The 121,896-nt window shown below is 42.3% G+C and overlaps 5 protein-coding genes and 1 pseudogene across 8 annotated transcripts; 2 read left to right on the top strand and 4 right to left on the bottom strand.

Annotated features, from left to right (window-relative positions):
* Nucleotides 1-4,674: 4,674 nt before the first annotated feature.
* On the bottom strand, nucleotides 4,675-16,019 carry fez2b (fasciculation and elongation protein zeta 2b). Of its 2 annotated transcripts, XM_076083619.1 has the most exons (10): nucleotides 15,607-16,019; nucleotides 12,673-12,781; nucleotides 12,303-12,419; nucleotides 11,176-11,317; nucleotides 10,538-10,665; nucleotides 9,960-10,103; nucleotides 9,635-9,715; nucleotides 8,607-8,682; nucleotides 8,357-8,422; nucleotides 4,675-7,584 (listed from the first exon to the last, which is right to left on the bottom strand). In XM_076083619.1, the coding sequence occupies exons 1-10, from the start codon at nucleotides 15,921-15,923 to the stop codon at nucleotides 7,568-7,570; spliced, it is 1,197 nt and encodes a 398-aa protein (XP_075939734.1). In that variant the 5' UTR covers nucleotides 15,924-16,019; the 3' UTR covers nucleotides 4,675-7,567. The 2 variants fall into 2 exon arrangements, with proteins under 2 accessions (XP_075939734.1, XP_075939735.1); XM_076083620.1 differs by lacking the exon at nucleotides 9,635-9,715 and having other exon boundaries at nucleotides 15,607-16,018.
* Nucleotides 16,020-18,330: 2,311 nt separating this feature from the next.
* LOC142942403 (WD repeat-containing protein 26) lies at nucleotides 18,331-30,810 on the bottom strand. Of its 2 annotated transcripts, none has more exons than XM_076084704.1 (14): nucleotides 30,155-30,810; nucleotides 27,983-28,082; nucleotides 26,924-26,980; nucleotides 25,336-25,472; nucleotides 24,441-24,538; nucleotides 24,162-24,318; nucleotides 23,727-23,865; nucleotides 23,395-23,535; nucleotides 22,937-23,056; nucleotides 22,138-22,283; nucleotides 21,937-22,015; nucleotides 21,687-21,816; nucleotides 20,994-21,188; nucleotides 18,331-20,797 (listed from the first exon to the last, which is right to left on the bottom strand). In XM_076084704.1, the coding sequence occupies exons 1-14, from the start codon at nucleotides 30,457-30,459 to the stop codon at nucleotides 20,772-20,774; spliced, it is 1,830 nt and encodes a 609-aa protein (XP_075940819.1). In that variant the 5' UTR covers nucleotides 30,460-30,810; the 3' UTR covers nucleotides 18,331-20,771. The 2 variants fall into 2 exon arrangements, with proteins under 2 accessions (XP_075940819.1, XP_075940820.1); XM_076084705.1 differs by lacking the exon at nucleotides 30,155-30,810 and adding an exon at nucleotides 28,721-28,854.
* Nucleotides 30,811-32,057: 1,247 nt separating this feature from the next.
* On the bottom strand, nucleotides 32,058-45,226 carry LOC142942402 (adenylate cyclase type 3-like). The gene is made up of 22 exons (XM_076084703.1): nucleotides 45,074-45,226; nucleotides 44,333-44,606; nucleotides 41,445-43,952; nucleotides 40,446-40,595; nucleotides 39,237-39,373; nucleotides 39,022-39,133; nucleotides 38,364-38,491; nucleotides 37,818-37,976; nucleotides 37,574-37,733; nucleotides 36,984-37,091; nucleotides 36,704-36,780; nucleotides 36,446-36,607; nucleotides 36,177-36,264; nucleotides 35,761-35,877; nucleotides 34,750-35,021; nucleotides 34,503-34,584; nucleotides 34,151-34,309; nucleotides 33,595-33,741; nucleotides 33,375-33,491; nucleotides 33,110-33,236; nucleotides 32,903-33,027; nucleotides 32,058-32,757 (listed from the first exon to the last, which is right to left on the bottom strand). The coding sequence occupies exons 3-22, from the start codon at nucleotides 42,111-42,113 to the stop codon at nucleotides 32,578-32,580; spliced, it is 3,276 nt and encodes a 1,091-aa protein (XP_075940818.1). The 5' UTR covers nucleotides 42,114-43,952; nucleotides 44,333-44,606; nucleotides 45,074-45,226; the 3' UTR covers nucleotides 32,058-32,577.
* An 824-nt stretch (nucleotides 45,227-46,050) lies between these two features.
* On the top strand, nucleotides 46,051-51,164 carry LOC142942404 (alpha-N-acetylgalactosaminidase-like). Its single transcript, XM_076084706.1, has 9 exons — nucleotides 46,051-46,293; nucleotides 46,811-46,967; nucleotides 47,717-47,857; nucleotides 48,336-48,547; nucleotides 48,631-48,725; nucleotides 48,911-49,072; nucleotides 49,281-49,478; nucleotides 49,664-49,804; nucleotides 50,002-51,164. The coding sequence occupies exons 2-9, from the start codon at nucleotides 46,813-46,815 to the stop codon at nucleotides 50,197-50,199; spliced, it is 1,302 nt and encodes a 433-aa protein (XP_075940821.1). The 5' UTR covers nucleotides 46,051-46,293; nucleotides 46,811-46,812; the 3' UTR covers nucleotides 50,200-51,164.
* A 22,062-nt stretch (nucleotides 51,165-73,226) lies between these two features.
* vegfab (vascular endothelial growth factor Ab) lies at nucleotides 73,227-87,007 on the bottom strand. Of its 2 annotated transcripts, XM_076084672.1 has the most exons (8): nucleotides 86,324-87,003; nucleotides 84,376-84,415; nucleotides 83,239-83,435; nucleotides 82,322-82,398; nucleotides 79,821-79,853; nucleotides 77,155-77,229; nucleotides 75,473-75,616; nucleotides 73,227-74,895 (listed from the first exon to the last, which is right to left on the bottom strand). In XM_076084672.1, the coding sequence occupies exons 1-8, from the start codon at nucleotides 86,375-86,377 to the stop codon at nucleotides 74,874-74,876; spliced, it is 642 nt and encodes a 213-aa protein (XP_075940787.1). In that variant the 5' UTR covers nucleotides 86,378-87,003; the 3' UTR covers nucleotides 73,227-74,873. The 2 variants fall into 2 exon arrangements, with proteins under 2 accessions (XP_075940787.1, XP_075940788.1); XM_076084673.1 differs by lacking the exon at nucleotides 77,155-77,229 and having other exon boundaries at nucleotides 86,324-87,007.
* Nucleotides 87,008-114,687: 27,680 nt separating this feature from the next.
* On the top strand, nucleotides 114,688-114,888 carry LOC142942989 (small nucleolar RNA U3; annotated as a pseudogene).
* Nucleotides 114,889-121,896: the final 7,008 nt, after the last annotated feature.

The following is a 121,896-nucleotide window of genomic DNA, read 5'->3' as shown; positions in this document are numbered from 1 at the left end:
ACATTATTATGCACAGTGACGGTCAAACATCCGAACGAAGTGACATAATGTCAGGAGGCTCCATTGTGCAGTACAACATAGACATCATCAATTTTTGAGGTAGAAGAAGAAGAAAAAAACAAGACCACAAATCATCCCAGGATGCCTCCCCTCAGTTGCTCACACGTTTAAAAGTTTGATGTCGTCCTGAGGCACTGCCATGAACGCCCTGACAAACTGTTAATAAAGCTGCTGCTGTACCTCTTGCCCGCCACTCTCAATCATTCCCCCACAGCAGATGGACAACAAGTACATGCACGGTTAGAGGTCACTTTAGGACGACGCAGAGAAAAGGGACTTTTAGCACATCGGGGCCTTCAGCTTAACTGTGCTGCATTGTCCTGATAGGGAGGACAAAAGGGGCGTTTAGTTGATTTCTGAGCATGCATGCACGAGTGCAACTGCAATAACAGCTGGGACTGAGGATAAGAGGCTATGCAGCTGCACTTGCTGAAGGAGTTTCTTCTCTGCTGCTGTTGCCTCTTTAATACTGGACACACAGGAGCTGCTGCTTAGCGCCATCATGTGGTTATACCGCTCATTGCAAGGAACACCATGCACTGCTCATTCTGGTCAAAACTCTCATTTCAAATCTCACTCATAACTTTTTAAGACATTCACGGTAAACACAATGATGTAACTTCAAAAGGCATACAGCAAAATAAATAGAACACTGATCACGAGTGACTTCTAAAGACATTCCATTAAAACATGATTATACTGTAGAAACATGAGATGTTTTATCTGTTTGGTCATTACATGTGGCTTCAGACACCTGGTGGTGTGCAATAACATGTCCAACAGCACACATAAAAACTAGCCAAGCTAATACACATAGCTGCATTATCATTAAGAGAGAATGTCACACTACTGGGAATATGTTAAGTACCTTTATATTCGTTATTACATGACATTATGTCATAGTACAAGTGAACATAACACATATGTTGCCATAAGAAAGGAAGTCCAAACAGTGCACCTGAGGATCAGAGGGGTGATATGGTGACTACCATGCCTCTTCAGGTGAACTGACACCTGACACCTGGCCGTTACCATGGCACTGCTGAAAAAAGCAAAGGTTGAACACGCATGCAGTGTGTCCGAGGCTCATTTTAGCGCCGACGCTGTGCTTCGACCTTGTGTGCGCTCGAGGGAACCGTTAAGCCTCGGGGGCCGGAGACAAGACATGGGGACGTTTTCCTGAAGCTTTTCCTCATCCGTGTGCTGCCGAGGAGTCAGCAAGTAAAAGTATCATGGTGTAAAATATTGATGGGGCGACATGTGTGATCCTTAACACCCAGCAGGTCTTTGCCTTTCTGATCGATGTGTCTCACAGTGAGGGGCTGCCAGCACCCCCGCCGCAGGCCGAACCACGGACCTCAGTACTGGTGAGTCTCTGGATGGACACTTTTTATCCATCAACCCATCCAGGGTCCAAACACACGCTTATCTTCCCCCTGAGGGTCAGTTTGAAAACAAGATTTTCTAAACCTCCTGTATGTGTCTCCCACATCCTGGAACATGTTAGAAAATAAATAACAGCATTCCCATATTCATTTTTACAGCATCGTGTTGCCTTTAGGGCCTACTGAAATACTGTGTGATGTACTCATATATATAACGACATATTTAAGATGGCAGAAATCCAGAGGAATTGATTAAAAGTGTCTGATTAAGGAGTGTGGTGCTCGGGCCAGAGGCCATGAGGACAAGTTTGTCTCCTGTTACAGTGTTATCTCTTCTACAGCACATGTGATCGTCTTTCCATCTCACAGAGTTGACTTGTGATGTATTCCCATCAAATAAAACCCAACAGAAGTCTGAATAAATCCATTTAGATAATGAATAATGAATAATGATAATAGATGGGTCTAAGCCATTTTTTTATTATATGACAGTATACAGATTATCTTACTTATCTCTACATATGTTGTGTGACTAAACTTCAGTTAGTGATCATTCTTCTGGAGGATAGAGGAGTGTAAAATACAGAAAAAGGATGTTGCTGTAAGGAGGTTATTTTGGATGTCGGAAATGTAATCGAACAAAATGATAATTACGATCAAACCTCAGATTCAAAACGCCGGCTTTCCCTCCAGATTCACCGAGCCTCACTCCTCCTGCAGGAGGAGGAGGAGGTGGAGGTGAGCGGGCGGAGGGAGGTCAGGGAGACCAGCCGCTCGTCCGGGAGCTGTGGTTCATCGTAGTGATGGCAGCCATCGCCCTGCTGCTGCTCGCCATCGTGTTAGGTGTCACGCTCCATAAGGTGAGAGAGGTATTTCACATTATACGGTGTGTCGAGGGTGAAGGCCAGGAAAGGACTGACCTCACCAGCACAGGTCAGTATCCATCTTTCCCTTTCATGATCCCGCACCAGGCCCTGAACAAACCCCCCTTCACCAGGGAGAGACCCCCGCTGGTGGCCCTGCCCATGAGGAAGAGGAACCCCATGGCTATTTATCCAACCGGCAACTCTGTTTTGGTGAGAGGACATTCATTTACCAATCCTTGTTCACTTCATCAAGAAGAGGCCCGTTTAGTGGCAACACTCGGCCTGGTCACAGCAGAGAAAGCACACCTGTAACTAATTACAGTGAGCCAGAACACACAGTGAACACACAGTACTATGGCCCTTCAACTGGACCACCGAAATGGAATGCAGCCATTGTTAATGCTTTTAATTCCTCATGTGAACGTCAAATATCTGTTCATGTGAAAAAATACCTATTCTGTGTAGACTGACACACTTTTTAAACTATAAAGAATGCTCATTTTATATTTATTTAGTTGAAATATAAATATTTAGTATTGAAATAGATATTTCTTTCCATCTTTGGTGACTTTTTCTTTATGTTTTTTCTATTTTTTTATTTGTTTTTGAACAAACAAAATAGTCTATAAACTATAACTTATGTCCTTGTGAGAAGTGTCCCGGGCACAAATATAATGCCATAATAACAGTGAGACAGAAGTGACCTATAGAGTGTAAATACGTCTCACCCACTCTCCTTTTCAGTTTGACACGGGGCCCGACACAACCGCCTTCTCCAACAGTGTAACACTTAAGGGTTTCACCATGAAGATAGAGGTAAAAAAAAAAAAACACTGCCTCACCAAAACATGCACTCACATATATTTAAAAAATGTACACGGTCATGGCGTGAATATCTATCTCTCTCTGCTCCCCCCAGGAAGTGCTGGAAGCTAAATGTGAGCCCATCGATGAGGTCCCACCACAAGATGAGCTGGAGATCCTCAGTGTGAACTCCCTGAGGCGCAGCGTCAGCCAAATGATGGACGGGAAGTCAGTCACGGGAGACGACGAAGTGTGGGACCCAAACATTTCCGGCCACGACAGTGGGATGGTGAGAGACCCCAAAAAACGACAGTGACACTACAGAGACGAACCGTTTAATCCCTGGCATTTTCTGCTGGTCTTGCACACATTTCCACAAACATACCAATAAAGGGAAAACACGGGGAAACAAGTAGACATGGATACTCTTCACACGGATGCAGAAAGACCAAACTTAAACAAGCCAAAACAGAAATCAGGCCTTCACTCTTGTCTAACAAGCTCTGTCCTCCCTTTCAGTTTATGGACGATGAGGAGTTTGTTGACACCGTCAAAGGTTTCAGCACGGTGAGGAAGGAGCACACCATGTTCACCGACACCAACCTGTGACCGGAGGACGACCTCTGAACCTGACAGGACGCCGGCGCTCGATGTTTAAACCTTTTTGACACTGCGAGGCCACTCGCTCCCATGAGATCCACCTGCTTTTCTCTGACAGCAGAGGTGAAGTTTCTTCTCTCTCACGATGATAAACGAACGTAACTCGATCACTGGAGTAACTTGCACCGTCTGTCTGGTGAGTCCACGGACAATTGAATCAATCTGGTGGATGCAGCTGTCTTGATTGAGCATTGGATTGCTGAGCAATTAAAAGATAAATTAAAACACGCGTTGATATCAATATACAGTATCTGACGCAACACATGTGTCCCTCTGAGTCCCGTACGGGATTCTATTAAAGATGTAGTGGAGTAACGTCTACCTGAGCAGAGAATAAAGTCACATCTGTGCTTCGTTAGTCCCGACCGACGCCGTCACGGAGGCGTAGCACCAACCCTCTGGTTCCCCTTCAGGTAAACACGGTTTGCTCTGTCAGCTGCAAGCCGCTGGCTCAGCAGATGCCATGTTGAGAAGCAATAGAACTGCTCCCATCTCATATAAAGCACATTTAGGTTAAACACTGAGAGGCACTCATGAAAAGTAAACATACCAGAGAATTGATTTCACTTTTTCAGGTTGTCTTCAGGTATGGGAGACTTTAAACTGGTTATAACGCATTTTATAAATGAAAATAACTTCATGTGTCAACGTCACTGCAGTGAAAAGCATGCATCTCCAAATGTGTTTCTTTTAGAAGAATTTTAGTTTTCAATAGAAAATCTCTAAATTATAACCATTAAACAAATGAAATGTTTGTGAAATTGTCACAAAGATAAAAACATTTCTTAGCTCATGAAAGGTTTATGTTTAGGAGATACGTGGTTTTCATCGAGTACAGAATGTATCTAATAAAATTGCAATAATTTTATACGTTTCACAATTCTCACACACACACACAATTCTTCACATATTAATTTATTTGAAATGAGTTGCAATGCATTGTAGGCATAAACACTTGCACCATTACAGTCAATAATATGGTTACAAAACATGACATTTACATAATAAATTAATATACTGCAGTACCACATGAGAGGAACATAAAACCCCAAACTGGGGAATCATATTGCATTAAAAACATAACGAGTCGGTTTAATGTACAAAATTTCCAGGCATTTAGAAAGGCAGCCTCTTTTTCTGTTGCTTGTTTTGTTGTACATCTATAAATATAAATCTCTAAATTGCAGTTACACTGATATGTCTGATAACTAGAGACCAGAGGAGGGGTTCTGCCGTTTCAAATATAAAACTAAAAAGACCTTTTTTAGCTTTTGTAAAAGGAGGATCAACAGAGGGATGTTGTCCCTCAACGGCTCATGTGTTTCACTGCCACCAGCCTTCTGGTGCTTAACTTTGCCCTTTTTTGTTTTCTTCCCAACAGTTTAAATGAAATGCTTTTGAGTTTCCTGCATTCCACTGCAACATGCACATGTCCATTTAGTGTGATGTTAATGTCTGTAAACAAAAACAAATGAATGCTGGATTGTGAACGTTTGCAGAAGGTGGCAACAGTAGAAACAACAGATACATATAAATAGTTAAATATAGCACTACACGCTTTTCTCTTCTTTTTTTTTTACAAAAGAAGTCAATGGAACCCTCAAATTTAAGCAACCGTTTGTGCAATCTTCCCCAACGTCCGTTAACTTTATCACGCCCCTTCGTCATCTTCCTACAGCCTTTTCTTCTGGCCACATGCACGAGACACATGCTTATAATATTTAACCAGAAAAAGTGAATTCCTTGTTCAACTTCTTCTTTGCCGCTAGATGTTGCGAATGCATCCATCGCCACTAGACCGCTACTCCAAACTGATGCTACTGTGCTGTTTCATTTCTAGCTACACCTACTACTACGAAGCAGAGTCTAGGACCTCTAAGCATTTAACTTAACGACATAACCGACATCTGTAATGCTACCCTGGTTTACCCTGGTCAAGAGGCTTCTACGAGTACCTCCACTGGCTCCTCCAGGTGTTTAGAGAGAAATTTGTGAAAAGATAAAAGTGCAGCGAAGTTGAAGTCTGGCTAATAAAAACAGAAAGACTCGGGAATGTCCGTACCTTTCAGAACAAGATTTAAACCACTGACACTGATGACCGTACCTGAGAGCTAGACTAGACCTGATCCGACGGTGTGCGGTGCACCTGCTGGTGATCTGAACGTTAGTGGACCAACGGACGTGCGGTGCTGGATTGGTGGTACGAGGTTTTTAAAGGGGTGCTCCAGTGACATAGTATTGCACTACCCGAGACGTTGGGAGACTTGCATGAGACGCGTCAAACAAAGAGCCGTCAAGTTCGAGGAGATGTTTTTGACTTTTAGTCTCTAGTGTGGGGCAAGCTCCAAAAACACTGGAACCTACAATTGTATTGTTCATCTTTCAAGCTCCATTCTGTGTTTGTATCAAAGGTTTGTAATTTTAAAGTGTCAAATCAGTGGAGAACCCCTTTAAGGTTGTTTAAATGATCATGCTCATGATGACTAATAAGGTAAATAGATGGACGAAGGACAACGATCCTTCACGTTGACACGTTTTGGCACCACTAGCTAAAGCCTCATCTAACACTAAGCTAGTGAGACGTACTCTTAAGTACACTCCTCCACATATTCCACTACTACGTGACCGCATCACTGACAGGCTAAAGTGCTACTACAAAACTTCCACAACAGTTAAAGGGTTAACAGTTAGAGAAAACCCACAACTTATAAACAGAAGCTTAACTACACATTTATCAAACCTAACGTTATCTTAAACACAATATTCATCTTAATGTTTTTCGACCGATGCAAAAATGTTTTACGAGGTATTTTCAGCCTCGCGTAACGACGACTCCTGGGAAGTGATAAAGTTGTCGGGGGTGGCGGTCACTACTTGAGGGCTCAGAGGTCGATGGACAGCATTTGCTAAATTGTGTTGCAATGTGGTCACAAAATGTGGCTACTGGCAAGTCTCTAATCTCACTAAAAACAACTGCTTCTCCAAAAAAATATGCTTTACATGTTTGTTCATCCAGCTTTTACTTTCTTAAGTTATTTCACTTTTTTTTCTTCTTCCCTTTTTCAAAAAGTTAAAAGTTCCAAAAACTGTGCAATGTTTGATCGTATACAAAATATTTCATTTTAACATTCAATTTACAGCCAAAACTGAGCGTAAACCCAAACCAACATGCAAAGACGGGTTTGCCCTACGAAATTGGATTTTAAAGTTTTTAAAATCTTTTCAACCCCGAGACGTTATATGTAATCAATCAGCAAACGCCGTTAAAGCGAAGGTTTCCATACGGGGGGATGGAAGAGATGGTCGGGACCCGTTTTCCCCGTCTGAACTACACGGATGCATTAGATTCATAAAACGGAGAGATTGGACTGCATTTCCCTTCCACAGGCCTGCTGGTGAAGCCTGTGGAAGGAAAGTACACCCGACCCTTCTCCATTCAAGAGCCACTGGCTGATCAGGAAGTGACGTGTTCAGAATAATACTGATTACTGGCATCCATACACAAATCATCATGCAGTCAGGATATACAGGGTCGTAGCACTCAGGCATTAAAAAGATAAAACATCACATATGAAAAGAAATATAAAGACCGAGGAGTTATATCTAGAGTTAAAATCTAGAGTAAAAAAAATAAATAAATAAATGCCACAAGGAAAGAAAGTCTATGAAAGAAAAAAAGGGAGAAAGGAAGATTTGGATTGTGAATCCATTAACTGGGTTCTTCCAGATTACCAGAACCCTCTTCTGATGGTCCAGCGAATGGTTCTGGAAACAGGAGGCTCGCGTTTGTCTTTACGTCGGACAAAGCACTGTGGAGACAAGAACAGAGCGGGTTATGATCAATGACGCTTTGACGACCGCTGTGGCACATGAAGGAGAGGAGCTGTGAATGATGGAAGAGCAACTACCACGGGGGGGAAATGTGGGGTGAGAAAAGAGAGAAAAGAAACCAGGTGAGAAGCAGCTGCTGCTACTACAAGCTCGCGGTAAAAAGGGGAACTGTGTGCATGAGTGTGTTCTTGTGTTTCAGGGTGTAGTGCAGCCACAAGCACCGCACAGCACGACGGGCACTACAGCGAGGAGCGAGCGGAGGGGGGAAGGCTGCTGCTCCGAAGGGGGGAAGTTAGTGAAACTACGAAGAAAGAGAAGAAGGGGCGTGTGACGGGGCTCTGAACAGAAGAAGGCTGAAGGTGAAGAATCGGTGTTAATGAGTCAGTGCCTCACAAACCTCAGTTTCCACCGCTCTCATACCAGAGCTACCCAGAGGACAATGCAGCACAGGCGAAAGACAAGGAAGGTACAGGTCAACAGTGAAGGGTGGCAAGAAAAAGCATTGCTCCCCCCTCCCTTTAATCAATGTTTGTGCTGAGCGCTACTGTTCTCTGTGGCATCCGTTTGTTTTTCTACCGTCAGCTTCCCTGAAAACGGAGATTTTGTACTTCCTCTTTCAAGCAAAAGGGGGGACAGGATGTCTGAATGTCACCTGGCTGTGACACACCTCTAAACACAGAGTACGTTTATCACCCCGCTCACTGAAACATACGGGGAAGCAGTTCAACCTGATTGAGGATGCATGTTTACCTTTGAGGATGTAGTCTGTTAGCAGGGCAGGTACCTTCTCACTGTCATCCCTCATGGCATGGAGGACTATTAAGGAGAGAGTAGCACATATATTTAAAAACATATACATGCATTGAGGCAAAACAAAGAACATTGCTAGTAAAATTTCTGAACAAACAAGCTGCGGAGACGACCACGTCCGATTTTGCCATCATGGTCCAGTTCGTGTGTGTGTGTGTGTTTGTGTTTTGGAAGGTGTCGATACACTCACTCTTTGTGAGGATCTGGAGGTCTTCTACCGCTGGGTAGCCAGTTTTCTTCTCGTAAGGGATTACTGTGGTCAGGTACTGAAAACAAGAACGTCATGTAAGACACATGGAAATAATACTGTTACACGTGTAAGTGGAAGATTGACCCTTCACTAAGTCCCACCCCTCGAACGCAGACGGTCCAATCATAGCGTAGCATCGGCTCTGCTCCACAGACTGTCATGTGATCTTTTCACATTTTCAGGCTGGAAATTCTGGATTTCATGTAATAATGATACTAAAACGTTACGTTTCTACATAAACACCTGTAATAATAGCAGAGTGCGTTAGCACAGCATTACCTAGCATCAGCACTTCTATACTAGCGAAGGTAAACTGAATGTGTGAATACAGCTTTTGATTTTCAGTGATTGTAACAGTAAATAAAGTCCGACCCGGCTTTACAGGAACAGTGTTATTCCTTAATTTCATTGTATATTTAGTGCATTTAGTGACAGTGTGGGCTTCATGTTGCACTGCAGCTTAGCGAGGCTTAGCGAAGGGTCAGTTCCAGTAAAAGTCTCTATAAAACTGCCACATGTTATCATTGTGTTTTACTTCAATCTTTAAACAAAAATAAAATGTTGTGTAAGCTATGAATGTTGACATATGAACAGATGATAAGCAAGCGCAGGCTTGCGTGTAACTGGTAGTTGGTTTCAACATTTCTGAGACTTAATAAAATAAATGATGAAAGCAATGATTATGCAACACGGTCCTCTTGGCGTAAAACAAAGAAAGAACAAGATGGAGGAACAGTAAAAGCTGCAAAATATAAGAAGTGGTCAAATAAAAGAGATAAAATGAGAAGTGAAGGACAGAAATCAAACACAAAGAGAAAACGGACGAAGTAAATGATCGAACATTCGACACAAAACGCCAGCAGTAGCTGTGGAGAAACATGCCAGTGGTAAAATAAAAAAAAAAAGAAACGGACAGAAAATATCTGCAAAGAAAAACCCATGTGAGTGGAAAGAAAGAGCCGGGCCACCTGTTTGTCCCCTCCTGTGTTGCCAAAAGTTTGACGGAGGCCATTCTGAATGACATTGGAGAGTCCCTCCAGAGTGAGGAGCTACAAGGATGGAGAGGAAGGAAGAGAGTAAAGAGATTTCTATATTAAGAGGAACAAAGTAAAAACGTGTGAAAGCAGCTCTCTCCCACGCAAACTGTCACGTCATGCCTCATGCATATCTGCTTCTACTTTGAAGAACTGCGTGGCTGCGTACCCATGCCTCTCTTTCACCGATCGTTAATGTAATCATGCATTCGGGACACATGTTTTTTCGACTCCCACGCCGTGTGCCCGCATGACTCACCGTGCCCGGTATGTGCGTGCTGGCTGTCCTCTGGCCGTTGGGCCTGGTTGTACTTCGGATCTTCTTCTTCTTCCGCAGCAGCTCGCGGTGCTCCTTCTGTCTGTTCTGCACGTCGATCAACAGCGAGATGAAGCTGTTCTTCACCTGGGTTTGTTTTTGACAAAAACGGACATTTACTTTTGAATTTCTTCTTTGTACAGTGCTCCAAAAAGAAATCTATTTTTATCTCCTGTTAGAAATACACAGTGACATTCACGACGTTGAAGCAAATTATATTGTAAAAGCGAAGCTGCTGGCGCTCCACTGACCCCTCACACGAGCCTACAGAACGCTGTGAGCCGAGCAGTCCGTTCTCATGACGCAGATGTTCAAATCTAACATTTAAAAGCTTCTTTACAACCAAATACTACTTTGGAATTGTCCGACTGATAATGACTCTAAAGTCGGCTGAAGTGCTGTTAATAATTTGAACTGGTTCTTAGCTTTTCACAAGTTGTTGCTTCGTTGTGGTGACGTTGAGGCGATGCAGTTAAGAGGATGAAAATGAAAGATAAGATGAGATAATCCTTTATTAGTACCTCCTTTTCATAGTCCAGTTCATCTCGCAGGGCCAGAGCCTGGATCAGCTCTTCACTGTAGCGGCGAATGGCCGTCTCCACTTCCTCCAAAGTCTCGGTGAGCTCAGACACAGACAGCTGACGCAGCCCTGAGGACGGTGTGGAGATAGATTAGGAAGCAGCAGAGTATGTCCTTGTGTGTGTGTGTGTGTGTGTGTGTGTGTGTGTGTGTTTATGTGAAAGAACAGTAGATCTGATGAGTATTCAGCATGACAGGTTGGTGGTTTGGCAGTTAATGAAATGGAAACGCAACGTTATAATGTTGAATATTCATCAATTCTTCCAATAGCACCATCAGTTAAATGGCACATGGTCAATAAACAACCTTGTATATTTGCTGTTGATTATATAACATGTAGGAAAAACGTAATTGCTGTCTGTTTGCATTTGTAACGTATTACGTAAGAACGTTAGTGTGTGTGTGTGTGTGTGTGTGTTGCAGACAGTGCGACCCATCGCACTTCATTGAGTGATTTAGAGAACTGTCAAATGGGAGTGTGAAAAAAAAGCACTGTTGTCTCACATGGGGGTGAGGTGCACAGACAATATGAAAAGCTTTATTCTCTTCTTGTAAATGATGACAACATGGCGGTACTCACGGTCCTCGTAGCTGGTGTTGGAGCCGGAGCGCTTCAGGGCCTGGAGGTCTTGAGACAGCATCGACAGGTCAGACTGGGAGGGACTCTCGTCGTCCTCTGGGTCTGGAGACTCCTGCATCATCTCCTCTATCTCCTCGATCACCTAAACAGCAGCCCCCCCGAAAAATACACACACAGATGTTCACAGATGTATGGTCCCGCGTTAGATTCTTACATGTTGTGAATTTGTTGTTTATAGGTAAAAGTAAGGGTGTATGTGACTATGTGATGGTGTTTTCTGTGGTAGTTTTATGGACGTAGAGGACAGGATGCAGTCAAACCAAATGTTAGTGTGGCCCTTCAAAACAAGAGTCTGTTGTGAGTCGTTACATTATTAGATGTTTAGAGATACGGTTTCCTGTACCTCGACTGGAATGTCACGAGCAAACAGTGAGCAATAAATTCTTTGTTCCACGTTGCTATTTTGGGTTTACTCTGTTTGTACTTTGTCCCTTTGACAATGATGTTAGATCATCATGAAATTATCATAAAAATGGTGTATAAAAGTGCACGTGTGTGTGTGTGTGTGTGCGCATGAGGCCAAAAAAAGAGAAGTGAACATGCTCTCAACATCATGACATGCTAAAAAACATTAACGAACAACAGAATGAACTTCAGGATTATTTTGGGGACTTTTTTGTCTTTATTTGATAGTGCAGCTGAAGAAAGGAAAGGGGGGGGGAGAAGGAGAGAGAGAGAGACAGAGAGAGACAGACAGACAGACAGAGAGAGAGAGACAGACAGACAGAGAGAGACAGAGAGAGAGAGAGAAACACAGAGACGGAGACAGAGACACAGAGAGAGAGAGACAGAGAGAGAGAGAGAGACACAGAGACGGCGACAGAGACACAGAGAGAGAGAGACAGAGAGAGAGAGACACAGATAGCGAGACAGAGACACAGACAGAGAGAGAGAATGACATACAGCAAAGGGCCGTGGCTCGGACTCGAACCCGGGCCTCTGCGGTAAGGACTCGGCCTTAGTAAATTACTTTAAAGTGATTACTTGGCTAAGCTTAGGCTAGTTTGACAAGAAACAGAAGCAGCTTTTTTTCGACAACATGTGCCACTGTGCGTGTTAACAGTTACCTGTTCGGCTGTGTAGAGCGGCTCGTCACTGATGCAGGAGACGATGATGGAGTGCATATCCATCTGCTCCCTGAGCTCCTCGTCGTCAGACAGGTCCAGAGACTGGTTATCCAACTTCTGTTGGTTGAGGAGGGAGGGAGGGAGGGGGGGAGAGATTTGAGAGGGAGACACAGAAAGAGAGAGATAAAAACGTGGATGAGACAACAAACAGGCGGTTAAGCAGATTGATGGCAGAGGATCAAGCTGCTTACATTTGTGTCTCTTTTTCTGCAAGGATCAAAGACAGTGGTAGATTATGGGAATGTAGCCTGTGCATTTACTGTGCGCATGACATGTTACACTTAAGGACTCGGTTGTGTCTCCGTCATACCTCCTGCTCCGTGATGTTGAGGGTGGGCAGGTGTAGGGAGCGAGTGTGCGATGTCTTCCAGTCCACGGCCATCACGTTTCCGTAATTATCGGTCAGAGCGTTCCACACCCTGGAGGAAAGAAAGAGGGGATGGCGCTTACGTTAGGATTGGACAATAACATAATAGCACTCGACACAGAATAAAGGACAGAAGATAAGCGAGGAGTTTTCAACACACCCTGAGACAAACCCTGCTTCCTTCTCTTTTTTTTTTTTTACTGTGACACAACATTACTTGGCGGTGTTGTGTCCGGCTCTCTGCCCACTCCCTCACCACCTCACCGTGTTCCTGCTGCAGCGTCCACAGCAGCTGCCTGAAAAACCACTGACGGACGCAACAACTCCTTCATCGCATTGGAGTTGTTCACAGGTTTGCGGAGAATATCAGATGATTTAGAAACAGTGTCATCATTACACCAACGGACTGTTGAATGTTTGCAACAGTCCGCACGTTGGCGGAGAAGTTATCGCAGCCAATCAGACGGTGGCACGGAGTCTGTTGACCAAACAAGTACAACGTTCAACCGTGGAGTTCAACCATCGTTCAACCATCTTTCAATCATTCGAGGGAGTGTTGCAATTAAATTTCACTGAATTGAAAAGGTTATTGCAGCTGTATAAACACTAAATAAAAACTGCCCTTTTGTGTGGTCCCATTTGGAAACAAACAGCTGCAGAGCATTGTGCGTGTTTTCAATCACTACGACAGAAAATCGAATCTGTGGAGAATATATTCAAGTGCACACGCGAGTCACTGCGTTTGTGTTCCTGGCCCCGACTGCTGCAAGCAGAGCGAGGATGGATGCTGTGAACCCATGTGTCAGAGTGGCTCTGCATCGTCATACCCTCACACAGACACGTATTTATATAACTTGCATGTTTCCCCCTGAAGTGCTCATGCCCAGCTTGGGGAGTGGGGGGGGGCTGCTCTAAATAGGGCAAAGGCTGGCAGGAAATATTTTTTGGGCCTCAAGCAATGATACTGTGTCGGACACGCGAGTGCATGACCAAATACACAATTAGCTCCAGTTTTACTGGGAACATTTACATTCAAAAACGAGGCCATATTAAGGGGCTTTTTTTTTTTTTTTAATGACTTGCTTGAATGTGCTGGTGTGGATGTTGTTTTATCTTGTACACATATAATCCACATGCACAACTTTGCTTTAACACAAACACAATTTGAATTCTCCATTCTCTCTCTCTCTCTCTCTCTCTCACACACACACACACACACACATTTCCTCCTTGTCATCCCCGTTGTTCGTCTCAGCCATGGTCTTTCTGGAGAACTTGTTAGGCGCCCAGTCACGTCCTGCAAAAGTGCAGTCATCCAGAAGAGACTCTCACTGAGCTTGGCACTGCTCTTTGGGCTTCTACGGGCTGCCGTCCAATTATTCTATTCACTCCTTCCTGTTTCTTTATCTACAACAACCATAGATGCTTCTTTCCCCCGTCTGACCAGCCTTCCCCTCCTAAACAGTCAGAGCACCATTAACTGCGAGACCGTTACTGTTCTTTGCTGTGACAAGCTCTCCACTACTTTAGTTACGACTGTCAGTGTGTATGTGTGTGCAGCAGAGTTGAGGTTAAGTTACAAAAGTCCAATGTCTGAGCTTGTTTGAGTCCAGTCACGAGTCCTCTGTTATCATGTCCAAGTGACGAGACATTTATCTAATATTATGTTAGTTAGCTAGCACGACATTCATACAGCAGCTAGTTCAGATCAACACACAGCTAAAACGACCGATTGACAGAAAAATGACTGGCAACAATTTTGACAAAGTGTCAGTTGTTGAATCAAGCAAAAACACCTGAAGTGCTCTTGTTCTAGTTGCAGAAATCTGTAACGACTTTTCATCCCAGTTATTGTTAAGGTTATGTAAGCAAAGCTCTCCATCTCAATACAAGATGGTGGTCCTCATCTTACTTAAATGATGGCGTCCCAAACTTAATATTTAAATCGTAGTTCGGTCAGGTATAATATTCAAGCAAAAGCAACACTTTTGGATCGACACATGCATACATGACCGACTTCCCTTTTGGTGGAGATGGGGACGCTTACATAGATTGTGTGATTAGATCTAACAGTTTGACGATGTTGCAATGTGCAGAAGGCAAGAGGAGGGTGATTTAAGCAGCCCACACAGCTCTGTAGTCACAGTGACGTCCATACTTTGTGTGGGATCGGTGTGACTGGCAGCTGGGAAGGAATAACATGTTGTCATTTCAATGTGAAGTTTACAACAACTACTGAGAACCTCAGACTGAGATAACAAGGGCTGGTGAGGTGACGAGAATGGATGCAGACAGTGTAATCAGTAAGGATCGCGTGAATAAAACATGATGTATTGTGTCTGTTTGCAGTAAGAAGGAACAAGCGGGGCTCGTAAACGTTATGGATCAGTGGTTTAATAGCTAACATCAACCAGTATATTATGACATCAAGTACTGGTAACGTGGCAGGAACCCCCCACACACACACACACACACACACACACACACACACGCACACACACACACACACACACACAACATACACACTCTTAATTCATCCCTTTAAGGATCACACTGTCAAAATATGCTAGCTAGTACTTTGTATTTGATATTTGAAAGACTATAATGTGTTTCTACTTATCCAGGTATGAATGACAACTTGCATTCAAGTTAACCTAATAATGAAAAAGTATAACACACGTTGTTATAATAAGAAAGAAAGTGTAAACATGTACTAACTAGCTGGCAAACTTTGGACCACAGTGATTGCAGCTAAGCTACGAGCTGCACTGTGTAACATTAAGCTTAGCCGAGTGAGGTTAACGCGGCTAAGCTAACATTAGCAAAGAAGATTCAAAGTTAGCGTAAATAAAAATTCGCATAAGTATTCGCACTCACTCGTCGTCCTTCAAGTAGTTGTCCTCTGTGATGGGTCTAACGGGGGCGATGTTTTCCGTCGCCGTGTTGTAGTTTCGGAAACACACCGTCAGCTTCTCGTCGAAGTCCTGGACGAGGTCCTCCATCGATTTGAAGCTGCAGATCTCCCCGGAGAAGCTGTTGTCCAGGTCGGAGAAGTCGTCGAGGCCCGACGACGGAGACGGATCGCCCACGTTAGAGTTCAGCAGGTCCAACTGCTGGTCGGTGGACGTCGTGGACGGTTTGAATTCGTTAAAGTCCTGCCAGTCCTCGTCGAAGTGGGCTAACGGAGCCGCCATGACTGCCGTTGGAGCTCGTCGGTTGACAGCCAGGTAGATCCGACAACGGTGCTCTGTTCTCGGCGTAGACACTGGACTAGACGGAGAGGTTGAGAGAGAGAGAGAGAGAGAGAGAGAGAGAGAGAGGAGTGGGCGGACACCAGTGTGACGTCGTTTGTTGTGCTGTTTATTTTTAGCCGTATAGTTATTAGTCAGGAGGGACTGCACTCTTAACTATATTTATATGTTAGTTCTACTAAAAACAGCGCGTACATTTTGCATCTTTTCAGCAGTAAAATAAAATGCAGCAGGATTGACTTTTTTGGGGCCTGATTTGCAGCTGTGGAAAGTAACTAAATACATTCAATCAAGTACTGTACATATTCAATATATATATTTAAATATATATAAATAGTATACATTTGAGATGCTTGTACTTTACTTGAGTATTTCCATTAGATGTCACCTTATACCTCTACTCTGCTATATTTCAGAGGGAAATATTGTATTTTTTACTGAACTACATTTATTTGATGCAGTTAATTATTTTGCCAATTCAGATTATTAAACATTACGATTATCAACAAATGAAATATGATAACAAACTAATTACAATTAGCCCCACCTTTACCTTTACCAGCTGCATCATTAACGTGATACTTGCATTAATCTTTCAATGACTATAATACAGTAATATAAGATACATTGTCTGAAACTGGCCATTCTGCATAATGAGTACTTAAGTCATTTTAAATGCAGTACTTTTATTTCTAACTGAGCATTTCTGTACTGTAATATACTTGAAGTATGGTTAATATTTGTCTCAATGTTTGTTATTGTTGTTGTTTTACTTAGATTTAGCAGTTGACCACCAGGTGGCGCATTGAGTCTCCAGGCCCGCAGTGGTCTATAGTTGATTAAATAATACATGAAATACATACACATATATATTCCAAAAGATCCATTTTCAAGTTTGAATTTTCCTCAATGACCCTTTTATTTCAAACCACTTTTCATCACAAATATATCAGTCAAGACAAAAAGGGCAGAGACAGCTATGTCTGCAAAGCAATGTTCAAAAAAATGCATTGGATTATTTCACAATTCCATGGTTTTATTATATATTTGGTCTGTATCAAGTCACAGGATTATTTACTTCATCATTTTTAATATTGAACACTTTGGGTCTCCAAAGATATTCTCACATTTTGTCAGCACCCATGCCGTGGACACCCGCTTCCTAAAGTAAAAGGCAAGTTGTCTAAAGAAATGTGTGGCCAACAACATCACTTACTCAAAATAATGCCCCTTTATCGGCAATTGTTCTCATTATTCCTAATGGCATCGAAGATAGCCTTTTACCAGACGGTCTGGCTCCTGAAATTACATTATAAACAACTGAATACAAAGTAGAACTTTGACAGATATTTAACCCACTAGAGACCCTTTGCCACATGCTTTGCCCAAAGCAGTGATTCAGAGCCAACCTGGGTCCACTTCTGTGTTTAAGAGATGGCTTTTCTGGGTTCTGAAAACTACATTCTCTGGGCCTTCGCAATTTATTGTCCCATCAAACCTTTCTTTTTCAAAACCCTGAATGCTTTATTGAAAATATGCATACATGACACTTTTCCTACACAACAATACAAAACAGTACAATCACTTTTGTAAATAACACATTGAACGCAAAGCCACACACGTCACCCCCTTCCCGCCAGATCCCAAGGAACTTAGAGATGCTACAGTAAGCCCTTAATATCCCCCACCCAACCCCCTCCCACCATCACTTCTAAGAGAGAAATAAGACATAGTTGAACCAGAAACAACTCAGACATAAGAAGAGCAGACACAAGGTTGCATACAGACACAGCATTTGCCACCCGCGGGTGAAAGATGGGCTTAACTGAAACTCTTAATGTGTGCGATTCGCCTCAAGTCTTCTGACATAATGTCGGCTGTGGAAGAGGAGTCCATTCTGCAGTCCAGGAGTTGAGATACAGGTTTCCAAAGTGTGAATATCAGACCATGACACACGGAAAACACCAGCGTGCCTCAAGCGATTTGGCTTCAATAAGGGTCGGACCAATCAACAATGGCACACCAAGAGAGAGAGATTTCGGTCAATTACACAGACATGCGATAAAGTAGATTTTCACATGAAGGAAACTCCTTAAAGGCGAGGGATGGATAAGTTCAAACCTGATTTGATTGTAGGTAACACACTTCCTAGAAACCCTTCCCACTGCAATTGGCATGGGTGTTACTGTGCATATTCATTTGTATTAGTAGTATTAGATAAAAATGCAACTGAATACAAAGAAAGGAACAAAATATATAGAAAATAATAATAATAATAATAATAATAATAATAATAATAATAATAATAGGGGGGTTATAAAGGACTACAAAATAAATGAGGACTCCAAACGTCTGGTTATATTTTAATATGATCATACAGGGATAGAGGTCAACCAAAAATGATATAATGTGAACAAAAAATTGAAGTAACAAAAAAAGTTCAATAAAAACAGACAGAAAAGCACTGATTTTAAACATGTTTTACTGTATATCAGTCTGTAGCAAATAGTCATTACATACCCTGAAAAAGGGAGGAAGAAAGCTTTGAATGGCGCACTGACCACTGAATAACTTGGCTGGAGAGCAAAAGGGAGGAGAGGTGGGGGGGGGGGGGGGGGGGGTTGTTAATGCTGAATTCTCTCTACGTTCCAAGAGTGGTACCCTCGAGATCAGGCTGCTATGCCTTTTACGGGCGAGGTTCAGTTCTACAATGTCTACAAGATGATCAGTCACTGCTTTTGGGTGCATAGTGAGGGTTCAATTCCTTTAACGGTCTCCTGTTAGGTTTTGAGTCTTTGCCAATGCAACCTTTTGAAGCCATTAGAACGGCAATTGAGGCAACCATAAGACTGAGAGGCTCATGGATTTATGCCACTGCAGTAGGTGCAAGTGAGCAGAAAGACCACTCAAAGTGCAGTGAAGGGAGAGGGGGGGGGGGGGGGGGTGGGGTCATACATACTGAAGGTTTGTGTGCAACTGTATGAACAGGAAGGCAGTTTGTGTGTGTGTGTGTGTTTTTTAGGATTACACTCCCCGGCGTTGTGGGTGCAGAGAGCGGTTCTGGTTGTCGGTGCCCCTCGTCTCTAGGGCCGTGCCAACTACTCGTTCAGTAATCACAATCGTTAACTTCTCATATGAAATGACCCTTTGCTAACAACACAACAGTTTTACAGCGTTTTGAAACATGCCTAACTGCTCTCTTTTTTTAAATGTCCTTTTCTTTTTACCCACAGAGGCAATCCGTTGCCTACAACTCAGTGCCGTTCGAATGCCACGTAGGGGAAGGAGAAAAAAAAAATAATTAAAATGTAAAAATTAAAGCCCCCCAGATTAAAGAAAAAGATTTTCTTTTACAAAATGTCTCTCAAGTATTCTTCGTTCCACAGATAGAGGTCCCTATGGGGCTTTGGATAACTTAGAATTGGTTTAAAATCCTCTTTACAATTTTGCTATGGGATTAGGAGCACGGGGGAGGAGGGGGAGTGAACCTTCTGCTGGTGTGAATTGAACACGCATACAAAAAAACACGCGCCAATTAAACCTGTACCCACAAATGTCAACTCTCACAATAATGTGTGCATGCATAATTGCCCTCAATCACGCTCTCTCGCAGACACACACACACACACACTCACGCAAACACACACAAACATACAGAGGAGGGACAGCAGCCACCGGTGTGCAAGCCAAGTTGCACTTGAACTCTTTCACATCCGAAAGCGTGTCTTTTGAGTACGGTCATAGTATGTGTCCCGACAGTGGAAAGCCCACCTCACCACCAACGTCTGACCCCCTCACCGTTGATATGTGAACTGTGAATCCCTCCGTCCATCTCCTCTTAGGCAGATGTAAATGGAGTTGTGCGGTAGCTAGCTCGACAGAGGGTATTTTTTGGGGGGGGGCTGGGGGGCTGTCAGCAATACAGCGGACTGTCCGTGTTAGAAGTTAAATTAAGGAATTAAAAGTTTGTTTTCCTAATGTCGAGAAACACAAAGTGGAATCTTCACGCTAAAGCTTTCCACGGGCACTACTTGAGCTAAGATTCACCTCTTAAATGAGAATTACGCTAGGACTATTATAAAAAAACTCCAACATTTAGCATAGCCTTTTTTTTTTTTTTGTGTGTTCTTTGTCAGTGTTTTCACGGTGGATTTTCAGCCTTTGTCCAACTGATGAAATGCGAAGAATATAGCAAGACAGTGGGGAAGAGGAGAACACACATACAGAAGAGTTGCTATATCCCCCCCCTATGCACCATCCTCCCCCAACAACACCCCACCCATGTCCATGGAGACGTTATACAGGTGATGTGAGAGACAGACAGGCAGACGGCTGGTCTGCGATGTCTGTCTGGAGGCATCACTGGGACTCGATGTGCTCCAAAGCTCGAGGTGGAGGTGGCTCTCCTGGACCTGGCATGGCTGATGACCATGCAGCGAGATGGGTGGGGAGAAGGGTCAGTTGGAGGAGGAGAACAGCTGTTCCAGCTCACCAGTGGGTGGCGGTGGTAGCCGGCTGGGCATTGACTGGTTTTCCCCTTGGTCGGGATCAGGTTTTGGTTGAGGACCTGAATTTTGTGTCCGCCATCGCCTCCACCGTGTTCTCTAGGCCTGTCAGGAGACATTTTTTCTCACTTTTGTTTTCTCTTTTTGTCTTGGTGGCTTTTTCTTTGTTATTCTTGTCTTGCTTCAGGTCGGTGTTGGATTTGTATTTGCCCGTTTAGATTTCGTTTTATTCTGGGATTCTGGGATTGTTGTTAAAGAGAGATGTCATCTGCTCCGTGAGTGACCATCAACTGTCCATGTTACTGCAGTTTTCTGAGGAGGAAAAAAAAAAAAAATAGATCAGGTAAATATGGAGACAACTAATTTAAGAGCATTTAACACAGCGGTGACATTTTACCTAAAAGCCCTCCTCTAACTCTCTACAGAACAAGTTTCGAGCTGCAACGATGATTTTAAAATGACTATGCTAACAATATTTACTTGCACTATCGGGGAAAAATAGACTTACCGTTGAGTCCGTCCGCCTCTTGTGTGTCGAGAAAGGGTGCAGGACCCCAAACACGAACTGTGCCGTCATCTGAGGCGGAAGCCATGAGTCCCGGGATGGCCGGGTTCCAGCTCACACAGTTAACGGTGCGCGTGTGGCCCGTCAGCTCAGCAATGGGAAGTTCGCCACGCCGGTGCCAGATGTACACTTTGTGGTCTGTGGAGAGGGGAGGACAGAGGCCACAAAGAAGGTGGAAGTAAATATATTCAGTACACGGGAGGAAATATGAGAACACATGGATAAATGACAGATTAGAGCAAAAATAAGAAAGAGGAAATTCTAATATTCTGCCAAGGAAAAAAATGTATGTGAAGTCTGTTCGTATGAGTCAATACTACAGCACGAATCAGCGGTGATCCTGTGTAACAAGCTGGAAGACAAAGATTACTCAGATCAGCCTGAAACAGCATCATATAACATCACACTGAGCGACGCCTCGTAATGCTCTCTGCTTGTTATACTAAACACAACAAGCACAGCAAGATCCTTGACTCCCAAAGTCCACAGAACGAGATGAAAAAAAAAAATATATATATATATATCTATATATATCTATCTCTCTCAGCAGGGGCAGTCCAAGTACTTCAGTTTATTACAAAGAGACATACTGTTTTCCCTGTCAATATTTTGCCTTGCAGTGTTCCCTGACTGTACCTTCGCTGCCACTGGCAATAAAGTCTTCGTTGTGTCCTCCAAAGCAGGAGTGGATGGTGTAGAAGCCCTGGGTCACACCTTGGTATTTCCTCACGAGCACTCGGTCCTGAAGGTCCCACAGGTGCACTCCCTACAAAAGGTAGTAGAGGGATAGCCTATGACTGCTGAAACGTCCGGCATAGTGTTTCTCAAGACAAAGTGTTCTTTAGAAACTCGTATCGATGACAGTGGAGTTAGTCAAAAGGCTTACCTGAGTTGCTACATTTAACAAAGCTAATCTTCCGTTCTTTGAAACAGTAAAAGACATAATGGGGTGGTCCTCCTGAACTCTGTGAAGGACATGTAAACAGGCAGTCAGGCACTGTATTGACTAATGCAAACATAAGAAACACGTGTGGAGGGACAGTGACTGGGTAGGGGCAGTACGGGGACTATTAGAGCTGGTACATACATGTTTCTGTCCGTAAGGTCCTCGAAGTTGTACCCCCGGATACGTTGGTGGGTGTCCGAGGCCAGCACTGCTCTGCCATCACCCAGGCACCACAGGCACTGCACTCTCACGCCCTCCCAGGAGTCCAACAAGTTACCGTCCAGGTCCTGACAACACAGACAGAAGATCCCTCATCTCTTATTCTTGACAGGGGAATGAAAACATGGGCATAGTATGGTGACTGTGTTTAACAAACGCAACCGGTCAGATGCCACCACAGCGCAACAACCAGACTATTTAGAAAAGGTGAAGTTGGAGGAACATGTAAGGTCGAACTGCTTTCCTTCCTCTCAACAGGTTTGTGCATTTTGGCATTTCTACTGCAGCCATTTCTGGAGCTCATTAAAATGTGTGTGAGACAAGTTCAAATGTTCATTTCTAGCATACACGCATCATCAATTATACAGAGTCATGCGCAGCAGGCCTAGTCCCAGGCCTAGTCAACCATCCCAAACCCTTCCTGAAAGAAATGTGCTAAAAAAAATAAAAATATTCCTCCTTGTGGGTTCGCCGGGTTCCTGGCTAGAAAATCAATATACACAAAGATCCAATTATCTCGAAGCAACCTGCTTAAAGTCATCAATTCAGCATGTTTAACAGCTCGCACGCACACACACACACACACGCACACGCACACGCACGCACGCACGCACGCACGCACACACGCACACACGCACTAAAATGGATTTACTGGGTATTTACTGACTCAACGCGTCCCATTATAACAATACTTTTCGGGGAAAATGACCCATTCACTTACACACTGATAAAACTGTCCCCTCTGTCCTCCGGTGACAAAGCGTTTGCCATCAGGGTTCCATGCCACACTGGTCAGACTGTCTTCGTGGGACTGGGACATTTTGGTCCGCAGCTCCCCCGTCTGTTCATCAAGGGGATTGGCAGAGACAGATGAAAAATAGAGGGGGGGGGGGGGGGAGAGACAGCAAGAAGAAACATTAAGTCAAAGTGGGGGAGGGGTGGATATAATGGCAGGGGAGGAGAAGTCATTAAGTACACAGCCTACAGAGTATCTATGGGAGGGTTAAGGCATGTTTTTCTTTTCTGCAATCTCAAGTATTTGACATCACCGATCAATGCTTTTGTGAAAAATGTAACTCACATGAAAACTGGGGTTTTTACACGGAAACACATTTGTTTCAAGGGTATCACAAGTCCAACATTATGTACAGTGGGGTATGAAACACGTAGAACTGTTACCTGAACATTCCAGAGCCACAGCTCAGAGCAGTCATCGGGTCCACAGGCGATCAGGTAGGTGTCATCGGGACTCCAGGCTAAATAGGAGACACCGTATGCATGACCCTCGAGGGTCCGCAGCAGCTTCAACTGGTGGCTCTCCTACACAAAGACGGGATGAAGAGGATTATGATGAAATTAATTCTCACACACTGAGGGCTGGGCCCTGTCACTGTAAAAGCCCTGACCACCACATTCCAGCAGGGTCATTTTAGCTTTGGACTCATATATAAAAAATAAAAAAAAGAAAAAAAAGTAGTGTGTGTTTATTTAGGTATTTTTTAAACACTCACCGGGTCCACTTGCCAAATAATGACTGTAGTGTCTTTGGAGCCGGTGGCTAGTTTGGTGCCGTCATTTGAGAATTTGCAGAACCACACCTCGTTGCAGTGCTCTGTCAGTATCTGTTGAGTGTAACAGGGGAACTGCTTCCTGCGATATGGAAAAAGCCCAAACGGTTAAAATGTTCATGTTGCAAGGTTTACACTTATAGAACAACTCTAGTGCAGCCATATTGGATGAGTAAGATGCTAGGGACATTTAAATCTCAATGAGGCTGCCTAACAAAACAAAGATAAAAAATAAAAAGACATAAAAGAGAGGGTAAACGAGTTAAGACTTCTGACACAAAGCAAGGCTTTCAGTGCCTCAACATGCGAATAGATGCTGCAGTTTGATAATCCAAAATTGAGGCCTTGAGGGGCCTGAGCTAGCTGTGCAGTACCAACCTGCTGCAGACATGATCGAGGAGGAGAGAGACCGAGTCCAGATTACTGTCCAGCTTGGTGTTGTGATAGAGGCAGCGGTCCCTCTGCAGCTCCACTGCTTGCCGCAGGAGGGTCTGCATCCGCCGAGGGGGCAGCATCACAGAAGGTGGCAGGTACGCTGCAGAGAGATAGAAGCAGACAAATGGGTTATTAATGTAGTGCCATTTTAGTAGCGTTGTAGATATGCAAAATGTGTGTGTGTTAGCTCTAGGGGGTTAGTGTAAAGACATGTTTCCTCACTCTGTAACTTGTCCAGCAGTCTGCAGCGTGACGCGGTACCCTTACCCTCCCACTCTGCCTTGGCCTTCAGGTCCTCAGCATGGCTGCACATAAGGTACCTGTAGGAAGACACACAAAAAAAAAAAACATACACAGTAAGAAATACAGCAAAATAAAGTTACATGTTGACAGGTTACCAGCCAGAGCAGGAGCACACAATACTGACAACACAGTGATTAGTGTGTTAGGAATAATGCTGCCTGAATGAGGAAACAGTGCGTTGGATGCAGTTATTTTTTGAGGAACGAGCTGACAGAAATGCAACGACAGATCTGTGAAGACAAACAGGCTTGTCGGCAGTGTAGATGATGGATCACAGGAATGTCAGTGGAACAATTTATAGTATATGTATATTGGACAACCAAATTATTTACAAACTAGAGATGATGGAGGAATATTGATCCAAACCATTGATTTGAACAGGCCGTGAAAGACAAAAACAGAATCAGGAATTAACAGTGAAACTATTTTTTAAAGGCCACATGATTATTGTCAATAGTCATGCTTCCCCTCACTAAAGAAGATAAATACACATCTCTACCGAAAACAGGCATCCTATCCTACAGTTCCTTGTGTAACTTGATAAACAGTAACTGTGTTACAACATACGTATTTAGCATAATATTTACACAGTAGATTTGACTACTGTTACAAGTTTTTAACTTGGTTAAAAACATTGCTGTTACTTAAGAGATGTATTAACCAGCCTCCATTAAAACCCTGGCTCTACAGTTGACCCAGAGGTGGTCGCTTTATAATTACAAAGCTATCTAAGCTCGTATGTGTGTATTTGTGTAGACAGGGTGAACTGGTGGACTGCAGTGACACAGATGCAGTATCAAACTTGTGACCGTACCCGCTGAGTACGTGGATGCGATCTGTGTTGTACTTGAGCGGCGTCAGCTCTCCCCGGAGCACCTGCAGAGCCTCCAGGACTTTGCCATCCTCCAGATATTCTAGGTACTTCTGCTGCAGCAACAGGAACTTCATACGCTACGTAGAAGAGGGACACAAGTACAGAGAAGAGACTTTATATTTAAAAAAAAGGAAGAAAAGAATGACAAACAAACTGATAATACTGCGTCAGGTTTCCCGTGGCTATTGATAAGAAACGATTGCAACCACTGGTCCAACAGCTGGTCTGCATGACTATAGAAGAACATGAAAAGATTCATGTTTCGAGGGTTAAAGCTGTATCAGAACACATTTATAGATGTTAGATATGGTAGACATGTGGTAATGCCAATAGCCTACTTTCTTCATACTGAAGACCATTGGCAAGTGTTTACCAGTCACTGCTGGTCAGCATTAAGACTTATCAAGAGTCTCTGTCTCATCTCAGGTATGCAGAATGAGCTGTAGCCCTAACAACAGTTAAATCTACTACACATAAATATACGAGAAAACATCCGCCCACAAAGGTCTACAAATAAAAGAGTGCACGAGCACACAGATACCTCCCAACTCTCTCCGACTGATCTGATGACAAGAACTGCAGTGAACGTCATGTTGACAATGACAACACGAACCTGCTACTGGTCCAGACCTAAAATGGCTACCCACAATGCACTTACAGTTGAAAATCAACAGCTGTAGTCATTCTCTCAATAACCCAACTGGGGATGGCAGTTAGACAGACTTCTGACAGAGCAGCAGGCTCTGAGACACATGGGGCCACTTTTGAAGCTCATCTTGTCTGCTAATTAGCATGCTAGCTGGGGCCAATTAGCCCCATTTCTAATACTGTACACTATCAAACAAATCTTAAAATGTTATCACTTTTCAGCTTGGATGCAGTACATACTGTTAGAATGAATCTGTGGTGTAGAACTGGGACACAGCTCGGGTTATACACTTGTATTAACATCTAAATTAAAATAATTTGTAACGCTGACATTGAGCTTTTTAAAATTCCAGTATATTGGATGACAGTAGAGTACATTTTCAAGTATTCCTTATTTAGTTTTATTTAAATTGTGACAATGATATATTATGTACTAAAAAAATATATATTAAAATTAAAAGTAAAACTCAGTAATCACTAGTGCACAATGTATATAATGGCAAAAGCTTGAACCATTTAAAACATATTTGGCCATTTCTGTACTGCGATTGCTTCATATGCATCTGATGCATACAATATATCCGCAACACCCCAAGATCAGCCAAACAGTACGGCTGTAGTTGCATGGAACATATAAGATAAATCAAATCAATAAATAAAAGTCTAACCTAATTTAGCTTAAAAGAACAGAATGATGCACTCATTCCATGACTCTAATGTGGTTTCCATCCTGCTGTGTCACCCAGAACATTTTATTTAGCTTTTCAGTGTTCCCCAACCAGAAGCTGCTGCCCCGCATTCTAACTGTACCATTCTAGAACCTCCAGTTGTGCCTTCTAACTGACCGGCTGTCATTCAGTTCAGTTCAAGGGGAGCTTACCACAATGGCATTGGGAGAATGCATCAGTGCTCTCAGCTCATTGAGATCATTCTCAGCCTGGATCAAAACAAAAGGGGAGAGACAAGAGAGAGAAATGGTCAGCTCAGCAGTTTCCATGCATGGACAGGAGACAAAACTAATCACACGAGCAGTAATACAGATCTTATGGTCACATTCTTCTTTCTTGTTTAAGATGAGTCAATTGAGGATATAACAATGAGTCTGATGACAACAAAACATCTTTACGTCTCTCAAAACATACCGGCCTCTTGCACCATTTTGCCAGGAGAAAAACTAGACTTTGGGAATCAAAACAGTTGTTGGTTCACAGTTGGTTTGTGGAGAGCACAACCCTACATGCCACATCCAAAAATGTATTCCCTTTGGCTCAGTGCTGGTGTTAATATTCCACCCTGCAGTTCTGACATAGGGTCATTATTCCAGAAGATTCACAGTGCCATTTTTAATGGGATGTGTGCTTTTCTATTTTAGAAGCCTCCGCTCTTAAATGTTGAAATGAAAGTTATTCTGCTGCAGAACAGGTTACTACAGCCGAGAGAGTTGATTTAAAAGCCAATTACACGAACATGTCTTGATTTTTCTGTTCCGTCATTAATCCTTGACATGAAACACATGAATTCTGTGCTTGAGGGTTAAAGCACTTCAACAAAGCTATGTGCCTCATAATTGCCAGTTCCAAAGTCGAATAGCATGTTAACAGTAAGATCTGTTAGTCAAGAAAACAGTTTCACTGGTACTCATCAGAAATGTGTATAAAATGTGTACAACACATAACAAATAATACTATGAGCTTGTGCAACTGTGGCCCAATGCAGATCACTATAAGAACTTTGCTTATGCTTTCCCAGGGTTAGGGTTAGAAAACAGGAATAATATTTGCTTTAGTCAATAAGACATATGAGACAATCTGCAGAGATATTTGCATGCTGGTTTCTGGACTAAGCAAACAAGCTCTCCATCTTAAAGTAAAATAAGGACACTCTTAATCCCCAATTCCCTGTCTATCAAGGTGTGTATTTAATGTATCTCAAGACCAACCTTGTCCCATTCTCCCTCCATGACATGGTTGCGGAACCTGGTAGCTGAGGAGTGTTCTAGTCTGCAGCCTGATTCCTGCATCAGCAGGTCCACTGTCTGACTGTAGAGACACAGAGAGAAGGGGGGAAAGAAAGGCAGAGAAAGTTAGGCTGGAATATAGACACTAGACAAGTGGAATAAAAGAAAGGAGAAAATAGCTTTAAACTGCATTTAAAAAAAATCATATTTAATTTAAGAATAAAGTGCAAAGACTGTATTTCAAAGCCAAGCGTAGCTCATTCGTATGATGTTAAAAAGTTCATGGTGATTATATAAAGTGGTATTTCTAGGCAGATTATTAAACTTTTCTTGATTATCTCATCACCTATATGGCATCTGGGCCATGTTTACAAGGATAGCAAATAGGTAAATGTGAGATATGCAACAATCATTTTAGCACCGGGACAATAATAACGTAATTTGCTGACAATGGAATGAAGGCACGTTCATGGCCAATGATGTCTGGGGGGGGGAAGCCAGTCCAAGCAGACGTGTTACCAGAGCAGGATTTGTGGACAGTGGGAGGTTTATTAACATGAACCGAGCTTCCACTGCAGTTGACATCATCCTCTCAGCCTGTCAACCTTTCAACCATGAACCATAACCATGTGTCCAAGCACAAGTCTGCTGAGATGTGTGTGTGTGTGTGTGTGTAAGAGAGATAATGAAAGTGGGTTGGGGATGGGGGGTGGCTGACACCTTCAGCATGATGACATCATTCTCAGGTACCAATGGAGTGGCGCAGCAGCTGTGTTGAGCCTCTCATCCAGCTGGCTGCAACACTGATTTCTCTTGCATTTCCCCAGCTGAAATGTAGGGGCTCTGTTTCATACCAGGCAATGTCATGTATCCCCCCCCCCCCCCCCCCCTCCTTATAAACATAGCCATGTTAAGCTGTCTTTTATAATGCCCTGTAATGGCAGCTACACTTTCTCAGCTGGATGCCATAGATCTGCAGATACACAAACGGTGGCTACCACAGCCACTTTGAGTGCGAACGTTTAGGATACATTTCTCGAAAACCCCACAATGCTATAATTAGATTCTCAACACAGAGCTTCCACCTAAAAAACAGCTGCTAGAAAGCGCATTCTTCAGCCGCCATAAAACCAACCAATTCTGTTCAATCCAGGATCCAAATGTCGCCCACGGTATCGATTGCTGTCTTTAAATAAGTATGGCACGATGCATGTTGACACATTGCTCTGACACAGTGACAGCGTCAAAAATATAAAAGACATTAATCTAGGAAAGAAGTGATCGTGTTTATGAGACAAGCTGTGTAAAATGGTGATGCATAAACAAGTTGAGAAAATGACAGCTCAGGACGTGCAATACTAAAATAACCAGGACGGTTTTCAGAACCATGCTGGTTGGTACAGTGTGGCAGACATATTAATGTTACATGCACACGGTCTTGTAAAAAAAAACATACAGCAAAAAACATGATTAAAAAAACCCATCAACCATCGGGGCGAAAACCGACATTGGCAATCCACACTAACATTTCCTCCGCACATTTTTGCAAAAGGATTGACACGCAAAATATATAGCATTACACTGCAAACTCGATAATCCTGCTTGTGTATTTATAGCTAAGACGCTAAATCAAGTTTAAACATTCGCATGACATTCATTGTATGCTTTACAAACCATAAAAAAATAAAATAAGCAGATCTCTGGATAAACGTTAGTAATAGATTATGTAATGGCTTTTATTCAGTGCGAAATATATATAACGTTAGTTAACGCATCGTGGCGTGACTGGCGTATGAAACATACTTTAACTTAAGATGGATTTGTTAAAACAGCCAAATGTTAAATTTATGTTTGTGTTGTTTTAATGTCAGTACATAACACATCAGCGCAGGCTAGTGCTGTTAGCTATGAAGCTAACTGTTATTGTGCAAGATGGACCCCTTCTTTCTACCAACTGCCGAGCTCACAGGCTAACTGCCCCATCCCCCCATGTTTGTGTCTGTTAAGCGCACTAATAGCGCTTTTTTGCCATCTGCTGTTTGGCAGTTTCACGCGAAACACCAGTAATGTTAGATTACACTTCAGACGTTCAACGCTAATGTTATGTGTTTTATTGTACGTTAGTTTTCTTCCCCTGACTTTGAATAAACTTACTTCAGCCCTAGTCCGTGGAGATGTTGCCCTATTAATCGTATGACATCTTCCTCCGCCTGCGATAGTCGTTTCTTCTTTTTCAGAGAGCCGACCTCTGAGCCCGAAGCCGTGGAGGAAGCCGAAGTCCCCGAAACGGGCCCGGTCGAAGACCCGTTACTGGTACCGACACTATTGCCGTTGTCCGTGCTGGAGAGGAGCCCGTTGGAGTGGCTTCCTCCGGCCGAGGAAGACTCCCCGTTTTGTGCGCTGTTAAGGCAAGATAGCTCTGAAGATTCTTGTCCCTGTCCTGCCCCGTTTGCCTGCATGCTGCTGCTGAGGTTATTGACAACACTTCGGTTAAAGTGGATGGCAGAGGTGGCTTGAGAGTGAGGAGAGTGAGTAGCAAGTCCTAAGACAATTCCGGATAGGCCTGTTATAACTGCTGAAGCCCCGGGCTCTCCTGCTCCCTCCGCCGCCGAGGCTCGGTGCTTCTTCCGCGGGGGCGGCGACGCTCCGCCGGTGTCCGAGTCGGAGGAGGAGGAAGCGGAGGCCAGAGTTTCCTCACCGAGAGCGGCCGTGGTTAGAAGCCGGCGGAGCTCCGGGTGGGAAATTAAGGTGCAGCTTCCAGATTTGAGGCCTCGTTGTCTGGCTAAGAACGGACTGTCACTATGAGAGCGCTGTCAGTTAGCCCGTTTTTGTTGTTGTTTCTCTCAAATCAGCTGCAGTTCTAATGGAGTCCTGACGCCCTGACGTAACCGGAAATTCCTACACTACCAAGCTTCCGGGTAGAATTATAATCCATGGGTGGTGCATGAGAACCGAGTTAGCATTATAATTATAAAACAATAACAAATCACATTCAAATTATTTAATATACTTTATACTAATACAATTTAATTTAATATACCCGGAATTTAAAATTGGAATAACGTCTTAACCGCATATTGAATTTCCACAGGTGTGCAGTTTTTACATTTTTTAATTTAACCACTCATAACTCAATAAATCATGTTGCCCAAAATATAATAAAAGCAGCAACAGCTTGCCATAACCATATTTAAATATATAACTGTAGCATTTCCCCTTGGGGACAATAAAGGTCATATCATCGGATATCACTTTGAACACCTTCAAACTCTGCAACATTGGCATACACCACTTTAATATATTTGTTTCAGCCACTTCTGAAAAACCATAAAACGCATAACCGTTGTCATCATCATCATCATTGTTGTTCAAATAATTTTATGATTATTTTCATTTGGTTAATATTCATATAGAAAGAAACACCAACATAAATAACATTTTTTGTCAGCAGACATTTCAACTTGACTTAGCAGGAAAAGCACAGGTGTAACAAATAACACTATTGTTGACTCTGCTCCATTAAGTGTCCCAGTAAGCCATTCTAGTGAGCCAGCCTGCACAATCTGGCAGATTGACTTTGTAGTGGTGCCATGCTCTTGTGGACATTTAGAAGTGTGTGCCTGTAACTGATCAACCCAGGCCCATTTCTAACTTGTCCAGGATAACTAACTGACAAAGTCTGATCAAGGTCTTTTTGCCATCATACAGTATGTGTAAATGAAGGAATTAATCAAAGAATGACTGAATAATCAAGAAACAACTGGCCAGGGACATCCATTGTATTTATGATTAGATCACCGTTCCGGCACTGTTGACCTGCCTTTGTCTTATAACAGTGCATACCTTTAGTATGGTAATATAGTAGTAACATTACAATACCAACGTGCTAACATTTAGCATGTAACATTTGGCAAAGATTATTTCTTATTTTTACTACAAAACAAAATTCAACTGCATATATAATAGGTGACGCTGAAATCATCACTTGAGAGATAACTTAGAATTTTCTCTTCGTTTGAATTTTTATGTCTGTAAATGATTAGCAATATACGATTGATCCCCACTGGTATTTTTTATTAGGATAATTCTCAAGACAGCAAGATCCTGCATAGTAATCTCAAAAACATAGTGCAAACATGTTTTATTAACACAATATAAATACAGTGTGATTAAGCTACAATATTGAACAAAACTTGAGTTTAAAAAAAGAAGAACAAAACCTGAGCTAAAAAAACAAAACAAAATAGATTAAACAAAGGAAAGTACTTTATATGTCTGTCCCAAGCTTGTTATTCTCATTTCAGGAGCTCTGTGAAATCATAAACTGTATTTCTGAATTATGTACAACTATACAGAATCAGTTTATCTTAATAAATTTCTTTGTGGGTGAAATGGTATTTCACAGTTGTAATGCTTATAATAGTATTGTTTTGTTGTGTTGGTGTACTTCCATATGCTTTACATTGCTACAGAGCTTATGAAAAGATATATGTAAGTAACCTGTGTATATGAGAGAAAATTGGACATTATGCCCAGGCTTATCTTTTAATTAACGGCTTTTCACCAGGTGAGAATATTCAAAGTTCACCGACTTGGTGTGGAAGGGCAGTGGTCACTGGACCAGCATTGCTACTGGGTTTGTCTTTTCCTTTCATGAAGAAGGTTAGCAGCTCCCCTTTCCCTTTGACAAATATGGGCCCTCTCCGGATGAAGCGGAAGCCATACTCCTTCAAGATGTCGTAGCAGTCCTCCACCACCTGAGGGCAGAGCAGGACATAACATTTAAAGGAGATGGACAAAAACTGAAATTTGAAGTTGAAAATGAGCATGAAATAATAAAAAAAAGAGTAATAACAGGAAACATTCAAGCATGCTGTATGTGTGCTTTTGTGCCTGTGCTACCTGGATGTTTCCCATCACTCCGGTGGACTCCATTCTGCTGGCCACATTGACTGTGTTGCCCCAGATATCATAGTGAGGTTTACGAGCTCCAATCACTCCAGCCAAAACTCCCCCCTTATTCAGACCTGAAGGGGATCAACAAGGAAACATGGTACATGTACACGCTTGCAAATGTGCTTAGAGACATGCGCAGCCACACACACTAACCGATTCTGAGCATGAAGTTGTTGAAGGACTGTTTGTTGAGGTTGTTCAGGGTGACTTTCATGGCCAAGGCAAAGTCGGCCAGGTCAGCAAGGTGCTGCCAGCGCTCGATCAGTGACTGGTCCTCTGGCTGTGGAGCAACAGCACAGTTTTCACAGTTACTATCATCATCACCACATGCAGGACCAGTTTAGATAAAATAATGAAACAGATTGTTATACCTGCCACGAGGTATATTTATAAGATTTAAGCCGTTTAAGTGTCACACCTTGCGGTTGCTGTATCCGTTTGTGTTGCTCTCTGGGGTGAGTCCGGATGCGGCCATGTAGGTGCTGCCTATTGTCTTGATCTTAGTGATGAAGCGGAAATCATCCCTGTCGAGTAACTGGTGGAAGAAGAGCGCATCAGTTAGTAGTTAGGTATTTAATACCTGGGAGCTGGGTCTCAATATGTCGACTACAAGCTGTACAAACGCAGCTGGGACTCACGCTGTCAAAGTCGGAGATAATCTCATTGAGAATCCTGAGACACTCGAGGCCTCCGTTGTTGATGCTCTCTTCAGTGTAGAAATCAGAAAAGTTGGGGATGGAAGCAAATATCACACCTATTTCACTGTAAGACTGGCTGTACAGGTCCTACAAATGACAAATGACAAATGACATGAGGTTAGCTTGCTGTGATTTAATATTGCTATATTTATTATTTAGACCAGAGGAAAGCTTTGATGTGTAATTTTGAAATACACCACAAGATGGCCCTGATATGCAATATATTGCATTGTGATGAGGTACAGGCCTCACACACAGTGATTCATTTAATATTTTAATAAACAATATTATATTGAGTTGCTTTAGACCAGTTATCTATGTGTCCCCTGATGAAGGTGTAAGCTGGAATGACTTTTAAACGGTATCATGACCTTCCTCCTCCTCCTCCTTGACATTTCTCACTCTCTCTTTCACATTTCCTTTCTTTTTCTCCACTGCCACCCGAAAAACCAACTTCCCTTAACCATACTGTAACTTGGTACACGCTCATATGTACCGCATCTCTCTTTTTAGTGCCCAGGAAGTGTTTGGCCACGTGCTCCGGCAGCATGTTGGTGACCAGCGCTTCGTTCCAGCGTCTCATCTCAAACACCCTCTCCTTCTGGTCGTGCACACCTATCTTCCACAGGAACAGCTTCCTGGACTGATGCTCCAACTACACACACACACACCACAGAGGGAGTGAAAGTCGTATAATATTTAGATTACGTGAGGAAGTTCTTTGATGATTGCTTTGCCCTGTTACAGGAAGCTTTCCTCTGTAGGTGCTGACTTTAAAGGCTGTAGAAGAAACGCTGCGGGTCAGCAAAGTGTGATACAGTGTGGGAGTATAGGAGACTGTGACTCACATGGCGGGCAAAGAGGTAGAAGGCAATCATCATGACAATGATCATCACGGTCATGAGGTACTTGGATGGCACTATGGATGTTCTAGAAACAAGCAGAATAATATATACTGGACTTACAACTGTATTTTATAAACAACAAAATAACTAAATATAGTATAATCGTTCTTTACTGGCTTATTTACTAAGTATTTTCAATAAAATTACATAAAAACACACCATTCATTGATCAACTTTACCCATTTCTCACCTGTATGATGCAAACTGTATATAGTCATACAGGTCATATATGTCCCGCCAGCTGTAGATATTGACAGCTCCAGTTGCAGTGACGACCAGCACCATGAGGCCCAGTTTGATCAGGTGGCTGACCTGCACCAACATGGCGGTGGCGATGAGTGACATCACAGCCATGAAGCTGTAGTACTTTGGATTCTCTGCACAGCCTCGGTCACCGAGTGACTCCAGCACGGGGCCGGAGGTGCCGTTGGAGACTCGAAGGGACGGTGGAACACAGCTCAGCTGCAACATCAGAGACGAAGGGCATGAGTCATTTTTACTTAACACCTGTTATATAGCCCAGTATTAATATCTAGGACATGATGTGTTGAAACAAGTCAAATTTAAAATGTGTTTAACGCTGGCACATTTAATGTATACGGTTGTTGTTTTTTTTACATTAAATATACTGTATAAACTATATATTCACAATAACGCTGTTACAATGGCAACAATAGCTTAGGACTACTTTTTTTTTTTTCTAACATTTTTGTCCCACTGTGCCCGTCACCTCCACATGGCAGCTAAGACAGAAAAATTAATGTTCACTTTAGCGTCCTCTATTCTTGTCAGACCTCGAAGGCAGCGGTGTGTGTACCAGGCTGCTCCCAGTGGGGCCGTGACAAATGAGCCAGCAGGCAGCGAGACAGACAGCTAATGGACCCCACTGGGAACATGTAGTCAGACACATAAAAGGCGGGGATGGTTTGATGAGGACAAAGTGGGAACACATGAATGGAAAGACGCACACACTCTAGGGTTGGGTGATATGACAATATATATTGTTTTTTTGCATTAATATGATGATGTACTTTAATGCCCTGGATTAGCCAAACAACGTATTTCATAATATTAAAATGTATTTTGCTTTTGTGTTATAAAACTACAATACAGTGTGAGAAAAACTGGTCATAATGCCAACCCCTAACACACACACACACACATTCATGCCCGCAATGTATGAGAGTTATAACATTCGTACCATGTCAGCGATCACAGCCATGGTAAGAACAAATATGGCCGCCATGGCCCACGTGTTTCTGGCCCACCGCGTGCGATCGATCCACACCGAGAAAGAGACCATCCTCTTGGAGAACATCTGTGACAAACAAACCATCAGTCTCATGTCACAAATTTAATTTTACAAATCTGTTTATGCCTTTGAGCAGAATGTTTAGAGATACGACTCATTGGAAATAAAAAATTACGATTTCTCAGTGTTAGTGTGCCCCTTTTTGATTGTTAACATCTGCATAGGAAGAGGTTGAAAATGTTGTTCTTGGGCCAAAAAAAGACTGGAAAGCGCTGATCAAAGACATAGAAATAAACAAATAAATACAATTATATGAATTCTGTTTCGCATCGCCACAACCATGGATGCTAATTCTCTTTCCTCACCCTGGGAAAGATGGCAGCCAGGGAGCACACTGTGAGGATAAGCAACAACACCTCTCCTATTGCAAGAGTCACATAGTTCACAGCCAACCTGGAACAAGAACACACATCTTCAGGCAATTTCCAACTTTTCCAGCATTTCTAAAGCACTATTGGTTCATATATGAATTCACAGATGTCTAAGGAGCATTCAAATGTGTGTGTGTGTATTATTATATGTAATTTGTACGTAATTGTAATAGATGTTGTAAGACAAAGTAATGTGAACTCACAGTGGGTCTATGAACACCTCCATTGCTGTAATGAAGAAGAGCACTATGATGCAGCAGCAGAAGGCCGCTCCGCTTCGCTTCTCCTTCTCTGAGGAGTAGTGCTCCTCCAACTTCGCATCCACAAAACGCAACGACAGAGGGTTGATCTGGTGATCCTTCATTCTGTGAGGAACATAGAGAGAAATTATCCGTCTAACTTTTGTAATCATCATTCTCTGCTTTTGTTATCTTTATTTTTTATTTGTCTGATTTTCTTACATTTGCTGACTTTCTCTTTCCAGCAGTTCCTCCTGCAAACGTCTGTTGATCACTTGTTCCTCGACCATCTTATTCCTCTGATGTTGTCAACATGAAAAGAGAGATTGGATAGGAAGGATTAACAAGCTCTTCATTTTCAAATAATGTCTGTGCATTTAATGGACTGGCTAAATATGTGCATGTTTTTATGTATGGGTATCAATATACTTATATGAATATACTGATACAAAGACCTGATTTTATAGTTGACATTTAAATAAAGACATTTATTCAAATTCACCTCCTGTTTAGACTCAGTGGGCGTGGATTGGGGTGAGGCTGCATTCCCATTGGTTGCTGTAGTGTTGATTAACTGGTATGAATTTCTGTTGGACAACATGCCTGGTTTCTGAGGGTGGAGAAGCAGGCAAAACATCTATTAATAAGATTAAAATAACTAGAATCACCACCTTGCAGTTGAAGGCCTCTGCAAACCAGTCAAGTTGCCGTTTACATCCTTGTCTGTCCATCAAAATTGTCACAATTAGCATATGAATTATTGAGTTATGGCCAACAATGTATATTGTGAGGTCACAGTAACCACCAAATTCTAAGCAGTTCATCGTTGAGTAAAGGTGGAACTTTGTGCCAAATTTGAATAAATTTGCTCAGTGTGTTCCTGAGATATCACAAGAATGGTACAGACGTGAAGTCACTGTGACCTTTGAAAATCAGAAAAATGATAAGCAGGAAATGCATTATATTTAATGTAGTGTTGTATACTTTTGATTCAAGCAACGGCTAAGTTTGTGAGTTAAAAAACTAATGATCTGAAAGAATGCTTTTGATCAATAAAACCTTAATTTCCCTGAAAAGAAAGTAGTAACTCACATTTCCACTGAGCCCATTCGCCACCTGTTTAGGCACTAGAACTAAGTAAGTGTCGATGCCTTTCTCCAGCAGGTACTCGCACCTCTCTCCTCCATCCCCCAGCTCCAGTTCAAATTCTCCATGCAGACTCTCCTTGGTGGTCTGGGAAATATGCACCCTCCTGTGTAGCACACAAACCTTCTTGAAATAAAGTGCATGAGAGAATTTGATTGCTCACCCTGACAGTGAAATAAGGCGTTCTCACCCAGGAATCCCCCCAGATTCCATCTTATTGGCTACAGTGACATCTGTGGACCAAACGTCAAACTGCCACCTCTTCTGCCCGAGCACTCCTCCCAGCACGGTGCCCGTGTGAACGCCCACACGCATGTCCACTTCAGTTTTGGTCTTCTCTCGCACGTACCTGGAGCAAGAGGGAAAGCGGAGGATCTCTGTTGTATCTTCATTCGTTCATGTCTCCTTGGCTGAATCCATATTCAAATATTGACACTGACTTTTTTTCTCTTCTATCTTTAAATCGTTGACTGCAGAAATATCCACGACCGTCCTCCTAACTCTTCACTTCTTCCTTTCCTTTATACTTTTTTCTTGTGTAAACTTGTATAACTTTTTATATATTTCTTTTAGGATTCCCTTTTGTCTCATACACAAGATATACAAATAAACAAACCATGATACCACCTCTACATCATCGCTATCCCTTCCCTTTACCTACAGTAAGCTTATGTCTTTGTTTTGTGTCTTTTGTCATATTTATGTATTTCTTTGTGAAAATAAAATCACTACTCACGAGATGGCGTCTACCATCGCTAGGCCCATCATTATGGAGCAGGCAGCGTGGTCATCCCTGAAGTCAGGAAGACCACAGATACAATAGTAACAGTCTCCGAGGATCTTAATCCTCAGTTGGTGATGTTCCTGCAAGAGAGCAAGAGAAGTTGTGGATATTCAAATCAAGTGTTGCAAAATAAATCTAGAAAACGAAATTATAAATGTAAAACCATGGAAAATGACATATCAGCTATACATCAAAGTTATAAAACTTTACCAGCACTCCTACCAACACTATACCCAACAATTTATTGTCTTGATCAAATCAAGGAAGAGAAACAAGCACATGGAGCAGTGATGGACTCAGGCTGTCTGAGAGGAATGGCTGAAACATTTAAAAAGGGCACTAGCATGCAAAAAGTACCGTAGTAGGCACTTCATTACATTTTCTCCACTGGAAGGGCATCCTTGAGGACACTACATCCAGTTTTCTCCACTGGAAGAGCAAACTAAAGGGCACTTCCCAACGTTTTCTCCACTGGAAGAGCATCCTAGAGGGCACTTCATCATGTTTTATCTACAATAGGAGCATCCTAGTATCTCCAGGTCCACCAGTGACATGGAGAGTACAAGAATACAGTGAACTACAACGGAGACACAGAAAAACAGTCACTCACTTCTGCCAGTGTATCGAAGCGGGCGAACAGTTCATTAAGCAGCTTTACGAGCTCCTGGGCGCTGCAGGTTGAGGACAGCTGGGTGAAGCCCACTATGTCAGCAAACAAGATACTGGAACAGAAGGGAAGAGGTTGCAATGTAACATTTAACAAGCCGTAAAAAACCTTCCCGCAACAATGAAATCATCAAAAAAAGCTGATTTTGTGATCCCGACCTGACGTTTTCATGGCGGTACATGTACATGGTGTTGAACTGCTGCTGCTGGACCTCATTCTGATCGGCCTGGGTCTTCATGCCCTGCAGCATCTCATCAGCGATATGTTTGGGCAGTATGGACAGTAATAGTTCCTCCTACATGGAGACATAGTTGAAGCACGTTGAGTTTTGTCATGTTCAGTGCTGACAGAAAGAATAAATTTGTCCCATTTGTGTATGTGTGTGTGTGTCTGCATAGCATGACTGAGGCAGTAAAGGGACTCTCAAAGGATCCTGTCAACTGGTTGGCTGGGCCTTCATGTCTTCTACCAAGCCCCCCAATGTAAAGGCAATTTGGGAATTATATCTACTCTCCTTTTCTTTCTATCCTCATCTACATATTCACCATTATTCCCCATCTTTTCCACCCCTGTCTATAAACAACTCTCACAGGTCTGCTTTTTCCACAACTTGTGTAAATCATGGAAAGAATGAGAAGAAAGTGAGAGGAAATCCAATTAAAGAACTAAATGAATTAAAATAAAGGTTGGAGACAATATAGGTTACATTATCTTAAAGTTTAATAGATTAAAGTTATGGATTACCATCAAATTTAAAATACTGGCACCTTTGTGGTATGAGAGGAAATACATAATAGCGTAAAATGGCTGTGAAGCAGCACTGTGTTGTTGTCAATTTATTCAAAATTTCATTGGAGTGCAAACCTTCCATCCCTAATATGTGACAGAAACAAATGATAGCCTACATACCAGTCAATTAAGACAATTAACTTACATAGAATTTGGCCATAATCAACATTTTCACTATAAAGGTAGCTGTAAAAGGAATGAAATAGAAAAAACAATACTAAAGCAGATAGATAGGTTAATGAGAAGGGAAACTAAGAGCAATCATCAAATACAATAAACATGCTCTAAAAATATCAAATCATGTCTTCCCACAATTTTGTTCCAGGTTCTGTTGTCACATAGCTCAAGCTATATTGCTGTATTGTGTCCCTGACGGTGGCTCCGTTGGTGAAAACAAGTCTCTCTAATCAACCTATTAGCCCCGAGCTGTGCAAAACACACAGTAATTAGGCAGCACAGGATGTTCCACAGGTGTGTTTGTGCAAAATGTGTATGTGTGTGTTTGCCCCAAATAAGGAAATGTATTATCTCATTAAGCAAAGTATACCTGTGATTGTGTGTGTGTGTGCCCCACTTACCTGCTGGGTGCTCTGCTCCTCCAGCGTGAGTTTGACCCCTAGTGACTGACGGGCCTCCAAAAAAGCTGTCCTGTACTTCCTGTCCGCCATGTAGTACGACATCACACCCACCGTGGCTGCGCACAGGTTCAGCATCACGTTGGCAATGAGCTGAAGAGAGGGTCAGAGGACGTGTGTTCGTATACATGGGTGGTTGTTAGTTTCCTCATACTCTCACTTTGTAACCATTGTCTGTAATTCTCCGTGCATGAGTCGACATGTGGAGCCAGTGGAAACAGACTCTACAACTGTTGGATTTGGCACATTGTCTTTTAAATTGGGCATCATAGTTTCTAGATTAATCAGACAGACTAAGACTCAGAACCTATTTTGAAAACTGTTTAAAAGAAGGGACATTGTTCCAGAGAGAACAGTTCTGATGCCCTTCCTTTCAAGATAAATCCATTAAAGTGTGAATTCTCTTTCAAAATATAGTTTCATCAAAATGTTTGGTCTCCTTTTTACATTTCACTTTTGGGGCATCATGGATCACATGCTGCATTTTATACAACTTTGCATGCTTATGCATAAAGGCAATTGCAAGCCACTGAATGTATATAGTGCCACAATATTAAGGAAACGAATTTGGAATAATTATAGTACAATAAATGTATTATTACCAAATTCATTTAAAATGAATTAATTTATAATGATGGACACAAATTCCATTTTCAAAGGGCAGCATTTTTTACAGGCAAAGTGTTATGGAATCCTTTCTTTTGTGGTGTGACACAAAGCTAACATATATATTCACCTGTCTCTAAACACCTGCATTTCTCTAAAACAGTGCATTCCCAACAGCTTTGTCTTGTGACCACTGCTCTAAAATAAAGTGTGGACACATCAATGCAGGCACACACCAACTCTTCCCTATTGCTTTCCACACCTGTGTGACAACCTGGGCCTCTTTCATCCTCAGGTGCTCTGCCATCTAACAACTTTACTGAGGGCCATATTCACCTGTCTCACCAGCATGGGCCCCTGCAGGTTATCCTCAAACCTTTGAGCCACGGTCACCCCCAGCACCAGGGTGTGTATCCCGCAGGAGATGGCTGTGAGCAGCAGCAGCGGCACCAGGTTCAGTGGGAGGGTCAGAAAGCTGCAGAAATTGAAAAAGGCATGCCAGCCTACCGCGTCACTGGCTTGGGGGAAACCCTCATAGTTCAGACCCAGGTAACACAACACGTGGACGGTGACCATCAGCCACAGGACGTACGGCACCCCGCCGCGTAAGACCGGCGACGCGGGCAGCTTCTGCAGCCTGCACAGCCCGTAGAGCACAACGTCCGCAGCCAGCCCCACTGCTGCGACCACCACCATCGCCAGTTTGTCCGGAGTGTACACCACCGCGCACATGATGATGATGAAGCTGTTGAAGAGAGCAGCGAACACCGCCAGCACGAGCAGGTTCTCTTGTCTCTGTCGGCGAAAGTAGTTCTGGTAAATTCTCTCCAGCGATTCTGGCGCAAAAGTGAGGCGCACCGCGCGCGGCAGGCAGCTGCAGCAGCTCGACTGGAGCACGGTCACCTCACGCGACCGACCCGCTCCGTGACCCGGATCGCTGGGTATCTGCACTGAGTACTCTGCAGACTGCTCCGTGTCTGTTGTATGGAACCGGTTCACAGACATGTTGATTTAATAATGGCAGTCCTCTTGGTTCATGAAGTAATACTGTTGTGCATTAGTCCTGAAGTGCGCAAAATGCCAAAATCCATGAAAAAGTTTTGATGCGTCCCATCTTTGTGCAACTTTTGGAGATAATTACATTGTTTACTTACTTGTATTTTTTTTTGCAAAAATAATAAAATCCCAGGTTGTTATCAATGACTAGTTTCACCATAGGGTATATCCACCAAAAACATGCTTACCTTTTGAAATTATTACCATGTTACATAGATCTATGGTGTCATTAACGTCCTTAAAAGTCTATCAGATTACAGCTTCTCACAGTCTTGGAGCTGCTGCTCTGTCCCCAGATTGTTTCAGTGGAAAAACTTCTTCTTTCTTGCACTGCGGTCCTGTGTGCTGCCTTGGTAGACCAACAAAACCCTGAGCCACAGGTGGATATCCATTTGAATGCAGCATATCATCTCTTCAGAGAGGATAATATGAGTTCATATCGGAGGGGCATCTTACTTTCACGTATAAATCCATGTTTTTCTTAATCATGTTAAGATCTGCAGAACAGACTCTACTCTAAGATGCTCTTCAAGCTACTGATGTTATTCTTTGCTTCTCTCTCTCCTCCCACTCCCCCCCACCTTTCTAAACAGCAAGTCCTCTGTTACTGTTGCTAAGATGAAACCAAAGCCACCTTGCCATGTCTTGGGAAATGTGGCACTGCTGGTGCGAAGAAGTGCAGAAAAGGGATCATTACAGCTACTTTGTCAAACATGTGACCCTTTAGCTTATCCTCCAGTGTTTTACTGTAATTAGTACAACGATATCGACAAATGGCAAATGAATACACATGCTTGGATAACATATATCATCCACTTTATTCATCACTGCTCGCCTCCATAATACGTTCATAGCACAATCGACAGGTTTGAACAATAAGCAAAGGTGATTTTTATGTAAAAAAAATCGAATTCAAATGAGCTCACATTTAAAATATGTATTGTATGTCAGTGTAAACCTGCAATAATGCAAACACATCTCTCACACACACACATGCAAATCTTTAGAGCGTGGCCTTGGGTTCAGACAGAGATTCAAACCCAGGTGTCAATCAGTCACTGTGTTCGTCTATTGTCGGCGGAGAGCTTCCTATCACGCCACTAAGAACGCTTCCCACAGCCAAAAATACAGCCACCAGAATTCCCACAGTCCCCAATTTCCCCAGAGATGCGGTAGCCAACGCTGCAGCCCCGAGCGCCCCGGCTCCGAAGGGTGCTGCTGCTGCGGTGACCGTCTCCATGCCGATTCCTTTCATTAGCTGTGGCCCCGTGAGGAGGCCCATTCGGAGATTCACCAGAGTGTTGAACGGGCTCTTTGGTGCACCCAGGAAAAATGACCCTGCAGCAATAAGGGTGATTGTTAGAAGTTCTGATGTTGTCGGGAGAGTCCCTGTCAGTGCTACACCGCGCATTGCCAGAATTGCACCAACAACTACCGAACCTACAGCTGTTAAAGTTGACTTTCTAGTCTCAAACGCCTTCTTCGCTGCAACACTTGCGGCTCCGATTGACACCCCTGCAGCTGTGACTGCTCCCAACGTTGCCCCCATGCTGCTCCGGGTCCCTAAAAAAGAGCTTGATTGCAGAATGGCTCTCAGGGAAAGTGATGACATTATAGCAGCTCCCAAGGCGACCTTTCCGACCCCCCCTGGCTCCAGCCCCACCGTGGCCACTGTTCCCAGGCTGGCTCCTAGCAGCCCCGCAGACAGAAACACCACCCAGACGACCGACTGCAGCACCAAGACCACCTCCGCTTTCGACCCCTCGCCTGCTTCACCTGCCCCCAAGCCTGCAAAAAATCCCAGAATCGCCACAAAAACAGAGTAGAAGTTTAACCTCTGCAAAAGTTGGCACTCGGTTTTAGAGTTTGGTCTCGGTGTCATCCTCTCTGTCAGAGCCTTTCGAAGGGCGCAAAGCACAGATATGGTCAACCCCATGACGAAGAGTCCAACCATTACACCCATTCTTCCATAAACTACACAGACGTAGAGGGTGGTGAAGATGACTGTCAGAGCTGTGATCATGTCGTTAATATTGGAGTATGAGTAGATTAAAAGGACCAGAAAGCCTTGAGCTGAGATGCAGATGTATAGTGGGAGGAGGCCGGCTAACACTCCAGTAGTGACAGCACCCGCTACAACACAGGCTCCTGTCGTGGTCTCCACTAACCATGGAGACTTCAATCCAACTCGGGTCAACAGTTTTGCCATCACGGCGGCGAGGAGGAAACCACTGCCGAGAGAAACTAGCGCTGAGGTGAACGCGAGGCATGCCGTCACTGCCCCGACACCCGTGGAACCCACTCGTCCGGCATTCTGAGTTGCAGCAGTCAGCAGGTCGTCGTCTGCAGTCAGTGAGGGCTCAACTGCAAATAATGCAGCTTCTCCAAAAGCAAAACCTGCTGCTGCACTTTGTAGGATTGTATTCACTGCACAAGAAACACCTGTGAGGGGTAAAGACACAAGGAAAAAAAGTAAATTCTGTACATTTGTATTGTGGTATTGCATTGCTACTTTTAATTCAGAAAATGATCAGAATACTTCTTCCACCACTTATGTATAAACTGCTCCTGTCACTTTAAGAGAAAAGTGAAACCACTTGAATGGGTCGACGCCGAAACTTAAAACCAGGAAGTCTGTCTGAACTATGAAAAAACAACAAACATTTCAACAGACCATTTCATTAACTACACTCCTGTGTCGACAATGTTGCTTCTCTGCAAAACTAGTTATCCATGCCCTGTCTGTACTCTGGTTCATTCTTTTAGGCATTTTTGTGGCTGCAGCTTTATTATCCTGTTCAGATATTAACTTTTAAGTCTGGAAGCAGCTGTATGGATATCTGATATCGTGGTGAATGTCTCAAGTTTTACTAAGTAGTTTGCAATGAACTTCTGTTTTGTTATCTTACCCAGACTTGTGTCTGCCATGTCTCCTCGTGCTACCTCTGCATCGACGTAAGCGTCTTATGCTTCTTCTTCTGTTGATTTGTATGGCAGTTTCATCCACGAGTTGCATTGCCGCCACCTACAGTTTCCCAGCGCAACTTATCTACCTGCGGTTGCTTCAGTTATGAAAAGATGATTCAGCAACAACTTAGTCCTCTACAGCGCACTTTATAACCATGGCAATAAATGCCAAAAAGCCTTTCTTATCCATGCATATATTCTGATTAACTCGCTGCACCTCTTCCTGTTTGATATCCATTTTCACCCACCAAAATATAATAGTGTGGACTAAACCATCTCATCTTATTTGCAAGCTTAACCCGTTAACAGCTCACTTATGACATATCCACAACCACTATATAAACCAGTAAACATATTGTAATGCATGTTTTGAGTTTTTGTGTGCGTTTATTTTATATTTAGACCTATAAGGGTTTAAGTGATTGTAATGGTTGCAATAACTTGTCTTCATCTTGACTCTGTGCACCTCCTGCTGGACTCTCTGATCAAATGGAAAACAAGAAAGTAGAGACCATCCACAATAGTAAAATGCTATATTACATAACAATCACTTGAGCAATTTTACTGCAGAACCAATACTTTTTGACAATTATTGCCAAATTTATGCTGTGAGCTACAGATTATCTGAAACACTTTGAAAAATACTGTAAAGGGTTTTGACCAACAAATACTACTTGGACTTGGCTCTTATCCGATAAGGTACCACAATGTATTTTTTGAAGACTATAACAAACTCAAATGTAGCTCTCTGTCACTTATTGGCGTTGTAATGTAAAGCTATTTGCAAATTAAAAAGTAAGGGAAAGGACTGATTGCAGGAAAGGGCACGAGGCGAGTGAAACAGAAGAATGGGACGCGGCTCGGATCGTATTTCGCCTCCGACTTCCTGCTCTGCAGTCCGCTGACTGAGCTCTGTCACATGACTGTGGTTTCCTTTCCGTTCGCAGCGGCTCACTTGATTTCTTTACACTCCACCGGAGAGAATGTTTATCCCGGGGTTTGTTTAAAGGTCTGAGCTGTAGAACAAGAAGTAGATAAGGAAAATAAGAAGAAGTAGGCTAGGAGAGGAAGAAGAAGAAGAAGCAGAGCACAGATTCGGAGTTGTGAAGCGAATCCTCTTTCGTCTTCCTTCCTGTAACTGAGAGCAGGTCACTGAATTTCAGTAAGTAACATAAACTATTATATTATCATGTGTGTAAGTGTATATCAGCAAACATTGTATTTGTATCCCCTATACAATTAATCTATTCAGTAAATTATTATATATCATACTGCTTATTATGAATTAAAGCTACAGTTTAGTGCCACTTATTAACATTACAATATTTCTCCCATGTTGTAAGAACTGTGTATGTCCTTTGTAATAAGCTCTGGGTTGTAATTCAGTCAGCTGTTTACTGTGGCTGAAGTCACCTGGCAGGTGCGTGCTTTCGTCACACCCAGTCAGGTGAGACTCAGGAGGTGTACTGTCTTGCGTTTGAGACGACACACAGAAGATATATTGACAGTGTTCATGGGGTGGTTTAATCAAAAGCAGCTTTTAATGAAAATGCTTTGCTGCAGGTCATGCAGGACAAAAAAAATACACTTTACACGATAACTAAACATTTATGCACAGTCACAACACCTTGACTTTGATGTCATCCAGCATGAATCATCGACATGTCTTTCCTTTACAGGGATGCATTTGGCGGTGCTGCTGTTTGTGTCTGCGCTCTCCGTCGCTACCTTCGCCCTGGACAATGGAGAGATGAGGGTCCCTCCCATGGGCTGGCTGGCATGGGAGCGTTTCCGCTGTGACATTGACTGTGAACACGACCCCAAAAACTGCATCGGGTGAGTCCACATAATGTGAATATAACAGACTGGAGCCTTTTCTTTCAAAGCAGGTGCTATTTAACATAGTTGTCTAGTCTTAAGGTGGATTTTGCTGTTAGAGATATTAATTATATTACTAGATCGTATACACAGTAAGTTCAGTTACAACGTTAAGCTGCTTCTCCTCACTGCTCCACTTACTTATTCAACTGATGAAATTGCACCAGTCAAACCAGCCACTCTGAACTGGCCTTCTATGCAATGTCTCAACTCCTATTCAGTACCTAACCGGTCTAATTCTGGGCCCTGAATCAGGTTTGTATACTTTGAGATATAATTTAGAAATGAAGGGTGTGGGCCCGGCCAACAATAATGGCAGACAATCAGAAGAATGGATTATGAGTAATCATACAGGTGTTTTGTGGAAACCAAAATGTGCATCTGTAATTAGTCAACAGGTATTTTTCTTAGAGTTATAATAAGGGCCTTTAAGTGTCTTTACATCTACTTTTCCTTTTTTGTGAATTAATGAAAAGACTCATTTTCCAAAAATGTTTTTGCCTTTTAACTTTAGAACTTCTTCTTCTTACCATTACAGTAAGAAGCACTGTTAAACGTATCACCTCATTCAACAAATACCCTAACATACTAAAATAAAAACCTAGTTAGACTGCTCTTAATGCTCTTCTCATTGAATGCTACAATGACACTGTTCAAATCAATTCGTTAAAGCTGTTATAATCAATATTTTTCTGTCTTCCCTCCAGTGAGAACCTGTTCATCGACATGGCAGACAGACTGTCGGAGGACGGCTGGAGGGAACTTGGCTACGTCTATGTGAACATAGACGACTGCTGGTCCTCCATGAAGAGAGACGAGAAGGGGCGGCTGCAGGCTGACCCTAAAAGGTAATTGTGCGGTATATATACTGTACGCGTACAGAGACAGACGCACACAGAGAAGCTGTAGTTTCTGTAACTTCTAAACCCGTGAGTCAATAAAACAGTTAAACAGGCTAATTACAATGTGACAGTCGTACAATCATATGACTAGCAAAAATATTAGTAGTCAGTAGTTTCACTTGTCTGTGGTGTATACTATTACATGCAGCCTCAGCATATGATAAAGACTGCTGAACAAACAACTGCAAGCTTTTCTGATTCAGAGCTTCACTATTTGAGTGCAATCATACCGTATACTGTCCGACGGCACATTTATAAGTAGAGCTATACATAAAGTGTTTTAAGGTTTTATACGTTGTAGTAATTTAATGTAATTTTCAGTGCAGCAAAAAAAGGGAGTGCCCAAGACTGTGCCTTGATTTCATGAATTGTACGTCTCTGCAGTGTGCACTTTGGTATAACATTATAATTGCCTCTCCATCAGGTTCCCAGGAGGCATCCATAAACTGGCACGCTATATGCACGACAGGGGTCTCAAGCTGGGCATCTACGGGGACTTCGGCACACACACCTGTGGGGGGTATCCCGGCACCACACTGGACAAGATCGAGATAGACGCTCAGACCTTCGCCGACTGGGAGGTGGATATGTTTAAATTTGACGGCTGTTATTCTAATGCCACAGAGCAAGAGAAGGGTAAGAAAAGAGGAAGGGCCTCTCACATTGTCGTTGTTGAGATGTTGCTGATTTGATTTGACTCTTGTTCCTCTCTTGGGCAGGTTACCCTCTCATGTCAAAGGCTTTAAATGCTACGGGCCGTCCCATTGGCTACTCCTGCAGTTGGCCTGCCTACCAGGGTGGCCTGCCACCTAAGGTATAAACAGAATGTCTTAAAGTTTACATCATCACCTGAAGCTTAAGGCCTGACAGTTTTAAATAATTCATGTCGTTGACAACGTTTGTCCTCGTGGATGTAGCCTCTGTCGTGAGGACGATGTTCTCATAATTTAAATCCAGTTTGTATTTTTACCTTTTTGTGAAACTGATTTATGTTTTCAGGTGAACTACACTCAGTTGGGTGAGATCTGCAACCTGTGGCGTAACTATGGGGACATCCAGGACTCTTGGGACAGTGTCCTGAACATTGTTGACTGGTTCTTTGAGAACCAGGACGTCCTGGTACCTGCAGCTGGACCTGGAAAGTGGAACGACCCAGATATGGTCCGTTCAAATGACATAATATTCAATTATTTAGTGTTCACTATTTACTATATCGTCCGTCAATGAGGTTAGGCAGCACCAATGGTACAAGTTAAAGAAAAACAGTCAAAAAAAGTAAAAGAAAAACACTAGTTTGTTAAAAATAAAAGTGCTACAGGTACGAAATCTTATTTGATCTTTCTTGATTGTGTGATTTTGCCCTCCACAGCTGATTGCTGGCGACTTTGGCCTCAGCATGGACCAGTCTCGCTCTCAGATGGCTCTGTGGGCGATTATGGCTGCTCCTCTTTTCATGTCCAATGACCTGCGCACCATCAGCAGCGAGGCCCGCAGCGTCCTGCAGAACAAAATGGCCATCATCATCAACCAGGATCCCTTGGGCATCCAGGGAAGGCGCATTATAAAGGTGACACACTTTTCCATGGGTTGTGCAGCTTCTTGAAAGCGATCAAGATGAAAAAACAGAAGTTAGCTGGTTTGAGTTTTGACTTTGGTGTTTAATTCTTTTCTATCCTCTGTCGCTCACATAATACATGTCTTCTCATTATTTGTGTCATTGTTCACATTTTCTCGTCCATTTCTTTCTGCCAGGAGAAGAGTGGCATTAACGTGTTCTGGCGCCCCCTGTCAAACAATGCAAGTGCATTGGTATTCTTCAGTCGTCGTACCGACATGCCCTACCGCTACCAGACGACCCTCAGCAAACTCAACTACACCACTGGCAGCTACAAGGTACTGTATGTCTTTAAACGTTTTCTAGACAGTCTTCTAGATTCTGGCAGGCAATGTATCATCTCTGGTCCACTGAAAAACATTGAAAAACAGATCTACTACTACTAATGTCTTAATTATCTGTGTGCTGAGTTGAGAGTTTGCTTTCCAAATACGCACGAGTATTGCAGGAGAATCACATTGTCTCCCTCCCTCAGATCTACGACGTCTTCACTGGGAAGACCATGACGCTGAAGGACTCCACTGGCTTCGTGGTGTCGGTGAACCCCACAGGTGTGGTCATGTGGCATGTGTCTGCGCCCGCCAAATGGAACCTGCGCCAGTTCTATAAAGGTGGCAGACTCCAGGGATCTGCATTTGACGATGAAAACGCCTTTCCTCGCGTCTTCCTCTAGTCGCTCACTGATTGAACTTTATCACATAATAATCACACCACTGTTTCTGCCTCAGTGCTCTTGATGAAGCGTTGACTGACAAGACATCACACGTTTATTGTTAGGTGATCAATGGACGTATTTCTCTCCTGAACCCTAAAGTGCCAATGCATAGCTCTAAATTGTGTTATTTTAAAAGGCACTATCTTTTCCAAGTAATGGAGTCACTTAAATCTCAGGGGGGGGGCAGTCATTTTGCTTCTGGATATGTTACTAATCTCAAATTGTTCTTGTGATCCATCTCTCAAATTCTACACTTGCAGTATCAAAACATAGCCACCTCTGTTAAAGCGACAAACGTTTTGGACACATTTTAAGTGTTTCCGTGCTTCACAGGGCACTAGGAGCTGATGATAATTTGTATCTCTGAGATCGCCAAAGTTGAAAAACTGATCGTAGATCAGCACTAAGACTCAGGAGTCTCCGCTGCTCTGCTTTTATTGAAACATTGCTTTTAAGGAAGCACTCTGTTTTAAGCTGTTCCAAAAAGAACAAAGAAGGACAATAAAGGCATCTGCAATGCTAGTTTTTCTGAATGTTTATAGGAAAATTGCTCAGGATAATAAATATTAACATGTGTTTAAGAAACGAAGATTTTTATAAGAAATGATTCTGTGAATTATGAGTTTTTGTCTTAACTGAAATATATGATTTGGTTCCTCATTAGGCAAAGGTTTGTTTTCCATTATGTTTGTATTCATTTAGTTGCGGCAGTGCTCATCTTGACGTAGACTTACCTCATCAGACTAAAAATGCTGCTCTGGAACTACTTATGTTCTTCAGGACTTTTAAAATACATGGTCACATAGAGGAACACTGTGCTGCCGTCGGACTTTTTAAAGACGTTCTCCCATACGGACAAATGCATGTTTTACAGGAGTGGCCTCAACTCAAAAAACCTGGCAATAAAGGTCCAATAACACTGATGGATCGTGTTGAGTCTACTTTAGAGAGAGCTGAGGCTCGTACAGTTAACACAAACATATGAAAGTGTTTTTGCACCACACATCAGTTTATTAGGTTTTGACCTACATGGTTTCAGTTCATTTTTCTTAAAATGCTAACTGCTAATGCTTATGTCTAGGCTGTTATTCACTTTTAGCTCTCACTTCACAATTGCACGGTAAGTCTCAACTTATGTTGGTTTTAAGTTTTGGTTCTGTGTCGGATACAGTTATCGGAACTGAGCATACAATTACATCTACTTTTTGTGTTTGCTTTACTGTGGGAGTTACTGCCTTTTTGGGGGGGTTTAGTGCACTCGACTCATGTGCACTGTAACTAACCGATTTATTGTAGACTTATGGCGATGAACATGAAAACAGCTTTTATCTGCATTTATACAGCAGCCTTCAATGCCTAACAAACAGCCTGTTAGTCATAATGTAATTTGAGGAGTGGCTGATTATGTCTTTATCTGGTAACTCATAGATTAGTTTGCATGATCTACTGAAAAGAAAGAGCATGTAGCCGACAAGAACACCGGCCCACATCCATATTTAGCCAGTAGAGGTCAGCGCTGCTCTTCAGGCTGCATGGATGTGACAACATGGGCCTTCCAATCCGATCCACTGCCAAGAAATGCACCTGCTGAGGAGCACAAGGACAGTCAGCCGATTCAGCTCAGTCCTTTATCTCTCTGTTATGATTTTCTCTCCTCTGGCATCACCGTCTCCCGTTTTGAAATGCATAACAATGTATAAACTCTTTTTAAACTTAATTTTGTCCTTCAATCCTCTCCGCTCCTTTATCCACCATCTATTAATTCTTCATTGTATTCATTCTACCTCGTCATCGTCATCTCCCCCCCCCCCCCCCCCCCCCCATCCCTCCTCCTCCTTGTCTCATTCTGATAAATCCTGGGCATAGTATCACCTCTGACCTTGACCTTAAAGCCCCGTGTTTACACACAGTTTCAAGATAATAGAGTGGTCACATGAGTGTGTGCATTGGCATGCATCCTACTACATGTGCGTACGTATGACATGAGTAAACTTGCTTTGCGTGAAACACACACAAACACAAATGCACACACATATCCCTTCTAGGTCATTTCAGGCCAGATCAGCTGTGTGTATGTGTGTGTGTGTGTGTGTGTGTGTGTGTGTGTGTGTATGTGTGTTTGTGTGTGTGGGAAAGATTATCTTTGCCTTCCTGTCTTTCCCTCTCATTCGTCTCAGATATCCGTTGGCTGGCCGAACACGACACATCTCTCACTGTCAAGGTCCTCGCCGTTTGGGAACATGACGTGGGAGAGGAGTGAGGGAGTTTTGATAGAGAAAAAGAGAGAACTGTGCAAGAAGAATTTGAGCAAAAGGAGGCAGGGGGGAGGGGGGGGGGGGCTGTCAGAAGTCTATTAGAAGGTGCAAATGAGCAAAGAAGGCGGGGAGTGTGAGAGATGAGAGAGTGTAAGGGAACGAGTAAGGGCGGGGGGGGGGGGGGGGGGCTGGCGAGGAACGAGAGCGTTCCTGCCAATGCTCACGTAGGCCCACAGCTGCAGAGAGGCACAGTCGCCACTCCTGTCTTTGTACCCAACACCGGCACCCCTGATTCAAATCAGGGGTTGATCCCCCCTTCTTCTGGGCCAACACACTCGTCGTTGTTGTCACGCAGCAAGTCACGCTCTCTGCCTCACGCCTCTGAAATCCAACTCGGAGGAAGGGGGCACTGGGGGTGGATATGATGCACACAGGGCTTTGCATATAGGTCAGAGTACGTGCACGCGCTTAGTCTCAAAGTAGGCCGCACACACTCAAAACCTCTAAGGTGCTGCCACTGAAAAAGAAAAGTAACTGAGCTGTGTCTGCTTTGTGTCTACCTTGGTGTCTAACGTTTACATTCCTGTGAAGTCATGACATCACAATCCCAACGTCTGACATCACAATCCCAACGTCTGATCTAAAGCAGAGAGGGTTTTATACACTGTTATCATATCCCACTGTGATGGTATCTTCCTGTTTGACCCCCCACATCTTTTAAACCTTCAATCAAATAGCATTAAATCTCCTCACATGATTCTCCGTTGTCACCAGACATGCTACCTAATGGGCGAGTTTAATAAATTAATCTTGAATGAATACATTTAATATGTGATTTAAAGGTAGCTCTAGCACACATCATGTGAATTTCTCTGGAGTCAGAGGCTACAGAGATGGCAGTTACTGTTAAAATAGTTTTTGTAAAAAAGAAAATTGGTTTAATTAGTTTTAGCTATCTCACTAGCCTTATAGCCAGAGTCACGGCAGTTAAACATTTCTTTTGCATACTAACTTTTATATGGTAAAACATATAACAAACAGACAGAACATGCACGACACCATCGTGCTTTCTCTCTTCCACATTACTTTTTTGAAGTCAGTTTGTAGGTGCATCAAGCGTTGATTTGTTCCTGTTAGTGTAGATTTCCTGTCCAGACTGGATACTCAGGTATAATATTAAACAAACATGGAAGGTCTGTAAAGTATTACTTAGCGGGGACATGTCTGTTGCATCATGCTCTTGCCTCTCTCAGTGCAGCATTGACGTCTTTTCCCTCCTACTTTTACTTGCTCATGCATTAGGCAAAGATCAGACACCTCCTCCTCTGGCCACAACTGCTTTCATTACACACATTTGTCGTCTGACTCTGTGGCCCATGAAGACAGTGTCCTTGCTGCAGACTCACTGTGTGATTTCTCCTTTTATCCAAAAATACTGGGGCATTAAATTGATTTGGGTATGGACGTCTGGACGTCTGGTGGAAGGTTGTGCTGTCCTATTCTTGTTCTCTGTTACAGCAGAGGATGTCCTGCTGGCTGTATGGCAATGCTGTTGTTTCAGCTGGAGGGAGAATGTGTGGACATATATGATTGTGTATTGACAAGACATGTATAGCCAGGGGATTGTGGAAATTGGTGTGCATGATGGCAAAACTGTGTCATGCCTGCAATTGTGAAGAGAGAGAGTTACTCATCACTGATTGAAACTTATATGACTTCAGTGCAAAATCTTTTCATGAGCTAGCGAGTTAAACCTCCAGGTTTTGATGTCTGTGACCACCTGTGAAATACATTTGTGGTTCGGATTTTTATGAATGAATGTCTGGATTTGTCCACCAGTGGCTGCTGTTCACTCAGTAAACAGACGCGCCTGGTAACTGTTTCCACGACGCTGCTGTGTACGAGGCAGGCTGCACGTTGCAGAGGCGTTGGGTTCGCATGGCAACTGGCCAGGCTGTCAGCTGTCTGCTTACTGGCAGCCTGAGTGGGTCAAAGTCAGAAACTGCAGCCAATGCAGCTCGCGCTCGCGTTCACACTCACACTGTCTCATTCTTTCCCTTTCACTCTATATCTGCCTTTCCTGTCTTTTCACACACATTCACACACGCTCAACCTTGTCTCGTTTTCTCTCTCATCTCCTATACACACAAACCTCTATATCCTGGATCCCACTGGGAACCGTGGCCACGTTTGCCTTCCTGCAGACGTACTGTATATCTGTGAGAGTGTGTGTGTGGTCACCCCATTCCCTCACTGTATTTCTCTGTTCCACTGTAATCCCTGTCTTGAGGTTTTCTGTGTCAGATCCCGAAGCCTTTCTGGGCACCAGAACAAAACACCCATCTTCCCTTTCACCGGCTGGAGCAGAGCACAGCCAACACAGCAGCAGGATTTGGCCTGCATCGGCCTGAAGGAGAATGGTTGGAAAGGACTGGAAAGAGCAGGTGGAGTTATTTGGCAAGTGTGTTTTGTGGGCGCGCATGTGGCGGGGGTCACGCGGAAAGAAACTTGTCAGATTTCCGACAGATATTTGATACACATTCGAGCAGCAACAACTTAGTAGGTAACATGACGCCATTTGAGCTGCTGATAATGCATCTATTTTTGGGTGAAGCCTCAACAACAGCATGATGCTGTAGAAACATTGACTGACAACATTAGTTTGCAAAAAGGAGTCACGTGTGGGGGTGGCATATAAAAATAGAGACACGATCGGTCAACAATGCTTTTCATAACCTTCAGCCTGGCCCTGCGAATAACCATGTGCATGATTTACTGTGCTATTTTTGTTGATGTCTATCAGCATCAGCTTTTTAATGCATCTGGATTCTTCAGCTTACCTGGGGATTGTCGTCTCATCTTCCTCAGCTTGACAGACTGTCTGTCAATCTGTCACTTGGTCGGTAGCACTGTGATTAACTGTGCCTGTGTCTATGGAAAGGTGCCCTGAAGACCGGGGTTAATGATATTTTCATTTGCCCCAATCACCAAATCACCATGGTTCGATTTCTGCTCCTCTCAACCGACACTGTCAAAGTCCTGCTAAACCACATCGTTTCACTACATTATTAACCATGCTAGCATGCTAAAATGTTCATGGTTCCCAGACGATGAATCGTAATGACTTTGGTGATCCTCTGACAGTTTCCTTTAGCGGCACGATGAGGTTAAAATTCCAAGCGTCCAGCTATAATTTGTGTTGAGTGCTGATTAGGAAATGTTAGCATGTTCACACTCTAAACTAAGGTAAACATGGGCAACGTTACACTAAACATCAACATGCTAGCATGCTAACGTTGAGCGTCACAGAGCTGTTTGCGCGGCTGTAGACTCTCAATCGCGTAAATTTGTTCATTGCGGTTTTAAAATGTTTCATAGTTGTCACATAGAGCAGTTTGTAGCTGCAGTGAAAACTCTTTATAGAACATTGAAAAACAGATCACGTTGCTTGACGAGAAATGGTAATGTTTTTACAGTGCAAACTCTGGTGTTACAATTGAAAACATAATATTCCACAGTCAGGTTACTGTTTAAACAGCATCATCACTAAAACCTGTTTCCACTTCAAAATGTCCCTAAAGCTGGAACATTGTGAAACATGAATTGGGGTGAATGAATACCTTATTACTCTCTCACACACACACACACACACACACACACACACACACACACACACACACACACACACACACACCCCTCAACGACCTACTTCTTCAAGGTGATTGTATCTCTTTTACGTAAAAACTTTGTGTCACGTAGGTCAGTTATAGCTTGTGAAGACTGGGCTGCCTCTCCAACCCCCCCCCCCCCCCCCCCCCCCCCACCAGGACCTTTAATTCGTGTCATTTGGCTCACTGGCGGCTGGAAAAGATCAAACAGCACATGTAGGGCTGACCTTCAGCCCAGCGTCCTCGCCGCCTGCTGCTTATATCTCAGCAGGCGTAGTGAGTCTAAACATTAACTATGGGGACGGGGCACAGCTTAGTCTAATGGAGTGTGTGTGCACTTTTGTGTGTATAGGCTAAATGAGTGTGTTGTCTTAATCGGCTGTTGTGTAAGTCTATATGACGACGTCTGAAAAGGTATAAAGAGAGATGTCTTTAAATGTGTATGCTTTGCAGGCAGAGTGAAGAGACAGTGACAGGAAGAAGAAGATATTGCTACCTGAAATCCATAATCTCTGTCATAATCACTTGCAGTGTTGGTGAGAAACAGAGTTCAGGGTGCAGAAAGCACCCGCTGTACTGACGCGGCCCGACCAGAGTCCTTCTGGCACTTCTGGGGCCGATACGGACTTGCACCAGAAAGCCCACCTGTGCTGTGGGGCTCACGTCTACACTCTGCCACCTGCAGCACGGGCCCCTTTTCACCAGTCAGCATGGTTCACAGTCTCTGAGCTGTTCCTCCAGTCCATTATGAGCACAGTTGAGGCTTTGTGTGTGGAGAAAAAATAGAGCTACTTGTCAAAACTGTGACGTAAATGTCCCCTGCCCTGTGTCACAGTGTCATGAGAGATTTGTAGTTATGTGTGAACATTGTCACGTAGGGCATTGCAAATGACTCATGGTAGCAATATGTCAGACAGGAACACAGTCAGACTTCCTTTATCTTGCTGCCTCTCATTCTTGCTCATTGACTGCTGCTTCTCAGAACAAGTGGAAATACGCTGATGAAAAATTTGCAAGTCAGAACCAGCGCTCTCTGGTATTATTTCTTTAAAGGGGCAAAAGGGGAACTTGGGAGCACATCTCTTGCATCGTAACGGCTCTCAACATGATGGCATCTGAGAGTTAAAATCAAGTCAAATGTCCATATCAGCTGTAACCGCCCCGCCCCATCACTTATATCATTTACAGTAAGACTACTCACACAACTACACAATGCAATAACTCCACCCTGCAACAGGTCACGTTTCTCTCTCACTAACCGGATGCATAATCACACGTTCAAACCTGATACACAGAACTTGGCTCGGCTTCTCCTCAACGCCGTCCTGGTATCCAAGAAGAGGAGAAACGATGTCCTGCTTTAATCCAGGTTTTCACAAAAGGCACTGGATCAAATTTGTCCAAAGGGGCTCCGTTTAGGTCCACAAACAGACATGAAGCCATGCTAGCTTCGTGCAACCTCTGGCTTCATACTTGTGAATAAATGTTTTGCAGTTTGAATAATGAAAACCACTGGGCATTGGTAAGCTTTGAAAATAAATTTAAGTCACAATTGCAGGTGACAAATAATTGTCTTGTCGTTGTATAGCCCCCCACAATTTGTTTTTGCTATTGAGGCCTTTAGGGGGTCTGAAGTATTTCGCACACTGAGCGTATTGCAGCGAGGCGACCATTAGCTAGCAAGTGGGACACGCTCACGCACTAAAATACGCGCACAACCGATCTGGATATGTAAACAAAGCACAGAGAAGCTCTGATTACAACACACACAGAGCGATTTCATTCTCTGCTCAGGTAGACATTACTCCACTATATCTTTACATAGATCATATTTATTTGCTGCTATATTAATGTTCTGAATGTCGAATAGAGAACATTTACCTCTTCTGCAAACTCGGATTAAAAATCGCAATATCACGCCAGGCCATGTAGGAAATACCGGTATCTTAAAGTCTAAATAAGAAGATGTTTTTTGTTTTGTATCATATAAATTCCACTGGGTGTATGCATTGATATGACCTCCAAGGTCATTTGCATTTACCCCATGACCACTGGGGGGCGGTAGGGTATTGCCTGGTCCATGATCCCCAATAACTCGGGTGCATCCCCCTCACAACCCATGGAGCTAAACCCTCATGAATGACTGGCATTTGGAGTCACATCAGTTTTAGCTGACATTGAATCACACTGGAAACTCCATTGACGCTTGCAACAATACCGCTGTTCTGAGATCATTTTCTCTTCTTTTTCCCTCTGCCATACTTTTGCAAAAGCAGTGGTCACCAAATGTGTGTGATAACTGGGTGAAATGGTTGTTTCCTGGAAAGTCAACGCTCTCTGGGTGGGAGGGTACATTAGGTCAAACACACAAACAGGAAAAGAGTGGCAGAAGACACAAGTTAAAGGCAGGGATTTAAAGAAGTAGAGGTCAACATGAATAGATCTTCATCCATATGAGTCCATAAATCACCAGAAGCTGACCCTTTGACCCTGTTGCAACACATGGACTTCTCTTCCACTTTACTGTTGTTCAGTCCAGCAGTAGCCACTCGAGACATTTTATTCTCAAAGGAAATCTCTGATAAATCCTAATCTCTTACCTTGATATTTTATGCCACCCAACTGCCCATTCTCACCCCCTCTAGCACTTTGAAGTCATGAAAAGCAGTCATTGTTTATTTCAGAGCGGGCCGGAAAAGAAATCTGCTGATCTGCCATTTATGTGAATGATGTGGAAATTTGGGACATTGGAATCTAAGTTTGAGAATGCCCCCAAAATTGCTTGGAAATGTGCGACTTTCATGAATGTGATTTTCTGTGGTTTGAATGGAAATATTGTTGTGGGAGGATTTATTGTGGTTGTGTGTGGGAGTTTAAGAACTGTGGGCTGAGAAAGAGAGAGAATATGATGGATTTAATTTTAATCTGATGCTGAGTTTCCTGCTGTTATGGTCTGCTTACTGTGGACGCATGGACACACACACACACACACACACACACACACACACACACACACACACACACACACACACACACACACACACACACATGCAAAGTGTGCTTATATGTTATGTATACATTCGGTCAAAAAGCTTTGCTTTCAACACCTATGGAAAATATGGCCACACAAAGTCACAAGACTACCTTTGTAATTGTCCAGTATCAACTATTTGACTTCGTCATTACAACCACCTGTCTCTCACAGTCCACATGTCACACTTGTCACAGACACTGCATTGAATTACTATACGTCCCTGGAGACTTTGGTTTTGGCTTATTGACAAGGTCTTGGATTTATTTCCATAGTTGTTCCTGGAATTTACACCGTTCACCAACCATTGTCAAGACAGAGATAGATATTCAATGTCTGACTTTACAGTAAGATAAATTAGAAAATAAGAACTAGAAAAGTTAATCCTATGAACAATTGATAAAAAATACAATATACGGTACAAAAATCCCACCAACAGGACTTTCAACAGTTTGTTTTGTGTTACTTTAAGGTTCTTTTTTAAAGCTTTTTTAAGGCCCCAGTTACATGAAGTAACCACATAGTCAGACGTTTTATAGTTTCTGTCCAATAGAGATATCTAGTTCTGGCATTAACCTTGCAGTGCTAGTCTTAAATTTAGGCAAAACCGCTACATGCCCAACCCCAACCACTCAGGATGAAGACCGCTTCTCTTTTAACCTAAACGTTAACCAAAAACAAGTCTTAACTCCAAAATGTAATGGTGTTCCCTGTGGGGACCAGCTGTTTGTCCCCATAAAGTTGTCTTAACTTTAATAATTTGCGAATGGCACTTACCACATATAACCTTCCATTAGTGTAGAGAAAAGCTGAAACACAAGCAAACATTACACAACCAAAAGTAACTCACGTGCATGACATAATTTAATATTTATGTCCGAGATCCTCCCTCTGAGGTAGCCATACATCAGATTCCAGTTACAGTGACGATACTGATGATGACCATGGAACTTTGCGGCCTGAGCCAGCTCCATTACTGAGAACCTGGTGGATATTTTAGACAGCAGCCCTCACCACTGCAGAATGTAGATAAACACATACCATTTAAACCCACAGTCAACAAACCTTCCCTGGAAACACTGCCCCGCCAGTTTACAATGCTACGTCGCAATTACAGTACCCCTAATTACTGGGTTACCTCTGTGTGTCAATGTATGCGTGTGAGCGCATGTCTGTGTTCCTGCCTGGTCATGCCACTGTCTGCAGGAGAAAGCGGCTTGAGGATGTGGATGGGGGTAGGTAAGTGGAATCCCTAAAATGCGAAACTTTTCCTCAAGCTATAAAATGTTTTTCAACCAGAATGTCTCACAAAAATAGCACACAAGCTTTGCAGACAAATGAAAAGGAGATGGAGACTAATTATTATAGTGCAACTGAAAAATCAATTAAAAGTGAGGAAATTACATGAAGGTTAAAATATGTCATGTAGTCTACTTTAGCTTGAACTCTGTTATATTTGAACTGTGTTGCACAGCTCTGCCTTGTTGTATGTAGCCTTTTCCTCCTGCCTCGCCAGGAGAGGAAACAAGAAACAAGAGAAACAGCGAGAAACAAGACTCTTACAGCCAAGCTAGCGGCTATGAGAGGCTGCACATAGTGCTGATTGGAGCTAAATGCTTATGTCAGCTTGCTAACATACTCACAGTGACAGTGCTAACATGTTGATGTTTAGCAGGTAGTATGTTTGTCGTTTTAGTTTAGCATGCTAACATTTGCGAGCTAGCATTAAACACAAAGTACAGTTTAGGCTGATGGGAAAGCTTTGCAAAAGTTGGATTTATTGAAATTTGTGGTTGGATGAAAAGTCAGGGGATCACTAAAGTTATTACAATTTGTCCCGTAGGAGACATGAATATCGGTACCAAATGTTGAGATATATAACTCAAAACCAGAAAGGTCAACCTCACGGCATCGCGAGAGGAAAAGACGGCAGATCACCAAAGGCAGTCGGCTTCATTATCATGAATGTAAAGAATTCACTGCAATCCATTGAATAGTTTTTTATATATTTCAAAACAAAATTGTCCACAAACTGATCTATAGAGACACATCATTAGTTCGAGTGGCTAAAAAACGTACTTTTCAGGCCAGATCTACTTTGACGTCAAATTCAACAAACAGCTTCATCATCAAAAATAAAAGGTTGTAGGTAGAACACTATAACGGAGAGAGCGCGGAAGAGAGTGAATGCAGAGGGCAAGAGAAGGATGGAAAAATTGAATTATTGCTTGAGTGCATGTGGGGTGGAGACAGATCAGGAACAGAGCAAAAGCAGACAATGACAGGACAAAATAACAACTAACAGAAAAGAAAAACAGAGAAGTCCTTGCAAGAAGTGTGTTCAAGGATACAGAAACTCAGGGGTGACTTAGACAAAAAACAGGATGTGTTTTTAGTTCATCATTGAGAGGAAAAGGAAGAACATTTTTAAAAAGAGAGAACCAGAGTAATGGTGATGATTTAATTTCATGTTCCTGCTCTTGTCTCCATGTTCACATTACATTACAGTCATTTAGCAGACGCTTTTATCCAAAGCGACTTACAATTCAGAGTCTATCACATTTCTACACCGTAGGCACAACTACGGGAGCAATTTTCTCCCGTTCACCTTGACCTTTTACTGCATATACCCTCTTAATGTTGCCACTCCCAGTGACATTTGTGACACGCTCTCATGGAGTCAAAGCTATAAATTCTGTGTGTTTATTTTCTCTTTTTAAAATCTAGCTCTTGTGTGAAAATGTTTGCATCTGCAAGCGGTGGTGTTGCTCGACTTGTACACTCATAAAGGCACAGGGGGTATGCTGTCCACACCTAAACATATATTATAGCCATGCACACAATCACTCGCACATATGCACCAGAGGCTGACTGGCGTGGTTGGGAGAGTTGATGCTGTCGTCACTGCCAAGAAACGTCTGGCTCTCCCTTTGCCACTTTCCTCTGAAACCTGAGAAGCAACATTGACATTATCTATGTGCAGAGGTGTTGGGAAGGAGTAATAGGAGGGGGGTTTCGCGGAAAACCAGAGCCATATCAATAGATTAATGCTTGCACCTGTTTGATACAGCAACTTCATAGACGTACCAATTCCTTCTCATAGTGTCAGACACTTTGGGGAGTCCCCTGGTGGATCCATAGCCTGAAGTTTTACTTCGTGGTGGTTTTGATAAACTACAAGAGCTGTAACTCTCCCACCTTGGCCTCTGGAAAGCCCCCAGTTTGTAGTTGTGTGGTCAGCCTACGTTAAGCTGCCAATTGGGAACACATGCCATTCCCAAGAACTCTGCGAGACCGGGGGATCTGGTGACAGCAGCTCTTGGCTTACAGATAGCCGATGCTAAAATGAGATATACTTAGGGGGCAGGCGGGTCGACGAGGGGAGCGAAGTGTGGCAGGAACAGTGATATGAGAGGGAGAGATAGTAGGCAGAGGAAAGAGAGGAGTGTAATGTGTTGCTGCGATGACCGCATGTCAATGAGTTCATGTTTATCCCTCTTTTTTGGCGAAACCCAATATTTTATTAAATCCACTGCACTGTTACCTTTTTTTTTGTATCTTCCCGGCATAGAAAGAGTTAAAATCAGGCTACCAGCTTTCATCTCCACTTGATTTAACATTGTTTATACAGTCTGTGTACACACTGCAGGAAGTGAAATCCCATTAGGGCTCGCCTGCATGTTGACAGGTTGGTTACATTCAAAGCACCTGACATGCATTCTTAATGGGAGCTTGTTATCACTGAAAATGCCTTGTATGTACACCTCACTGTACCAGGGTAAAGCATATATAATCCCTTAGGTTGAAATGAAGAGGAGCTGACATATGGAATGTTGCATGGATTATTCACACTCTCCAGTAGGAGTTTATATTTGAGGCTGTTTCATTCCTTTCTAACGTTTCCCTGAATTTGATAAATATTTGATTTAGTTTTGGAAAACTGTGTCAGTGTGTGTGTGCTCAGTGCGTGTACTCTTATCTGTCTGTCCTTGAGCTTGAGCCTGCCAGACAATCTTTAGCAAGCCTACAGATAGAGCAGTATAGAAGCAGTCAGATCTGCAGTAGTTCTTGGATATTTCTCACAATGATGTGCTGCAGAAATCACAACGTGGAGTAGATATGCTTCACTGGGCCAGACAGACAAATCAAGCAGGCTTTCACAACGCAGGGCCACCACAACTACATGACAAGGGATTCATGACAAGTCACTGTCAGTAGCAGCAAGTCCTCCAAATTACACTACAACATGCTTTCCAAAACTGTTTCAAAAAGCCATCCAACAACCTCGACTGCCTCCATCTCTGAACTCTGTGGCTCTATAACAACGTCAGACCACTTCCTGGATTGCCCCCTGACGGATGAGAGTCATAATTGGTACGGCCACCAGAGGGTTTAGTCAAATGAACATGAATTTTTGGCATTTGCTGAAACGACTGATGCTCTGTTTCTTGGGAGGACAGTCATAATAGTAGTTACTTAGCCGTGTCATGCTTATTATACTGTTGCAGTGATGAAACAACATTGCTGTTATATAAAATGACGTTGAAAAGCAAGAACATTGTCTTTCTCTCAAGCACTATAAATAGAAAAAATGCTACAAAAAGGCTCCTCTCCTAAAACACAACTCAAGGCTTTTATGACAACCAGAAGAAACCATCACAGATATTTTCTACATCAGATCTGTGGTGTGGGGAGGAGACTGCAACCTTCCTCAAATGAAGAAAGGAATCAAAAGACTATATTTCCATCAGGTTTTCTACGTTGTTTTCTTGTTTTCTTCCATTTAACCTTTGACTGCTTCTTTATCTCTTCTTCTGCAATGATTTAATATAACATGACTGGAGAATTGTTTATCTCAAGGAACATACCTGTGTACACAGAGATAATAATAATAATGACAATACATTTTATTTGTATAGTGCTTGAATAGGTACTCAAAGGCACTTTACATGGTAAAAACAGAAACAGTAAAAGCAATAACGATATAAAAGAAAGCAGATTGATGACATTATAACAGTACAGAACAAAGCAAACACAAGCATTACATCGCTAGCATCACAGGTTCAAATCTTATAAAAATCTATAGATCTTGTATAGAGATCTGTTATGCTGTACCAAGGCTACAGGAAAGTACTTTCTCATTGGCTGAGTCCGAGTTTTTTGTTAGAAATTAGAGCTGTTAAACTGCAGGTAACCGTATATACAGATCGCTTTCTGTATGCTAGGTTTGAGTTAACTCTCATTGGTGAAACAGGTCTAATCATGGGTTGAACTAAGTCCATTCCTGCATGTGATGCAACAGTTTACTCTCGGATACGGCAAATTCGCCCCTGTGATGTAACAGTTGGCCGCATGCTGCAACAGTTCACTTCGCGAAGCAGCACAGCAGCTGGACCCGTGATACAGCTGTTTGGGCTTTGGGGCCTCTCTTGCAGCGGGGGTCCCTGTGATGGAGGCTTGTGTCTTGAGAGGCAGCAGTTCATGCTGTGATGCAGCAGAGGGCCTTCCGACGCAGCAGTGAGTTTCACAAGTTAGTACAGGTTTGAGTGATGGGGTGCTAGAACGGATTTGGCAGTAGCTATCAATCCATGTATGTGAAAATCCTTATGGCACAGTAAGAAGATTACACCTAATCCACTTAAGGTTTTAGATTATTACCCTAATGTAAGGCAATATACTGTGTGATCACAACAACATAATGCGACAAGGTCACACATTACCTGAGTCGAGTCTTAAAAACACACACGTTTGTGTTAAATTGTGAATTTGAACATGGCATTTTGTGCTGTTTTTTTATCCTGTTTAATGCATTTCAATACAAATGGTAGGAGGAAATGTGTTGTATTAGCTGTGGTGTGGTGGGTTTTATGGCAACACAGGAACAAGGAAAAAACAATCTTTATAGCTGAGCACATCCAACCTACACTTTGACCCTCATTCAGGTAAGGAAAAACTCCCCAAAGAGGCCTCGGGATGGAGCAGAGCAGGGATCCCTCGTTATATGCAATAGATGTCGTGTATACAGAAAAGACCAATGACAGTGTGTACAATCAGGATGACAAAATTAAACACAAATACACAAACAGGCTTCATATTACTGACTATTGGGGTCACTCTAAAAATAGAGACCTGGACCAGATCTTCCGTTTAAACATCAATGAGACGGTTGCATTTCATTTTAGACTATGTTATCACTTCTACCAGATACTCGACCACATAACTTGAAATCATCATTTCCCTTTCCCCTCTCATGCGATTTGACAGATTGGCAAGCCTCAGCAAAGCGAAAGTAATCACATGTAAATGATTTAAGTGGTCAGAAATAGGCCGATTTCACAGAGAACATGCAGGGAATGTCTTAATCTCACATTTAACTGGCCCCAACTGCTAATCTCTCAGAAATATCTACTGCTCCTGGACACCGTGTCTGTGTGCTACACATTACCAGCCATTAGTCATGGCTAATTAGCAGCACCACTGGACAGCGTGTACAATGAAACAATGAGGCATGGCTGAGAGGCATGCTTTCTCGTTGTTACACATACACATTATGGTGTCTCATATCTTTTAAAGTAGCCATTAATCATGGATACCTAGTGTACCAGTAGATCACTTGTAGGCCAGCAAGGCTTTCTCTGCTGGCCTAGACAGAATCACAAAGTTTTAGCTATTTTATAATTTAAGTATTTTTCCATAAATACACTACCTGTATTCTAAATATTTTCCCCATTAGCTTATTATCTCATTGCACAGCTACTGTCTTCCTCAGTTGCTCTGCTTCCAGCGCAACTTGTTTTAAGTAGAGCTTTTATCCAATCAGATTTCGCCCCTATGCTGTCTCTAAGTAAAGAAATCTGCCCAGAGGCCTTCAGAATTACAAGTGAATCTAAGTGAATGGGGAAGATATTGTTGATTGTCATAGTCTTCAACCAATCAGATCTTTAGTTTGACATGTTGGGCGTATTCTTTGACGGTGCCAGAGCCTTCTAGCTGGCCTACAAGTACGTCAGCATTAACGTGTGACTGTTGTGAAACTAGCTGGCAGAACTTTGTAGTAGTAAGAGTTAAAGTTTTAAGATATGTAAGAAGTTTTCACGTGACATTACATTTTTAGCGTTGTTTGTTGGCATGTGTTCTGCGTTCTGTGTTAAGTGAACTGTTTTTGTTTTTACATCTGCGGTAGCGTTACTACTGTGTTCATTTTTCTATCGTGTCGTTTTTATGACATAATTAATATTGTTCCCTCTGATGTGAATAATATTTGAATGGTGCCCTCGGGCGTGAGGCGGAATGTGTGTTTCAGCGCCGCAGTTTTGCTGGAATGTGCAGAAGCATGTTGAATCGTGTTATTTGGGTTTTATGTTATTCTACCTGCTTTGTTGTCATATATATATATATGTGAATGGTTCTTGTGAGTTTGTTCTTGTCATTGTGTTAATTACATTGATTTTGACTATATGCATTGCCTGTTACTGACGAAGCATCCCGTCATGCTGGCGTCATAGTGAGGTTATTAGGAGGTGGTCCAACTGTAGTAGGCCAGCACTGAAGGCCCAGGTATAAAACACACGGCCCGCCACTGCCATTAATCCATCACTTTAGCCATCTGCTTCAACTGTTTCTAAATCATTAGCTAACTGTTTATTACCTGTTACTTTTAGCTAAACATTTTAACAAATTTATTTGTTTTACCGAACTATTTCAACCGTAACAAATTACTTCAACGTATTAATCCATTACTTTAGCTATCTGTTTCCTCTGTTTATCCGATAGCCTACTGTTGGATAATTATTTCAACCGTTTTTTAAATGATTTTGAGCTAAGAGTGTATCCATTACTTTTAGCTAATTATTCAACCATTTATTAATTAGCCTACTGTTAGCTAACTATTTCAACCCTTTATCCATAACATTCAGCTAAGTACTTTTATCTGTGTTTATACATGACTTTTGGTTCAGCACCTTTTTGGTTGTTCTTTTTCCTACTCAACACAATTAGTTTTTTACAAATTAGCTGAGCTACTCCACAATCTGTCCATGTACTGTGGTAACTGCAGAAGTAGCCCGTACCAGCATATATAGGTGGGGAATCACTGTGTTAACCCATCAGTGAACTATATACCAGTACAGTGAACTATCTGTGATCTGTTATCCAGTAAGAGCAGTATGCGAGAGGCACAGGAGTTTGGTTCATCATGGGAAAAGTCAAGTACACACTGCACAGCATGTTTATTGTCTTGGGCAGCTGATGCAAGCGAAATGTTCTGGTCAAAGTTTGTTGTGGTCTCAGAGGGGAAAAAAAAAGCATCCCTGTGTCTGCCCTGAGGGAGTGAGATTGAGAGTCATAGTCATAGAGGACAGAGAGAAAGAACAAGAAGTGGGATGGAAATAGTGGGCATAAAAGGAGGGAAAGGTTTACAGAGAGAAGGCATCAACTTTGACCAAATAACTGCAGCAAAAGCTCAACTCTTGTGACGTGGCAGTATCAAGGTCTGGTATCACAAGACAACACTGTCAAACACAACAGAAAATCTGGGAAATGTAACCTCTTTTAAGAGTTACCTTTAAAACAGATGGCACAGTTATTAGGGAGAAGGCAATCTCGATGAAGGATAAGAGATAAACATCACATCATTTATCACTTCTATGTTCCCATAAAGCACCTTGTGAAGGAGTCGACGCATGGGTCGAATGTTATGGTGGGTGGGGATGTTAGATTTACAGTATATGTGGGAGAAAGAGCAAAATGTTTACACTGTGGAGGAGTCTGCAGTTTAGAACTGGGGTGTATTTATAAAGGGCCGGTATGTACGTTTTCTTATTTAAAACAAAGTCAAGCAAATTGTTATTTATAGTAGAGTTATCTTTATACTTCTTCAGAAATGAGCAACTTGTACTAAAACACCGTGGAAAAGATAGATGTGTATAGGCTGCTTATTTTTAATGTTTCCAAAGATGTAAATGAACCCAAAAAATATATATAAATATATATATATTTTTTCTCTTTAAAATTCAGTTACAGTAGCGGTTACAATAAATCACAATCGCTAAATTTTATAGTTCAATTTTATTGTATTTTAGGATGAAAATAAAAAAAGATCTCGACACATAGAAGAGGATGGGTGTCATTTTCTTATATAGCATTCTGATGATTAACACTGAGTAAGATTGATAAGAAGCCAAACAATAACGTGCATGCACGCACATGCACAGAGATGTCAAAAGTCCCTTTTGGACTTTGGAATTATAAGAGTCAAGTTTCACTATGAGAACATTCTTTTATCCACTTTCAGCAAAAAAACCTCCCTGACCCTTAAATCATTGATTTAATTTTGGGTGAATGAAGGAGTAAGACAGTGTTGATCTTTAATTTAAACCTTAAATTTCATGCTTTTTCAAATCAGCTTCCACCCCCATAATTTGAGTAATTTGTGGTTGATCAGGAGTTGGATAGCTCTGCCAATTTTTTTTTCTTTTTTTTTCTTTAAACACTGAGTCCTTTTGGATTCTCTAACAAGGCTGGGCCTGTCCAATACGAAAAAACACAACACAAATCCAGCTCCTTTCTGCCTGATCTGCAGTAATTCCCCCAGATCACGCAGATAAACAGCGGAAGTATTTCAAACTGCAATGCCCTCAAATTACTTTACAAAACAGCTGATAAGTGGCATTGCAAGTGTCTTACAATCGCATAATTCTGGGTTCAGATATACTCAGTCAGTGCCCTGCAGTGTTTTTGAGCAAGACAAGATTGTTCCTGATCCTGAGCTCAAGCACCTCTCTGACTAGAGGCAGGGTGCAAAGAGCATTTCTAGAAGGGGATTGATTAAATATCACTAACTGTTCTGTGTTACAAAAACTTGATTGAATAGTTTGACATTTTGTGAAATACTCTTAGGGTTCCTGCCCTTGAGTCGGCCAACGACACGTAACACGCGGAAAAACCCCACAACATGCTGTTTTACACTTTTTGTACGGATTAAATTAACAGGATAGGGTGTTAATTAGAGAGCTTAGAGGTGCACAGATTTCTACTTTGCACTGAAGTTGAGAGGAAGACTTGAATATAGGCCACAAAGAAAGAGAGAGTAAGAGGGGAACATATTTTAACAAAAAGAGGACTTTTATGCTGTCCAACGGATCAATAATCTCTGCCATTTGCAAATACATACGCACATAAATACACAAACAAACACAAGCACATTCTCAGATGCCCAGTGAATGGTAATGCTGTGGTAATGAGTGTAAGCTGGACTGCACCCATGTGAGGGGTGAGTGGGTGCAGCCATTCCGGCAAAACTCCAATTGACCAGTCGACTATGTGTGCTCCAGAAATGTTTTACAGATGTTTGAGGAAGTTGTTGCAAAACAGGGACAGGAGGAAATATCACATCCTCATATCAGGTTCTCTCTGCACGTTTCACTCCTTGTCTATTTGTTTCATTCACAAACAAATTATCACACACATGAGTGAGTGGACTCTAATGCAAAATCCTCTTTAATTCTCCCCCTTCAGCTCAATTAGTCTCTGTTCCACCACGTCCACTGATCCCTCTTTAAACTGATTTCAGTCTTATTCTAATTCCCTCCCTCCTTCCATCTCCGGTTCCCTCCCTCATGACTCACGGGGAATATTTTTCAGTGTCACAATCAGTCATAAACGTGGGTAAATATAGATCAGAAGCCTTTAAGACGTAGTACGTGTGAGTGAGCACACATCACGCCTGACTACACTGCAGACACCCATCAGGGATTGGTTTTTGCCGAGTCGAGGTTTCTATGGGTTTACACGTCAGCAGTGTGGAGTAATTTACCTGCCTGGGCGCACGTCGCATGCCTCAGATCCAACTACACCTGCTTCCATTGTTCTACTTTTTAACTCCATCCTTCTGCTTACAATGTTTATAAATCGGATCCTGTGTCTTCTTGGACCTCAACTCTTCAGCTATAGAGACATTGCAACAAGTCTTTGTTTGTCTGGATTTGGACATTACATATCCTTTTTTTTTTAATACACTAAAAACTTGAATAAGCCTTGCACAGCCAACTGATATGGAAAACTAAATAGTGCAAGTTATGGAGAAACATTTACATTTTTTACCATTAGTATTGTCTTTTATTTATCATATTAACAATGTATTAAATTACTTATTAGCGCAGTATACTCAAAGTGTCTAATGGGACGAAAAGAAAAACCAGCAACGCTTCTGAGACAAACAAGGCAACGTGCTCCAGCTGATGGTAATCAACCAAAAAATCAACCAGGAACAAAATATGACAAACGCCTAACTTGCTCTGTCAGCTGACAAAAAGACCCAAGATCCAACACATTTAGAAGACACACAGAAGCATTACACCCCAGTCACGCTGTAGCAGTCCCTCGTTCTTCAATTTATTTGAGATGTTTGTCACAGTTCTCCTGAGTTGATTGGAGGGTTATTCAGATCACCTGTTGGGGGTGTAGGGACTGGCTCCTAATTAGGAATTGAGAGCAGCTTGGTGCATTCACCCTGTTGGGCAATCAGGGTGTGAGGACACCCCTTTCTTTAGGGCTTAAGAGAGGCGGGGAACTGTACACCCATGGCAATCTGATCCTTCCTTGATGTAATGCAGACATCTTTTCAGCTGACATTATCAGCCAGAAACTCTGGTCTGTAGGCCCTCTTGACACTTCTTTGCTGTCTTTTAATTTTCCTAATTGTTGGTGAGTTTGACGACCTTTCCATAGGTTGCCTGCATCAGAGCAGACCGTGGTGCTATTTGTGCAAGAGTCTGTGCTTGCCTAACGCTGGCTTTATTGGTTTATTTTCATTGAAAGCCCCTTGATACGCAGATCCCTATCGACGGGATGTGCTAAATAGAGCCACACATAAAATAACAAACAGAACTGGTCTTATATTTGTGTTTGCTTGATCTCATTACTAGCTGTCCAAAATCTCTGAAGTAAAATTCAAGAAAATTGGAAACAACTCTGACTTTTTGGGGGTTTTGAAGTTGCTTCAACAGCAACAGCGTTGCATCATTGGCTAACGGCACATGACTGATTACATTCAGCTCTTTTCAATTAAACTTTACCCAGATATGAACACAGGCTCTGATGAATAATGAGTCACGTTTTCCCATTCTCTTTATAATCGACCACATGTGACAACGTCCAAAAGGGAGTCAAGGAGTGATAAGACTTGTTTGAATTGCCATAGAAAGGAAAGTGATAGCCTTTACACACACAAAAACACAGACATACTGCTTGCCACTGGTGATTCAATCTCTGATATGCACGGTGGAGTTTTCTTCTAATAAACTAAAATGATATATTGTATATCTTAAAGCCTCTTTTTCAAAATGTATATGCTTCTTTGGTGGCATCAAACTCACAAAAAATAAATAACCGCCCTCTCTTTGATGCTTTTTACATTTCATCATCCTAAACCATCCATCAGTTTAGCTAACGGACTCGACGGGCTGCTAGCTTTGTTCGCTGGGTTCTGGGTTCCTGGTAAATAACAGATTAGACGGTTTATGACATTCTTTGGGGTGTTTTGCCCAGTGAAGGGGGCCCCACAATTTACAGGGATTATATGGTGTGCTTTATATTTAGGTATGCACATAAAGAGCATGAGTCGGGGAGAGCACAGCAGAGCATTAGCGCCATGCAGGAGCTAATCCAGCGGGAAGCAGCAAGCAATGGGGATAAGAGGGAGCGAGTTTCAAAACAAACATGGCCAAATATCCAAAAACCTCCACTTAATCTACATTCATAAGGGTTAGATTTGGTCCAGGGGCCAAGAGCTCAGCTGCCGATGCAGTGTCACTGAAAAAGTCACTAATCCCATGCCCCGTTAGCTAAAACTGCTCTTTGTTCTCCCAGATGAACTAAAGTGGAACAGGTGACATGATAATCTGGAAAGAGTCTGTTTTCGCTAGGAGGTTACAGGTATCAGGTTTGTCGTACAATACATGCGGAAAGTGTTGAAATTCCCGAAAAAGTGAAAATTTCTTCACCAATAAAAGAGGGACTGTGGGAAAAATCTAGTAAAGTGGCAGGCCGTGAAGCTCATGTACCAAAATTAGAAACATGTTCCAGGAAAATTTTTATTTTTTACAGGTAATCTATATGAGTTCCTGAAGGTTCCTGGATTCCAGAAAGAATTCTGGTTTGGGAAAATGGCCAATAGAGGTGGTAGCCCAACGCTGCAGTGAAAGCATTCACTCTAACAAGGCCGGTTTCTTGATGCAATTAAATATTGTGTCATTCGCCTCGCATGGAGGTAGTTTAGCTGATGGCCACCTATACAATGACTCACCAATTAAAAAGACACGGTAAGATTCTGGAAGTACTAATTGTAGAATCACCCTTTCTATGGCACAAAGTAATCTACTAGAAATATGCTCTTGTATGTACTTGGTTGCCAAACACAGTGTTTTATATATATATATATACTGTATATATATAATACCGGTGCTAAATCAGTGGCCTTTGGCAATTAAACTTCCAACGTGGGTTTGCTTAGTTTTTAGGCTTTACTTAAGCAACAAAAGTATTTGGTCGCTAAGTTACTTAACTGGCATTAAGATGGCTAAGTAACGTAAAAGAATTATGCTAAAATAAGTCAATGCAGGCTTTGTTTCACCCAGGACACAAACGGAAGTCTCCTGGGTGAAAGTCCTGTGTTTGTTTAACCCATCCAGGTGGACGTTTTTGCTGATACTACGTCAGTGGCTCTGATGTCTATAATGATGACACAGAGGGGTTTAAATTGGAGTTAGTTGAAAACCTGGTGCGTCTCATACAGACACTAATGGGTGCGCCCCGGTGCGTCTGTCTTTGACGCCGAGGTCGCACTAACTAAGCTTATTTGACGAGTTGGGAGTGAGAACGGGTCTGCTGCGTCAACACAGTGGTTTCATTGAAATGAATGAGGGAGTTGCATTATTCTTACCAGATGTGTGAGCATCAGCTAGATGCACAAAAACATGGAAAACTCACGTTGACTTGTTAAAGCTCTTGAAAACACAGCATTCACAACACAGCAACCTTTTCCTTATTTTATATAAAAACAATATAATTTGAAAATAAATATGCTTTACTGTTTTACATAGACACAGAAAACATGTTAATAGTGAAGGAGAGACAAAGAGAAGTAATAATGAGGGGTCTATGACTGATGGCAGAAAGGATGCAGATTGGTATCTAACTTTAAAACGGTGTTGTTGTGGTCGTGTATGCTGAGCTGCTAGCAGTAGTTTATTCGTATTTGCATGTTGCAGGACGGACAAAACACTTGTCCGCTACTTACTTAAATACTAAAATACAACGTACTAACAACTCCATACAGATGTGTACATCGGCAAATGCATGTGAATACACACTCATACACACACATTTTCACAAACACACAGCATGTTAAAATCCTACACAGCACCCACACCCTTAGATAAGAGGGCTTGAAAAATCCGGAGGAGGTTTGTCATCAGTACACCAGTACAAATGATCCATTTAGGGAATGTTAACAAATCGATTTTCTGACTTGTTTTTTAGTTGGTTTCGTAGAAAAGCACAGAGAGGCTCCATGCTGAGAGCAGCCATCAGTGACCTTACACATGGTGGGGAGATAGGACAGCCACAGGAACATAACACTGCATATATAAATAAACCAAATTAAATATGGGTAGAAGACTGAATACTGAAAAATACTCTATAACATTATAAATTATCTAGAATGGACTATGGCATAAAGGGATATTAAGTATGTACAAGTTCAGAGATGAAGATAGGCAATCAATGGGTTCTGTATTGAGTTCAACAACTAACAAAACTACTTTGACAATCCCCTCTCCTGAAAAAGGACACAAAAAATAATTTAAAAAGCACTCGAAAGATTTCTCAGTACATATTGTGAGGCACAGTTTTTCAAATGGAATCAAACTACAGTATAGGATGTTTTCAGTGGTTTTCATGAAGGACATAGCAAAACAGTGGATGCTATATTGACAACCAGTATCCCTTTAAAAGTATATGGCACTCCGGAGTCACTTCTTCTGCAAGCTGATCACAATGGTGACATTGTGTAAGTCCATGTCAGTCCTGCAACGTCATGTCAAGACAGATTCAGCTGTCCTGGTTGTCCTGCTGTTATAATCCAAAAGCAAAAGCAGAAATCGACCAATGAAAATCCATCCATCGTTTTTTGAAAGAAGAGCGCGCTCCCATGTCCTCTTCAGCCTCACCCGCTGTTTTAGCAGTTAAATATATCTTAGATTGAGAGGTTTTGCAATTTTATGACTGACACACAACCACAGTAGAGACTCATATCCAGTGAAGTAATTGCATACAATGAATTGACGACAAGACTACACCTGCATCACAAGCCCGTTAGAAATGCAAAACCACATGGCGGCTATTTGCTTTTTGTCAAATGATGGGTTTAGTTATTTGTTTTCGTAGCAGCATAACAATTCTGTACTCTTTTTTTTCTTTTATCATGGTCTATATATACACACACAGATATACAGTGGGAGGAAACTTCAGTTCAGTCTTTCTTATTGTTCACTCTCAAAGACAGTCCAAGGGGAATGCTTTCCACAGAAAAGAAGAGCTTACGGTTCAAAGGTCAAAGTGCTGTGCCGTGAAATATCTAGAATATTCCTTCATCTTGTACATCTGGTGCTGCCACCTCTCTCATCTTCTTGGCTTGTCACATCTAAACAAGAGGGAAAGAATCAACAGTTATCAGAACAAGAATAAAAAGAGCCAAAGTCACAATGTTATTCATGCTAGCTGCCACAGTATTCCGCTAGCCTGTGTAACTGGATCACAAATCTCTGCAACTTCTTTTCTGGCGAAGGAGTTAGCAATCAGTTGACTACACATCAACCAAGAGTCATGGAGCAACATTGATATTTATTTGGAGTCATCTTTGCCACAACCTGACAAACGTAAATCCAATATTCACCTCCCTTCTTGCTCTGTTTTAGTCTCCACCAACTCCTGACGGATATACTGTATCTGGCTCTTTAGCAGCTTAATGCTCAACTATGTTCAGCAGCTAGTTGCTAACTTAGTAGTGCATTTGGTGCTGGGCAAGTAGCATGAAGTGGGTATAACACAGCGTCAACGACACCGATGGGAGCCTTATGAGTCAACCACATCGGTAAAGTTGTAAAACAATGAGTTAAAGGACACTATAAAGCTTCGTAGAGCTATCACTTTTTCCTACTTCTGGAACAGAAGTCAGAAGTTACAATTTCCATTTGGCTCTATTATACGACAGAACTTACTTGCAGGTCCTCTCGTTGAGCTCTAGCTGGCGTTCTTTACAGTATTCATCTGTGTGCTTGCAGGAGCACCGACAGGTTGCTGGATCCTGCACGAACAAGCGCTTTCTCCTCTCCGAGCACTGATCACAACATGGCTCACAAACACTGGAAAGAAAGAGACAGACCGAGATGGGAAGGAGGGAGAGAGAGGATGATTATCACAGTGTACCATTACCACCCATAAGAAAGGTCACCCTTTGGTCAACCCTTTCGTAAGCTCCAGTTTGCTCTTCCGAGCCACGGCCTCACAAGTTGTAGTGCATGTGACAGTTGGGTAGTATTGCACATAGGTTCCCAAAAGAGCAGGCAAATACTCAAGCAGTAAAATTACCCTCCAACACGCCCCCCAAACCCTCTCTCTTTGATTGGACCGCTCACAAATGCCTTGTATGTGATAGACATGCAGGGAGCAAAGCTCTGGACTGTTTCATGCAACACAAAACGACACATATTGGTTTTGAACTGAGGGTCAAGGACCTCGCACTCACTCTTAAAAATGTAAAACTCTTGATAAAGAAGACTCAAGGGTCTGCTTGGTGCTCCGTTAAGAAACATTTTATTTTATTGAGTGACAACTGCAAACTATGCTTCCCACAGAGGGACATTAGATTGACAGAGGAAGGCTCAGATACATCTCAATGTACAAATTACAAATTAACACACAGACACGCAGTAGTTCACAGTACGAGCACTGGAGAAACATGGTCATTTTTATATTATTGTTGAATAAGATATGGGTGCTCTTGTATAGTTTCAGAGACAAAAGCAGGCAAAGAAACAAAACAGTACTTGTTAAACAATTTGTTTGCATATCCCCCTTAGCAAAAAAAAAAAAGACTAGATAGCCATCACCCAGATCTTTACATTACATAAAAAGTACCAGCATTATGCACATGATGGCAAAACCTGTTTGTAAAGATGAAAAGAAGAAAGCGTGGAAAGGAGACGGGTACGAGACACAGCCAAGCGGCACAGACTCAACACTGAACACAGCCCCGTGATTACAATCCCGATGCCAGCACAGATACCAGAACAGTATGAACCCGTCTGCGTAGCCACATTGGTGGAGCTGTGACCTTGTTTCAGTAAAAGGTTCAAGTTACAGCTAACAGCTGATCTGTTTATATCACGTAGTTTAAACGTGTCCATTATCAATCAGACAACTTGGTATCAGACAAGATGTTAGAAGAAGTTTGTCCTGTTTTTTATGATATGCTGCTGTATCTCATTCCGACCAAGGTCCCAGTCTCACCCGGAGAGAGTGATATTCCTCAGACAGGGAGCTGGTGAGGTTGTGGGGAGATTACATGGGTATTTTGACGGGTGGAGATGGGTCATGGTTCATCTCTAGTGATGTGGGATATGGCTGGCAGGTCTGCTGTACTTCCTTGGTTATGTAAGGTTTTGCGAAGGCTACGTCAACAAAACAACGTTAGCAAACAGGGCAGCTTAGACACTGATATTCTGAGTACGTGGAACATGACTGACGAGACAAAGTTAGGACAATACACAGAAGCGACATGCTAGTTGATGTGGCTAAAGGTGCAAATTAAAAAGGGCAAATGAGCTCCTCCCAAATGAGCTTAATTATGAGAAGTGCAACACTCAGGTGCAGGTAGGTCGAGAAGGCGGAGCTGACATACGCATCGTGAATTGTTTTGTCGCGGTTTTTCTTTCGTTTTCTCTTTTGGCCTTTACCCTTGACTTTCCGGGATTTTCTGCAAGAGAAAAGAGGACAACAACGCAGAGAGATGCCTGAGAGACTGAGGAGAGATGGGCCAATTCGTTCAGAAAGGCCTACACTGACAACCAACACTGATGAATAGCAATCTTTTATCTTTTCTATAAATCAATAGAGCCAAACTATCAGTCATTCAAAACAGGTTATTCCTTAATTTGATTATTTTTTAGTGATTGGCCTGTTTGGAATGATAACCTATATCATCATGTTATGAGAAAGGCGTCAGGCAGTGTTCACATGAGTGTATGTGATGTGTCTAAATGTTTGCCATCTTGAATTCAAAGATTACAGCAGAAAAAAACACCACTCTTTTGTTAAGCTGTTGAAATTAACTAAAAATTAACTTTTTAAATGAAGACGCAACTTCAAAAGTGTGTCCTGATTTGTAGATTGTAAGGTTTAAAGACACACCTACAGCGTGGTGTAGGGGGTTTGCACACACCCTGTTTGTCAATGTGATGAATATCAAATGTTCCCTGTTAGAAACGGCTTTATTGTCCAACTTGAATACAAAATAGAAAAACCTATTTTGTAAAACAGTACAATGTCTTTGCAGTCTGTGTAAGCGATTTAATAGTCTGTTTGGCTCGGTTCGCTGTTCTGTAATTTCCCAGAGGACAATGAACTTGGACTTCACTAAAACTTTATCTTTCAAGCTAACTGGGTCAACTCTTTATGGCTGATTCAACTTGTTTCAGACCACAGTACAATGAGAACAGCGCCTGGAGTTTCACAGGTGCAGGCTTGATTAAAATAGCAGGATGCGTGTTCAAAGACAAGCTGGGTTGCACAAGCTTTTGCTGTCTCAGATGATTACAACTACACAGAAAACTTTTGTAATACTTATATAGAAATGCAAAACAAAATGCCTCTGTGGACATTGATGGCAACTCTATATACAGTTCATCATGCTGACTTTTATTTTTAAGCAGAAAAACTGTGTAATGGTTGATAAAAACTCTTTTTACCCGACCATGATTAGTTTCTGGCATGTTCAGGAATATATGTTCAACACATCATAGACTCAGACCTCGATCCTAATTCTGACCTCAGCAGGAGTGACACTCCCCCCTTTTTTATTTTTTTTACCTTTTATCCAGCAGCAGCTTGCATCTTTAAATGTATTTTTTGTGATCGCAATGATGACAAGTTTCCCTGAGGAAAAGATCATGTTTAAAATCCAATATATATTCTGGAACACACAAGGAGTTTGCTGCACAGGTTGTGGAAGGACCTGGCTCAGTCTGTGGAAATATTGGTTTTACATGTTGGCTTTGATGCAGGCAAAAACCCGCCACCAGATAACAGGCCAGAAAAAAAAGGGCTAAGAGTCAGTGAGGCTGTACTTTGGCTCAGAGGTTCTTTGAACTAAATGCTAATGTCAGCATAGTTACATATTCACAATGGTAACATGTTGATGTTTAGCAGATATAACATTTACCATGTTCATCATCTTAGTTTAGCGTGTTAGCATGCTAACATTCGCTTATTAGCATCACACACAAAGTGCAGCTGAGGCTGTGTCATTAGTTTTGCAGGTATTTAGACATAAACCAAGAACATTTGACCTAATGATGGAGCCATATGAGGGGATCAGAACGTGTTTATCAAACTCCATGACAATTCATCCGATGGTGCTCGTTCAGACCCAGCTGGGACTGGATGACAAATATGACACCGTCCAATAAGGATAGGATAAAACTCCTGTAAATGCGTGAATTTCCTATTTCATGTTCGGTCCAGTTTCCCTGTGGACGTTGACAGTTACACAACCACAGCAGGAATACCTCCAGAGACCTGTCCCTGCTGAGAGGTCAGCGGGCGACGTTAAAATGAAACATGAAAGTATGAAAGCATCAGAAATGATAGTTGAATGACCCTAAGACCATGACTTTGTAGACGCACGCCACTGACTGCAGACTCGTAATCAATGAAGACAAGGTTAAAGAGGTCTCAAAACTAGCACTTATCTATATGACAGATGACCTGACATCCCCCACTGCAACGGAGCGATATTAACGACTGTTCGCAGAAGGAGGATTAAAGAGTTTTCATGACCCTTTGCACACTGACACTCAAGCAACAACCATAAACAGAAAAGTTTAACCGGTCTTCAAAAACAGTGTTATCTATATCAGAGCAACCAGTCACAGGAGTAACAGAAGTTAAGTGGGATGTAAACAGTAAAGAAGAGGTGAGAGGAATGTAAACATGAGATAGAATAAGGAGGACGGGTGTAAAGGACAGGTATAGAGAGGGCAATGCCCTCATCAAGTGTCACTCATTCACCTGAATGGACTGAGCTGGTATTCCCCGTGTTTATCACCTGAGAGCTGCATGCTAATCTCAGCATGACATGATATCATGTAAGAGCTTGTCATTTAATTAAATGTTATCGTTGTGGAGTGTTTGAGTGTGTGAATGTGAAAGAATATAGCGATGCAGACAACTGAGAGAGAGAGTTTGTTTGCAGGGCAAAACAGGAAAAAGATCAAACCTCAAGTCCACATTGTTTCCCCCTGAAAAAAAAACAACCCAATCTCCTTGCAGAAAGAGTGCTGTACTCACTTTGCTTTCTGTTCTTTCACTTCTTTCTTTAACCTGAAAAGCAGGAAGAAAACAAGACGGCATTAGATCACTGTTGTTTCTCGGTAAACAGATACTTATCAAGATCTTCAGAGACCGTTATCGCCACGGGCGAACTTGCATCATATTGTTTTCAAATCACGTGATGTCATCGTCCTGTATCAGAAACTGTGATAAAGCTTTCACTTTCAATCGCTCAGTAAATGAAGCGGATTTGGTGGGAAACAATGCCGTGCACACACTCGTAGACAGGCACACAAAGGGGGAATGTTCACTGATGGAGACACACGCACACAAACAGCACCACAATAGCAGGCTGGCAGGTTTGTTTCACTTCTCGTCCATGTGACGACACTTGCGATAACAGAACGTGGAGCAATACATCTGCTGGCACACTCTGGAGAGAACTGTTGGCCAAAAGTGTTAGGAAACTGTGTTTCATTCAAAGAGGTCACGGACACACAGCCAAGTTTCTATTTGAAATATGGGTACAGTAACTCTACATGAAAAGGCCAAATAAAGCCTGAAGGTATATGTGTATGTGTGCATATGTATGTATGTCATCTGAAGCTGACTGATACCTATTGGCAGATACATGTGCCATATTTACATAAGTAAAAGTAGCGATACCACAATGTAAAACTATTACAATTACAAGCAAAAGTACTGAATTAAATTATCCTTTAAGCAAACGTATTTTAACAAAATGTACTGAAGCATTATGCAAAAGTACAAAAGGCAAAATGACTCTAAGGATTGGATTTTATTTCTGTTAACACTTGTACATGGTTAAAAGTATAATCCTTATATTTTAATGAATCAATCTATGTTTTGATGGGACTCTGTCTAATTTATAAAGGGCCTTGGTCTTGGAATGATCTGCAGACTAGACTCAATCCAGAGTCGGTCTAGCTAGCCACTTTTAAACAAAAGTTATCAGAAGTTTTAATCACAAACTGTTCTTGCCACCATGCATAACAATTTCGTTGTTTCCTTTTTGTCTATATGTATCATACACTATCTGTCTGTTTCACCTCTTCTGTTGATGTGTTTTACTCTGTAATGTATTGTTTTGTCTTTGCTTTATTGTTTGTATAAAACTGACGTGGACTTGACATTTGACTTTGCTGCCTTCTCGGCCAGAACGCCATCGCAAAACAACATTTTATCTCAATAGATTTTATCTGTTTAAATAAAGGTTGAATTACAAAATTTAAAAACATAGTGATTTTCATTGTTGGTGGCGGAGTCCGCCATTCCCGAGCTGGGATTGCCTTCCTACACACGAGGGATTCACTGGAAATTCTGTCAGTGACATGTTCTGTTTATAGTGCTTAATGCACTATTTAATTAACAATACAGTGAATTAAAACATCTTAAACTACAAAATAGATTGATCACAGCCTCTAAAATGTTATGAAGGTGCCCGAAAGGTTTATAGCTGCATCTAAATGATTTTACAGCAAAGTATTGTGTCATCACAGACAGCAATAACTTCAGAGTGACATTACTTTATAACCAGGAGCTCTCCAGACAGTCTGCTGCAGCCTCACTGCACAAAACACAGACATAATTCAGATGTAATCGCTCAGAAAAGAGAAATCTCGGTCCTCGGCCAACAGTCCTCCAATGTTTGTTTGCTTTTTAGATTTCCCTTAAACGTGGGAGGATGATGCATGTCCCGCATCTGTGTCGCTGTGCCACAGTTTACTATTTCATGTCACACAGCTCAGATCTCAGCCACCATAATGATCGGATTTACCAAACATCAGGAAGTGATGCATCTTACGTCTATCATCTTATGACCTAATGATTGACCTGGATAGTGACATGATCATTCGAGGAAGATGACATGAAGACGAAATATTGACTTTTTTCCTTGTTTCACTTCTGAGAACCATCCGATTCTGCTGTGCTAGTCGAGCTTAAACTCCAGCACAAAAAGAAGACGCCACTAATTCCACATTAAGTTGCAGCACTTATCTCTTTTTACAACAGGGCTTTGACAGATTATATTAGCTGCCTATCAAAACAAAACACGGAATAACAAACTGATCCATAAAATGTAATAATCATTGCACAGCAAGTCGAACCACTAGACGTCACCTTACTGCGACTGGAGGCCCCAAAAAGGACACACAATACTTATCTCAGAGATCAATAACTAATGGATTAGCACTGTATTCACACAACTGTATCTCCTTCGCTTGAGAAGTACGATGGAATGAGGATACACTAAAGCAATATGGAGGGTGTTTGCTTAAACCCGCTCAGGTCTTTTTTACGATCAGCAAAGTTAAAGAAGCAAAGGCAAGATATGACTCCACCTGATACGCATCTGTTGAATGTGTCAGAGGCAAACAGACAAGACGATAACTTTACATGACGTGTTTGGTCGAACCTCTGCTCTGCCACACCAACGTACATCGGTTAGTATTTCATTCACTCTGTGCGTGTTTCAGTGTGAGTTCGGGGTTTCTTACCTACACTCACATGCGCTGTGTTCTGTAAAACTCATGAAAACATCATTTTCTTGCCAATGGGGTTTTATTCTTTTAATCTGTAAAAAAAAAAGAGAAGAGAAATTGTCAGAGTTTTGAATGTAATATTCGTGGATCTACAGTCTTAAACTGTTACTATCATAGCTTTCAAGAAATAATCTAAACAGATGGAGAAGAATCAACAAAACGTAACACAGAAAGGTCACTAAGGTTCAGTTTTTGATACGAACCCAAGAAAAATAGGTTCTAATAGTATTCATTATAAGTTTCACATTATGAATTCTTACACTGATCGGAATGAAAATGGAAGAGATGGCAAAGCATCAGAATTTCCTGAAATCAATACATCAAACAAACATAAATGCCAAATTTCCATCACATTTTTCACATTGTTTTGAACAGTTTGAGGTTTGAGTAAGACTAATGGTTTAATGCCACCCGAACGGAAAATTAGCACCAAAATGTGCCCGAGTCCTGCTATTTGCATAAAAGTAGTGGATAGTGCATTCATTTGCATTCTCTTTTGCTGGTTTTCTGGAAATGTGGTGGAAATTTTGCAATACATCTGTGTGGAGACTTGATTAATGAACTTGTTCATAAACAAGACATGCAAAGTTCAAGAAGATCTTTACCTTCTAGAAATGATATGATACATTTAAACAGACTGACTCCTCAAAAGGCTAAGTATATGGTTGATTTTTGCCCAAAGGTCACACCTGAGCAGCCTGTGAGCAAACAGCAGGGGCATTTAGATTGAGCGGAGGGAGACTTGTGCTGACCAGAAGGGCACATCAGATGGGTACATGAAGAGCCCAAGTAAAAAGGCAAGAAATAAAGTATCATTTAAAGAACACACACGTCCTGGAAGTATTGCTGTAGTAACAAATATCGCTGCTGACCTCCATCGTAACGTTATAGCTGGATGTCGGCATGCACTGCAGCATCTCATCGTTGCAGCAGCCGGCGCAGCGCGTCAACACCACGCACGACGGGATGAAGATGTGCTCCACCTCCTCCGGATACTCCTGCAGAATCTCCACCAGCAGCTCCCGAGGCTGACACAAACTCTTGTTGTACACCTCCATTAAAGGGATCACTGGGGAGACAAGAGTCACAGTGTACAAGGGTTATAAAATGGCAGCTTTAGTCTAAACCACCGACTCCTGAACAGTGCAGTGCTGTGACAATAACGCACACCTAAAAGGAGGCGTGAATCAAAAACACTGGCAGGCTCACAAGTCACAGTGGAGGAAATGAAACACACACAAACATGCACACACACGTTTTACTTTCTATTATTCCATTGAGAAAAGGTTGGTTTACAGAGATTCATCTACTTTTACACACACATGCAATTTCAATAATACTCTATCTATATATCAATCTGGACCCCATCCGCTGCATCAGTGTTTTATAGCTCTGCTTCTGCCCTATTCACCTACAGCCCCATTATGATAGCCAATAGTCTGTTTCCCCCCTTCAATGCCCTCTCAGTCTTTGCAGGAGTTCTGCTCTTGAGAAAGATATTAGCACACAGACAGACAACACCTCCAAAATATCACTCAGAGCCTAAAACAACGCCTGCCTGACAGCCCTCTGGGAAGCCAATCCAAATACACAGGGCCTGAACAGTATCACAAAGTTCAGCTTCTGATTGTCCAAATTAGATTGGGCAACGCTCGGATTGTGCAAAATAAAAGTGTGGGCCAAGAGGGTGAAATTCCATTCCATTCTATAAAAGAGTCTGGTCACCATAACATTTCCCCAGCTTAACCTCAAACAAGAAGAAATGCTGTCCGGGATGAAAATGTCCAAGAGTTAAGATTTAAGGGTGAAACTGAACTCATTTACTAAACGGGGGAGTTTGGGGGGGGGGGGGGGGGTAAATCTGGACAAGGTCAATCTATGCAGATGTCCACCAGGAGGCGATAATTTCCCTTTAATGTAAAGATGAATCTCAAACTAGCCTGTTTCTATTTGGCTGAGTGCCAGCAAGGGAGCCCATGCAGTCTGTTTTCCCACAGTGGGACACCTACCATGTGGACCTCTTTCTGTTTCCTTCGGTATGTGGGCGCTCTGCAAGGAGGGAAAAAAACGACAAGCTGTTAGTTACAGTAGATTGTGCAAGAGCTCGTGCCCTTTACTCATCCACAGTTGGACAAAACATATATTTACATTCTGACATTTTCTGTTGACCGTTGCCAGAATATGAAAACCACATTATGTATCATATCTTGGGCTATACGCAATAAAGGAAGCAATGAGCGTCAAATGTTCATACTATGTCTTCTATAAGCATTGGAAATAAATATTAATGTAGTTTTCAGAGCGTGATTCTGGTCCTTCACCACATCTGGATTTATAGGAAAAAAATAGTTCAGCCAAGAGTTGTCAATATGTCTCAACATTCTGAAATAAAGATTACCCCGTTATTAGTCGCTTTTTCATATAATATACTAATAATTATGATCATATAGCCTGCTAAATGTAGTGTATTAGGCCTTATACGGCCAAATATTTAGCAAGAGGTACAACGTGCCAAAGACAACCTAACTTCTACCACTGTTGCATGACTGTGATGGTTTTTGTTTCAGTTACCAAACCTCCGTGTGCCTCCGCCGCCTCTTGGCAACTGTCGCCATTAAAACCGGCAAGAATTTCAGCCTGCTACTTTCCCTCACAGGGGGTAGCTGTCACCACACCAGCAGACCACAGAGCAGCATTTTGGCAACTTTCTCTCTCTTTCACACACGCGCACGACCGCGCGCGCCGCCCCCCCCCCCTCCCTCTCTCTCTCTCTCTCTCTCTCACGCAATATCTTGCCAATATTGCGTGAGACCCGGTCCTGTAGCACCGGCTTATATTCAGTGAGTCACTGAAAGTTTTTTTCCATTCCTAAATGAAACGGTTTTTTTCTTTTAAAAAAGAGTCTCCACCCCCTTTCTGGTGGCGTGAGCGGGTCCAATGTGGGCTGGGAGACCCCAACCCTGAAAAACCCCATATACTGTATAATTAATGGCAGGGTGTCAAGCTGCGAACACCGGCCCCTAAACCGATGATAGGCCGACTGGATATGAGCAACTGAGACAGCATCCTGAAACTATTCGGTGTTGATCGCGGGTTTAGCTGTCATTAAATCACCCAGTTGGGTAAATAAACACTTTACTGGACTTTGCATGGCGCCTATTTCATGAATTTAAGGGTGAGATTCTCGAGAGAGAACTATGTCACAAACTGAAACACCCTTGCTTCCTTTAGGATTGCATATTTTTATAAGAAATAATCCTTCAAAATCCAATATCGTTGGTGTAAAAAAATGCAGACTCCTATTGAGGTGGTGTGTATTGTTATTTTAATTAACTAGGAAACCTTTGCTCAAAGCCTCCCTGGACTGCACTTGATTAATGATTATATGGGTAACGATTTACAGCGCGCTCTTAAACAGCCATTACAATTCTCGCGTCGACCTGATGGATCTGGGAAGTATGTGCTAGTCTTGTCCCGAAACCGAGTGTTAACTATCGGAGTGAAAAGTAGGATTTCTCCTTTTTGAAGCAGGCTAACCGTGAGAGTAGTCTCAGTGACAGGAATGAACCTGCTCATGTCCTAATTCAGAATGGAGCCACTGCGCCTTTAAAGCGTAATAATATCTCCAAGGAGGTTTTAGAGCAGGCCCGCGATCACCCAGCGTCAAACTTCACAATATTATTTGATAATCATCACGTGCCGCATTTGCAACACAAAAAGTGCACCGCCTGCGAGTGTGTGGGTTAGGTTTATATAGTGTCGGCTTTGCGTAATGGCTCTTTAAATCTCCCCAAAGCCACGAAACATGTCGGTTTGTTTAAACACGAGCTGTGACCTAGCCGGAGGAAAGGCAAGGACGAGCTACACATTAATGACCAGTGGCTGCTACACACAAATAGAGGTCGAATAATGTTTCTGCTGTTATTTCCAGTTTGCTCTCTGAAACACATGACTCACCTTGACAGCTGACAGCGTCAAAAATAATAGTGTCAAACTGTCAATAAAGTTCATGTTTGAAATCCAATCCAAAGGCAGGCGACGTTTTAAAATCCAAGTGGCCAACGTGGCGATTTCTTCTCAAACATTAAGTTTAAAACAACAAGTACAATAGCAACACAAGTGGACCGGCTAAAACTTCTCTAAATAAGGGGCAGGGGGTTGTAATGGCAAATCCATGATGGTCCCGGGGTCGGAGCATAGAATCCTTTGCGCATAACTTCTTCCTTCTCAACTGTTGCCAATGATTTTCAAGATATCCAGAAAAACGAGAATCCAAGACGCAAAACGTCCCACATTGTTCCGCAGCGGACCTTTATTTTCTTGCAAAAGAATGGCAATCCACATTACAGAAGTAATCCCATGCTTGTTGCGCCAGCCTTCTCCAAGTGTCTGTCCATTGGAAACTTGTAGCCTACTTGCAACTTGAGCATTGACCAGGATGACGTTCAGTGAAAAAGAAGACCGCACAGATAGTCTACTCGTCCCACAAAACTTGTCTATTTGCCTTTTTTTTTTTTACTCCTCTGTCACTGCGCACTTTGCAGGTCTGCTCCCTCACGTCAGATAGACCGCGTCCACCTCCGTGTCGGTCTCTCCACACTGTGGCTGTGTGTGTGGCGACCGCAGGCAGCCGCGAGCTGGGTCGTGGTTGATTGGTTGGACATTAGAACAAGGGTGTGTCTTCTATCTATACAGCACTTTAGAGTATTTTTTCAAAAGTTTCACCTATTCAACGTCGACTCATGTGACGGGCTAATAAAAGCTGACTTCACAAGCGCCGGTCTATTTTTTATTATTTGAGAATAAAATAACTGAGGGCATCTTAATAATAATTTGTGTCACCGGCTGAAATATCAACTCTTTCCATGCTTTAATTTAAACAAATTTCATAATCCCCACATGTCGTGTGACGGGCGCATCTTTAAAAGCTCATTCAAAGAGGCACAATCTAATACTGTATGGGTTGCTGTAGCCTACATTATAGTTAAACACATCTATACAGACCTCGTTGAGAAGTCCTTTGAACTCATTCACTGTGGGGAAATTACTGGTGAACACATTTTAACGCACAAATGCTACAGACAGTATGACCTTGGATGGTCCCCTTGGGTGATTTTTAGCAAAAAATAAATAATAAAATAAATTCCCCTCACGATGACTGGTACAAACTTGCGGGAGATCGTGTGTGCTCGGACACGTAGTGTATGGCTTTGTGTATGCGTTCGTGCGCAGTGCAACGTTGCCGTCCGTGATCAGCCGGGAGCACGCGCATGGAAAGTAGGAGTCGGCTATGTGCGTCGATCGTGACTAAGTTCCTCCCCATCGCGCGTTGACACTCCGCTGACGGAGAACGGAAGAAGCCACCTGACCGGTCGAGGTTGACTACTGGTCAGGAATTTCTTTTCTGCGAGCAACAGCTGAAACATCCCGGCGATGATGAGGAGGGGAAATAGAAGATAAAGGCAAGCATGCTGATAAATGAAGGGGCTCTATGCAGCGAAACAGCGTCACACAGCTAATTTTTCATGATTGTGACGCTGCTGATAATGACGATGATGATGATGGAGGTGATGACGGAGATTGCGGTATTAAGGACATTATACAGCCTCTTTCCGACATTGAGTAATGGGAGTGTGTATATACAATTTGCTAAAGTAAAAGCAGCAATATCAGACCATAAAGACACTATATTACAAGTATACAAAAATGTACTTAAGTTAGAGTAATGAAGTGTTAGTACAATGCACATTAAGTATCAAAAGTATATTGAGTGATCATGCTGAATGGCCCCTGTCAGTGCTATATTATAGTATTTATTATTATTATTGATCCATTAACATGTAGCAGCTGGTTAATATGAAGGGGCTAATTTTAACTGCCAGCTGGTTCAAAACCTTCCTCACCATTTCCTGCAGGATGTTAAGAGTTCTGTAGCCATGTCCCACTTCAACATGCACTTCTGCAGGCTGTAGCTACTCTCCCTGGTCCGCTATCCAATGATGAAAAAATAGATTGTACCACAACTAAAATAAAACAAAATATATCCCCAATGCAATGAATAATACAACAAATTGTAAACAAAACAACATGGCTCTTTCATGACTTTTATACAGTTAAGCGTGTAACAATTCATTGTGTTGTATGATTCTAAAATGTCAAATCTGAAGTAACACTATTTGATAAATAAATGTATTGAAATGAAATATAACGTAGCATAAAGTAAAAATACTCAAGTAAAGCACAAATACCTCAAAAGTGGACTGTAATATTCTGCTTCTACTGACATGTAAGTGTCTAAGTAAAACGAATGATACCAGTTTGTCTCATAGGGCGCGGTTGGCGTCCATCTTTATTCGTATCGTATTTTACACTCACTGGCGCACATCGGTGACATCATCACAACGTGACGGTTACATGAACCGGAAGTATCCAAGATACTACATCCCCCTTCTTTTGAAACAAAACATGGCTATAGCTACCAAATGAAATAGCTAGTTAAATTATGCATTTAAACATTTCAGAAAAACTGCATATAGGCAGCTACGTATGCCAAATCTGCAATAACACTGTTAGTGAAGGAAATATGAAAACAATTTTCTCATCAACAGTTCATGTCTAAACGGCATTTCAACTATTTCAAACTTAAACACTTTATTTCCATGAACATATCCTTCAGTTATTTTCCTGTTGGGTATCACAAGTCTAATATGTCTCTAGGCTTCACTATGCGGCCTGATCTGGTGGTAGTACAGTCTGGTGGCTGTTTGGGACCTGTATGACCTGCAGGGTCCTGCTGTACTGTTTGAGACTCAGTGTCCTCAGGGTCCACCTGGTGGTTGTTTGGTGGAAGTTCCTGGCTTGCGCCACTTTCACACATCTGCAGGAGGTGACGCCGGTTACGCCTGAGCATGTGACCTCCATCAGTGCAAATGTTGTAGGACCTCTGGGTACCTGCTGGCTCAACTTGCGGTTTCCCATGTCCCTGTGGGAAGCTGGAAGCGGACCATAGCTCCTTCTGGTAGTGCCGGTAGTGTCCTAGCATTCCTGTCGTAGTATTGTTTTTGTCTCTGTTGGCACAGTTGCCTTCTGCTGTGAACTGCGCTGCGACAGACGCCTGCTCATTAGCAGCTGCGCTGGCGACTTCAGTCCATCAACTGGTGTGTTCCTGTATTCCAGTAAACTGAGGTAAGGGTCTATCTGCTGTGCATGTGCTTTGTCCATGAGGGCTTTGACAGTCTGAACAGTCTTTTCAGCCAAACCGTTACTCTGCGGGTACAGCGGGCTGCTCGTGATATGCTCAAAGTCCCATGCGTGAGCAAAACCTCTGAACTCTTGTGAACTGTAACAGGGTCCATTGTCACTGATTACTGTCTGGGGTATTCCAAATCTGGCGAACATGGATGTGAGGTTGGTGATTTTTTCTACCTCAAAGTACCTGCTATAATAGTCAACAACAACTATATAGTCAGTACTGTGCCAGGTGAACAAGTCTGTGGCTATCGTTTGCTAAGGTCGTTCCGGGATAGGATGCGAGAGCATCGGTTCCTTTGTATTGGAGCTGCGTCGCTCAAGGCAGATGCTGCAATATCCTACTAGTGCCTCTATCCGTTTGCACATTCCGGGCCAGAACAGTACGTCTCTTGCTCGCTTCTTACACTTTTCCATCCCTAAGTGTCCAGTGTGTATGCGTGAAAGCATTTCAGCTCTGAGTGAGTGTGGCACAATGATTTTTTCACCTTTGAACAGGATCCCGTTTGTCTCTGATATCTCGTCCCGATGATTCCAATACTCAGCGACAGCAGGCGGACACCTTTTGTTCAACCTTTTGTTCGACTCAGGCCATCCTGCTTGGATAACTTGTCTCAACATTGAGAGTTGCTCATCTTGTGCTGTGGCGGCTTTGATTTCTGCCATTTTGCGATCACTCACTGCTGATCACCGTGTGGATTTGTAAATCCATGCCTTCACTCAAAGAGTTATCAGCACACTCAATCGGCTTTCTGGACAGCGTGTCTGCGACCGGGATTTGTTTTCCAGGCTTGTGTGTAATGGTAATGTCGTACCTTTGTAGTTGCAGTATCATGCGTTGTAGGCGTGGCGGTGCGGCTGCCAAGGGTTTTCGCATGATTGACTCCAGCGGTTTGTGGTCTGACTCGACGATCACCTGTCGTCCGTGCAGATATTGATGAAAGCGTCTGCATCCAAAGAGCACTGCGTACAGCTCCTTTTCGATTTGAGCGTAATTTTCTTCAGTCTCATTTTGTGTCTTGGATGCGTATGCGACTGGTTTCTCTCCCTGGAGCAAGACTGCTCCTAAGCCGCATTTTGATGCATCGACTTGTAGTTTCACATCTTTGGTGTGGTCGAAGTATGTGAGCACTGGGCCGGGCTCCTGTGTCAGCAGGTCTTTCATTTGCTGGAATGCAACGTCTTGATTTGAGTCCCACGTGAATTCACTGTTCTCTTTCAGCAGTTGTCTGAGCGGGGCAATTGTCTCTGAAAGTCTGGGTGCAAACTTGGAGAGGTAGGTGACCATGCCCAGTATGGTCTCCAGCTCTGCTTTGCTGCGTGGGGGGGCCATTTCTTTAATTGCCTTGACCTTGTTAGGGTCGGGCTTGATGCCTTCTCGTGTCAGTCTATGTCCAAAATAGCTCACCTCAGAGACACAGATGATGCTTTTGTCTTTGTTTAGCTTTATTCCTCTCTCTCTGGTTCTCTCCAGCATGGCGCACAGGTTGGCATCGTGCTCCTTTTTGGTGCGGCCATACACCAAAATGTCATCTACGATGGCTGCGACACCCTGAAACTCTGAAAACTCATCCTGTGCAGAAATGATTCCGAAAGGGAGCCTTTTGAACCGATATCTGCCGTAGATGGTGTTGAACGTGGTCAGCATGGATGATTCCTGGCTGAGTTTTATCGTCCAGTATCCAGATCTAGCGCCCCGTACACTGAAGTACTGTGCTCTGGCTAGTCTTGGTGTGACATCATCTAGAGTGGGAAGTGGATAGTGGGGTCTCTGGATAGCTTTGTTTAGGGGGCGGGGATCTAAACACACCCTAAGCTTTCCTGTTTTCGGCTTTTCCACTGCCACTAGTGCATTCACCCACTCAGTCGGCTCTGTTACCTTTTGGATTATATCCATTTCTTCCATTTCGTCAAGCTCATCTTTGAGTTGGTTGCGCAGGGCATAGGGATACGGCGAGATGGGCACACCACCGGTATTGCTGAGGGTTTAAGGCGCAAGGTGCATTCTCCAGGGCACAGTCCAATGCCTTTAAATACGTCAGCAAACTCTTCTGTGATGCTGGTGTGTGTTTTTGGCTGTGCGTCAACCATGTGCACTAGCTTGACCAAGTTTACGTCTAAACATGCTAACTTGCAAGCTCCTTTTACTTCAAGTCTCTGTCCACCATATCCTGAGATGTTGCTGTCTGACGGACCTAATGCAATACTTCCTAATATTTTGTGAAATATGTTCACTGGTATCACATTAGCCTGGGCACCTGTATCTATCTTGAGCTTTAGCTTGTGCTTCGCTTTTCCTATTTCTACCTCTGCGAATGCCTGTTCCCTTGTTGTATTTTCATGCTTTTTTATAATAGTGTCAATGTACAGATCCACTGGTGCCTGTTCCGTGCTTTCTGAAACAGCATGGACTTTCTTGGGCTTGTATTTTGATGGCTGATACTGTGTTTTTGTCCTACACATATTAGCATTCTTCCGTGTGACCGTGTTCTCTTCCGCATGCTCCACACTCTTTGCTGCGCGTGGCACTGCTGCTATCGTTCCCGCCAATTAATTTGCGTCCGTGGTATCTTTGTTCGGAACTGAACGGCCTTCTGCTAACTGCATGAACAGACTGGCTAGCTGTATTAGCGGCGGGGCAACCCATAGTCTTTAGCTGCTGTTGTGATAGCTCGTGAGCGTGCAATGTCAATCGCTTTCTCGAGCGTTAGATCTGGACCGTGACAGAGTAGTTTTTCCCGGACTCTTGGATAGTTTGTACCGAAAAACGATCCAGTCTCTAATCATCTCATCACCGTTAGGGTAGTTGCAGTCTTTTACGAGCAGCTTTAGCTCAGTCACAAACTGGTCGAAATTTTCACAATCCTTCTGTATCTTTTCGTGAAATTTATATCGCGCGAAAATGGGGTTAGCTTTGGGCGTTACATATGCTTCAAACTTCGCATAGTACATTTGGAGTACCTTTCTTTCGTCTCCCGTGAGGGTCCATGTATTATATACATCTCTGCCTTTTTCACCGATCCACAGGAGTAGATAGCTGCACTTTTCTTCCTCCTCTTTAGCGCTTAGCGGGCCGGAGAACATTAGCTCCACATGCTGGCGAAACTTTCTCCATGCATCGGGCAGGTTAGATGAATCCCAATCCATCCGTGGCGTGGGGACGCCTGTGTTCTCCATCTTTCGTCGTCAGGTCGAAGCTATTCTGACACCATGTAATATTCAGTTTCTACTGACATGTAAGTGTCCAAGTAAAACGAATGATACCAGTTTGTCTCATAGGGTGCGTTGGGCGTCCATCTTTATTCGTATCGTATTTTACACTCACTGGCGCACATCGGTGACATCATCACAACGTGACGGTTACATGAACCGGAAGTATCCAAGATACTACATGGACTTGAGTACATTACTTGGATAAATCTACTCAGTTACTTTCCACCACTTAAACATGTTTAATTAATTTGGCTCAATGAAGGGAAACTATAGTTTCCCCCATCTGCTTGTTAAAAGCCTGAAGTCATCTTTAAATTCAGTTCTCTCTTAGAGACAAAAGCTTAGTAAAGTGAAACCACGTGACATTTGTTCAAAGGCTGATTTTAAAAATCAATGGCACTTCAAGGTCTCTCTTTCACAACTAGCTGAATGAAATGCTCTTTGGGTTGTTGTGTCTGTAATATTTCTAGATAATATAATTTGTGCTACTGTATGCTCCACAGCAGTGATGCCCTCTGCTGGACCAACAGGCCTCTGCAGGACTGCCAATGCTGTGTCTATACCTCCTGCACACTGACAGATTGATAGACACGGAGGAAGTATGTAATGACATAAGTTGGCAGCTATGTGCCTGACATATAACGCCTGCCTGCTACAATTCATACCGTAGTTACCGTGCATTCACAATGGAAAGAGGGAGAAAGAAAAAAAACGGAAAAAAACGAGAGAGAAAATGAGACTTTACAGTGGAGAGAATTGAGGCATGATAGAGCAAGAAAGCAGAGAGGCTGAGTGAGTGATAGATAAGGAGAAAGAGAGCTTTTAGGAAGAGAAGGTTTTGGCCGTCATGTAACCGGAGCAGTCCTGAGAGGAGTCCCTCGGCTCGGTACACGTCCGTAGTTTAATTGAAGAATAACACTTGGGTTCATTAACGGTGTCACCGGGCTCCCGTTTCTGCTGACTCAGAGTGTATGTGTGTGTGTTTTCCTGTGTGTGTGTGCACTCAAGAGGGCAAGGCTACAGTGGATACGGTGCATGGGTGAGCGAGTGCATCCCAGTTTGTGCTGACCACATACATACACATGCGTAAAACACACAGGCTTTAATGAAGTGGTCCTTTCTTAAAAGTACAACAAACAGCCTCCCCTGCATGGATCTGCACATTGACGCACATTTGTAAATGTCATCATGATACCAGAAAGTCAAGGTGATTCCTGTCTGTGCTGAGGGAGACAGCAAGTGCAGTTTAATATCACAGTCAACACTCCTTGAGCAGCAACTTTGTCACAAATTGTACTGTTTTGAGAATGCAATTTCAGCGCTAACCATCTGAGACAAATACATTGTGTTTCCTGTGACTGGTTCACAATAAAAGCCACCCCGTGTTCAACCAGTTGAATGCTTTTAATGTAAACTCGCAGCAGTAAAGGTGTGAGTAGAGTGAACAGTAAACATCGAGGCTGATATCAATGAGAGAAAACGTTGGACTACATGCTGCATCATTTCCTGTGAATCCCTGGTGCATGGGAGGGCAATTTGAGTTCAGCACAGGGATGGCGGACCCCGCCACTAAGAATGAAAACTCATATTATATTGTCAAACAGTATCAAAAAGGTTAAGCATTATACCTTGAATCATCTACAATTAAGAGCTGATTGCAGTAACAATAATCCAATTTAACATTCTTTAAAGGGTAATTTTGCCTATTTAGTACTTTTATTTTTGAGCTTGAGAACATTTTGTCGTTAAAACTGCTGTAATTTAAGAATGATTAAATTCTGGACTTTTGCTTGTAATTGTAAAAACACCAGATTACATGCATGCATTGTTTCCTCTGAATTCCTTACTCGTATAGATAAGCAAGATGGATCCCGGGTAAAATGGCGGACCCTGCCACTATAAATAAAAATATTTTATAAGTGCTCAGATGATTTATATTCCTGAAAACATTTTTGGGGGTCCAAAAGGGGCCGACGAGGTAACCCTTGTCATATGTGTAGACGATAACAAAAGGTTTTGACTATTTGCAAAAAGTCCAAATACATTTAGAAATATATTATCTATCACATAACTACAACCCTGAAGGTCTTTATAATTACAATTTAAATTTTCGGACACTCAAACAAATATACAGTAGATGCATTTGTGAATGCTTTATCGTGCAGAAACAGCAGTGTGTGTGTGCGTGTGCGTGTGTGTGTGTGTGTGTGTGAGCATGTTAGGATGAAAGTCACATTGTTTGAATGTATAATGTAACAGAGGCATTCCATTACAGAAAGCCCAATGGCTCTTTTATCACCTGGTGCCAAATTACACATTCTTCTTCTCTGTTCCCTCCTTTCCATACTCCCTTTCTGTAAGAAGTGAGTCTTTGCCTTTTGCCGTCTGTTCGCGAGAAGCGTGAGCTGCCGGTGTGTGTGCGCGGAAGGGAGTGATTTGCACAGCAAGGTGCTTCTGACCGGGTTATCTTAGTTGCCCTCTTCACCAATCTTATATAAATTATCCAAGAATTAACCTTCAACTGAGTGCCCCGATAATGTGTTACGATAACATTCACTGTTAAAGACCATATGACCGAGCTGCATAAGTGGGTGTGCATTTCCACATATTAATGAGGTGTATGCGTGTGATTTGTGTTCAGGCAGGTTGTTTTGGGCCCATTATGTTCGTGCAAATGTGCGTGTCTCTCAGATAAGGGTTTAAAAAACGTCATTCCATTCCTCACAGAAAGCGTCTGATGGCCATTTGGATTCAATGTGGCACAGATGACTTCACTCCCTCTTGATTGTGGAGGTATAAATCATCAGCCAATCAGTGTTGCGACCGTTGACCCTGCCCAGCTGTGTGGAGCGTGCCGCGCAGAGGAAGCACACGTCCACCCGACCTTCTTTACCCTTCCCGCCTCCTCCTCCGTCCTGCTTTCTTGTTAGGATGAGCAGATAAGTGGAAGCTTTTAGATGAAGTAAGAGATAAAGTTTGAGTTCTTTAACAAGCAAGAAAGATGGTTCTTCCATTCCTTTAGAGAGCAGTATATTCCACCCCCTCATCACTTTTCTCCCTCACTCCTCTTCAGTTTATCTCCTTTGGTCAGTTCCAGTAAGTGAGTTGGTTTTTGTGTACTCTCAGTCAAGCAGTTCAAAGAGTTCATAAGCCTATTTGGTCAGCGAAGAAGAAAAATGAAAGGAAAGAGCTGGAGAGAGAGGAGCATTTACTGTACTTTAACCCGACCAAAGGCTAGTGCTGTCAACATTGATCATATTCCGATATGGTGGGACTGGCCCTGAGGGACCACATGTTCAGGAAGTAACAGGCAAATCTGGGAGTTAGAGAAGAAGACCAGCACAGTATATGGGCTCAGGTCAGTCTTCACGAGTGAAAATCCATCTGTAACTGCTTCAAATGTAGATACATATGACTCCATTAATTCATGTTTCTGACTATTTTACAATTTTTCCTGTTTATCCAGTGAAAGAAGAATGACTAAGTGTTGAATTTGAATCTAAATATATTTAAGTTGGGTGCAGTATGACCAAAAATAATGAGCGGAAAGATGCTTAAAAGCGTTTCATAAAGCAGAGTCACAAATGACGTCATTCACGTTATATGTAGTCATTTTTTCCAATTGTTCATATACAAATGTTCATTACTGCAGCTTTAAGGTCAAAGTTACTGCGAGGAACTTTAATTTTTTGTCATTTTTGGTAGTTCTGAGCACCAGAGTCCTTTTGCAAAATCTATTTTACTGCAGCATGTGTCTGACAGTCTGATATGCTCAGTCCTGGTTTTCCCTTCCCTCTCTTCCCTTCCCAATTCTGATTGCAGGTCGAAGGCTGCAGCAAAGCTGGGTCTGTCCGCGGCAGGCTGGTCCCTGCTGGAGGCCCCGCTGGAGTCTGAGCTGAAGGATTTTCTGGTGAACCTGCATGATTTCATCTGATTTCACCAGAATCCGGTCCAGTGGCACCGATAGCAAGCATTAAGAATAACTATATAGAAGTAGCCATCTTCTCTCTGATGGTCTTGTATACTTATGTTGATCAAACAGAGGCACCACTATTACATTTAGACTGTTTCATACCCAGTTAAAAGTTCCTCACAGTAACTTTAAGGAGGGAATGCTCTTGGATACAGAAAACCAATGTTGACTGTTGGTAGGAGATAAGACACAAACCCAGGTCTCTATTTGTCGAGCTAAAACAGACTAATCTCATTGTTTAATATATCTTCAAAGTGCATCCATGACTTTGTCTCTCTCTGTCTAAATAGTACCCTGAGAAGGAAAATTCCTCATCCAGGATACAAAGTAAGATCCTTTCCAATCCTAAATGTCAAGCCATTTAATGAATGGTATTTGCTGTGAACAATTGAGCACTTTTATCTCCTGTGAGAACATCTCCCAGGTGTGTTTGGGAACTCTCTGTTCATGTCACTTTCCTTATGCACACACTGTCCTTATCGGTGTGTGCCTTTCATTGCGGGCCTGTCACAACTCTCCCATCCTGACCACACAGGAATCCTCACAAACGCAAGCACAAACACAAACACCAGCAAACAAACAATCACAAATCACAATCACTGACCCGTGAACTCAGGTTTTGACCTCAGGTTAATGCATTGTGAAGCTGAGATGAATGCCAGCTGATTTACCAACCTGAATACACCTGGACCACTTAAAACCTCTAAATTTAGCAGATCACAGACAACAAAGTGTCACTGGATACTTTCCCTCAAAGAAATGGTCCCAATGAAAACAGTTAAAGATGTGTGCTATGGATTATCCAGAGTAAAAGGGACACTTTTGATTTGCTAGCTATGTGTCTCTGGGGAGGGCAGGTATGTTTGGTACAGACATTCATGGTCCTCAGAGGATGAATTGTTGTAACTTTGTTCCCCCGACTTAACATGTGCCATCATCAGGTTACCTTCTCCAATACTATTGTTTATGACCAATTACCTGCAAGACTATAGTGACATTCCCATCAGCCTCAGCAGTACTTTGTGTTAGGTGCTAATTCGGAAGTGTTAGCATGCTAACATGCTAAACTAAGATGGGGAACATTGTAAAAATTAAACCTGCTAAGCATTGCTAGCATTGTCAGTGTGAGCAAGTTAGCATGCCGACATTTAGCTAAAAGCACTGCTGTGGCTAAGAACAGCCTCACAGAGCTGTAGACTATTTCAATGTTTGTTTTTGTTTCTTTTATATCGAAGGAATGTTACAATACAGGTTTCGTAATACATTACATTACCCTCTATATTTTTGTTTTTACCTGCAGCCACACTCTCCAAACACACCTTGGCAGCTGATATGTTCACCATGTACAAGAACAACATTTTTAAGTCATACTTCTGCATTCCTCAAAGGCACAAGTCCACACACACCCATAAAATGTCAAATGATTCAGAATACACTTAGTTACAATAAACTAGCCGTCCTCTGAGTTAATTGATAAAGATAATCCGTACAACCACCACATCGGTAAATACCACTAGAGGTAACTGTTTAATTATTCATATTTCAGCTGAACAGACCCTTTAACTTTGTTCTTTGTGACCCATTTTCTTTAAGGAAAAGCAAACTTAACTTTGCTACCACTGCTACAAATCACCATTGTTGCCCTTCAGCGTTCCTCTTATGTAATGATTTATATGCAACAAGAGTTGACACGTATGTGAATGAGTTTGTATTTTTCCATGCGTGTAGCTCAGGAGCATGGTTCTGTGCCTGGAACTATGTGCTGTTTCTATTCATGTTATCACAATTCGTCTCAGCTTGTAATGATACCTTCAATCTGATTTTGTAACTATAGCAATTGCCTGCTGAAACCACACAGAGAGTACTGTAAGGCATTGCACTCAATGCACCACAAGTGTTTACTCTTCTGACATCAAAAAGGGCCTTACCCATAAAATGCAACACAGTCCACAATTGCATCATAAATCTCTTGATACATAAACTGGCTCTGTAAACTTCACAGTGTTATGATGCCCCACCTAAAGCACTCTGAAACACGTTTGTTGCTTGTTAACCAATTGTGGGTTTAATATGGCATTAATGTGAGGTGTAAAGCTGTGTATGTTTTTAAAAACATACACAGTAGGTGTGTGTGTGTGTGTGTGTGTGTGTGTGTGTGTGTGTGTGTGTGTGTGTGTGTGTGTGTGTGTGTGTGTGTGTGTGTTGGAATGTCAGGTAACCAGAAGCATGGAAATTAACCCGCAAGGAAAAAGAGGCAGGTAGAGTACACCGCCACACCGCTCCTCCCACTGGAGAAAAGCCATTCATTGCATTCCTGAGCACAAGAGTGTAAGATTAAATACACACAAATCCAATATAAGGACACACACACACACACACACACACACACACACACACACACACACACACACACACACACACACACACACATATACATATATGGGCACCACTCCAACACCACAGTCCAAAGGGCAAAGCTAAAGACAGTATGATCTACAGCATCGCAGCCACCTCAATTCACATCATAACTCCGCACACAATGTTGCATTAGACTATAATGATACACCAGCTCTCCCGCCCAGCAAGAGGTCCATCCCTTAACCATAATCACACCACATCCTGCCAATAGGTCCGTGTATGGCGTTTGCCAGGGGGAACTCTGCACTTAACAATGAGCACGTCATCACATAATTTGTCTGCACATACTCACTGTCATGTGTTTGATCTGTGGTTGTATAGAAAGTGAGACCGGGAGAAAAGCTAACCACGGTCATGTGTTTGTAAGGCCGCAAAACAAAACCGTTGGTGTTGTGACGTAAAATTCAACCAAAATGATACACAGAACCAGCCGAGAAGCCGTCATTGGAAACTGTTTGTAAAACGGCAGGCTGTCTCAAGAAATACTTGGCAGGTGACTGGATGAACCATCCGTCAAACAAACTCTTACCGCAACAATTTGGGAGAATGAAAACACATTTTCCAAGGAGAAAAGCCTTCAGTGATGTATTTCACTTTTCTTTTCGATGAAGAAATACTCTCAAATTCTGGTTAAACTGATGAACAATGTAAGCGGAAGCTACCAACAGGCACGGACTGGTGTGGTGGCTTTCTGGTTGTGGGAGGATTTACACATTCAAACTTGCACACACACGCACACTCTCCTCCTTAGTGAGCATGAACAAGCTTTATTGAGAAGTTTACCGAAGCAGAGCAAGATTTCCAGTCATTGTCATGCAAGAACTCGCACTCAAATAGAAACACCAGGATGTTATTAAGAAACTATAAAGGAGTTAATCCCTATTTCATGTAACTTATCAACATTGCCTACAGGCTTTTATAGCAAAATGAAAAAGATCAAGACAAATTGCACAAGAAAATCATTTTGACGTCTCTATTAACTGCCTGAGCGTTTGTGTGTGAAACATGTAATGGAGAGTCTGTCAAAAACCCAAACACTGCCAAATAATTCCTTTTTTCTACATCAATCCACCAGTGGAAAAAAACACTATTTGCATTAGTCTTTAGAAAAATGAAGCACCTTTTAGCTCCATGTAAACTGGAAATGTTTTTTTCTTTACACATCCTAGATGACGTCAGTTCAAAAGTCAAGACTCATAGTAACACTAAAGGGGCTGTGAAGGTACTTTTAGTCAGACTTATCTCCCCTGTTCATCGGACTTTTCCATTACACTTCTTCTCCAGAAGCTGTTCATTGACGACATGTCTGACCCTGTGACGTGAGTAAAAGACGCACCCAATGTGTGTGTGTGTGTGTGTGTGTGTGTGTGGGGGGGGGGGGGTCAGTGGTGACAAAATGATAAAGCTGGGAAATTGTGCAAAACTTTTTTCACAGCAACAACAGCTTTGGTTATTCAAAAGCTTCTCTGTCTTAAATATTTTATATTGATGGACAGTCACAAGTCATACCATGTACAATTAAGGAAATATGATTCCTTCCATGTTTCTTTTCTTCAACAAACATAAATGCTTCTTTTAGTTCAAAGTTAACCCTGGATTGATTCTGCAAAAATCTTTGCCTTCAATACAAATAATAATTTCCCCCTAAGACACTATTACAATATTGTGTTGGGTAATCTAATAAAAACTAATTTCATTTTCCAACATCTACCGATTTCCCCTGAGCTGAGTGAGTAATAAAGATGATTTAGTGAGTAATTGCTGGGAAGAATGTGAGCCACAAGGCCCACATCCTGGAAGAATACAATCTTAAGATTTAAAAACAAGACAAAAACAATTGAATTGGCTGAACCAACTGTTTTGACTTAAAACTGAAACTAGAAAGACAGTCTTGTCATCCAAATTACAAACAATGCTATTGTTCAGAATATTAGAGGAATTTGGTCACATTTACTGCATTATATATTGCATTAGCTGTCAATAGAGCAACGTGATCCCTCACTGGCTTCCCACCAGTGAACAAGCACTTTTCAATCATTGTACCCGAACAAGCCAGCAGCACCAAGAACCATGATCTCTGAGGTTAATGGGTTTCACCCCTGTGTTAGCTGGATGCCCTCAGTAATCATATAATAACCCTTACATCTTTTTGGATGTACTCTTTACCTAGAGGTGTTAGGATGAAAGGATGCGATCTTGAGGCTGACATGTTTAGGCCCTCTTTGTGTCAGAGGTCAGGATCATACTGCAACGGGCTGCTGGAGCTGGAAGAAATTGCTCAAGGCCACTTGAATGGCGCAAACGCCTGCTGAGAGAGGCAACCAAAGAAACAAGATCACCCCTCACACCTCTTCTGATGCCCCGTGGACAGGACACATAGGGTGAAATACTGTCTTGATTTTGGGTTTCAAAGCAGAACAAAAGAGGTCAAAGTGAAGATTTAATTTTTTCACGGCATGTTTGTCCTTTTGGGAAACGTTGCTAGTTCATTCATTAAACTTGACAATATAAAAAACCCATGTCCTTTGGTGTTCCCACTCGGGGGCGTTAAGAAAGTTCAGACAAAATACTATTGCACAGAACTGATGTGCTCATTGCTCATGTTTGTGATTGTATGATGTTTGTGCCAGTAACTGTCTCTGGGTAAACAAATGTGTGTGAATATATTTGTGTACATATTTTGCATGTAAGAGAGTTACCAAGTGAGTAAGAAAATGTGTAACTTTTTCTTTGTTTAATTGGCAAAGTTTCACGAAAATTTTGTTCAAAATCCAGTTCAGGAGAAGTTGCAACTTTCATGCTCACTTTGAAACTTTTTCGACCCTAAAAATGGTCAGAGTGAGCTAAAAAAAACCGCATATAAACTAAACGCATACAGTTTGCACACAGTATGTGTGATTGAAAGCCGAGGAAGTTTGCATTATGAGTGTGCGTGTATCCTCTTTCAGGTGACTAAATTGCCTTAGCTTTGTTTGCACTGCTTGTTTCGCTGTGACTATCCACGGACTGGTAGTGAAACCCAACACTCACTTGAGGGGGGGGGGGGAAAGCCTGTCCCAAAACTCTGGCTCGATTTCTTTACGAGGTGCAGTGTCCCACTAGGTGGGCCTGCACGCTGGGGAGTCGGCAAAACCTGACACTGAACACGCCAAACGAGCCCACGCCACTTAAAATTTACTCACCGAAATGAAGACGCTGTGTTTTTCCAGAGCAGGATGCTCTGGGTTTTAATACGCTAGATGTAAATCAAAGAGAGAGAAAAAGAGACGTGGAGAGAAAGTGGAGTGGATCGGACACAGTTGGCCCCTGTTCTTGAGGGAGGGTTATTTATGTGAACAAGGTGAGAGATCAAGTTGAGGTTATTTGGGGGCTGATTTCTGGTGTTGACAAGAAACTCTGACATTTGGCGTAAATCTGGCTTTTGCTAATGACCTAGAGTTGTAGCATTTCAGAAAGTTGTGATTTCCCTGAGTGTATTTTTTTGGCTGACGATGTGCTTAACTGATTGATGATGTGGAATATGGGTTTTCATTGTTGCAACGGTAGCAACACATTAATGTGACATGCTTTTGACATATCTCCAAAACATGACATTTTCCAAATTTTAAATCTCACTTTGACATTTCTACCCTTTCCCGCATCGTACATCTCTTCCACAGTCCATCCATCTCCTCTACCACCAGTCCTGCGTCACCTCTGGCCTTTCACTCTCACTCACCGTCTCTACAAACGATATCACTGCTGTCTATCAGTCAAACACACCGATTCTTTCTCTCCATGTCCTTGTTAAATCACAGATTGTCCTCAGTTTGTCCATCTGGCTGCCAGACATTAAACGATATATGAACTCATGTTCTCTCTCACCCCTCGTCCTCTCGCCCCCCCCGAGGCTCGCGGCTGTAAATCTGAGTGAGCTGACTGTCTTATCTGCTGTGTATATTGGCTGTCTCTGGTTTGCCCAGGCGAAGTTTTAATGAGGACACAGACACCCTCGCTTGGTCTGTGTGGTCTGCTCGCAGACTTAACGATATAACACTGCGCTCCATAAACCTCGGGAGGCCATATGACCAGCTAGCTGCAGCGCCCGGGAGACAGTTTGGAGTACATGCTAACTGGCTTGAGCTAACACGGTGACGTATGTTTCTGAGTAGATAAAGCAGCAAAAACAAGTGAAACCCCTCTTGCTACAAAACTGGAGGGAGGGAAAAGCAATTGGCAGTAACTATTTACTTAGTAACATCACAGTTACAATAATGCCAGCATTACTGTGACGTTTTGGGGGTCCGTTTGCCATCTACAAGGAGTTTGCTGGGATGGTTGATGCAATTTTGTATAAAGCCTTGACCATACACCCCAGCCGCCGCATACACGCTTCTATATACTATCAGGTATTTGCTTATGCAGACACGTTCCATACATGTGCACCAAAATAAATGATTTGAAAACAAAATTAAATGAAATGGATTTTTTTTTGTATTTGGCTGAAAAAAAAGGGGGGGAAAAGGGAAAATGGTGTGTGTGCGTCCTGTTTTCTTTTCTTCTGCATGCAGTTGGTGCACCCATTGTAAAGTGCACATAGTCCACACGGTCACACATTTTAAATATGCAGATGTCAAAATTTAGGTCATGCAGGAAAGTCAAGTGATCTTTGGAGGAGACGGTCTTGAGCAATAAATTGTCTTTGTAACTAAAACATAATATATGTGTAAAGTTTGGACTGGAAAGGGAGTCTAAACACCTGCATCTCCCCACACACACATGGTCGTCATGTGTTGTGATGCAATGGAAACCTTATTTACTACCCCGTTAAATTAATTCATAGGTTTTGGTGATGGGAAAAGGTATAGTAAAGTACCTACATGAGAGAATCAATGTGGGAATCCCAGGGTGCAAAAAGGCTCTAAATGATGGTAAACTTGAAAGAAAAGGCATGAAGACAATTTATGGTCGAAACACAAGATCAGTGTTAGGTATAATAAAACACATCCACTAGTGTGCACCACACACACACACACACACACACACACACACACACACACACACACGCACAGAGGGGGCTGCTTCTTGTTGACTTGTTTTAAGAGAGTAAACTTTGAGTTTAGAAGTTGAACAAACCATCGACCCCTTTCAACCTCAGCTTCCCACGTTACTTTTCCAATTGAAGCTGGAGTTCACCCTACCGTGGAAGTTGCTGATGCTTTGTGTCGAAGGCTAATACTTCAGCTTCTTTGAAGATGACCCACATTCTACACATGGCTGAGGACCCAGCGGGAGTAAGGACTACTTTCTGACCCCGCACTACGCTGACCTGCAGACAACCTCTGCTGAAGTAAGGAAGGGATCCCTCCAGTGAACACCGTCAACCAAAACACTGACCACTAACATGTCAGTTTTCCCCAATCAAAAAGGTGGCCCATGAACAAAGGCAGTGTCAAACAAATGATATGTTTTAGTTTTGAGATGTTTTCTAATTAGGAGCCAGGGTCAAACAACATCATCTGCCCTTGATTTGCTGATTCTAACTGCTATATGTGTCTCTCACAAAGCATCTGTTATCAAAATATCCTGTGGGTTGACTATTTCTACCAACTTAGCTAAAAGAAACAAAAATGCTCCACTTATTGCTATGATTAGATCTGTTTGGAAAAAGAAAACTTTTTGATCAGGTAAACAATTTAGGAATACCCTCAGACCTCAAATATTCCAGCAAACCATCGGTGGTTAATGAGGAAGTACTAAAGCACAACCAAACCAGCAGGCAGCGAGGTCAGTTTGATGGATGCATGTTTTTCCTCGCCTGAGGTAACTCAGCACACGAGGATGTTAACTTTACCACCTACAGCACACACGCACACTTAGAGAAACACATGATTTCGTACCATCATGGCAAACGTCTGAGGTGAGCCACAAACGTTCCTCTCCTCTTGACCTCTTTAAGAGTAACTAAGCGAGTGTGTGTGTGTGAAATGCCAGGCCGCGGTTTTTAGGCCGCGGTTCAATACTAAGTAAACTTTGACCACCACAGGGAGCTCTTACTCTTTCCAAAACGATAAACCACAGCGAGATCGCCACTGTTACGGCAGTTAGTCAAGAGAAATACGATGCCGTCCCTGAAATCCAGCGGTTTACCAATTAAACTTACGACGCACTGTAACACACATCATGTTAATTTAAGATAATTTGCCTTGAGCCAAACATGAAGGGATAATTACGCTTGAAAAGGTATGGAACGATAAAGAGGAGGTCGTGGTTAAAGTTACAAATGAAAAGCAATTCAGTGATAAATTGCTTCAGTTTAGTCGATATTTAGTTACAACAGGATGTAGCACCAGAATAGTAAGATCCTACTCAAAACTGCACAAATGGGCTTTACTTACAACACATTTGAATTATTCAAATACACAGATATGTTACTTGCCCTGATTATTGCCTGAGTACATCACCAAATTAGTACAAATTTATCAAGTTGATCTTAAAAATAAATATCGTTAAAGTTATATTATATCTAGCAGGCAGGACTGCGGTCTGAGTGGCGATACTCAGGGCTACGGGCCCGAGGGTTCGGCCACAAACATTTTTCTCCCAATCACACTTTTAATTTGAAAGTTCAGAAGTCGCAAATGATGTAAGGAGAAAAGAGGGTGATCATTATTTATCCGGATTACAGGAAATTGCAAAATTAAAAGTTGCAAATTGAATAATAAGGTTAGGAAAGTAGTAAAGTGTGTGCTGGCTCTATCTCAGTACTGCTGGTTGTGGTAGGAGCTTTAACAAATTATCATTAAGTTACTTTAGACTCGTAGGGAGTTCATACAAAAGGGAGATTTTAGCAACTTTCACAGAAATGTCTCCCTGAACAAGAGAGAAGAATCAAATTAACACATAGTGAGCAAGGAGAGGAGGAGGTGCACGGAACAAATGTCAAGGGAAAACTTGCAGGGGAGTGTGTGTGTGTGTGTGTGTGTGTGTGTGTGTGTGTGTGTGTGTGTGTGTGTGTGTGTGGTTTTGCTTGCCTGCACCTAAACAGGGCTGCTGGGGCCAGGTAGGGAGTTGAGGGATAGTTGTCGACACACAAAAGATTGCGTTTTTTGTCACCCGGAGGAAGGCTGCATGCCAAAACTCGTACGTGATGTAGACAGACGACATGCCTGACAACATCAAGAGCACATGGCCCAAATGTATGTGTGTGTGTGTGTGTGTGTGTGCACGTGTCCATAAGTGTGTGTTCTCATGTGTGTAACTTGTGCATGCACATGGCACGGTGGGCCTCAAGAGACAGATTTCTCCGTTTGATTAGTTTCCTTTCCCAGGCCTGAGCTCCCCTCCTCCAGCAGCTTAAAGGACAATACATTTAGAAGTGTTGTACCCCTTGTTACTTTTTTATTGTCTTGTTTTTAGTTTGCTCATTTTTTTCCTCATTTTCTAAAATAAAAACTTTATAGAATCAAAAGGTATCTTAAAATAAACAGAGACGATGCAGATAAAAATAGCTTTGTGTTACAGTGAAGTTTCTAAGATAATATGATTGATGACTCATGACTTATCCATCCTCAAATAACCAACTGGACGTCTCTGCATTTGTTTCATGTTTTCTGTAATGGATGATCAACTGTAGTTTTCAAATCTTTGGAAGTCCTTTTTTTTTTTTTTTTCAGTACATAAACAAATGTCAGCTTCTTTTGAAGGGAGGAAAATGTTTAACTATGTTGACTTTGAGCACATGCCAGTTTCAATAATGTAAAGGTGAAGGGCACCCAAAGAAAAAGCCTCAGAGAACACATGACATCTCCCCCCCCCCCCTCCCCCCTCCCTCTCTCTCTCTCTCTCTCTCTCTCTCTCTCTCTCTGGCTCTTTCTGTCTCTCTCCCACCTTGCTGGTTTTGTAGAAAGTCAATATTGACCTTTCGTCATAAAGCAGGGCGTCAGATCTAATGTAATTTACTGCGTTCAGTAAAAAGCCAGAGATGTAAAAGAGGGAACCCTCCCCCACACGCCCAAACAAACACACATGAGTACATAAGGAAAATTATTTTGAATCTTGGCTATGTTACGACGAAAGCTGTGAAATGGAGAAGATGTAAGGGGAGAGAGGAGGGAGAGAGGGTCAGGAGAGGATGACAACATGGAGAGGCCTGGAGGAGGTGTTAAAGGCCAGTAGGTGAGAGCGTTTAGCGGAGGGGACAGACAAAAGAGAGGCGAAAGCTTGAGACAGAAACTGGAGGGCAGTGAAGGGGAAAAAAGAGGGGAGACAGGAGGGGTGAGAGGAGTTTCAGGGTGGCAGTGAAGGCTGAAGCTCTGCAGGAGTTTGGGAACCAGTGAACCTTGCTCTATCCCCCCCCACCCCTCCTCTTCTCATCCCCCTCTCCATCAATGTGAGGAAAGCCTCCTGGCGTGTCGGCGATGCGTTTCCCATGAGCTTTAACATGCGGCCCATTAACCCTTCTCTGTAACGTCCTGCGCTGTTATTACTCTGTATTCTGTGGAATCTTTATGGGAAACAAAATAATATCTAGCAGAATAACATTTTAGGGAATGCCAGGGTGATTAAGATAAAACGATAGAAGGCCGTGGGGAGTGTCATGACAGTGACACAGTGTCATGACAGTGACACAGTGGTTATGATTTTCAGACACTCGTTCCACTACTTTGGTCCAGAGGGAAACGTCTTGACTCAGCAGATATTCATGGTTCCCAGAGGATGAATTAACTCATAAAGCATCTCAACAACTTTTGCATTAAAACACTTAACCCGATACTTTTGATTACTTTTCAATGATTTTCTTTCTCGTTCTGTGCCAATGCTTTATAAAATACTAAGGCTGAGGCAGAATAGTCCTTTTCATAACCACCTTTCCTTGACCTCACGAGGTGAAGGAGAATTCACAAGGACTTATGAAAAGACAATCGCAGTGCTAAGAGAAGCCCATTGCACTTACAATGGGCTATGTCATTATGCGACGGGTCTGCCATGGTGCTGCCGCAAGGACTTGTGGGACGGCGTTATCTCCTTTCATTTTGTAAAGGATGGTCCAGTGTATCCTCCTATGAGAAAGGAAGCACCTTTCCTTATCATTTATGCAATTCTACCAGCCCTTATCATGGCTGTCACCTAACACTTCCGAAACATTTCACTCAGTAAAGAACCCTCCTATAAGCAAAAACGACCGCTACAATACTTGCTGGACGTAACTCTTGATGTGTGGAGTTAGGACAGGAAAGAGGGAGAGAGAGGGGGACAACATGCAGTAAAGGGTCACTCAAAGCGTCCGTGCACTTAATTATGCATGAATTTAAGCATTAATATAATTAAAACGGGTGCATTATATAAAAATTCACCCCTGTTAAGTTGTCATGAACGGGGAAATTAGCTGTAGAGACCAAAAGCGCTTTTCGAACCAGGCTGTAAACATGTTTATTTCTGCTGTAAAGTTGGGCATTTTTACATCTGTGGAGTTGAAGCCTCGAGTGGCCATTCGAAGAACTGCAGTTTTTTTCTTGAGCATTGGCTGTATTTCTCAGCCAATGCTCAGGTTGCCGCTTGACCGGTTCGCTGTCACACTGTCCCGACTCACCGGGACAGCCATTGCTAATGTTATTAGTAACACCTGCTATGACAGGTCAAATCTGAGATATTGTAAAGGTCAACCCTCTCATTGAAATGTAGTAATCCGCATAATTGTGTCACGTTTAAATAAAGAACCCTTTGAAATGAAGGTATAGAATGAATTACAGTTTTCACATATCTGATGCTTAATATCTCAGAAACACTTCCCTCTGAGACACAACCAAAGAATTCTTGAAATGTGTAAGACTGATGGGAAGAACTGACTCCCCTCTCCCGTGTTCATGTAATAGGGAGTGATTAGATTCAATGAAAAAGCCTGTATATCAGAGAAATCCAGATACGCAGACAGACAGCTCTGAGCTAATCCAGCAGCATATCAAAGAAAGTCAAGGCCCCTGAGAGAGATGGAGGGAGGGACAGTGGAAGAGAGACAGACAGATGAGGGAGAGAGGTCAGGAAATATAGAGGAGTTCAAAGAGGGGATGGAGAAAGAGAGGAGGGTCCAGGAGAGAGTTAAGAGAGTTCAAGTGTAAAATTAAGAGAATCAAACCCTTTGTAATCTGCTACGTGCCCACTGACCAACCACTGGTTAGCCATTGCTCGCTGGATCTCTTAAATCAGCTAAAGCTGTGTCAGCCCTTTCAGATTTATGCAGGGCTTTTCTGTCTTAAAGGTGATTTTATTGTCTCCGCCATCATCCGGATGAAGCATGCTGCCAGAAAAAAAGGAGTATCCAGCAAATTCATGTTGCTAATGTCCCACATAAACAGCGTGGACTTCTTTTATTCTTGATTAATTTTGTACAGTGAGCACAGCACAGTGAGGAGGTAAGTGTGTTTTGTCTGAGCAGCCCCTAAAGCCCGGAGCTGGTCGGCCTTATCAGCCTCCTCTTGTCCCGTTGTCCCTGGAGACACATCCCACCTGGAGCGAGGCCAGCACCCCATTAAGGAGATCAAAGCTGGGTAAAGTGGATGAAGCGCTCTCTCTCTCTCTCTCTCTCTCTCTCTCTCTCTCTCTCTCTCTCTCTCTCTCTCTCTCTCTCTCTTAGTTTCATTACATGTGTTTGTACCTGACAGGCTTTTTTATTTTTGTCTCTCTCAATGTCATAAAAACTCTCTCACTTGTCTTTTTTGTTGTTTTCGTGAGCGAGGTTAATGGAGACAAGTGACAGAACTTGTTGAGAATTGGTTAATAATTATCATCAGTGACAGTTTACAGATGTGGTTGGCTACGCTGGCAATGGGGCCTCCTGTCAATCTCATGTGTTCAGAGATTAAAAAAATGAATCAGGCATATTTTACTTTCTGTTTCCTCTTTCGCACAGAGGCTAATTACTCCTAACCGTCATCACTTTGCTAAGTGGGCAGTACCTTCAAGACAAAGTCCTGTTTCACTACCCAAAAACATCCAAAGCGACCTGTCCACTCAGCCACTTCAACCCTTCATATTCAGCAATGTTTGGCTATATTGACCACAGAAATTCCCGCTCTCTGTTAGTGTCAGTTTTAAATATGAAACAGAAAAAAATGCAGCGATGTCATCTACAAATACAGCTGGAAGAGGGTAACACAAACAGAGAGCTCGTGTTACTATGTCTCCTCGCTCCGTTTGCTATGTTTTTAGGGACGGTAGCAAACATGTGAGGTACTCTCGGAGGCCCTCGTCTTCTGTTCACGGTGGAAAGGGGAACTGTCTGAAAGGAAGCCAACTTGCAAGTGTGAAACGTTTCCAAAAATAACTCCATTACTGTAAGAGTAGCATGAGGTAAAAATGAATTAGAAGAGACATGTAACTCTACGCCATTGCTTTCATAGTTACAAGAAGCCAATAAAGGGAGTGAGGCTTGTATACATTACATTACATTATCTTTTTCCTTCCATTTCCCTTTTAAAAAAAAAGCAAATTAACATCATTGCACAGCAAATAAATCTGTAAGTTTTATTCCAGGAGACAGTTGAGTAAAGTGGCTTGTAATGTTATCCGGCAGTAAACGTACTTGTACATATGTTACATACAGTCCATACTTATTGCCCGGATGTCTCCTGTCTGACACACTGTCAAACAATATAACAATATTGACCTGTTGCAGCTATTAAACACTCATGAGGAGAAAATATTCATCTTGTGATTTGGCAGCTTGTCACCTCTCATATTGATATCGTGAAGTAACAGTCAGAATACAGAGAGGTGGCGCAGTAATCATGTCATGTGTGGATGATATCGTCACGCACTTTGTTTACCGTGAGCGGCCAAGCTGGCAGGCATGAGGAGTCACAAGTGGATTTTCAAAAAGAGAGTTTTATTTATCCAAAAATGACACAAACAATTACAAAAATGATCTCCCACAAAGGGGAACGTATATAATGGCAGACTATTTTTTACTTTTTTTCTTCCTCTGGATGTTTTGCAGTATGTATGTCAGTGGCCTCTTTCTTAAAGTTGCTATATGTAAAATGTAGCCACATGCTCCAAACAAATAGGGGTCAGCATTTCACCTTTGGTCCATACAATCTTAATTTACAGTCGTCAGTAATAAAGAAAAAAAGCCAACTACTAACTAACAACAGGGCAATAATACGTAAAATTTAACCAAACTGCTGAAAACTCTGAGAGCCGGTCAACACACTGCTATTTATAATCTTCACGAGTGGCGTCAGCCTACAGTTAACGTTAGCCATCTGTGTGTTTGTTTGTTTATTGGACTAAATCCAAAGTGGTAGAAATGAGAAAACGACCCATTCTTTTTGTCCTCCCCGCGGCTAGGCACCAGTCAGCAGCCACAGCAACTCAAGGCCATTAGTCACAGCGGTTTGGTGAAACGCTGGGTCAAACCTGTGTAACGCCAGCAACAGAAAGTTTGCTGATCCGATAAGGGGTCTCGGATCTGACCCACGGTGTGTTTTGCATTGGCTAAATTCAAGCTAACGGTAACTGTCCCCGTCTCCAGCAACTGCGGCAGACTAAACTCCCGGCGATGTAGCCTCCTGGCTGTCAATGGAATATTTCTTTGGCCCTCTCCCTTGAAGGATTTGTTTAAAAGTTTTCTGTGGTGCGCAATATTTGTTGAAAGAGAGGAGACCACATGGAAACTGGTTTGTGTTACCACATGAAGCATCTTGAAAAGAACTTTAGATGCTGGAATTGCAATTTTGGAAGTTTGGCTTAAGCTCCAAGATGGTCCAGGAAGACATGAACACACAGAAAATGTCTAAACCTTAAGTACTGTTGTACATTTTCATCTCGAGAGTTTTTTTTTAACACAATGAAGGTTACTTTTTGACAGTAGAAACACACAAAACTAAGGAATAATATTAAAAAAAAGCATATTTTAGAGGTAAACAAAACTACTACACTGCTATTCAATACATACTTGATTTACCTGCCTAATTAGTTTCTCCTTAGAATCGATCTGCAAATTAAACTCACTAATTGTCTTATTGCATCAAAACAACACCTTTGGGATCTGGGACCAAGATCCAAGTCACAGAGAATCCCAGAATGTCCCCTGTGAAGGACAAAGAGACTCAACTATGTCGCTTTGTATGTGAAGTAATCTCTAGTTTACTGTGAGACAGCATCACAGGTGCAGTCTAGTTTGTGTGGGAGAGGAATGTGCAGATGTATCTGTGTGTATTCTACAGTATCAACAAGCACGCATGAGAACGTGATGCCTCCAAAAGGGAGCAGGCAGGATCGTAAAGTAGTAATACTTTGTTACTTCGTGGATGTGAACTGTGTTTGTGTGTCTTACTTGCACACTGTCTGGATTGCATCTGTGCACTGCAACATGGACATGGACCGGATGTGTGTGTGCTGTTTGGATGCTGTGCTGATGCAGCCGAAGAATCCCCATTGACTCCAACTAAATCTTTCCTCCCAAGTATACGCCCTTATTTCCTTTTTTTTTTTTTCTTCACTGGTATTATATTAAGGTTTACTTTTATGGCATTTGGAATTTTCCACCGCTGTGTAGTGGGATTTTTTTTGGATAATCTCCTTGCCTGTTATTGGCTGGCTGAGGATCTGAGGAGTGTAACTTGTGAAAGTCAGGGCAGGAGGGATCACTAAAGACAGTTCCAAGCCCCCCCTTGATCTAATAGTCTACAGGAGGTAACACTAATGATGGTTTGTAAACACTATTAGGGGGTTTATTCTGAGCAGCCAATGTACCTAAACACAGTACACAAACACTCGCAGTGTCCGTCTGTCCTGGGAGAGGAACCGTCCTCAGTTGCTCTTCCTGAGCTTTCTTCCGTTATTTCCCCCGTTAAAGGGGGTTTTAGGGGTCTTTCCTTATACGAAGCGAGAAAGACAGAGGGTGTTGAGCACAGTAAGGATTGTAAAGCCCCCTGGGGCAAATTTGTGATAATGGGCGATATAAATGAAATTGATTGTACTTCATTAATGAATCTGCTTCTTCTCTTCTCCTCTCAAATCTATACGTGAACTTCGTGTTCGTCTTCACATCACCGCCGTCTGTGTGAGGCAGCAGCTTTACCAAAATCAAACAAGGGAAGGTATCAAATTAAAGATACTTGATCAGTCTCCATAGTCAACTCACAAACAGTGAGTCCCTGTAGAGGGAAGTACTCTACTGGCTGTGGCTACTGGCACAAAAGCCATTTTCCAATTACAGTAAGTCTTGTCATCACTCTTCTCGAGTACCCATGTTGCACTGGCTATAAGCCACCACTACTTCCTGGATGGAAACAGAAGTGAGTTTTATACCTTTTTTGTTGTTGAGCGTACAATTATTCATAACGAGCTGGTTCAGTGTCAGACTGAATGGTTCAGTGAGAACTGTGGGTTGTGGGACTGAAAACTCCTGTGACATATACGTCAAACTGGAGAATATCGAATGTTTTTTATATGCACCTGAGAAAAACAAGACTTGGGCATTCTGACCGCAAGACACTGACAATGTGATATCCCTGGTTTGAGTATGGCCGGGTGCTTTCCCCATCTTTCTTTCCACTTGTTCGATCTATCTGGTCTATTGACCTGTTTAAAGGCAGGGCTGGTAATCTTGAGAAAGTATGCTAGATTAAAAAAAAAGATATCGCACCCAAAAACCCAGCCCAGCTCTTTTTCAATGTTTTGTTTTGTTTTTCAAAAGTTGCCAAATCTCGCAAGAAAGTTGCAAAGTCAGCAACGCTGGCAACCTTTCGGCCGTCGCTCCAAGCCACTCCCCCAAATTATCATTGTGATCGAAAAGATATAATGAACGTAAACAATGAACATGGCTATTGTTAGTATAGCAAAAAATTATTACTGGGAATAAGATGTAGTGATTTGGAGGGATATTTTGTAACACTCAGCTGAAACATCACTTTAATTGAGTGCAGATGTTGGTGTGAGGACCCATGAGTATGTGGTCTATTTTACCTGAGTCCAAAAACAATTGTGAGGACAGCCCATTGCTATTTCTTTTGGACTGTGTTTTTCACAGCCGAACTGGTTAATGCCTCTCCGTGTTAGTTTTCTTATGTTCATTCATCCAGGAAAGTTTAACTGATACATGCGCTTTTTCACTAAACGACCGCTCCGTATTCCTGTGTGAATGTAACTGATTTCTAGTGTGCAGCAGCTCTAAGTGAACAGCTGTTCTGTAGAAATTAGTGTAACTCCTCGTTCAAGGACGACTCATCAGTAGCGCTTGAGAAAGACTGCTTCTTATTAAATACTCCCAGACCAGCATTGCCAACCTTGTCTGGGGATTTGAAGTAAATCCTGTAAGAAGCCTGCAACCTTCGAGGTTTGATCCCTCGTTTTTGTATCCTGTCTTTCACAATAAAAGTGATTTAACTCATTCCTTGCTCGAGAAGTGAACCATCTTTGGACCATCTGTTCACTGTCACAATAATATGAATTAATGTCACACTGTCACAGATTTTTAATCTGTGCTCTGAAAATACTGAAAATGTAGGGATCGTTTTTATAGTTTCTGACTTGATAAATGTGTTTCTAAAGTGTTTGGTCTCACGATGATGAGTTGTGATGTTCCCTTCCGAGCGTGGAGCAGATAGAGAGTAATGATTCCGTTTTTATGCTCTTTGTCCTTGATGGCCGTTTTGTACTTCCTAAGGGGCGGCTGTGGCTCAGTGGGTAGAGCGGGTCGTCCTTTAACAACAGGTTTGGCGGTTTTATCCCCGGCTCCTACCGTCTGCATGTCAAAGTGTCCTTGACTGAAACACTGAACCCCAAGTTGCTCCCTATGCACTTCACAGCAGCCCACTGCTCCTAAAATGCGAATAATGGTTTAATTTCATGTATGTATGTATATGACCATTGTGATAAAGTTTAAGTTTCAAGATAATATACAATATATAATAATCTAATATTATTCTCTAGAAAACTAACTATAAACTTACTGTTTAAGGGACCTCAGTAGAGCTGCACGTGTCCGAGTCTTTTTATATCTTCTAATACTGTAAAACAAGAGGCCTTGTTTTTACGCTCACACTTGAAGGCATCGCGGGCCCTCACAATCAGCAAATGAGCGACCTCCGCCCGCCACCGAGTGAGGGGGAGTAGGAGCGAGAGACAGAGGGAGGAGGAGAGGAATGCTAGATGGAGTGGGGCAGTTCAGTAGTCATGCTTACTTAACTTTGTGGGTTAATTACCATACTGACAGATTGATTACTGAGAGTGACAGAGGAGGGGGGGTCAGGCAGCAGCTCCCAGCTGTACTCCTTAACCTTCAAACACTGTGTGTGTGTGTGTGTGTGTGTGTATGTGTGTGTGTGTGTGTGTGTGTGTGTGTTAGTGAGAGAAAGTAACTGCAACTGGTAATTGGGGAGTGTTTGAAATTGTTGTGTGAATAATAAATGGTTAAAAAAGTATTTCCAGACCTTCATAGATGTACAACATTGGCTGGTTGACTGCAGAATTTGTCTCTCCCTTTGTGTGTGTGTGTGTGTGTGTGTGTGGGTGTTGGACACCTGGAGCTTGAAAAGAATGTTTAGGATGTCTGTGTCCGTATACTTTTCAGTTCAAGGGTCGCTGCAAAGGTCCTCCATGCCACTGCGGTTGGAAAACAAATACATCAACACACACACACACACACGATCATTTTCTTGTCAGTGGGTTCTGGCACTGGTCACATGATCGTGTTAATTATCATTACTGCGAAGCTGTGGCAGATATAACATACAAACTTTTAAAACTATCACATAGACTCTGCCCAACACACATACAGGTAGTAACCGCAAATGTGTATAAGAATACACTGTAATTGCACACTTGGATTTGAGCTGTGTTTGATATTTCAAACATGGTTGAATGAAACAAGTCGCTTGACCTCACGCACTGAACCCGACACACAGATGTGTTGACACTAGTTTCAACACATCTGTTTTTTGTTTAGTTTGGTTCATTTGGTACACAAGACACAAGCACATCAAGTGTCTGACTACTGCACGAGGTCTGTGTATGGTTATGTGTTTTGTATATGTATTCAGGTGCGTTCATGTGTACCTCAATATATAATAAATGAATAAATAAGACGTAACTATCAATGTACACACTCTAATTTAGAGCTTTCACATCTGCCCTGCACAACCTCACCGACCTCATCCTTCTGACATTACAGATCCTCTGTGCAGCGATGCGAGGGATGAGACAGGAGACGGAGAAGGAAGTAGCTTAAGTGTTTTTTTGGTCTTCGTCTGTTGGGGATCAAAGCTGGCTCCTGCTATACGAGCTGTCTCTCTCATAAGGAGGATTAGTACGAAACAAATGCAGCTCCGGAGGAGGAGGAAGAGGAGGAGGAGGAAGAGGGGCGAGTTCCCATGCGTGCATTACAAGCACAAGGAGGCCAAGACGACAACTCATTTGTAAAATATCCTGCAAAGGATTTTGATAATAATATCCACAAACACAAACTTTGGTGTGTGTGTGTGTGTGTGTGTGTGTGTGTGTGTGTGTGTTTGTGCAGTATCTGAGTTAATTTGCTTTAGACAGAATTTGAAATTGCCAACAGTTGGGCCCCAATTTTTATTGACCAGTGTTGAGAAATATCTAGAAATCTGTAATCTGCATTTGTTAAATTTGGTCAATGAATATCAGAAACTATTGTAGGTAGAAGGGCAGACCCTGTCTCCATGCCTATATTAGGCCGTCCTATTTGATATCAAACTAAAATAGAGTCGTGCAGCTGTCTGCCCCACCTGACCAGCACCCTCACCACGCAGGTGACTCTGCCATCAACACCAAAACACACACTGTAAAATCCTATACAGTTTGTCTATCAGAAGTGTGTATGTGTGTGTGTGTGTGTATGTGTGTGTGTGTGTGTGTGTTCACAGCGCGTGCCTGTGAAGTATGCAGGACAGGAATGGCTCAACGGATGCCTCGAGTAGTTCTCATTAATAGTGCTGTTCGAGCAGTGTGACATTTCCGTGGCCTGTGCCTTCTTCACATGGTGTTTGTGCCAAAACCAGCATGGCCGCAAAGTCCTAACCTTGTCGGGCCATGACAAGCACGCCATCACGCTGACAACCTTCATAAGTGAATGTGTGGTCAAAAGATGAGTCATGAGACTGAACCTGCAGGGGGATTCTCACTTGTGCCAAATGGACTAAATGTTTAAAGCATTTATGGCACCATGAGGATGCTGGGATGTCTGGTCCAGGCAGTACGTGGTAGAACACACTGATATTTAGCGTGCATGCTGTATAATCGCAGAGGGACATGCAGCAGAACTGCGTCATTTCATTTAATCAGTATGGAGCCCCGGATGGGTGGTGTTTACTGGACTGGAACTGATACAAATGTATCATGTTGTTATTCCAACACAGAAAAATACACATTGACTTCAAACATATGCATCATAATCACTCTGATTTTGTTGCTCTAATTAGCAAATTAAAATAATAAACTGAAAGGAATAGTTTAACGTTTTGGGAAAATACACTTTGCTTTCTTGCAGAGAGGTAGACGGTAGGTCTTAAAGAGACAGGGGCTTAAACGGAGAGCTTCAGACATTAGATAAATACAGTTATATTCAGACAGACAAATAATGTGTTTTTTGAAAATTAAAGCATGTAAACAAATTCTAGGATTACCCCAAGTATGAACTTTAAAATGAGCATGATATGTGCACTTTAAAGCTCATCAATTAACACTTTTTTTAGTGTAATGCTAACTGGCTGCTTGCTGTAGCTTCATTTTTAGTGGACCTTCTCGTGATACTCTCAGTAACAAGTGTATTTTACAAAATGTTAATATAAAAAAAAAAAACATCAACAGTATAACACAAAGAACAAAGAAAATTGAAAAGAGGCACAAAAGTCATAATAAAAAATAAAAAAACAAGCCACTAAGAGCAGCATGACAACATCAAGATAATAGACATTTTATAAAAGGTTTCTTGGCTGGCTAAACTCATAAAGTTCAGTTAAATTCTGCCTGTGTTCAATCTAACTATGCAAAATGAAGATAAACAAACTGAAGCGACCAAACCCCAGACTGAAGACAGCAAATTAACTATGTGTGCACACACAGGCCTCAGCACACTATAACAGTGTTGTTTGGGGGTTACCAGGCTTGTAGCTGTGCCGGGTCAACACACATTTCTCTCTAAAGTGACAAGCAGCGGGGCTGACATGTTCAGAGCTGTTTCACTTTGTTTCCTTTTTGTACACAAACAACGTCCCACTGTCATCACTCCATCCTTCAAATACCAAAGGGCCCCCTTAAGAGTACGGCCTCAGCGTTGGTCTCTCGTCAGGGCCCCGTGGTTTCTCTTGGAAAGCACGTCCCCAAGGAGGGAAGTTTTACTCAATGCAAGCTCAGAGGCTCACATCCAGAATAACACGATATAACCAAACATGCTCTGCTGATCTTGCTGCTTTCACCACATCCTCACACAGAGGGGTTTTTCTTCATTGAAAGGTGCCTTCCAAAGGACAATGCCCCACCTCGCCCCTCCTCATGTCTTGTGACATTAGGATTGCATTACACTCTGACTGACAGAGCAACACACCCTCCCTGATTGTATTTTACAGCTGGTAGTCAATCTCTCATCCTGTAAACCTGCCGGCCTGTGTTAGCGTTAGTGGGAGTTTTCTCACAGGTTATCACTCGATCACAGCTGTTTTTTCTTGCTCTCTGGCTGTAATTTAAGCTACTCTGCGATGATAATGGATTTAACAGGTTCCTTTTAACAGCACTCTCACCAGATGTGCAAGGCAGCCTCGGGATGGACTGGTAAGTATGACTTTGTCTTCCTTTCGTCTAAGGTGGTCCTCCATTTTCAACCAGGTACATCTCACCTGGAGGTCCTCGCCACGCCTCTTGATTATAGTAAACCTTCATGACTTTCTCTGCCTCATCTGATCCTCTCTGAACTCTTTTTCTCACAGCTCATCCACTGCGAAAACTCCAGACTTAAGATTCAACCCAACAGCACACCTATGTGCTGATAATTGTCTTTTCTTATTCTTTAGGTTCCTCATCCCTTTTTTACAAAAAAAGCCTTTTAAAAACTAAAAGCAATTACTTCAAGCTTACAGTTTACATCATCAGTCAACTCTCTTGTAATCAAGTATTTATATCCCACTTGTCTTAAAGGAATAGTAAGTAATAGGAATAAGGAATTCAGAATAGTAACATTTCGACAAATGAACTTACTGTCTTTATTGCTGCAGAGAGTTGAGTAAGAAGATTAATACCACTCTTGTATTTTTACATTAAATATGAAGGGCGAGTTTGAAGATGGACAGCGTAGCTTAGCATGACGACAGCTATCCTGGCTATTCCAAAGTGAACAAAATCGGCATAGTGTAAAGTTCTTTAATTATCACATTATACACCTGTGAGAAAAAAAAGTGTAAGACTCGACATACTCTCACAGGTGTTTTCACTTGTGTTGCTGATTAGATCAAGCATTTTTGTGAGGACATTAGGTATTTATAAGAGTGATAAAGTTATAAATTGCCCCACAACAAAACTAACAGGAGAGCCTGCGAAGTCCAAGAAAAAATATTTTCTATCATGTTGCACATTATTATGTTTAGTGCATAAGATAAAAAGAGATATATCTATATCATCTTTCGGGACCATGAAGGCTCCACAATGTAACTGGGAAAGGAGCCATTTTGCATTGTGAGTACTGTTTGATACTTTAAGTACATTTTGCTGATACATTTACTTCTAGAATTTCGGATTTCAAGACGTTTACTTGTATATTTGTACCGTGGTATTTACCATTTTTTAAAATCCACTGAGCACTTGGAGAAGAGATCAAGACGGCAGTGTGATGCAGCCAGTAGGAGGACGTACGGGATGGGTACAAACACTTTTTCCTTCAGACATGTTTAGACTACACTTCTGTTTAAAGCATATGAAACCCAGACATCCGATTGCTCTGACTGTGCCCTCTTATTTGCTATAACTGCTGTTTCCTCCAAATTGAAATAACAATTTTGATAGGTAATATTTTCCAGGCTAACACATCTTCCTACATCTTATGGACACGGACGAGAATAGAGTTCTTGCATTCACTTTATGACGCATCTCAACCTAAATGACCACAAAGCCAGCATCTCTATGCTCTTAACCTTTCCCAGATGTGCGAGTCAACAGAGAGAGGAGGGTGTGGACGAAGAAGGTGCAGCGACGAGATGGGAAAAAGAAAGAAAGAGTGGATCCGTGAGAGAAGGAGAATATAACGGGGTGAGCGAGGAGGGGAAAGAGGCTGTCACTGCCTCCAGGGGTGAGGCAGGAGGTCGGAGGTGATAGAGATGGGGGTCTCTGCTGTCTGGGTGGTGGGACCACAGGGAATGACAGAATTATTAGGATGAGCATCTGACAGGAAATAAATACAGTTTGGGCAGAATCGCCAAGAGGCAGCCAGCCAGACATTGTTGAAAACTACAATAAACTGTGCAGTATATGGGTTAAGAAAACTTTTTATATTGTGCTGCGCTGAATAATTCATAACCTTTGAAGCTCAGCTCATACTGAGAGTAAATAATTTATTTCTTCCAGAGGGCCTTAATACTCTCATTTGAGATGTTCCTTCAGGTTTCTTCATTTTGAACTTGAACTACACTTTATCCAGTTTAGTCAAAACTGTTATTTAAAGATCAGTCTTATTGACTTTTTGAGTCTGTTTTGAAAACATTGCTTCATTAATCTTGTTTCTGGTCGTGTTTGTTGGGACATCACTGCGTGGAGTTTTACGTTCCGTCATGTTGTGTCTGGATTTGTTGTGATGTGTTGATTAACAGACGGAGCAGGAAGACAAATGGATACCTCAGTAGCTCCACTGGTTAAGGGCCATCCATCCTCTCTGTCATTCGTACAAGGATATTTGAGAGGAAAAGAATGAAAGGCATGAAGCGCGGTGACTTTGAGGAATCCTCCTCGTATATGTCACTGTCAAAAGATTTCAGCCGAAGCGGTCTCGGGGACCCCTAAGCAACACAAACAAACAGCTGAAACACTCCACGGCACTGCTTCTGACAGTCAAAGAATGACATGAAAGAACATTTTTCTCATTCTGCTGAAGACATGACTTATGTGGCATCCTTTTCATATTGTGGCCTTTTTTTTTTTCAGGCAGCGTTGGTTTGGTTTCCAACAACCCCCTATGTAACAATTAGTTTGGTCAATGGAAAGGCAAGGAAATAAATCCCAGAAAAATGGTCAATTAGCTTCAAACAAGTGAAACATTATCTGGCCGTGTTCACAATTTAACTGGCTTAAATGTCTGGACGTAGAAATTGAAATCTCCTTGTAACGTCAGGGAAATTAGATGTGTTGCCTTGATGTGGTTTTGACATCCCAGAATGACTGGGGAAAAAAAAGACAAAAAACAGTGACAAACATGAACGTCATTGACGCAGCTATGCAGGTTGTTACAAGTTGATTTACAAATTTAACAATTCTTAAAACATCATATTTCTTCCATTGACGTAAAACAAATGTTTATAAAGACGTCCAGAGTACATGTCTGAAAGCGTAACCAACCTGACCTCATAGGTATAAAGATAGTACAACATTTAAAGCTTTCTGAGAGGCCTTTTACATCAAGATGTTACCGTCAAAGGCCCGCTGCTGGTGTTGCTACAAACGTGGAAAAAATGATGCTGCATCAAAGATTTCCCCT

This window comes from Anarhichas minor, unplaced genomic scaffold (assembly GCF_050575085.1).
Source record: "Anarhichas minor isolate MPS153535 unplaced genomic scaffold, ASM5057508v1 ptg000136l, whole genome shotgun sequence".
NCBI classification, from domain to species: domain Eukaryota; kingdom Metazoa; phylum Chordata; class Actinopteri; order Perciformes; family Anarhichadidae; genus Anarhichas; species Anarhichas minor.
Note: the sequence above shows the minus strand (reverse complement) of the source record. Positions and strands in the feature narration are given on the sequence as shown.

Coding starts and splice junctions, on each gene's coding strand:
- vegfab (XM_076084672.1), bottom strand. CDS start 86,377: ATGAACTTTATTGACAGTTTGACACTATTATTTTTGACGCTGTCAGCT. Junction 83,436..84,375: donor AACAGAAAGAGGTCCACATG/GTAGGTGTCCCA, acceptor TTGTCTCCCCAG/TGATCCCTTTAATGGAGGTG. Junction 74,896..75,472: donor CTCAACGAGAGGACCTGCAA/GTAAGTTCTGTC, acceptor CCTCTTGTTTAG/ATGTGACAAGCCAAGAAGAT.
- LOC142942403 (XM_076084704.1), bottom strand. CDS start 30,459: ATGCAGGCAAACGGGGCAGGACAGGGACAAGAATCTTCAGAGCTATCT. Junction 23,057..23,394: donor TGTGGCTCTGGAATGTTCAG/GTAACAGTTCTA, acceptor CTTGATGAACAG/ACGGGGGAGCTGCGGACCAA. Junction 22,284..22,936: donor GGGGACAGTTTTATCAGTGT/GTAAGTGAATGG, acceptor CTGTGTTGTCAG/GACCTGGACGGTAACTTGTT.
- fez2b (XM_076083619.1), bottom strand. CDS start 15,923: ATGGCGGCTCCGTTAGCCCACTTCGACGAGGACTGGCAGGACTTTAAC. Junction 12,420..12,672: donor TCAACATCACGGAGCAGGAG/GTATGACGGAGA, acceptor CTCAACCAACAG/AAGTTGGATAACCAGTCTCT. Junction 8,683..9,634: donor ACACAGGAGGGGACAAACAG/GTGGCCCGGCTC, acceptor TCTTGTTTTCAG/TACCTGACCACAGTAATCCC.
- LOC142942404 (XM_076084706.1), top strand. CDS start 46,813: ATGCATTTGGCGGTGCTGCTGTTTGTGTCTGCGCTCTCCGTCGCTACC. Junction 48,726..48,910: donor AGGGTGGCCTGCCACCTAAG/GTATAAACAGAA, acceptor TTATGTTTTCAG/GTGAACTACACTCAGTTGGG. Junction 49,073..49,280: donor AGTGGAACGACCCAGATATG/GTCCGTTCAAAT, acceptor TGCCCTCCACAG/CTGATTGCTGGCGACTTTGG.
- LOC142942402 (XM_076084703.1), bottom strand. CDS start 42,113: ATGTCTGTGAACCGGTTCCATACAACAGACACGGAGCAGTCTGCAGAG. Junction 39,374..40,445: donor AGGAGCAGAGCACCCAGCAG/GTAAGTGGGGCA, acceptor GTCTCCATGTAG/GAGGAACTATTACTGTCCAT. Junction 35,022..35,760: donor TGGCTGTGATCGCTGACATG/GTACGAATGTTA, acceptor CTGATGTTGCAG/CTGAGCTGTGTTCCACCGTC.